This window comes from Pyrgilauda ruficollis, unplaced genomic scaffold (genome assembly GCF_017590135.1).
Source record: "Pyrgilauda ruficollis isolate IOZ18807 unplaced genomic scaffold, ASM1759013v1 scaffold65, whole genome shotgun sequence".
NCBI lineage: Eukaryota > Metazoa > Chordata > Aves > Passeriformes > Passeridae > Pyrgilauda > Pyrgilauda ruficollis.
In genome coordinates this window covers 4996863-5119326 of record NW_024528266.1, presented here as the reverse complement: position 1 = coordinate 5119326, position 122464 = coordinate 4996863, and the positions used below count along the sequence as shown (strand labels likewise).

Below are 122464 nucleotides of genomic sequence, written 5' to 3'. Positions count from 1 at the left end.
CAGTGAGGAGTGGGCTATACTGACAGGCTTTCTGCAGGATTTGGCTGAAGATGCAAGCTTTGCTAGTCAGACTGATCTGCCCAAGGGTTGTCTGATGGCATAAGTATTTTAAGAGTGAAAAGAGCATCAGTGGTGATGAAAGTTCAAGGTGTAAATTAGCATCTTGTCCTTGAGAGTTCTTAAGGAGACTAGACTCAATTTTTAAGCAGGCCTTTAAGTCCCCTCATGGGCCTATTCATGGGGTTTTTTTGGAGTGCAGAAATGCCAAATTCAAAGTATAACTCCTGACCACCTGGGAGTTTTGAGCATTTTAACTTTAAATCATAGGAGACCTGGGAACAAAGCTGGTTTAAGAGTCAAAAGTAAAAATATCCTGCTACTTAAAAATTTACGGTGTAGTAAAAAATCACATCTAACTGAGTGGAAACTTACTTCCCTTGGAGAGCTGGGATGAGAGGGAAGGTACAGTCAGGTGAGGACAAAATTCCTGTGATAGCTGTTCACTGAAATTCACTTTTTGCTTCATACTGCCTTGCTTTAACTAGATTCCTTGTATGTTATGATTTGGGAATCAAGAGCTTTCTGACTGACAAAGCACACAAACCTCTCCCTCACTTTTTGTGTCTATAAATAGGGATAATATCTGTTTATGTTACAGTAATGTTGTGGACATTAGTGGCTTAAAAACCTTAAAGATCAAAGAAGTCTGATTACTAACAGATTTCTCTCTGGCCTTGTAGGTCGGCAGCACAAAGCTTTTCAGTGTTCAGGAGTTTTGGGATCCTGTCAAAGAAAGTTTCTAATGCTGTGTGTACGTAGAAGGGAAGTCCTACAAGAGAAAATAGTCAGGATAAGCACTATTGTGAAATGCATATGAAAAGAAATTTGTAGCTAGTCATGCAACTGGGAGAACAAGAGGAGAGACCAAGGGGACTCAAATGTGGGAAAGGAAATGGCATCTCCTGTCCCAGTACAAGAAGAGATTGGAGATGTGTTTTTGTGGACTTAAGTGTCACTGCAACCTCTTTGTCCCTTATTTGCAAGGCCTGTAAAGGTGTTCTTCCCTGATTACTAATCTGCGTTGTGAAGTCTTCTCTTGGATTCACTTAGCACTTTATCTTGAGCTGGAATGGTTCAAGATACCTCCAACTGAAATGCAAATTAGTCTTAGATGTTTCTCTTCAATTCACACTTCTTGGAAGAAGTGACAAAGTTCTTGAAAATATCATAATGATATTTCTGTGACGTACAGGCTCTTTGTTGCATACATAGTGTAGCTAATCTGAATCATACCAATATCCTTATGGTCTGCCCGAAAGTGTTATGTATGCAAGTTGCACAGCACGTGATACTCTGCATTGAGTATGTGATCTGGTGAACTTGTGTAAAAGACATCTCTTCAAAGCTGGGGGAGAAATAGGGATGAGGGGTGGGATGGGAGATATGTCCTTTTCCAAGAAGGGACCAAGCAAGCTGTAGCAGTTAATGAACATATGCACGGCAGCTCCTAAAACTTTAGGATTTTTTCCTTTTAACTTAAAAGCCTAATCAGTTTCTAAATATAAGTTTATTAAAATAAGTTTAGCAGAAATGGTTTCTTTATGATGATTAGTTGCATAGTGAATAGATGTCGTTGACTCATTCCCAGTTCTCTTTGGGTTTTGCTTTCTGAATTTTTAAGTTACACATTTTCCTATTTAAAAATGTCTATTTTTAAATTACTCATTTCAAAACCATGTTGCACTGAAGTACTCTGACCCATCAAATGATACAGAGTATTCTTAAAAATAAAATTTTTGTTCTGTATAAGATCTAGAAGACTGTTTTTTTCTAATTTTAAAGATGCTACTTTCCAGAGTATGAATAATGGAAAAACCTAATTTTGCAGCAATAGCCATTTTCTGCATCTATTAGAACTAGTAATCATGATCAGAGAGCACTGTATTAGATGCATCGAAATATACATACCACCTTAAAGAGCTAACACTCATAAGCATAAGAAAAAGGTAAGATATGGTAGAAGAATTAAATGTTTTTCCTGTTGTGCCATGGAGAGAACTTGAGGAGCAGGTGAACACCAGTTGGTTACTCAGGGGCAGTGGCTGGTATGTGAAAGAGATGAGCTCTATACAGACCCTGACCCCTCACCTTCCATACTGCAATGTCATGGTGCTATTGTTTGACAGTTATGTGGAGGAGACTGGCTGCTTGTAACATAAACCAGCCATGTAAGCAGGATAAATTTAGCATACCCTAAATCGTAAAAATCTAGGCTATTGGGACTTTGACTGCATGGTGTTGTATATTAATGTCTTGCTGACCTATGTACCACATGTTGCAGAGGTCCAGAAAAGGAAGCCTTGTGTTCACAAAGGAGGTAAAAGTGTGGCTTACCTTGAGGAAGTTCTTTTCCCTGGAACTAAACCCTATCTGTTGTGTCCTTTTGTCAGCTGAATCCTGGAGCTCTCAGGAATGACACCAGCCTTTATAGATTTCTCTAACATGCAACTTGACTGAAGAGTTTGTGAGTGAAGAGTCACTGCCTTCCAGGGGTTAAGCTAGCAACATCTAAATTGCTTTTGCAAACCCTTTGACCTGGCTTGGAGATTACTGACATACCTAGCCTGTGTTACTGTAAAATACTTCTATGGCACTGACAGAGATGGTGGCAGGGGTGGGAAGTTAAAATCTTTTAATACATGAAGAAACTTCTGCACATAATGCAGACCTACTGTAGTCCTTTCTTCTTACTTCCAATCCTGTATGTTAATGAAAGTATAAACTAGAAGCAATTCCTTTGACAGTGTGGCTGAAAATATTTGTATGATAAGACTGCAGTCATCCAAGCTGAACTATTCGTAGAGTCCCAATAAGTATATTTGTTAGCAGTTTTCCATTAATAAGATGTTCTGGTGTAGGAGTCTGTGTATTTGGCTTTTTATTCCAGCTGATGTTGTTTGTTTCAGTAGAAGTGTGGTGTTTCAACCATATGCTCAAATGTTAATATGTTTAATGCCAGCAGCAGATTATTTACATTAAAGGACATGGAGCCAAGTTAAACTCAGTTGCAACTTTATTAACTGAATTACCGTATTACTAGCAAAAACCAGCTGTGAAAATCAATTGAGTATATCTTGCTTTTTCTTCCTCTCTGATTTTTCAAATGGGCTGAGGCAGATCTGTCCTTGTTAGAAGTGTGCTCTAATCACTACTTTAATCCCTTGTGCAGCAGAGTAGAGGGGAATGCCAAGAGGTATTCTGCTTGAACCTGAAGCTCCTGAGAGAGAGGGATAGGAAGGTGATTATATCCAGAATTTTATTCCATCCTCCCTCTCTCTTGTTAGGGGACTAGAAAATGTTACATGTCTTTCTTTTGATGATGCACAATTTAGCTATCTTAAATTAAGCAGTAGTTCTGGAAGAGAGATTTTATGGGTAAGTTTGATGCAGTTGAATAGACTGTCCCCAAAAGGCTGTGGATGCACAATATCTTAACTGTAGCAAATGCTTCATGAGCTTTCCACCTCTCAGATCAGGCTTTCAAAGTTTTATAGCTTTGATTGTTTAACTGAAGCAAGGGCGTTTTGATAGAAATGTCTGTCAGAGGGATAACCAGACTAAAGAAGTCAGCAGATTTGAGGAAGTGGTAACTGAGCAAAGCATGGCGTGAACAGTTAGTGATGGACATCTCTGTTACAGCCAGAGGAAATGGTCTGTTCATAGATCACGTCAGAAGTGGAACTGCAGTGCAGGAATAAAATCTCTGTACCTTGTTTTAAACAGTAAGGAATAGGGTATTATTTACTGGGGTAGGATGACATGACCATGAAGTGCAGAATTTGAATAGGCATTCAGCCTTTAAAAAATCACCAAAACCCAACTCCTAACAACAGCCTCAAACCCTGGATGGTCATTAAGCCAGTTTGGAAAGAGGATCAGAAAAGTCTGTCTTTATACAGTTCCCCTTTCCATCTAAAAAGAGAACCATCTGAGGAAGGCAGAAAGGAGAAGTTCAACGGATCTTTTATGGTTTGTTTGTTGGCAAACACTAGACCATTTTTTTTTTCTTTCTTTTTTTTCCTCCCTCCCTTTTCCCCTTCCAAAGTTGTTAATTCTAGTTCAGCCCATTTCAGATGTTCATGGAGAGGGCTGACAAGGACTTATCATCATAGTATGAGCCAGCCATTAGTGATTTCTGCAGAAGTTGGACTTTTGGCATCCCATGTGAAATATGTCTGCCTTCAGAGGCATTCTGACTGTTTTTGAGACAAGAAGGCAGCAGAAGAGCTGTACAGTGGAGAATGAAAAGCTGAGGAATTTACACAGAGGAAAAATTGATCTGCATGTGGATTAGGCAGCAGTAGAGCTCTAGAGAGTTTTCTCCTTGCTGAGCTGATGCTTCTGACACTGGGGATAGTGAGCATGCAGGCAAGCTGAGGGCTTGTATCCTCCTTTTTGGAGAACATAGATTTGTAGAAGTGTTGGAACTGGAGTTGTCTGCGTGCTGAAGATGAAAGAAGGTGATATATATGAAAACAAGAGATTGTGAAGTTGAAAGAAGCAGAGTTTTATGAGGTATCTTTTTTCCCACCTTGTGCATTACAGTTCTGATTTTATACTTGTGAGCAGGAGTGAATGAAAGAGGGATCTTTTGCCTGGGTTTGTGTCTCAGAGCCCATCATCTTTTCTGTATCATTTGCAAAACCCCGTGACACACGCTGACCACAGCAGCTTGTTTCTCATTCTGAGAACATGGTCAGACTGTGGTGAGGGGTTAGAGAGGTGGTAGCCTCAACTTCCCCAGTTATTTTAGGCCCCGACCACTTCTGAAAGGAGCATGATCTTAGGGGGGAACAGTTGATTCATTCACTTCTTAAAAGTCATCAAGCTGTCAATCTATTTTGTGTTATTTTCCTTGTTACTGGTGTCTTAAGAAAAGATCCTATAGTAGGATGCAAGTACTGACCCAGGAAGAAAAATGGCAGTTGGAAATGTCAGGTGGAACAGAAGCAGTACTTCCATGTTTGCAGAAACCTTTGATCCATGCATTCCCCGTGTTTTTTCAAATTTTTGTTGATGGCTTTTTTTACTGCCCTGTATCCAACACCCTGGTCCAATTCCTTGTATTGAGTTAGAGCAGACAATGGTTTATTTCATTAAGGTGATCACTTATGGAAGTTGGTTCGAAAGCACAGTTCAGTGGTGCAGGCAAATGAAAAGAAATATGCTTGGGGGAGGGAGCTACCTAAATATTAAGTCAAATTTAAAATTATCAAAAACAAATAGTGGGCTCAAGTTCGGTCTAATTTTCCCTCCTGAAGTACTTGGAAAATTATCTCTTGCATTCCAGATCCCAAATTTGAAGCGTGGTCACGCTTTGTGAAACTGAAGACTTACTACAGATGTTGATTTCTATACATGATTTAGTGGTTTCAGCAAGTGGCAGATTTACCGCATCAGGACTTTCAAGTTTTCTTGCAGACGGAGTCATTTAGTGACCTTTGGGTGACTCTCGGTTAAACACCTACGCATAGGGAGCGCTGCCTTGAGCAGTGGGGATCGGCGGCCGCTTCCCCCGTGCTCCGGGCCCGGGGCCCGCACTTCTGCCCGCCAGCAGCAGGGGTAGCTCTGACTGCTCCCGGGCAGCCGCTCCGCTCCCTGCCTGCTCCTGCTGCCCTGCCAGAAGGGGCCAAGGCAGCAACCACGGAGCTTCTCCCCCTCGCTGCCTGCGCTGGGACGGCGGCAGGAAAGGGGAAGTGGTGCAGGGTGTCGGCTCAGAGGAGTGCTTTTCTGGCAGCGTGCTGCTGCCTGTGGAGGTGTGCGTGGAGATGGAAGTTACTGCCGTTGCTTTTTCTTTCTGCCACCCCCCTGCAGGACTTGGTTATGAAGTTTGCTTTCTTGATGTTGAAATGAGTTTGTGGCAAATGCTGCAATACCCTGAGCAGAAAAAAGCCATTTGAACCTATAGGAGGCTTTCATGAGGTACGGAAAGAAAGGTGAGCTGAGGGAAAGCAAATGAGTTTCATCCAGATTAGCGTCCAAGTTAATGCCACACGGCAGTCAGATGACTGAGCACAGCTGCATGGTTGCATGGGCACATTATTCACATCCTCACTAAGTAATTTGTTGGTTACTTCAGAAGGAGAAGTCAGGGAAGGGGAAAGCAGAGGGACTGCGGGGATCCACTGTCATGTGGCACGGGAGAATCTCTGGTGCTACACTTCCTGCTGGGTAGTGAAGACAGTGAAATAAATACCCTTGTGCACAAAGCCTGCTTCTGTGAAAACCCAGGCCTAGAGGACAGCAAAAGAAGTCTTGTCCAAATGAGTCAATTGTTGACTTCCACCTTCAGCATTAACTTTTTTCACGCGAAGAGGCATGGTGGCAGGTCTGGAACTGCTGGCAGGCACAAGAGGAAGAAGTATTGAGCTGCATGGGCAGTATTTACTGCTCCTATTTCCTCCACAGAAACAGCTGTGGGCGGGTCTGGTTTTAGTGCATATCTCTCGAACTGGCTTTGCACATCATGCCTGGTGTGGAAACCATGGGTTGGGAAACCTGACCTAGATGAAGTGAAGCCGGTGAATTACTGCTCTCAGCCTGTTTGAAACGCCAGTGCCACAAGGGAATGCTGCTTCTAAAGGGAGTTGTTACCATTTAGGCACGGCACGCCAGTAGTGGTGTTCCTTGTGTGATCATTAGCAGAACTGCTGAATCAGACAGAGTTTCTCTAAACTTAGTCCAGCACTAAATGCAGAAATTGGGTAGAGGAGGTAGAAGTAGACAGGGTAGTGGCTAATTTAGTTCTGTTCCTGTAATTCTTTGGCTTCACGGAACACATCAGAAAAGGATGTGAGAGGCACCTATGGGTTGTGATGGAGCAACTCCTGGAGAAAGTGTGTGAATTTGAAAGCCACGGAGTAGTTGAGACATCAGCTTCACTTCCTGTAATTACAAGGGGAGAGAAAACTGGAATTAGGGGTTAGACTCTGGCTAAAGGCAAGTCCTGTGAGGCAAAGGATATCCTCAGGGGATGTTGCTCTACCAGTGGCTGTGGCCACTTCTGTGGAAGGGCAAGAGTGAGACTCTTCACTACTGGCTGCATAGTATTTCACTGCCATTCTGCAAATGCTCCAAATTTTCAGTACCTTTTGCTGAATGTATCTATAAAACAGCCTTGTTTATTTCATGAGGCTGTTATGTCTACTCTGCTGGTTTTTTGTGAAAACTGCTATGCTTTGGTAAAAGAGGAGTGGGATTTTATGAATTTGAAAGATCTCAAACGAGTTGATTGTGAGCTCTGCATTTTTCTTGAAAAACACACACCAAACAAGCCTCCTCAAAACACAAAAGACGTTAAAAACAAAGGTTATTTTCTCACTGGGGAATTTTGAAATGTTCAAACCAAGCAGCTGTTTTTTCAGCTGTTGCAGGTATTAAACAACAGCAAGAAAATCCTCTGCTATGACCTGTCACAGGAAATAATCCTTTCTTTATCATGCTGAACAGCCGTGTTCGTTGCTTCTCCTGCAGTCGTAATACTCAACTTCTCAACTTGTTACCTGCACAATGACTCGTCAAAATTTTAAGCTAATGGTATAAAATATGAAATAATGAAATTGCAGATGTTTAAGTGCATCCTTGGGATTCATAAATTATGGGAGCTATAGTGAATTGTTAGGAATGAATTAGGTGTTTGGAAGTGAGCAACTTTGAAGATATTTTTGCTTTTTAAAAAATGCTAAATGCTTTTGACCTTTCTCCCCATTGCAATGCAAGTGAACACCTAATAACACCACTTCAATTTTGTTGCTTTTTTGTGATAATAAATAACATTTACTTTCCATGGTGATACTTCAATTATGCAAATCAAATTCTCACTAATGGCTTTTTTTCAGACACCATAAATCTGGAGTGTAATTTGTTTTTTACTAAATAAGTCAGGGGAAATGTAGCACTGACAAAGGTGGGCAGATGCATTTTGGATCCTCTGTTTAACTGCATCTATGCTGCGTAATCACTTAGGAAAAAAAAACCCAGAAGCCAGAAAGCCCAAAAAACTAGTGGTCTCTATAAATTATAAGAAATTGAAATCATTATTAGAATTACTGTAGTTTCTGATGTTATTGTCAATAAGGGAACTGTTGCCAATTTATTTTACTTTAAAAATATCAGTGGAACTAATCCTGAAAAATATTACTTTGGGAATATCCTGTAGGCTTCCTTTACTTGGAGACCAACATTTATTTCTGGCTTCGATCTGCTTATTGTTTAGGTTAAAATCTACTTTGCATGGTCAACATAGTTAAAAGCAAGCAGATTGGCTTCTGACTCCTACATTATCAACATAAGAATAATTGCAATCACAAATAAAAAGGCAGGAAATAACTTGCATTACTTGAAAAAGAACACAAAGCTTTCGTGTACACAGATTTTTAAGGTTAACAATTACTTTCCCTTCTTTCTCCTGTTTTCAAATCAAAACAGAATCCTATCCCTAAAAAGCACCAAAAACTCAAGAACAAGCAAACCACCCCAAAAGCTGAGAAGCAGGCAGTGATCAGTAATTGCTGGTACAAATAAAAATGGACTTCTGCTGTGTCATTTCTAGAATCATATTTAAGAACGGTACAGTGACTGAATGGTTGCTGCAGTACAGAAATAAAAGCACAGGAATGTACTGAGGCAGAGCTGCCTGAGCCAGACAGACCAGAAACACAGTGCACTGCAGAGATGTTTAAATTCAGTATGGAGCAATATAAAGTAATTTCTGCACACCAGCCAAGGTCACTTCAGCTGGATGAGAGTCTAGAAGATAATATTAGAACTGCAGGGTTGTGAGGAGGGGACTGGGAGGAGTGCAGTGCTTAGGACCATCCTGTGTATGTTGAGGGTCCTGTGGTAGCCACAAAAGGTGCATTTGAACAGAGAAGATCAGATGTTCTCCATAATATGCTTGTACTTTCCCTTTACCATCTCTTTGGCATTCAAAGATTTTATAAAGAAAATTAGGGTGTAAGAGCATGAGACACCTTAAAGAATCAGCAGGTGAATAGCAGTCCTTTGAAGATAAGCACACTCTGGCTCAGAGGCCCTGTTGATTATCCAACAGCAATTTGATCTTATGCTCTGTTGATTCAGTGATTTGACACATGGTGTTGGCATTGTTATTTAGGGTGTTTTATGTAAACAGGTAGGAGCTGGTTTATCCTGTTTGGAGTGTAAGCTAGTTCTCCCATTCTCCCAGCTGAACCTAACAATTCCATTACAGTGAGTGCTTTCCTTATTTGTCTCTGAACTGGGAACTGTAATCACGAAAAAAGCAGCTATGACCTCTGTCTTTGACATGAGGTAGTCAGACTTTTCTTAACACAAGATGAGATCCTGCCTTGCCTGGCTTTGGATAGTTGTTCCCCATTATCTTCAGAAATTAAATCTTTTTAGAAAAGGATGGTAGTATTTGAAGAACCATCATTGTTCAGGTGTTTCTCAGGCTGCAATCCTGGATTTCTGGTCAGCCAGAAAACATGGAAAATTATGGGCAAATTATTAGCAGGTACACAGTTTTAGCATTGTTTCTTTTTGGGAAATTTTAATAAGTAACAGGGAAGCAAGCATGGCCTTGGATATTGTTTATTTTATTTTCTGAATGAACAGGTAGTCCTATGATTTGTTTATGTCTGGGTGCTTGGGCTCTGTTTTGGTGGGCCTGATTATCATGGACATGAGATGCTGTCCGTCCTGCCGCTGATCTGGAGCATGGAAGTCGTAAGCCCTGGTCTGCAGGAAGAGCTAGTACAGCTCCTATTGCACCCTGCTAGTGGCCATCTAAATTTGGAAACTATAAGATCCTTGGTTTACATACATAAATCCTTGGACTTGGACAGTCCTGCTGTTGCCATTGTCTGAAACACTTCTGTTTTTTTCTTTGTGGTTAAGTGCCGTGGCACATCTGTGTTACCTGAGCCGTACACAGACTGCCTTCCCTGCAGTGCTCCATCCAAGCAGCTTCCAGACAGGTCATTTTACACAATGGTTCATAGTGTTCAGTTCTCCAATTTCTGAGGAAATTCAGCCCTTGCAAAACTGAACAGATGGATCTGAGTTCCAGCGTGTAGACGCGGAACTATGTTTTATTCCCACATCCTGAATGAGTGCTGTGACTGCTGAGGAAGGGCAAGGAAACTGCTGCTTCCTCTGCTCATGCTGTGTAGCAGAGATGTTGCCCTTCCTCATGAGAGCAAAGGGGTAGGCAGGGCAGAGCTCAGCATGCTGAACTGCAGATGAAAAGCAGGGCCTCCTGTTGCCCTGCATGAACAGCCTGAGCCCCTGAAGAGGGGGATTTAAGGAGCTCCCCTCCTTGGTGCTCCCTGGTGCTGGTTGAACCAGCTCGGGCTGCAGGGAGCAGTTTACATGGACTGCACTCTTTCCTGCACATTGCATGCGGAACTTACTTGCTGAAATCACAACTCTTGCTTCTGCTGCAAAATCTGGAGACTGCAATAGTTTTATGTCCTTTTTTGCAGCCCTGCTGTGCCAAAAACCTAGGTTCACAAAAAGATTAACAGCTCATTTCTTAGGGGACATTAACACCACAATACTCTGGAAGTATGTGCTTGTACAGAGGAAAGGTAGTGTTTGGCACTGCTTTCTTTCCCAGCAGGCTGCATATAAAATATACATTAACTCCCCCAATAACTACACAATTATGACAGTTGAAATAGAATTAGAGGAGCTACCGTAAAGCCCAGACCCCGTGTCCCACCTTCACTGCAGGCTGCCGGCAGAGCACCTGTCAGTTGTGATTTGCATCTTTGCAATTGTTTCTTCCCTGAAAGAAAAAACAACAAAAAAGCAGGCTTGCTTCCAGCCAGCTACCCTGAAAAGATTATCAGTCACAGCAACAGCTATGAGACATAGCCAGGATAGTGTGCATCACCATGCTCTTACAAGCACAGCATTGACAATCAGTTCCTTGCATCCCATTGCCCTTCAGCTGCTGGTGGGGACATCTAACAGCTGTTGCAAAAAAAAAAAAAAAAAAAATTAAAAAAAAAAAAAATCCAGCTGTAGCATATCCAGAGTGTGCACTGATATTTTTGTCAATCAATTTCTTAGTCTTCTATTAAGAAAGACTGTATATAGAGTACACAATGTATACATACATACATATACAGTACACAACGTACTGTATACAGTGTACACAATAAAATAGTTGTACAAGTAAAAAACAGTCCACTTTCTCTAGAAAGCTCTAAGCTGCCTGGGATGATCAACATCCAGAGTCCTGTGATATATGCATTAGCATCATTCAAGAATAGAGGGCATCTTTCTCTTGAATAAGCAACATGCTTAGCAGGAGAAATAAGAAAAAACTGTCTTCCAAATACCTGGTATAAGGCATTGGTATTTCCAGAGGTTCATTTGGACTTTCAGCATTTGTTCTGGTAGCCCTAGCTCTGAAATGTCAGTATATTGTATTCATTGCTTTAGGTGGATCCCTTCTTTCTAGGCTAAGACCAAGGACCAAGGCAGTTGCGGTTTAAAGATAATAATGCCTTTAGTTATATAAGCCCAAGACTGCAATTTTTAAAAAATGTAGCTCTAACCCATTTGTTGCAAATTATGACTTTCTGTGTTTGCACTGCTGTGACTGTGCCGGTTCCTGATGTGGGCTCATTAATAGATTATTTCCTTGTTAGCTGTAGGTAAAGCTTTGACCTAGAGCTGATTAGGGAAAAGAACTTCTGTATCTATTATCTTTTCTCTCTCTTAATTAGTATAATTATGCTTCTGTGCCCCAGACAGCAGTCTCAGACAGTCTGCTGTGGAGCCACAGAAACTGTCTGGACTCCCAGAATGGGAGTTTGCTGTTAAGCAAGGCATAGCTGGGTTCTGTAGTGTCAGGGAAAAGCTGAATTACACCATTGCACAGAATGTAACCAAACCAGGGCACAGAGATTTCCCTTCCTCCCCACCCAGTTAAATCCAATTAACTGTGAGGAATGCAAAAAGCAGGTTTTGTCATTTCCACTTTTTCAAAGGTAAACTAGCACACCTATGAGACAGAATCAGTCAAAGGCACAGTATTTCAGTTTATAGGTGATAATGACAGGCATTGTTGAGGAGCAGAGCACCCAGCTGAAACTGCTCTGGTTTTGACACAATACTTCAGCTTTTTAGTAATGTGTTCACCTGCTCTCCATTAACTGATTGAGAGGGTTTGCAGCTGGGCAGAGTGGGTGTGACTGGGACTAGTCCAGCACTGGGCTGGGGGCTGCTCTCCAGCAGTGAGGGGAGAGTTTTCTCTTCCCGGGGTACATCTGCTGCCTCTTAAGTGAGGTTACAAAATGAGAGGAAAGGAGGGGAGGTCACTTTCCAAGGTAGATCGTGGCAGCTTTTAGGGGAAAACAAGAAGATGAGTTCAGTTTAATACCTACTACTGGTGTGTGTGGAAGGCATTGAGCAGTAACTGGCAAGAAATCTTGAAGCTTAAAATTTGAAGGATTTTAAGAGTGTGTTGGAGAGCAGCACCAACTGTCTTTCCTGTTGCCTCTTACCCTTCCCACCATGCTTGCACCTCAGAGTATGTGTTACTCTTCCTTGCAGTGTGGCTGCTCTGACAGGATTTAGCAGGACTTGTTCTTTACGGCCGTCTCGGGTATCATTGCTCTGGTGCTATGGAAGTGTAATTCCCATCATGAAATGGTAGCTGTGGCTGAAATGCAAAGCTCAATAAAAGGGGAAAGAAGTAGTAGGTAATTGTGAGGAGGCAGCAATTTAACTCCTTCCTTGGGCTCAGGGCTTGGAGTCCTCGCCTTCTGCCTTACAGTGGAGTTTTCCAGTCAGGTGGAAACAATTGGTTGTTCAGTGGGAGCAGCCTTCATGCAACTTTTTGAATTAATCTTGCAGCCTGAGAGATTTGTAGTCTGAGTGGCTGTATCTGAAGTGAAGAGGGAGGCTCTAGTGTTTCATGCTTTTCTCTATATAACAAATGCATGAGCAGCCACTGGAAGAGTGGAGAAAGCTGAGGCTCTGGGATACTGTTAGCTTAAGTGTTAGGATGCTTTCTTGGGAGCTAAGAATTATAAAATTGGATCTCCTCCCAAATGGAGAGGGTTTAAGGCCTAATCTACCACATCTCAGCTAAATGCCAAATTAGTTGTGGTCTAAAAGCAATTACTCCTGCCTTGAAAGTAAGACTACAGGTGTTTTCTTTTAATCAGAGCATGTGCATCATAGACCTGTGATGCTGCTTCTTCATTAAGACCTGAAGGTCCTAGGGAGGCTGGGTTCTGTCACTTGCCTGCATCTCCTGAGGAACCTGATTGGACTTTGGGGGAGCTCAGTGATTCTGTTGACACAGTTCCAAGTTCCACCCAAGGCCTTGTGTTTGGTTAGACCCTGCAGTGCCACCTGTGGAGCTGCTCAAGTCCCACTGTGGCTGAATTCCTCGCTGTTAGCCCTCAGCAGTGTGAGAAAAGAAATCACTGAAACATGTGAAAATACTTTATGTAAATAAAGCACCTGGTAACTGACCAGGGCTAGTTGGATTTTGTGTTTTTGGTTGATTGTTTTTACTATATGACTTCTAAAAAAGAAATTAAAAAAAAAAACCAAACCATTAAATAAAAACATAACCCAGCTGGAAAATTATAAAACCACTCTGGGTTGTGCTGTGCTGTAACTATCCATGTTCCTTCTGTGCTCTACGTGTGATAAAATAGCCTGGAAGAGGGTCTGTAATACCATCCCAGGCTCCTTGCCTGGAGGGGTGAGCAAACCCAAGGTTGGGCTGTGATGAGGGGTGTGGCATCTGTTCTGGTTTGATGGGTGAGAGAATGAGTGTGAGGCTGTGATTAAGGCTCTTCTGATGGGCCGTGAGAAAGTGAAAAGCTTGTCAGTGTTGTCACCGGAAATTGAAAAGCACTTCTGTGATTTATGGACAAGTTTGCTCCTGCATTTAACCTTTTTCAGGCTGTGATTAAATGCTCTTGAAACTAATGATTGTCTGGTTGGTTGGTTTGTTTGTTTTTAATACAGCATTGGTAAGACTGTTTTGTTAGTGTAATAACACATTTTGGAAGTAAATATGTGCTTGAGCACAAGAGCTTATGTGTTTAAATTAGGTTAGTGTCTTGGGGCCCAAGCAAACAGGTAAAACCTCCTGTCAAGGGGAACGGTGCCATTGAATCCTGGGTTACCAAAGAGAAATCTGAGATGCTGCCTGCATGGGGAAACATTTCAGATTTCAGCTAGATCTTGACTAACTTTGGGACTGAGTTCCAGTTAAGAAGCATGAATTAGTTTATTAACTGGCTGCTACTGACCTTTCTCTCTGTTTACTCACACTGTTAATCCTTTCTGTGCCTTACAGAAGAAACCACAGCTTAGGCTCTCTTCCTGTGGAGCTTGCAAGCATTTACTTTGCAGGCTGAAACCTCTCCCTTCAGCTGATAAGGAGCACCCTGTGTTAGAAGTGTAACTATTGGAGCTGAGATAGCTCCCAGTTGGACAGGGTGGAGGCTTAGAGTGCTCGTTAGCAACGGAATGTCCCCGTTCCAATGGGAACAAGCCCAGTGTGAGCAAGGCTGGCACGGAGCAGGTGAAGGAACCTGGTGATCTTACACTGTTTACACAACCTACTGCCAGTTGACCAAATAAATAAACTTGCCTGCTGACTGTATCCAGAATGAGTCAGGCCATTTTACAAGAGGTCTGTTTTGGCTACAGAAGTGTAGGTGTTTTCTTCCTGTGAAAGACATTGAAAAAGAGTGAAAAAGACTGACTTGCTTCTAATGTGTGAGGAAGTTCTGGCATTTGCTCCTTGGGTTTCCTTACCTCCTGTTTGCTAGTTACATTAGAGTGTATTACTTGTTTCCTAGACTATCTGAATAAAATTTATTTTTATTAGCAATCCAGTCATCATGCCACCTTCCAGCCCAAGGGAATTAGTCATCCCCAGGTCCCTTTTAAATTTCTCATTTTCAAGATGTCTTAAAATCAAAAATTTTAAATTTGGGTGTGGCTCACATGTGAGAGTACTTGAGGAGAGTGTTGTTCACTGACTTTTCCTTTCAAAGTATCTGAAATGAGGGGCTTTATTGTTCATAGTTTTTGTTTCTCTTAAAGTGAAAAATGTGAAAGGGTCACAGTGTGCATCAATGAATTTTGAGGTTTAGATCTTGGTTTAGATCCCATTCCTTGCCACCTTGCGAGATAACATTTTTTATGAATTTTCTTTTACGTCACAAGTATTCTTTTTACAATGCTGCTTTTTGTAGGCATGGTAAACAGGTTATTGAGCTATGAAGAGGGGTAGAGTGGATTAAACAAAAAGAGAGGAGGTAACTGAAGAGAGCTCATAGGTATGATTCTTCTGGAAATTCTGGCTAACAGGCATTTTGGTGGCTGCAAAAGCTGGTATGATGTTCCCTTGTAGAGTCCGATGTGAGCGCCTGTTGATGGTTGAAGGCGTTTGTTCATTTCCAGGGATTAATATCAATGGCCACAGTATTAAAGATCCACAGCAGAAATGTCATGAAGGCATAAGCAGGTTTGGGCATTCTTTTGACTGATGGAAGGTGCACAAGCGCACAATTTATTAAAATATTCCACTGTGAGCAGAAATTGCTCAGTGACAAATAGAAGTCACCTAATAGTTCTCAGAATGGCTTTTTATTTTTGCTCTTAAAATTTCTTTGCCAGCTGAGTCAGAGTGGGGATCCTGGTAGGAGGGAGGACAGCTCTGAAAGGCTCCTGCAAAGCTGCAGTCACAGGGCAGTGAGGTTTAAAGGTCTGAGACTATTGAGGGATGAGGAAAGCAGGATTTCTTAGAAGATATAAGAGGTCTTGTAACTGATGCATAAAAGTCTGGGTGTCCCAGGCAGAAGTAACAGCCTGGTAAATGATGTTTACTTAAGACCCTCTTTCTCTGTTAGGAGAAATCTCTTTCCAACCTGTTATGTGAATAGATCTCTTCAGCACCTGAAAATGGATGCAAAGAAGGAAATCTTCAAAATCCTTGGAGCAATTTACAAGCTGCAGAGACTCCCAGAGCCCTGCATAGAACTGAGAGTTTCTTGTGGTTTTTATTGGTGTCCTGGTAGTCCTGTGCTGCAGCTCTGAAACCTGAATTCTGGCTGCTGGAATCAATTGCTCTGCCATTCCCATGGATGCACCAAGCTCGGTTCCCAGGGGCTGCTCTGTAGGTAGTGCTGTCTGGTCATGGTTTGTGTTCAGGTCCCTGCTTATGAGGCCCATGGAGAAACTGGACACTCAGGAAGTTGTCTTTGCAGTGTGAATAATCCTGCTTGTCACAGGCAATGCTGAAATCACATCCACAGCAAAAAACAGTCGTAGTTTCTGTCCTCAGACTGTCCTCCCACTTCTTCCTCTTTCTGTGTTGTGCCTGAATTGTGCTGTTTTTCACTATTTTTGTTAATTTTTTTTCTTTTTCCATACAGATAATATGGAATGGGATGAAGCATTTTCCTTTTTCTTTCTTTCAAGCCAGCCTTTCCACTGTCACATATGATTCACTCAGAAATCCCCAGTCCACATCTTACTGTGATTGGTAGGAGTTACCAGATGGTGCTTGTGATTCAGTGTAGCTTGTGTGCGTCTTGGAGTAAAAGCTGTGGTGAGCCTAGCTGGAGTTGTGCAAACTCTGCTGACTGATGGGCCAGGGTGAGTGCAGTTCACTCGCTTCTGTGTCAGTTCTTACACCTCCCTGGTTATTCTGTAGCACTCTGCAGAAGGGCTGCATTGTCTTGCCTTGAGCTTTCTTTCCCACAAGTCCCATAACCACTGTCATCTTAGTGCTTTCAAACTTTATGAATTGCCTTTTGGGAAGGACCTTTGGAGAACTGGGCTGTTGTGAGAGTTTCTTGGATCTTAAAGAGGCAAGAGGGTCAGAGCAGCACTGTCTGAAACAGCTCTCACTTGGTGAGCTCAGCCCTGTAAAGCAAGGCTCTGAGAAAGCTCTGCATTTCATAATCAATTCCCAGAATCTCTACTACTTATATCCCAGAACTTAGGTTTTGCAGTGTATCTGGACTGTTTTGTGAGCAATCAAAAATTGTTTAAAAAAAGGTTTACTTTGTAAATTTACAGATTACAAATGGTAAATTTACAATTACAGTTGGGGGAAGAAAAAAGGAAAAAGATGTTTCAATAAGTATGGAAATGGATGTTACTGTAGTCTGATCCACAGTCTGCACTCAAATACTTCTCAAAGTGGCCAGCTGAGTGTTGCCTAGTTAATGTGAGATGTTAAAAAGAAGTTGAAGTGCCTGTTTGTATTCCAATAATCAGGTGGCTTTCCAAGCCACCTGATTATTGGAATACAAACAGGCAGCGTGCACAGCTTGAAAGCTTTTAAGGTTCCAAGAGTTTGTGGTGTATTTGGCCACGTATTTTCTATAGACTTCAAGATTTGTTTCATTCTTTTGCAAAATGTTCTGAGTTGGAAGGGATGCACAGTGATCAAGTCCAGGTCTAAAGCTAATGGCCCTTCAGCCACAGTGATGGGGGTTTTTGCTTTCTGCATGCATGGATTTACACTCAAGGAAGAGAATTTCAGTGTCTTCACCTCTAATTATCTTACCCCAATGGGCCAAAGGATGCATTTGAGTAGCAGACACCTTTTGCCCCAGGGCCATTTGCAGTCCCCATCAGTTCTTCAAGGTCACTGCTCATGAGTTGGGACAGGGCCTTTCTGCCTCTAGAGCTGTCAGCCAGTGGCAAGATGCACTTTTCAGCTTGCCATTTGGGGCAGTTCACTGCAAGCTGGTTAAGTTTGCATGGGGGCTGCTTTGTTTAGAGTTTCATGCTGTTATTTCCAGACAAGGGAATACAGTGTGCCTGAAGTGCTGAGAGCCAGTCCTGTTACACTACTCTGGCTGTTGAGGCTACTACAAGCATGGTTGTTGAATTGTGTGGCACTTGTCCAGCTGAAAGTTGATTCTGGCCAATGGGGTTTAGTTTTTTCCCCTCACCACTACTTGATGTGATTAGAATTGGAAAGGAAACCATTTTGTATGGACTTTTACTGGAGAAAAAGCAGTAAGTAGATCTGCATCTCTGTTTCTGGTTTTTGGTGGTTTTTTTGGGTTTTTTTTTTTTTGGTTTTTTTTTTTAGTGTTTTGGGTTGGTTTTTGTTTTCTGTTCAGCATCTTTCCCATCTTTTGATGATGCACATAAGATTTTATGGGTCATAGTGAAATATTTGATTGATCATATTATGAAAAATCTACAAAAAAGCTGACAGTTTTGTGCTGCCTACTATGTATGCAGTGATGGGTTTGACTGCTCAGCATTGTGAACAAGAAGAAAATACCTTGGGGTGCCCAATTATAGCAGCAGTGAGAGGAAATTCAGAAGAGTAATTGTGGCTTCCTTCATTGCCTTTATGTTGGCCTCTGAGCGAGTGGCCGTTCCACTCCTTTCAGATTTCACAGCAGCAAGAGCACTAATGGCAGCTCTGTGCAATCCTGACTTCTCGTGTCTGTGAGACTGAATCAATGCTTTGCCTTCCACGTTTAGTAAAACAATTTTACACAAACACTGAGCAGCTATTCTTGTCTCTACCTGCTTTGAGGTGGACTGGATGAGCTGGAAGATTTTACAGAGAGCTGTCTCTTCCATTCATTCTCCCTCACCCACTTTTGTTCTTTTTTTTTTTTTTTAATAAACTGCTTGACAATAGAACAGTTCTCTAATGGAGGTACTTTTAAAGCAAAGATGAGGAAAAGCCAAGTGTTTTAATTTGGCTTACCTAAGAGTGGAAGTTTAAAGCAGGGAAAAAGAAAGTTAACATTAAGAGAAAAAAAGCAGTTGAGCTTGCCCAGTTCAAGCGTATAAAAATCAAGTGCTGTTACACAGTATCTGAACACATAAATTGAGAATATGTTTATTGCTGTAACATTCCCATGTGGTTTGGAGCAGAATCTTTTGGAAGTCAGCTGTGACCTAGAAACTGAGTTTAGGAGCTTGAATATCTAAACTAGGTTCTAAGCAGAGTTTAGATGCTGAAATCCAGACTGCAGTCTGTCTATTTCCTCTTCAGTCCCTACTTACCCTTGGAGGTGAGGAACCTCCCTGACATGTATGACCAGCTGGATTTTCTGTTTGTACCCACTCAGGACTGCTTAGAATGGGAGGCCCACAGCACAGCTCATAGGGAAATGTGACCTGACCCCAAAATGAAGAGTTTCTTTGCCTAAGTTGTGATCAAAGTAGACTCATTGCTCAGGGGAACCAAGCACCTGACAAGCATCACACCTCTGTTTTGGCTGCTTTTAAATTGTAGCTGGGAAAGGAGAGAGCCTACAGGGGAAGGTGCTTACCTGTGAAGAGGAAGGCAGGGGTCAAGTGCTGTTTCTGAGCACTGTCTTTTAATGTGCTGTTTAATATTAACATCACATCCATAAGCAGAAATGAGAACAGTCAGCAAAGCTCTTCATTCCCATACTACAGAGTCATGCTTCCCCTTAGGCATAGTTCTGTCCCTCTGGCCCAGCACATGCATTATTATAATTTGGATTGAGTGGCAGGAGGAATCCCCTTCCTCGAGGAGAGGCTTGTCTTGGACGAATGCTCTTTCCCCCACACCGAAGGCTTGAATCTCTTCTGGCAGTCATTTAAAAACAGCAACCACGCCTCCCAACAGGAACCCAGCTGCGTTTTGGAAGATGTTTATGTGTGTGGTAGGCAAGAGGTTGTATAATGTATAATCTTTCTTCTTAACTGTACTTGATTGACCAGTGTTAATTGAGTAGGCAAGCATTTTGTTTGCTCCTTTGCAGGAGTTGTTTGGGAATACTTGCTAGCAGCAGGACCTTCCACGGATCAAACAATGTCTGTTCACTGCTTGGTGTGTGCTTTAGAGGCAAGCAGGCAGGCCCCACATATGCAGCAAACCTTTGGTTTGTTTATCAACACAAGTGTAACACATAACCCTCCTGAAAGAGGGCATTGGCTTTCCTAGAGTGACAGTCCATGGCTTTCTCTATAGAAAGATGTTCACGGTGTAACTTAACAGCCACGTGTAACTTGTGCCTATCAACTGGCAGCAAACTGCTTTCTTATGAAGAGGAAGAAAGTGGCTTCTGATATTCCCAGCTAGTTAAATGTCAGCTGTACCTGACCATATGCATAGGGAAGAATAATCCCAGGCACCAGCACAGGCTGGGGGCTGACCTGCTGGAAGCAGCTCTGTGGAGAAGGACCTGAGTGTGCTGGTGGAGAACAAGACTTCCATGAGCCTGCAGTGTCCTTGTGGCCAAGAAGGCCAATAGCATCCTGGGGAGCACTGGGGAGAGCACTGGCAGCTGGTCAAGGGATGTGATCCTGCCCCTCTGCTCAGCCCTGGTGAGGCACATCTGGAGTGCTGTGTCCAGTTCTGGGCTCCTCAGCACAAGAGGGACATGGAGCTCCTGGGGTGGGTCCAGCAGAGGCCACAAGGGCAATGAGGGGACTGGAGCATCTCTCAGAAGGAAAGGCTGAGGGAGCTGGGTCTGTTCAGCCTTGAGAAGAGATAACAAAGAAGGGACCTCAGTGTTTATAAGCATCTGAAGGGAGGGTGTCGAGGGGATGGAGCCAGGCTCTCCTCAGTGATGCCAGCAATAGGACAAGAGGCAATGGGCAGAAACTGATGTGCAGAAAGTTCCACCTGAGCATGAAGAACTTTTTTTACTGTGCAGGTGACTGAGCACTGGAACAGATTGCCCACAGAGGTTGTGGAGTCTCCCTCACTGGAGATATTCAAGAATTGTCTGGATGCAATCCTGTGATGTTTGCTCTAGGCTGACCCTGCTTGAGCAGGGGTGTTGAACCAGATGAGCCGCTGTGGTCCCTTCCAGCCTGACCCATCCTCTGTGACTCTGTGATATGTATACTTAGCTGTATATCTGGGTAGTTTCTTAGTGCCTAACTGTAAATGCATTAAGAGAGCACACAGAAATACTTGCTGGATTCACAGAAACTTGTTCTCTTCAGAGTTTGTGAAATTTTCTTCTTTCCCTTGCACTTAAAATGTGTTTTTCGGGGTGAGTCTGAGAATGTGTAACTAAGCTGTTTGCCTGCCTTTCTCAAGGAAGCAGCTGCTGCTGTGCAGCAACATAGAATGTGGTGGAGGAGAAGGCAGCAATGCTTTCTTCATGTAACAGACACAGCTGCAGGAGATCTGAAACCTCATGGCTACACTTGACCTGGTTTCCTTGTCAAACTGAACATCTGGTGTTCAGTTTGATTTAACTTGGAATCTATGTTCTGCCTGTGCTGGGGCTAGGAGTCCTGAGATGCAAATCCTTCTGTAAAATGCCAGTGTGTTACTGCTGGGAAAATTACCAAAAGAGCAGATCTAAAAGTTGTCTTGGTAGTCCTGTGAGAGAGGTTCACATTTGTCTTGTCACCTGATGTGGCTGGGATTTCTGCCTGGCAATTTGAGTGCTCCAGGGACTGCCAGAGTTCCCCCTCCTCCCTGTACTGCTTTGGTTTGACTGGTATCAGCTGGCATCCCCAGCAGCATTGTCTTGGTACAGGTGACTTTGTGCTGGTATTTCTTGCCTGGCACTGTGGACAAGAGGAGCTCAGAGTGTCCTCTGTGACACACGTGCACTGTGCCATGGACTTGGTCCCTGTGTTCCCTGGAGCAGCTCAGCTGAGGAGTTTCTGCAGCTCGCCTAAGGCTCCTGCAGGAGCTGGGTCAAGGTGGAAACAGGCTGCTCTTGGTTGCATCCTGTGCCAGAGGTACTGGAATTCTTCTGTGCAAATGAGCAATAATTTTCATCTTAAGAGAATAAATGCCTGCAAACTGCAGACCTCTGACAAAACGTTTGCTTGCTTCTGGTATGGAGAGTGTTCACAGAAGAGACAAAGAGAGGGAAGATTTGCCAGGGTTACTGATTATAAGACTGTTTAAATTCCTGAAGAGCAGGCAAGCCTGAGGTTTTAAAATTCTGTCTTATACAGTCCATTCCAGTATCCTGGCTTAGGAGGGCTGTGTGAATGCTGCAAATATTCAAATACAGACCCAATATTTGGAGTCTGTATGTTTTAAACCAGGGCCTGAACTGAAGGGCTGTCATGCAAAACAAATGCACTGGGGTAGCAATGGAGGACGTAACAGCTAATAGATGTTTTCCCTTTGCTTGACATCTGTCACCTTCCCCCATGCCAACCCTTCCTCTGTTTATAGCAAACCATTTGCTCCCATTAATTATAACTGGATTGCTGCCATCTGACCAGCTTTGTGCCTGTACAAATGTCAACAGAGCCAGGACTAGACAGGTGGGGAGAAGGGCCAGTCAGAGGAGATCTGTTGCATCTGTTTGAGGACAGATAGATGGGGGGAAAGGGGGGAAATGCCACCCCCCCCTTTCCAAATCAGGCACATTGGCCTACAATAATAATTGAAATGCAGACTGGGAGCCCCAGGATGCCACTTTACCCGGCCGTTTTCAGAGCAGACTGCACTTAAAGCCATCCCCTCCAGTTAAATCTCTTTACCAAAGTGGTCTGTATGAAGCCTTACATACAAGAAGATAATGGTGCTGTCATTTTTACAAATAATCACAATGGGAGCAGAAAAAATAAGAGGAAGATGATTACGCCTGAAAATGCAATGAGGCTCCAATTGCTAATGCAGTGGAAACTAAAAGGAAGCTGAAACACAATCCCAAGCTGTTCCTGCCAGGCTGGCTTTTCTGCTGTGATTTAGGAGTGTACAGCTGTGTTGCCATGACGTTAGGAGGAAATGTACCTACTCTGGGATGGTTTTCCTTGTGCCAAATACTATGAAGACAAAGTATTTAGTGTGGTAGTTGAAGCAAATCTTGAGTGGGTTAACAGATTGGCTTGGCTGGGTTGTAAAAGAAAAATCCCTGCAAACCTTCCTGTGGCTGCCTCCAGCAGTGATGCTCTGCTTCTGCTGGGACCATGAAACAAGAGGGTGGCACTGGTTTTAACATTGAGGATTAAACCCCATTTTAAAAGGAAGTAGAAAAGCTTCCCTCGTTCCTTTATATAATATTGGGAAGTGTTTCTTTGTGATGTGGGAAGGAGGGGGGTTGATGGGATGTGCTTGTGCGTACCCCAGAGTACTTTAAGCCTTTTAGAATGATGATGATGATGATGATCTGAATCTGTTCAGACATGGAGGACCTGAGTGCCAAGGCTGTGAGTACTTCAAGCACCTGAACTAATGATGAAATGGTTTTGGGGGAGAAAGAATGGTGCCTTGTTCTCACAAACTTGCAAGGAAGGAGACTTTTGAAGTCAACAGTAAAGAGATTTCTAAACAGCAAAGCCTTGGAGATGTTGTAGGAAGTATGTAATTCCTTTCTCCATGGCCTAGCATCTGGGGATCCCTCCTTCAGGGGCCCCTGGCCCCCACTCTGCTGCAGTGGCAGTGGTGTTTGTTTGGTGCTTAAGTGCCCAGTGCTGCAACATCCAAGTCAAGTGAGCAGCTTCCAGCTTCAATGTTCTCCTGTCAGAAAGGACAGCAGTAGATCTTTAACACATCTGTTTCTTCTTTCTCACATTCCTGCCCCCAGTGCAAGACGTTTCTTCCCTCTAAAAATGAGCATTTTTTGTTTCTTTAAGCAGCACTTTTGGTGCTGATGGCAGATACTCCCTTTGCTGGTTAGAGGTGAGATAAATAAAACACAGAGCTGACTTATATCCCAAATTCTGCAAGAATCTCTCCTAGCACAATATTTTCCCTAGTTAAACTAACTTAGGGAATAATTTACAGGTCAAAGTGAATGGACTTGCTTAATGCATAAACATAGTTGGAAAGCAGAGTGTCTCACAGAGTGATGCATGGAGAGCAGTCATTGTGGCTCATGGGTTGGTGGGGGTGGAACTGTCAGTTCTCTGAGACATAATGTGCCTCAAAATTATTAGTTGTGTCTGCATTAGGTAAACAGAGTTGAGTGTAACAGGAACTTGATGGATGCATCTTTTTCAGGAAAAACAAATATTACTGTGTCAGTTAAATAGCAGAGTATTAATTTGCTGCTGAGATGATATGTGCCAGTTTTAGTATCAGTGATGCTGGATTACCAACAAGCCTTTGCAGGTTTGGGGTGGCACTTGTCACACAAGTGTAGAAATAACAGAGCACTCTGCTGGCAGGGCCTTGCTCTTGGGAACAGCCTAAATGCAAGAGAATGTGCATTTCTATAGGCTCTGTTTTGCAGACAGGGTAAACCACAGGGTTCATGTTTAAATCCGAGGTCTTGTTCCTCTGCTTGGAGCTTTACTTGAGTGAAAAGATTTGAGCTTTTCTAAAACATTTCCTCTTTGAAACTGTGTTTAAAATGTGCATATAGCAAAACCACCATTGCCCACAACTTAATCCTTGCCTTCTTTAAGTTGTTTTGCTTCTCCAAGAGAAATCTGTTCTGCTTTTCATCTCATCCTTTTTGTGTTGGATAATTTTCCATATCTCTGAGCATCATTACCTGCTGCTCTTAATTTTTGCTTGGGGTTTGTTCACCCTGGTTTGGCTTGTCACCACAGGCTTTCCAGTCATTCCCATAAAAAAGCTGTATTGTCCTCTCTGTGAGAGTCAAAAGATGGGAAATGGCAGAACAGATAGGGAAGTGAAGAGAAAAGGTGAGGCAGAAGCTATTTGGATCTCAGCTGGGCATTCCCAATTGTAACCACTGTATGGGGGCTACAGCCAGTGGTTTGGGTGGTAACAGTGAGTGTTCACAGCCCCCTGAGGCACAGCAGCAAAGTCCCCAAGTCTTAGGAAGAGCCTGTGTTCCTGGGAGAAGTGTCATGGGAAGGTCTGGCTGGACTTCTCTGGGTCTTGGCTATGAGCACATTGTGCTATGTTAGCACCTCTGGAATGAGATCTCTGGAAATGCACTGAAGAAATTATGCTGAAAGGCAGAAGTGGGGATGTTCATTAATGGCAGGATTCTTTGCCAAGGAAGGCTAAAGGGCTGAGAGAGCTCTGTTAAAGCCAGTGCATCCGTCTGTTCAGCTGGCTCATGCAGGAAAGTGCACCTGTGCACAGAAAAGAGCAGCACTTGGCTGCTGCAGGGTGCTAGCCTGCCTCAAGACATTCCCATCTGGGAATCCACTGGGAGCTGAGGGGAGCATTACAGACTGCTGAGTGTGAAATCCCCACCTTCCCAAGACACTGAGTGATGTGAATGTGCGTAGCAGGGGGCTTCCCAAGGTGTGTGGCGTTGATGGATGGGGGGACCAGTGCTGATAACAAACTCAGACTCTCAAAAAAGGAAGCTTGAGAATTCTTGTTATTGTCACAGAAACATTTTGCAACTGGAGAGAGCAATTTCTGTCTCCTCCCACAGAATAGACTATTTCAGAATTCAGTCCTGGTGTCCCCTGAAGTTAAACAAAGGGACCAGGAGAACAAGGTTTTGTCTGATGCCTCCAAGAATGTATGTCATGGTGTTGATTCAGACATACTTTCTTACAGCTTCTGCTTTTCTCTAGATTGTGAGTGATTTAGATTATACCTGAGGTTTTTGGCTTTAATGGTTTTGGGGTTTTTCTTGGTCACAGAATAATTTAGGTTGGAAAAGTCGCTTAAGGTCTTTAAGTCCAAATGTAAACCCACACTGCCAAGTCCACCACTAAACCATGTCCCCAGGTGCCACATGTACAGGTCTTTTGAGTAGCTGCAGGGATGGTGACTCAACCACTTCCCTGGACAGCCTTTTCCAATCTTACAACTCTGCTGGTGACAAAATTTTTTCCTAACATCCAATCTAGCCCTCCCCTGGCACAATACTATTTGTTGGAGCCTCCCACCATTTGGGAGTGATTTGAAATAAGGTAGAAAAATGCTTAACCAGGTACAGCTGAGTACCCAAACAAACAAATGAATGCTTAGAGTCTCCCCCTTGTCCTGCCTCTGCTAGGTGTGCGTTTGTGGCTGTTACTTGAGCAGTGAGGGCACTGGCTCAGTAAATATGCCATATTCATTTGTGCACACAAACACCAATGGAAAAACAGCAGTGAAGCTCTACTGTCTCTTCCTGGCCATAAAAATGCCTCCCTCCTTCCCTGTAAACACAGATTTTGTGGAGCAGTAGCCTGGCCTCAGCAGCCTGTCTCCCAACCTGTTGAGAGTCAAAGCAGAACTAGGAATAAACGTCATGTCTAGGCTTTCTGTTTTGAAGTCCCTAGTGATGCACTTTGAGCGTGGTGCTTGTTTTGTTGCTAGCTGGTAAAAATGACAAGGAAAGACAAGTTTCTGCAAGACAGACTTAGAGTGCATTAAATAAATATAAATTTTATTAAAAACACCCACATCTCAGCGTTATCAGGAATGATATAATAATAAACAGCTTTCAAATAACCTGCATTACATTACAATACTTACAGTATTTATAACCATCCTTGGATTCTTTTTATAGACATACCAAACATCTCATGAAAATGAATGAAACTAAAGTAAAAAAAAAAAGTAGAACATAAGCATAGAAAATGCACACAGAAGTTCATTACCTTAGTGTCAAACTGCTAAAGTTTCCTACACAAGTTAGCCACTAGCTTTAGAAGTGAACTTTATACTGCTGTGCGTCAATCAAGATGAAAAATTCATTCAAGTAAAGTTGACAACTCTCAGAAGCATCTTCAAGTATGGCTATAATCGACCTGATAATCCTATACAAGCAACTCTGTCTGCTTTGTCATTCGTTCCAACTGAGGCAGGGTTCTGTACACCAAAAATTACAGCTCAGGTATTTACAATAAAAACTGATTCACCAACTAAGCTTCCTGCTCCTGCTGCCAGCAGTTTGGCAAATGACGGTGCACGGCATATTAACCAAACGTCTACTATGGATTACATGAATTAGATAGGATTTAAAAAAAAATCACCAAAAGATGAAGATATATAATGACTTACTTAATCTGACATAAAACCATCTTTTTTTTTTCTTTTCCAAAAAGGCGAAACTTTTGTTTCAATGAGTGGATAAAGTCACAGACTGAGAAAAAAAAAATTTGCTGTAATAAATATTTGACCATTAAACCCAAAGGCCTCCTTTGATTTACTTGAGTTAGGTTGTGATTCTGTAGGATAGAATTTCTTTCGACTAAACTTAATCTTACAGTATATTGCACAAGATATAGCTGGGACATGGAGGTTTGCATGTTTAGGGAAGCCCTTGTATTGACTGTACCTTTTTATATTTTATTTTATTCATTACAGTATCCAAGAAGCCTTGTTTAGAGAGTGACTTGAACAACTCTAGCAAACAGTCACTTGCCAAACCCCTGCCTTACATATTTCCCTTTAATCAGCTCAGTGCATTCTACTTTCTTTTTGTTTAATCATTTGAAACAGTCAGAACATTCTAAATCTCTTAAACACTTCTGTTACAATAAAAAGAGCTAACAAATTTACAAAATTAGTTTTAGTTACACAATACATGTACAAGAAAAATAAGAGAAGGGATTCAAAAGAAAAACATTAAATCCCTGAAAAAAGAAACAAAACAAAAACAAAAAAACCCCAAGAATAATATATTTAACCTACAACAGCTTTACATACACACAGGTGACACGTTGGCATAGGAGAACATGAGCTGAAATATCCCTGAATTTTTAGAACCAAAAAAAAAAAAAAAAGTTGAAGTTCAAGTTATACTTGCTAAAATGTCAAGTATTGAGAGTTTTTTGTTTAGGTTTTTTTTTGTTTGTTTGTTTTTCAGAGGCTGTTGGGGGAGAACGATGGTATACAATATATAAACTTTCACACTCAGTTCAATATCCTATTGCCAAACTAGTGTTGAGGTATATGACAAGTAGGAACATCACTCAACCTTTTAATGTATTTTTAGCTCACATTATGATATATTTGTAGCAGGCTGAGTAGCACCATGATGTGAATTCAGCTCAAAACCCAAATATATATAGATTTAATATTTTTACAGTACTAAAATACTAAAGCATTGCGTTAAAAAAAGTTTTGTTTACAATTTAATTTACTATACAACTCTCCTGCTTTTTAATTTTTTTTAATAGAAATTAATGATTTAAAACCACCACAGCAAGCCAGCTGCCTATTTTTTTTTCTATTAATCAACGGAATCGCACAGAACTAACCCTGTTTCATTCATCTTGTGTAGGCATCGGTCTGCTCAGTCTTTCTGGAAAAGAGGCCACTTGCACCGAGAAATGACTTGCACCACAATGTACATAATTATCAACACAAAAGCAGTTCTGCCATTCCATAGTGGGAGTGCACAGATCTCTAGAAACAGCAGAAGCCCAAGCTAACTAGGTGTAGTCTGTTGCATGCTGCTAATTATTACCTGTGGTTAATATAAAATTCTTTCATTAAAACTGTACATACTTGAGCAATGAACTTGTCATAATAATTGTAGAAAACATTTTACAGTATAGCTGTGTGAGATGAGCACCAGAAAAAATGTGTTTTGTGTACTAAAGTATTCCCTTATATCCAGTAAGCCCCATTTTTACCATAACTGACTGTATTAAAAATGGATATGTAGCCCACTAGCTGATGCATGGCTAAACCAAAAGTATTTAAAAGCTTTTTCTAGTTTAAAAAAATTATCTTTGCATTTTAAAATCAAAGTAAACTCTTCTTTTTTTTTTTTTTTTTTTTAATGTCTTAGTACCTTAGCATTGTTCAAGTTGCCAAGCTTAGGTAGACAAAGTGCTTTTGAAACACTATTTTAAAAAAAATATTTCTCTCTCTATTTTATTGTCCTTTTCTAGGACTTGACTGGATGAGCAAAATCCAGAGGTCTTTGTAATTCCCATATGTTAAAAAGTAAGCTTATTTTAACACCAGGTAACTTCAATACATACATGAATGAAAAGGTCCTCCCTGTTGCTGAGGAACATTTGACTACATCATTGACATTTTGTTATAAAGGCATTAACTGTTTCACTGATAAAATAAAGACACCATTCTCTTGGATAGCACCATGGTTTTAGAATATTCAAACAAATTCAGTGTTTTGCTGTCTATTTGTCTTATCTACTTTGTTAAATAAAATCAAAATACTATTAAGATTACAGTAAAAACTGCATGTTAAAAAGCCATAATTCCAGTATTTCAGTACATCATAGATTCAGCACCAGATGTTATTTTAAGATTCCTGCAGTTGCAATACTACAGTATTATTTTTAGGGTTGTTTTTGCTCCTGTTCCATGACTATGCAAACTTGATGACATTAAAAGTGGCCACAGATGTGAAAACTGTAAGAAAAAAAAAAATCCATTTGCAGATTATCTCTTTCAGTAATAGAGCCAGTGTTTTCCAATGTAAATTGTGAAACCCTTTTTTGTTGCGTTCTCTCCTTTTTCCTTTCCTTTTATTTTCTTCTTCTGTTTTTTAAATTTTTTTGCATAGGATGCTTTGGTCTGTTTCCTACGTGCCATCTGTGACCACTTAAAAATCAGTGGAAAACAAGTGCTCTAGTGAGATTTACCTCTTTTTGCTGGTGTGCCGAGGCTTTTTCCACTGATGAGCTCCACTGTTTTCCTCTCCACCCTTGCCCTCCACGAACCCTAAAGCACTACTACCCTAGTGATGACAAGGTGTTTTTTCAAATGAGGTAACCAAGCAAGGTGTGAAGTCAGATATATCGGTTGTAAGGCCCTGTAACCCGTGTAAAGGCATATGGAGATGTGGTGACGGTGGAGTCCGTGGTGACCGACAGTGTCCTTTGTGCCAGGGACTTGATGAAGCGCAGGTACGTTGGCTCAGAGGGCTCGTGGGGCTCCACCGGCTCCCGCTTGGCTTTTTTGCCATAGGATTTCTGAGGCACGTAGTCTGGGCCGTACTTCTCGCATTCCTCTTCTTTCTCTCTTGCCTTCTCAGCCATCTTTGCCTCCCACAGAGCCAGACCATGTTTTGGCTCATTCATGCTCTTGTGCTGGTAGAATACAAGGGATATTCTCGTGGGATGGTTCCTGTTGGGATTTTTTAAGGGAGTCGTTGCGTGGAGCTCGCGTTTTGCACACTCTATGAGAATTGACCCATGAGATGGAGCAACTGCCACTCCTCCAATTTCTGGATCCAGAAAGTTCTGCTCACTATCTGACCAGACTTCATCGGGATCCTCTGCTTTTTCTGGATTCAGCACGTCAGTTTTATCTAAACCACCCTGGGGAGTAGTCCTGTCATGGTTTTGACCTGGAAGCATGTTAGACAAACCATTAACTGCATGTGAAATAATTTCATTATCCTTATTTTGGAGATGCAGTGAATTAGGAGGACCACTAAACATACTTGGAGCAGAATGGTAGTCATGTGATAAATGTGGAGGGGGTTGCATGTGATGATGTTCACCTGTTTTACTCATGGAGGCATAATCCATGCTTGGATTACTCAGATTGGATTTTAACCTTGAGGCAACCTCCGTAAAATGACCATTGGCCTCATGGGTTGAGTAAGAGGAAAATGACCCTACGTGGTGTAAATTTGGTCTAACGGTGCAATTACTGAAGGAATCTACCTGCATATTTTGGTTTCCATAATTCAAGTACTTGGGACCAAAACTCTGGTTATTCCCAAACCTATGCTGGTATAATGTTTGAATGGGTGGTAGACTTAGTTTTGACATATGGTCTTGGCTCTGGCAACTATACAAGTCCACGTGCTGATGCTGGGAAGAGTAGGAGCCCAAGTAAGAGGGGCAGTTGTCCATAGCTGTGTTTCCATTGCATTGGTAAGGGGGATATTGGTTATTTTGACTTAAAGATCCTGAATAAGGGTTCATGGGACTGGAAGAATTCAAATAAGACCCCGCAGACTGTGATGAGGTTGGATAGATGTTCACGGGATTGGACCCTCCATATGGATCTGAAGTGTACGAAGAGTTTGGATAAGCATTGGCTGGATTAGGCAACCTTCCATAGAGATTTGCAGAACCTGAACCCGAGTAAGAGTTAATGGGATTTGATTGAGGGTTGTTAGGGAGAGAACGCTGTGGATGTTGCTGCTGCTGCTGTTGTTGTGTGGCTGGTCCTGAAAGACGTAAAAGATCTGTAGATGTAAAAAGGAAAAAACAAACAACCACACAACAAACAGGCTTTTTAAAAAAAGGACCCAAACCAACCAACCACCCAACAAATTACATACTTTATATGAAATTTCTAAGAAAAGTAGATTCATTAACAGATGCTCCCTTTCTCAATCTCAAACGCCATCCTTTAAGAAGCTGAATAAATACTAAGGCTACTCTTCCTTTTTGGCATATGTCCAACAAGATCAGATGCTAGTGGCAGTGGGGAAAAGAGGACAGTACAGTCTGTTCAGAGTCACATGCCCAAAATCCAAAGAGTTGAATAATCTTTTAAGTAGCCCATGAAATGGAGCATCAAAGTGTTCCTAAACAGCCGTGCACAAAGTGACTTTCTTTTCCCCAAGAATAAATAATTCTTCTCATCTACATGAATAGAACTGACTCCAAGAAATGTCCCTAGCAGTATGTTAAAGCCAACATTCACTGGTAGACAGAACAGTGCAGTAATAAGTGAGGTTATCTGAAGACATAAGAGCAAAAATAACATTCATTAAAGTGCAATGGCATCATTTAATGGTCACAACCCTTGTCTGGGTCATGGGACAGCTGACTTCTATTCATAGGTATTTCAGTGACCTTCTGGGTGGCCCTGGATGTATTGCTTTTTTCCTCTCTGGGAAAACTGCTGCAACAATAAAATAGTTCTGATATCTCCTTTGCTCAGGACTCTCAAATTTGCTGCTGAGAACTGCCATAAACTCTTACTCCACTGTGGAAAACCTGCTTTGCTTGTGGTATTGAGGCAGAGAGTATAAATAGTGGTAAAGAGGTTATGCTTGTATCTCCTGAAATTAGGAGGTGCTCTGTAACAGTGGCAGACATTGAGTGATGTGTAGGTCATTCTTTGGCAGCACCACAACTTCTCTTCATGGCTTCTAACACTACTAGTCCTTTAAAGATACTTTACAATACGCTGGATGGCAAGCAGGGTTTGTTTCTAGATTCTACCAGTGTTAACTATCCAACAGTAAAGGATTTCTCATTGCAACTTTTCTTTATTTTTTCTTCTCTGGAGTTATACCAAATTTGGCATTCTAGTATTTGTATAATATTGATATTCGCTTTCAAGAAATCTCTTGCCTTTTTACTTCAATACATTCTTGGGCTGAAAAGAATGGTTTTCTTGAGGCTGATTATAACTGGCCCTGATTTGTAGGATGCTTACCACTGCTGACCCCGCTCAGATTCCTGTGTTTACCTGCCAGCTGCTTTGCGTGGCCTGCTGCTTCAGAGGTGCCTTGCTTGTTGCGTGCTGCAGCAGACTTCTCTCTCTCAGCTTTGCTAGACCCATTCTCCAAGGAGGAAAGCTTTTCTGCAGCTGCTTTCTTTGCTTCCAGCTTCCTTTGCCGACAGGTCTTAACGGGCTCTGCTAACATCCGTACTTTCCGTCGAAAGGAGGTAAGGACCTGGATGCTGCCATTCCTCTTCTTCTCCTCCTGGCCCTCAGTGCTTCCAAACTCATCCACATCAGAGACTTTGTATAACGGGAGCACGTGGAGCTGCTCATCTTCTGGTGTTTGGCCAATTTCACGATTGTCTTCTCTAGTCAGAGTGCAAACCTGTTGGAAAAGTGTATTAGAGATCTGAAAGTCTACATCTGCATTGTGCCCTGACACTGTCAGCACTGGCATCTGGCAATCTCTTTGTAAACTGTAAGTTTCTGTGCAATTTTTGCATATCACAACAAGCCTGCAAATGTAATTTCTTCCATTGCTTTGTTGGACAGTGTTAAAAGAAACAGAAGGGGTAGAGATATCTATTTCTTTTACTTGTGCTGAAATTAACAGTATAGTTAGGGATTACCCTCATGTGAAATAAACTCTGTGATGCATTGTACAGAGAGCTAAAGCAGTGAAATCTGGGACTTTGTACTTACCTGAAGATTCTTTCACTATAATACATGAGGTAGCTGCCTTTTAGAGAGAGTGTGCAACATAACACACTGGTGTTGTATTTCACACCCCCTTTACAGTGCAACTGTAATATTAATAACAAGATTTAGGGGAGTTACTGCAGCAAGCCTGTTGTATTCTAGCTAGAACAGGTATTGGAAGGGTCTTCGTGGAAGAAGTTGCTGATAGGGACATATTCTGCAGCAAAATCATTGTCCCAGCTTTAGGAAGAAAGCTCAGCTGGAAATGTACATTGTATTGATGGTGATTAACTTGTGAATTAAGTCAGACCCTGAAAACAGGAAAAATTCAGTTTGACTTAAAAAGCAGATACTCTCTTTGGTCATAATAAGGGCTGCACTGTGAATCTAGGGAGCTGCTTCTAACTACAGCCTTAAGAGTATTCTTTCCTATGTTTGGTCCAACTGTTTTGTCACAGAAATAATCCAATACACATTCAAAACCAGCTAGCTTTTCTAGTGTCTTCTACAGGACTTCTGCTGCACCTACCAGAAATCAGAACTGAGGAGAGTCAAGGGTACGTGGACTTGCAGACTTTCTGCTCATCCAAAGCAGGAATAAAATCCAAATTTTGCAAAACTCACTCAGAAAGAAGTTATTTGTTTCTACTTTTATTTTATTAGAAGATGATATAATCCAAAGTTGTTAGAAAAAGAAGGGTTTCAGGAGGATGAATATGAACTGTTTTGTGCCAGGAACACTGAAACAGGCATTTCAGTGTTGCTGGAACCTTCTTTCTGTTGTCTCCACAGTTCCTCTTTTACCAGGTCTGTGTTAAACCTTTCTATAATACACCATAAGTCTCATTCATTTGAAAGAAAAATGTGTAGGGGGTAATAAGTTAGCTCAGTTACTACCTATGGGTTTTTTTAACCTAATCTGCATTGTGCAGTATAAATTTAAACAGAGAGGAGATAATGAATGAAATCCAGGAGCTGAGTGCTGGAGTGAGGAGGCTGTTAGACATGCCAGACTTACCAGAGTACTCCCGTTTTGCATGTTGTGCAAGTCTCTGTGAGCATGAGCACAGAAGTCGAGGCAGGCAGTGACGCCTGAGAACGGGCGACCTTCCTTCAAACCCAGGCGGCACTCGGGGGCTCTGTGCTCGTACTCGATCTGGAGAGACAGGACAGGTTTCACTGCGTGCTCCAGCACGGTGAGTGCACAAGGAGAGCTCTGCTGTGACAAAAGGCAGGTCTCCCTCATGTCTTGGAGGTGACAACAAACACATCTTGAAAGCAAATAAACTACATCTTTGTTCCCTGGTACCTTCAGTCTCTGGCGTGATTGTGAAATTAGTCACTAATACTTTTCTTTGTGTATTACTCCTGATTTTCTGCCAGGGGTTGGTGTTTTTACATGACAAATGCAGTGCCTGGTTTCCGTGACTGGCACTCTGAGAGTCATATATTTGTGTAGACTGGAAGTTTACCAAGCTATTAAGGGAAAATGGCGTTACAAAACTGACTTCAGAATAACTTAATGAAAAATAATAATTTGCTTTTTGATTTGTAGTATTTTGGCATGTTAAACATGAATTTCATTAGCTTAAGTACAAATCTGAACCCGGACTAAAAAGAGAGAGAATTCAGTCAAGACAGTACTTTGTACCCATGCAGTCATTATTAAAGAGCTTTACAAAGAACTCAATATGCAACAACACACCTTACACAAAAAGAAAGGATTTTGTAATGGAATATAAAGCCTTAAAAAATGATGGTTTCATATTTTATTTTGAAAATTAAAATTGAAGCCACATTTGTAAAATGCTTTGCTGAAATTCCTGAACCTTTCAAGTGAATGCACAGAACATCTACACTTCATGGAACTTAATGGATCCCTTTTTAAGTTAAGGTCAAATTAAATGCTTTGCCAAGTCTTCATTCAAAATCACTAAAAATATGTCTAGTTTGCTCACAGACATTCATTTTTCAAATCTGGATTATTTACTTCCCTGGAATCTGAAAACAAGAGCAGAAAAGAACTTGAAAACTGTGTAAACTTCTTTGTAATTAAATGTGAGCAGTCTGAAATGTTAGCCAGACTATAATTGTCTGATCAAACTATATGGGTTTAGCTGCTCTCTGAAATGTTCTGTTTGGTCCAGTTGGGAAACAGTCCCTTTCCAGTTCTTGGTTGTAATCCAGAAGTGGTCCAGATTTGGATTAGAATAAATCTGGGAATTTGAAATGTGGTTTTAGTGCTTTTTTTGTTTTAGAACCTTTTACAATATCATACAAATTAGAACTTGGTCATCTCCCGTTAAAGCCACTGGCAGTAGCTCAAGTACAGTTTCCCCACAAATACAAGGTCTACATGAAACTCCTGAAATAAGCCAAGCTATACACTTGCCTTATTACATAAGGTAAAAATTGAAACTTGTAAAAGCATGTATTTTCAACAAATGTTGGGCAGCACCACAGCTTACTTGGAGAAAAGTTCTTAAGTGAATTTTTGTGGGAAAAGAAAAGCAGCCCAAGCAAATAAACAATTTATTATTCACCACTTCATTTTTCATTTCTTTCTCTTCCTATTTTCTCTTGCAGAATGTCTCTCAGATATTTGGACAGATAGCCACAGCTAGTGGGCACATAGCCACAGTTTTCTCCTTAATGAGTCTCCAAACATTATCCGATCAGGTAAGTGAAACTGGCTCAGTCTGCACTGAGTCTGCTTACCCTGTCTAGCTGCTACTAAATACACAGTAAAGGAGTAAATTTTGCAGCAGATAATAATGGACAATTTTGTGTTAGTTTACTGTTTCTGTTAAAGCTGAGAATCTGTCCTGCGCTGGTTGTACAGTGCTGTCAATAGGAAAGCAGGGTGATGTCACAGTTTGCAGTAGGTGCTGAAAATTTGGGGACTGTAAGTTCTGTGAATGTTCCTAACAGCAGTAAACCTGAGCAATGAAAATAAGGTCAATAGTTACATGTTTGCAGGTGGTGTGCTGTCAGATTTTGGTGTAACTATCTGAAAGACATTTTTTAGATGAGACACAGCCACAGTGGGAAGCTCATCAGAGCTCTGAACGTGTCCGAGAACAGATCCCCTCGTGCAGGAAGGCTGGTGCAGGCACTTGTGTGCATACACAGGGCTGAGTGTATTCAAATACAGAACTTCACTCTAAAAGCATGTTTATAAAGGCTGTTTTGGTGAAAACTAAATTCATCTGCTGCTTGAGAGAGCAGAACTGAAACTGTGGCTTCAGAATTTGAGTGCAAACTGTTGCCAATTTCATGCCATATACATGGCAGCTTTGTTGGTTTGGATGGTAATTCATGCTAAATCATGAAATTTGTATTTTGGAGCTGAAGAGTGAAATAATTTTATCATGCGGATGTAGCTGAAAAGATTAATTCTATGTAGTGGACCAACCAAATCCTGCTAGTTTTACTTGTGAGAGCATTTTAAGTGAAATTGTTCATTTCTATTTGTCTTCATGCTGATACCAAAGAAATGTTAGCATGAAATGTATATGATGGTTTGGTGCAAGGCTGAAGCATTGGGAAGTATGTTAAAAATCAGGTTATTTCCATGACTGCTCATATTCCTTTTTCCCCCATTGTACCTGGTTGTTATATGCATCGGGTGCAAGCTTCTTGTAGGTAGGTGCCATCAGGGTTGACAGGTTCTGCAAATGGGATTCTAGTTTTTCTTCCTGTAAGAGATGAAACAGGGTTCAATGACACTTCCATACTGTACATCTGGGATCCAACAAGTTAGGGTCTGTACACAATCATGTTTACACTGAGAGTTGTGTAAAGGCATAAACCAGTATCACTGATGTTTAGACAGTGACTGGTGTGAATCTCCTTTTAATTTCATTGTTCCAAGGTCTTTAAAGGAATGGAGCAGTTATAGCAGTGTAGTGGAAAACCTTCAATAGAACATCATATACTATACTCTTAATTTGTTTCATATTAAGAAAAATCACATTCTTCAATGTGGATATGTTTTAGATCTAAGTGATAATCCTCATTATTTTCCTGTTTGGAGTTGTGGGAAAATAATGCTCCTTAGAAAACTTGAGAGAAATAACATCAGAATGGTCCAAGTAAATATGGCTAATTTAAGGGTTTTGCACATTGCAATGACAATGCTTTGACATACTGAAATATTTTTACATGCAGAAATCTAAAAATATTTAAATATTGCAGCTTTCAAAAGGTTCCCAATCCTTAAGCAATGAATGGATGTGTCTAGTAATTGGTGATAGGGTGGTGGGAATGACTTCCCCCCCACACTTCCTTTTTTTTCTAAATTGTACACTGTCAAAATAAAGCATTTAAAAAAAATAATCTAATAACATACTCCAGAGTTGTTCCCTATCATCTAAGGATGAGAATCCCAAATTCAAAACCTCCCTTGTATGAGGCCCTTATGTTTAAGTGCATACAAAATGGTGGCATACTGGAGTGGTGTATTTGTTTTTAGGAATTTTTCTATTTAAGGAAGATGTGAAGAGCTGGGAGAAAACAGGTTTCAGAGAGGAATGCATTTGGCATGTTGAAAGTTTGCATTCCCTACTATGGGACAATATCCTAGTTGGGTTTGACATGAAATTGTCAAAAAATATCTTGCTATGACCTTGTGCCTGCTGCCAGAATGTGGAGCTTTTGTATGGCCTGTAGGTTAGCATTTGTTAATGTATTTTCTAGTTTTTATTGGTGAGGATCCTGTTTGTGCTGCCTATAAACTGTGTCTGTGCTATGGAACCCAGCCCCTGGTCTGGATGCATGCTTTGGCTACCCTCAGCTTTGGGACCAGGACTGGAGGGTAAAGCCCTCTTTCCTGCATAAATCTGGCTTCCATAAGAAGTAAATCCAAGAATGTAAGTTGGAAGAGTGCCCTGGTGAGCTCTGGCCAGGTATCCATCTTAGAAATGTAGGTAGTTTAGGATTGCAGGCTGTGATAAAGAAGGCTTTGTGCCACAGCAAGTATGGAGGAGAGCTATTCTGTAGTTCTTGGTGCTGTAGAAGAGCAGTGGGCAGGAAAACCTGATGTTAGTTATGATGATATTCTGAACAGTGCACTCTTTTCAGCACAGGCTGTAGGATGTGGAATTACCTGTCTCTCTGATTATGAGAGAATCATGCTTGGATCTGTGTAAGACATCAGAGTACAGTGAAACTAATGTGCCAGTACACAGGCAAGGGACTAAATCTGCACATCCTTGCCAGAAAGCAGACTGGGCCACTGGAGCTTCACATGACTTGCTGGAGGTGTTCAGGAGTCACTGCAGTCATAACTTCAGGGTATCTTGTGTCCAAGCTAAGGTCAATGTTTATTACTCTGGCTCATTTTAAACATTCTCCAGTTCGTTGTAACATAGACCTCAGTCTGGAAACATTCAGTGGGGCAGGACTGTATGTAGAATGAGTCTTCCTATCCTCTTCTTCCTATTGTGATCTCTGAGTTCCATCACGTTTGTCTCCATTGAACCAGTCTGCTCTGGTTCCCAGTTGCACTGTTATGTGCCATTAGCTAGTAAACCTTCCATTGTGCCACTGCGGAATGCTCAATTGCAGGCCTAATACAGCCAGAATTATTCAGGCCATGCCTTCTTCTCTAATTGTGAAAGCCTGAAAACGTGGTTTCAAGTCTCAGGGCTTTTACCAGCTGTCAGAATTTGGACAGTCAATTCAGCTGACGCAGTGACTGGAATCAATTGGTTTTGACTGGCAGTTATTTAATTACCCTACATGTGCAGCACTCAGGGAGGCCTCGGGCCCTGCTCTCTTGTACTGTATCTCTATTTACAGAGCGACAGAAAACATTTCTTTGCAAATGAAGCTCATCTCAGAAATGGACACCAACCTCTTTTGGGTCATCTCCCATCAGCTTAAACTTTCTTGGAATCTTGCTTCTGGCAAACTTACAACCATTGTAGTACATGCTCCAGGAGCAACCAAAGGAAAATGAAGCACCACAAGTTTCAGGGTCCAGCCCTTGGCATGCACAAGTCCGTCTAAAAGATAAGAGAACACAGCTGTTAGCAGGCAGGTCCCCTTGTGGTGCTCTGGCAGTGGCCATCAGCGTTCTGCCAGTGCTCCAGGGAGTCAGGGGTGTGGATAATCTTCCACCAGTAAATAATGAAGAAATGCAAGAGGTAGACATACGCATCATAAGAGAAGAATTTATCAGAGTGAATAATTTAATGGTTACAAAGCAGGGTCTTTGGGGGTTCTACACTTGGGTGAGAAACGTGGCTTTGCTCGGGTGAGGGTATGTTTGTGTGGTGCCTTGTTAGGTACTGATATTCATAGTGCTTCAGGGGCTTGTGCTGACAGCCCTGCAGGAGTGTGGGAGCCCTCTGGCAGGACTAAGCAATAATTCCTGAAATATGACGCTACACATGAAGCCAAAGTAACATACAGCGATAGCTGTGGTAATTTTGGTCTAAATGTTCTTGTCTCTCAGAAAGGCATGGGAAAGAGATACAGTGCAATTTCTGTAGATTGAGGCTAGTCTGTGTCAGCTTACATGAGTATGATTTAGTGCATCCAGCTTTTATTTCAGTGTTGAGGTATCAGGTATCCTGGCACCTGCTGAGATCTCTTCTTTGAAATACATTGAGATGCTTCACAGCTCTGAGAAAATGTTTTTCCCTATTTATAAGAGTGTTTACTTTTGGTTTCCTACAAAGTTTGTGAGTTTTCAAACCACATGAAGTAGCTGGGAAGGTTGTAGATGTTTCAGGGTAACAGCATGAGGTGCTGGGTCTGAAGATGGAGCTGCAGGTTTGGTGGGCACAGCCTTTGCTCCACTTACTCTTCGTTCAGGGCGCAGCGCCGGTTGGTGAGCGTGCCGTACTTCCTCAGGGTGTCGGTGAGTTCCGAGTAGAGCTTGTCGGCCAGGCTGGTTGGGATTCCCTCCCAGACCAGGATGAGAATCACGATGACGGCCGTCTCACACGTGTGTCCCGCTCGCTCGCGCACCAAGCAGAGCAGCTTCTCCTCCTGACTGCTTCTGCGGACTACCTGCATGTACAGCAACACACACCCCAGAGCCCCAACACAAACGATGCCATTCTTAATGTGAAGAGCAAGAGAGTAGGAAACCTCAGCATTACTGTGCGTGTGGGGAGGTTACTTCTACTTGTATCCTCCTCTTTGCGTCTGGCAGGTCAGTCTGTTTTTCTCACTGTGATATGGCAGGGCTACCCTTTGTGTTTAATGAAGCTGACTCTAAGAGGTTGACTGATGGTATGGAAAGCTGTGGTGGTGGAAACCAGCTCTGTAAAAGTATCTTCCATGCTCTGATCCAGCAGGATTCCTCTCCTGAATCTGTGTTACAAGTGTGGGCCAGATTGGTTGGTGAGCAAGAGGAAGTGAACAGTGAGGTGTCTCGCTGCACAGACTGGGTAGTGGACACCTGTCTAAGGGCAGGAAGCATGCAGGGAAAGGCAGGCAGTAAGGAAGGGACTAAATAACTGGACATGGGAGCTTTCTCCCCTTCCCTTCCAAACTTAAGCAGCTTTACTCATAACCAGCCACATATTTTTGTGACCTCCTCTTGTTACATACAAACACTACAGTGTTGGGAGGAAAGCAGTAGATGTTTTCAAATAAAACAGTGTCCTTCCAGTAGCATAAGCACTGAGAAGCATTTCCTAAAAAGGGTGCAGTCTGGCATGCCTAAAAACTATAATGTATTAGTTTTTCCTCATCCTGTCTCCCCCCAGCAATCCAAACCATTCAATAATTTGTTCCAAAGTATGACAGTGTTTGCTAAGAGGGTGTCCTAACACCTCTCTCACACTGGGAGGGTATTTTAAAAGACATCACAGTGGTGCACTTACTAGACTTATTTGTAGGCTAAAATTAAACAGCAATGAAAATGTCAGGTGGTGCAAAACTTTAAGCAAACATGCCCTTCTTCTTAGGCTTTCATACCTTTAAATTAAATTTTATTCTTGCCATTCTCCATGCAACAATCAATGGAGTGAGAGAAGGGTGGAGCAGGCTACAGGCACCCCATATTGCTGCTGCTGCTGAGCTATGTGAAGTTTTCTAGTGTCAGTTAACAGGACATGTCACTGCTGGCAGCTACAAGAACCATCATACCGAACTAGATTAATTTGTTTACATCACTTACCCATTTAGCAATTGGACATCCTTGAGAACTTTTGCCTTCTTTCCCAGTGTAGACAACCCTCTCAATCCTTATAGCTTTACCCTTCTGTCCAAATCTTGAACAAAACAAAAATATATACAGTAAGCAGATTCATGTGGTTCTGTGTGAACACTGAAAAGATGGAGTAAATTTGCCAGTCTTATCTTAGAAAAATAAACACTATGAATTACAGGGAAAGATGTGCAATGTGGTTTGTCTTCATGATTTTATTACAGTGGTGGAATGATATATTAAGAGAGGCGAATGTCTTTAATACAACCCAGATGGGTAAAAATTATCAGTATCACATTAATATTACCAAATATTTTAGCTATTTCTCTAGAGCATTTGTTATAGATGACATTTTGAAAAGTGATTTAAAAAAAAAAAAAAAAGAAGTCTCTTTATTTTGGTGAAGAATATTATATATATTTTTAAATTTCTGGGTTGAAGTTGTTTCTGTGAAATGTACGTAATTAAGTTGTCATGGAACAGCTGGCATGTAACAGTCACCTTATTAATTTTCTGTGCTTGTTTCTGGCTTAGTGTGAATCAGTTAAGTCAGGATTAATTTGCTTCATATCTATTTTTTTAACTTTATAATCCTCTCATAAATTGTTACTTATTTACTTCTACTCAACTTCTATACTCCGGATAGGATCACATGGTGCCCTCGGATGACACCATTTGTGTGCCTTTTTGCAGCCAAGGTGGGCAAGCTCTGCTCTTGCTGAAGGATTTAAACAAGGGGATTACGCTCTCAAGGCAGGCTCTGGCTCCATGTGCAGGCAGTGCTGTTGCCAGAGCAAAGAGGAGCCACTTTCCAGGTGGAGATATGTGACAAATGCCACGTGAAGGATATCTTGACTCAATAAAAAGTGCAGGATGTGTTGAGCCAGTTCCAGGCATTTCTCTGGGGTTGCCCACCTGCTGAGCCCAGGAGCACAGCAGGGCTCAGGGAGGCCGGGGCAGAACCCACAGTGGCTGCAGTGTTACAGACTGAGCCACCCTGGCCACTTGGCTGCTGCTTGGGCACTGGGCAAGCTGCACTTCCATCACCATTTCTGGAATTCTGCCACTCTCACTGCTGTTAACTTTTAATAGCCAAGTGTGGGGACTAACTAAATCAGTCTCCTTATTCGTTGCCTTTACTGACAGAGTAATCAAAGTATATTCCTGTCATGCAGCCATTTAGTGATGCCTTAAGGACTTTTGGCCCTTTTTCCTCTTATTTTTGCACTAAAATCTTGGTGACATATTTAAGGGCCAGTATCTGTATTTAAACTTTTGTCCCGTAAAGGAAATGAAAAATGCTTATTTTTAGATGTGATCTCATTGTGAAGTTTCAGTGTCACAGGAAATTATACAAACAAAATGAAGTTGTACTACACATGTTCTGCAGGCAACTGTTAGGTCACTTTTTCCTGCTTAGGCTTGGATATTAGTATTTATTTGTTTCTTTAGTTAACCACATTCAAAAAAAACATTTTTAAATCTTAACATTTTCTATCAGTTTTCTAATCTGGATTGCAAGACAATTGTGTGGGTGCCTCTACAGAAGTATGTTGTACATTACATACCGGAAATGAAATGGACTTCATCCCAATTTTTTTCAAATGTCAGAAAGGAATTAGTGTCTGATGTTTGTCATGCTTGCTTTCAGGTCAAAGCTGATTTGCTTTAAAACTAGAGCAAATCTCGCTGAGCATGAAGTAGGAATTGGGAGAAGGAAGAGGTAAAATGTCTGTATCCACTGTGGATTCTGCAAGAAATTAGTTCTGGTATAGCTAAAATATTAATTGTAAGTCTAAATCCAAATCCTGGCTTCTTTAGCAGTGCTGATTCCTTAACAATCAATCCATATACATGGGAAGCCAGGTTAAAATGCTTGAGTTGTGATTAATGTCACCAACTGCACATGTATGCTTGAGAGTATCTTTATAGTGAAGGGTTTGGATTTTTTTTACTTAGGGATACAAAATTAACTAATGAGTTCTGGAGTTCTTCAGTCAGAATTTCATAGCTCATACCATACAGTTGAACACTAACCATTGCTCAAGTGGCTGCTGCTATACTCTGCTGAACCTGGCTGATTAGTTGCACATTATCTATGATATCTCCTAATTTCCTTCTGCCAACACAAAATGAAATTAAATTCAAAAAAGAAAAGAAAAAAGGTAAGGTCAATATTAAGAATGAAAAATTACTTCCAATGTAAAAAAAAAAAAAAAAAACCCCAGAAAAAAATTGTATCTCTATAATTGACATCACAACATGAATGACTTTCCTCTTTTATTTATTACTTGTAAATACTAAAGAACCAGTTGATGAGAGCTCTGGAGATAACAGATGGTAAAGAATTTCTTCAGAGAATCAGTGTTCACTCTCCCTTCCTAGAAGGAAGCTGATTTATGTAGTTTACCTGCACTCAAGCTGCTCCCAAAGCTGAAATTTACTGGGGCAAGCCATGCACAAGAGTCACAGGGAAAGAGGTGCTAAGAAAGAGAAAGCACCTTAGGATTTAATCTGAAGGGTTTAATAGGCTACAAGTGCCCCATGGTTGTGCAGTGATGAACGCAAGCTAACAGACCTTGCTAAGAAATGGTGCTCCCTAGCTCAGACCCAGCACTGCAATAATGCCCACTTGCTTTGGTTCTGCAGCTTGCTGGAGCTTCACTGCTGTTCTGGAGTCCAGATTTTTAAGGTACTAACAAACCAAATTTCCATCTGTCTCTGACTTAACTGAATAGTTTTGCTTCTTTGTTCAGGGGGGAACTGAATTCCCAGATACCTGTAAAAATCTGGTCATTATTGGCTACAAGTAATGCAGAATTCACAGTGCAGAAGTCACTTTTGTGACAGCTTTTAATTTGTGTATCTTAGGTAGGCTGGTTGGGTTTGTGCTTACTCATCTTTTTAAGCAGCACATATCATATGTCTTTTCTGTGCCTTTAAAAATTCCTGGTTTGGTTAGCATTGATGTAATAAATACACCACAGGATGCAACATGATGAGAGGGGATTGTCCATAATCAAGATAAGACTGGGTTTGTGCAATACACCAAAGCAGGGGAATGTTTTCTCACAACACTACTTACTGATTCTTGGGCTGAAATCCCATCCAGCAATTTTGTGGCACTCCTCTGGACATGAATGAATGAGATTTAGACATTTAGTAATTTTGTGAGGGGAAACTAATGCTGAAATTTGGTATTCTGCTCTTCATCCTCCTTCTCCGCTGGCATTCTCCTAGCCAGAGGGAACACCAGCTCCATGTCTGCCTTTGCAGCCACTGCCAGCCGCCTTGCTTGGCAGGCTGGTGAGAACTTGTTCCGGCTTGGGTTTGCTGGCATCTGTCTGCCAGGGCACAGCCCGTGCCAGCCAGCAGACTATTAGCCCTGTCAAATATTGTGACTCTCTGGTGAATAGCAGGGTGCGTAATGTTGGCAACGCTGGAGTAGCTAAGCCTACAAGTAATTACTTGATTTGCAGTTGTTTATTTCTTTATGTGCAAAAGCTGGAAAAATTCTGACATCCACAAAAGGATAAAAGTTAATCTGCTCTGTGCCTTTGCACTAATTACCTTTCTTCCATGATTTCTCTAATAGCTGCCACATTAGGACCGGCTCCTAGATGGGTATAGAAGGGACCTTCATCTTTTTCAATAATTTGCTCTGTTTAAAACAAAATAAAGGTTATTACTTTGAAGCTTAATTCTTTCATGTAAAATGTCACATTGCAAAGCTTGTTAGAAGACTGCTGTATGGGCCTGGGGTCAGTTTTCAAACACTTATGTCTAAGGTATTTGCCCACCAGTTTGTACTAAACATGCAAAGCAATGGCTAATCCTGCAAACAGCTGTGATAGGGACTGTGTGCCTTTCCCTAGCACAAACACTTATTCCACATCTCAGGCTCTACACTGACGTTCAAACTGGCATTTTCCTGTTATCAGCAAACAATTGTTTCTCCTTCTCCCACTTCCTCCTCTCCCAGTATATAGAAAGGAGGATAAATGGGATAACAGTGGTAAATACTGATGTTAGGGAGCTGTATCGTACTTGTTTTTCACAGTGCAGGAATTTACAGCTTGACAAACTGGCCACTAAGGTTACACAGAGAATTCCTGGCACTCATGGAAAGACTGTGAAATGAAAAAAAAACCCCAAGTTTACTGAAAAAAATCATGCCCAAGGCCTGGTAAAAACCCTTGTATGCCAAGAATGTGGCCTCAGTTTTCTGTGTGTAGGTAGGACCATATCAGCAGTCACAATACACGCTGTATGTCTGGTTTGATACCAGGAAGGTGGCTGCAGCTGTGTGAAAGTGGCCAGGCCCTGCTTGGGTTCAGGAGATGGTGGAGCTGTGCTGGCTGATGTTTCATTGCTGACTTGATGCTTTCTGCCATGCTAACTCCACAGGCTGGATGGACAGTGCTGCTCTTGACAGCCAGCCTCTGGAAGCACGATGAAGGCATGGTATGAATATGAATGTGTCAGTGGGAATGGCTTAATTTAATCTTCTTAAGGACAATATTGATAAGAAAGAGCAATAAACCTATAGATTATGCTGTGCCACTGGGTTCTTCAGAGGGAGTTTCATATTCTTGTATTTCCTAGTGTCTGCTAGGACTGAAGAATTAAAATGTAAATGGAGGATAAGTTCCGAGGTTTGCTAAGTGGTTTCAGTATGAAAAAAAAAAAACAAAAACAAAAAACAAAAAACGTGAGGATAAGGAAATGAGTGCCAGAAAAACTTGTGCTAAATATATGGAAGAAACAATATTAAAAAAATTTTTAAAATGACAACTGTGTTTTCAAAAAAACATATCTTTTGAAGGTTGTTTCTTATAAAACAAGGAAGAGCAAGGAACTGGCTTCCAGAGTTCTTCCTGGGAGTTCTACAAATACACTACTTCCTGGTTTTGTTCCCACATATCATCTCTGAGACACAGCCCCAACATTCAAAAAGGCAAAAAGGTCCATTTTGCATTTTGGAGGAGCATTGATTCAACTTTCCTCTTTTATATTTGATACAAAATCCTAGTAACTGAAACTGTAACAAGGATTTTTATTTTCTTCTTCTCATTTTTGGTGCTGAACCTTTTGTTTCAACCTGAATAGTTTATCCAGTAGAGTCTGAAAGTGCCTCTTACACTTGGCTATGTGCAGTGTCAGTACTGTATGAAAGCTTGGGCTAGGGGATCATGCCTGTCACTCTGCTTCCCTCTGCTCTGTTTTTCCAGCTTTTGGAGACAGGGTTTGCCATCAGGCAACAAGAAGGGTCTCCCCAGTGCTTTTTTTGGTGCTGCTTGCATAGCTTCTCTATGAAACTGTGGATTTCTTCAGCCTTACAGGAGACAAATGCCTGAAAAGGAGGATAAACTCTTGCAGCAAGTGAGGAATAATCTGACATCTGTTTTTTCTTAGGCTTTACTAAGGGAAACCTCAACAATTTCACTGTTAGAGCAAAAAAATGGCCATAAGGCTCTGAAGTTTTGGAGCAGGATAGTTTTTTTGAAAGCTGTAGCTATCCTTGACAAATAAATTAGGTCATAAAGTTATGACCTATTTTTTATCACTATGTTGTTGTTACATGTCTGCTACTCAAGGAGAATGGATCTGAAGCCATAAGCATTCTGACTGAAAAATCAAATAGGTAATTGCTTTATGAAATAATGAGAAAGGGGCCATGTGTAGGGTTGGTAAGTGGAGTAGGCATAAGTGTGTAAAATCCCAGTTTTATAAGTCTTCACTAATTACTGTTCTTTAAAAACCCCACAAAAATCTTCCAGCAAAAACATCCAACTAACCCAGTGATCGCAACTTGAAGGCTCATTTCCTTCCTGTGAACTATTATGTTTTTAGTACATCTCAGCACTTACCAACACAGCTGCAAGATGGAAAATCATACTGGGTTTTGGCAGGTGTGTCCAATAAATTTTTTACAGGCGTATCCAATAACTTGGAAGGTGAGTCTAAAAAATTATTGAGAACAGTTCCAGCTGTTCTTTTGGTCGGGGTTTTCTCAGCAGACAAGTGTGCTTGCTGATCTAAGTTTGGGGTTTGAGTGTCAAAATCTGCAGCACTGGTATTTCGAGATAGGATGGTAATAGGGCCTGCTGTTTCAACCTTCACATGTTTGGGTGATTTGAGAGTAAAAGTCTTATGATCAAACAGTGATTTGACCTGTATCTGTTTTAGCTGCTGCTCCATTGTCTCAATGATGCTCTTTTGTTGCATGTTCTCGCAGCCAAAGTGCTGATTCTCTTGCTTAATTGTTTTTTTCCACATTTTGTTTTCCAGCTGTCCAGCTGATGGGCGCATGCAGACATTAGACTTTGTGCCAGCCTCAATTTTTATAGGCTTGCGTGCTGCACTGGGACCAATCTCAGTTTTGGGTTGCTGGTATGCTTGTTGCTCCTGTTTTTGCAAAAGATGCCACCGTAGAGCAGCATGCTTTTGAAAATCCTTAGGGGTCTGGGACTGCAAATGACAGCCTCTCTGGTCTTGGGCGTGGGGGGCACTTTGGCCATGTGGTAAGTACTGCTGAGGGAGCTGTGGAGCTTGTTTGCTCGGGAGGTCTTGTTTCAGACTAGCACCATAGCCCTGTGAGGGCTGGAGGGGTGGCAACTGCAGAACTGAGGCTTGTTGTGTCTGTTGCTCTTGTTCTTGAAAACAATGGTTCATATCTTGCTTTGCGGTCAAGTTATTTGAAAAATACTGCGCATGCTGCAAGTCCTGCGTTTTGTTGGCTCCAAAGCGTTCCATATTTGCGGCGTTGCTTTTCTTCTCGGAAATCAGGTGTCTGTTGTTTGGGCAAGGGTGCTGGAGACTGGCATTTGCCTTCTGAGTGTAAAGAGGAGCTTTGTTGTTCACGGTCTGTACCTGCTCTAGGCCTAGCTGAGGGTTAGGCAGTGGGAATGCAGCTGATTTAGCGTACTTACTCCCAGTTTGGAAACATTCGTCTGCTTTAAGTTGATTGAAGGATGTCCTGTCTAGAGGCTGCTCAGCGTTGCTTTGAGAGCGGGATACAGCTTGGGGCAGGTCTTTAGTTTTCATTTGTGGAGCCTGCTGCTGGTTTGGGGTTAGCTGTGGACTGCATGGCAGTTGCACTGGATGTGCCTGATTCTGTAGCATCTGTTGCAAGATGTGTGAATGCAGGAATTGCCCGTTTTCCCCTGGCTGGGGATTCAAGTGCTGCTGTTTGAAGGGGGCCCCTAAAGGCTGTTCAGCTTGTTGTGATCTTGGCTGGAAATGGAGCTGCTGTGGAGGGTGTTGCTGCACTTGGGACTTGAGAAGGGAATCCACCTTTGTGAGCTGTGGCTGCGGTGAGTGTTTCTGGAAAGGCAGCTGCTGGTCAGCTGGGGGATGCGGCTGCAGCTGGGAGCTCTCGTTTTTGTACAGCGGAGGAAATTGTTCCTGTTGTATTATCTTCTGGCTCTGGGCCTGTCCTGAAGGCCCCTTTAATGAATCAGGACTTCCAGCATACTGTTTTGTATAAACTGTTTGGGCTGTGCTTGCCTGGTACTGAAGAATTGACCGCAATAATGCTTCACTGGGCTTCTGGGGAGGCTCTCCCTGGCGGAACTGGGTGGAAACCAGTTCTATCCAGGCTGGTTTTGAATAACGTTGAGCCTGTTGTACAGGCTCTTTCACTTGGTCCTTTTCTTTGTCAGGAGGAGTCTCAGGTTCTCTCTGTCCTGGGAAATGCTGATAGTGTTGTTGCAACTCACCCTCACTTCTGTGTGCGTGCAGGTTTTGGAGGGGAGATTCTGATGCCAGCGTCACTCCTTCGGGGCGCTGCGGAATCGAGGCGGCCACAGCAGTTTGCGGGTTGCTTTCACTGACATCTTGTGACATTTGTGCCTGTTGCAGAAGGCTCTGCTGAGGTTGAAGTTGTTGGCTGAGGCTGGGACTTTCTGACATTGGTCCCTCCTGTTGCCCTTCATTTTTTATCTCCCCAGGAAGAGTTTCATCACATCTGGTGTCATAGGAGTGGTGTCCTTCTCTCACCGCGGCAGACAGTGCACTGTTCATTTCTGGAGCAGGAGCAGTGGAGGAATCTTTGTGAAACGTTGAGTTCTGTGTAAAGAAAGCACCATTATTTTCTGCTTGCTCAGAGTACCTTTCCAGAGCAGTGCTCTGAGCTTGCAGGTTACTGCTGGAACTTAGAGAGAGGTCTTGGTTGGGAATCTGCCCTATGCTTCCATGAATATTACTGTTTCCTACAGGTAACTGGTGAGGATCATAGCCTGGAATCTGTTGCTGTAGCTGTAGATCTGGTTTCTGAAGCAAACAGCTACCTGGCAATGCAGGTGGTTTACTGGAGTCTTTTGTGTTGTAGACCTCAGTCACCACTACAGCTGGTACTTGAGGCAGCTCAGAGTTTGAGGTCTGTGGGGAAGTGATCTGCCCTGAGGTATGGGATGAATGCGTTGTCTCATAGGACAACTCATTAGTAGCCTGACTGGTAATGGCATTGATATGAGATGTGTTCTTCTGCATTGCTATGGAAACATGTTCTGGATAATATTGAGACAGTGTTTTCTCCAGGAGTTCACCATGCATGCTTTCCATGGAAGAGGCAGAAACTGTAGCACCATTAGGCATTGGCACTGCCTTGTTCTTAAGTAGTAAGACAATGTCCCTGTTATGGCAATGAATATTTTCCTGCTCCTGCTCATCCTGAATCAGAAGGTCATGAGGGTTTTCTGAACCAACGCTATTGTATCTTGTAGACGGTATCAAATCTGAGGCTTCGTTTTCTTGTCTTTTATAACTCTCAGATTTCTTCTCACTGTAACAATTGGAGACACTTGGTTTTTCACTATTGTCCTCTGGCTCAGCTTTTTCTCCATTTACCTCTTTGTCTTGTTTCACTTTCTTGCTCTCATGAAGTCCATACAGAGAGGGCTCACTAAAAGTGCGTTTGATCCCACCATTTTGCATATATTTGGAATAGACTTTCTTGTCTTGTAAATGGTCTGGGCTAACACAATTGTTTGGACTTCCCTTCAGGTGGGGCACTCCAAAGTTGCTTTTATTGAACAGTGGCTTGTGGTCTCCATTTACTTCCACCTCAGACCTCTCTGTTGCTGGACTCCCATTCTGTAGCTTCACTGCAGAAGGCTCTGCCTGGCAAACGTGAGAAGACTGTGGTATTAGAAATGGACTCAATCTATTGCCGTCAGCATGGTTGGTTCTGTCCTGTTCCATCTGGCCTGCTCTGAGGCCATCCACAACGCTACCCTCTGAACGTATCTGAAAGAGAAAAGAAACAGGAGAGAAGCTAGGTCAGTTTTAGTTTCTATTGAAGGACATCCAGTTACTGACAGTTCCTGCAGCACTCAAGCCCCCCTTGCCCTGACCAGCTCTCACACACAGCGTGAGCCTGCAATCACACCCGAGGGGTGTTTCACTATCCTAGTGCATCTTGCACCCCCAGGTCTTCCTTTTTCTTAAAGGCTTGTTCTTCAAGATAAAAAGAGATTAAAATACAGAGTGACTTCCTTACTCCCATTTAACACACGAGAAAATATTTTACTAGAAGAAATCTCTCATAGTGGTGCAAAAAGTATTCTCTGCTTTTGAATGATTTGCATAGACTCCTCTGTCATCACATTTTGCCCTTGGTAAGGCAGAAAGTCATGTTGGAACTGTGGTTCCCAGACTTGGTGCTAATCCTGTAATTTGATCAAGTGTGCCAAACCTCTTTTGTCTGACTTGAGGGAGTATTGCCACCAAGTTTCCAATTAGAGGGGAAAATGTTGTTTTTTTTTTTTTTTTTCTGTCCTCAGCTGTCTGACAGAGTCTTTTAAAACTGGCATTCCTGAAGACCATGCAAGTGGCACAATACACAAGTCAAAGCCATACTTGACTGCTGTCCACAGGAACTCTTACAGTTCATCAGCAGATCAGTAAAGTTGACAGAAAAAGAGTGATTTTTGAAAGGTTTGATGGAAATGCTTTTTTCAGGTATCAATATCCTTTCAAATTTACATATAGACATCAAGCATGGCTTAAACTGTGCTTTGGATTTTGAATTGACCTCTGCAGCTGTGGAGCTAGGATTTTTTTCTTCTTTGTTGGGATGGGAAATCCCATTTTCTCATATACTCTTTACTTACAAAGTGAATTTTTTAGCTGGATAAAAGTACTGACAATGTGCAGTGAGCAAATTCCATGACAAGCTAATCCTGTTCTCATGCATCTTTCCAGAATTCACAGACCCAGTTAGCATAGATAAAGCCCCTGTTTGACTCTGTTCGTAATTTATTCTTTGTTGGTTTATGGTTCTCAACCAGTCACGAATGACAGAAGGCAGACTGACAGTGGATCTTACAGATTTGAAGTTGCACAGAGAAAATTTGGATATATGCATGTCTGTTCTGAAGCTTTTATTTTTGGTTTGCATTAAGGAGAATCTGAAGGGTTCTCCATTACCAGGTCAGCTCTGCTTGGACTGCAGAGTCAGGAGAAGCATAAAATGTGGCTGGTATTGCCACTGCCTAGGAAGAACTATTACACTGAAAAAATTCTCCCATCATGGTTGCTCTGCTTATGCATTTATCCTACATTAATATTTTTATGTCATTAAAATGTAATTTTAAATGTTATTTAAATGTAATTTATATAGTTTTCAGTGCAGTATTGCCTTACTCAGTTTAGTAATGTGATTCTAAAATGCTTTTATAAGTAATATTAATTCATTAAATACGTTGCATCCAGCAGAATTCTCTCTGCTTGCAGGTCTGATTTCAGTAGCAGGACAATTCAAATGTACACTTTCACCAGCAAAAACCTATATGATAACTTGTATTCATTTCCTCCGAATGCCAGACTTGTTTTTAGATTTACTTTTGACCTCCTGAAGTTTTTTTTTCTTTCTTTACTCAGTTTATGGGTTTTTTTTATGACAGAAGTAGAGAAGTTCTTGCTGCAAGTGATGATACTTTAAAAAAGAATTTTTGCAGGGAAAGCTAAGAACAGGGAGATGGAAAAATATGTTTGTCAGTCTTGCCTGGGTTTTTTTATCATGGTAGTGTAGGCTTATTCGCTTCTAGAGGTATTTCCCACCCTAGCTTTATAGTACCACAAGACATGAGCTTTTGCAGCTTTCCCAGGGAGAGATGTTCCATGCTTAGCAGAAAGCTTTGTGAAAAGGATCCCTCTGATGTGTCGTTCTAGGCCAGGCAGCAGAACAATGCTCCCAGAGTGTCTCAAAAATAAAATGCCAGACTAATTTGGAAGCCATGCTTTGCCTTCACAGCTTTCATTCCTAAAAACTGCAGGTGAACCACAGTCATGAGTGTACAGGCTGCTGCATTTCACGAGTATGAAATGAAATAAAGGGCACCATAGTGATTAACAGCGTGCTGTCAAGCTGCTTCTAAAAGATTTATTTCTTTAAAAAAAAGTTTTAGCCTGTGCGACTAAGCTGTGAGAAACTTTGTCTGGCCCTCAAAATCTGCCTTGCAGCTTTTTTTCTGGTGTACCTTGTGGGTTGCAACCAAATTCCTTATGGGAATCCCCAGGCAATCTTTCTTCTCAACTCCTTACTATCTATCAGATAAACCCACCATTTTCTTTAGAAGTGTGGGCTCCCTGATTTCTTTAAGCTTAGCTTGCCAACCCCTCAAAGGAGCACATCTGTGGTGAGAAAAGAGTCTTAGGTTCATGCTGTTCTCAAAACCCACAAGGTTATCTTGTGAGATGATTTATTGTTCATGGCATTCTCAAAAACCTCATGGTATGTTCCCCCAAATTCTGACCACTTTCAGTGTAAAAGGCACTGGTGTTAGACATTGCAAAGAACATGAGAATCATTTGGTTCTTCAAAATACAAAGTTAATTCATGCATTAAAAGTGCCAGATTTGCATTATTTGAAATGTATCTAGGATGGGGGTAACTTTGCATTATACTTCTTTCTCTCACTGTCTATACTCAAGTTATTCACTATCCTCAAGTCACACCTAAGCAAAAATCTTCCTCAAGCAACTACGAATCACAGCAAATGTAAAGTAATGTAATTTGTAATGCAGAACTGGCAAAAAAAAAAAAAAAAAAAAAAAAAAATGGCCACGATATCTTTATTACTGGTTTTACCTGGAACACCATGAAGTAGTACTGCTACTCGCTTGCATCTTAAAAAGTCTTTGTGGTCTTTACAATCATTGTGGGGTGAACTCTCTACCTCTCAAAGTAAATCTACCTTCCGCCAAGTGCAGCAGTTAGTCTTTTTCATCTTCCCATAGCTGTATTTTATCCAGACCATTTAGAAGCTCCACATATTTTTCTTCAGCTATAATTCATCAGAAATTCAAGTCACATCATCAGCATCTGTGAAACAATTACTGCATCTAGGAGTGACTCTGCAGTCTAATCCATCATAATTATGACTGGCCTCTTTGAAGATGCCACGATGCATGACTTAAATATAGCACATTACTGTGCAAATGGATCAGCATCTCATCCCACCAATATGCATTCAAGTTAGAATTCAGACTACCACTGTTTGACTTTTTCAGATGCAATCGATGTAAGTACATTTATTTCTTGCCGCACACAGGGCACAAACTGGAAACTAGGCACTGAATGAGAGCCTGAGATTTTTTTGTTCTTTGTTTTATGGACAAATTTGGCATACTCCTTCCACCTCTTATCAGTGTACTGTGGAAGGTGTTGTTACAAGCAGAACAGACATTTCTGCAGCAACAGAAGTTGTGTCATTTTCTTTCACAGAAAATCTTTCTTTAGTTTTAGCCAGTTCTGGAAGTTCATAGCTTATTTTCTATAGCACCTGTATCTGGGGAGTTTGTGAATGAAAAGCAGCTCAGATGAATGAATGAATAAATACACCCACTGCAGGGGAGTGCAATCTTCTGCAAAACTGGGCAAGATTCCCAGGAGAAAAAGTAGGTGGGGAAATAGCTGTGGCAGAGCAGTCACGGACCTAAAATGACCAAAAGGTGGGATGTCAGATGGGTTGTTTCCCCTTCTGGGGTTAGCTGAGATAGACATTTATCTTCTCAGAGGTTTTTTTCCCCAGCAGAAATACATATCTTCAGATCAAAGCCTCAGCTGACTTGTGCTCAACTGATTATCGGGAAGGCAGAAGTCAGATACCCAGAAGCTTGTTGATGGCTCACTGGGTTGTTCCTGGGGTGTTGCCACAGCCTCCATCCTGCTGGCACCCTTCTGCCACTGCCAGATGACACAGAGGTCTAAATTGCTCCCAGACAAGAAACTCCTCTAGCACTTTCTCGACAGGAGGTGAATTTGCCCATATGCCTTGCCAAACTCCAGTTTGGTAAGTTGTACTTTCTGCTTATGCTCTCCTGCTCCTGTTGTCTGTGTACGGTAGCTGGCTTCGCTTGTTGCTACGTATCCTTATGTGCTGTTGTGCAGTTGCATCTCTCCTCTGAAGCTCATGCATCTGACAGAGTTCTAAATACTGAACTTCCAGTAAGTGGAAAAGCTCCTGAAGTTAGGGGGTTTGGATTTTTTCCTATTTCACTATCAAATGAAAATTTGAGAACAGGCACGAGTGGTTATTACTTATGTAAGAGCACTCAAGCATAACATTTTCAGAAAGTTCAATTTCTGTTCTAAAACTTGAAATCTTCTGGACTTACATATGTGCAAAATTGTTTCTGATTAACCCTATGACAAAGCTTTCTCTTCTTTAACATTGGAACAAGATGTTTAAGCAGTTACAACGACACTTAACACCAGGATTTGATATTATGGGATGTGATTCCCTGGCCTAGGTAAAGACCAGTTGCTGCAGCTGTGCGCTCTGTTAACACCTGTAAGCAACTGCCAGTGTCCCTAGAGGAGAAAAGACGTGAGGTGAACTCAGATGGCTAAGGGGTGATGTAACACATCAAAGCTCCTTATTAGTGAGACATTTCCATTATTGCTGGGATAAAGAATTGAACACATGTGGTATAGTTTAAGGACTTCTTATATGTTTTGCACTTAAGGTACTGTAGTTTATACACAGAGAAACAACATGAGCTTCCACATGGAAACTCAGAGGAGAGGCAAGACCGGGACAGATTTGAGATTGCATTCATGCCCAAGGTGAACTGAGGCTCAAAACCCCACAAAATCCCCTGAGGATTTGCTCTGCTCCTTACCAGCAGCACTGCTGTGCTGCCCCACTGCATATGTGATGGCTGAGGAAAACAAAGTGAAACTTCAAGGCAGAGGTAAAGGAGGCTCCAGAAGGACAAGGACACTCTGTTGTTAGCTGGCTCTATGGCTTACAATAGGGTCCTTTTGCACTACATTCAACTGTCTCTTCATTTGGATAGTTTATTTATTTAGGGCATTAGCAATGCTTTGGAAAAAACTTGAGTAAGGATGCCATGACTTGCCTGTCCCTTAAAGTTTTTTTTAGTTAAAGCTATATTTCTTCCTAAAATATACATATTGCTTTCTTATTGTAGCTTTAAAGAGCAGTTAAGGGGTTAATCTAGAAACTGCTCAATGACACTGTGACTGTATTCTGCAGAAGGTCATATTACATGAATATAATTGTCTTCTCTGGCATTTAGATCTACGATAGTCTGTGTCAAACAAAAGAAAATGTGGGATGGATAAAATTTGTTACCCAATTTATAGCTAATTTATCCTTAATTTACAGGGAAAATGGTGACTAGTGAATATATGTATAAGCAGACATACAGGAATGAAGAGCATGGGATTTGTGACATATGAGAATTAATAATTCATTAAATCTTCTCCAAGCCAGACGCTTCAAAATTCATGCATTTTTAAAATCAACTAGTGCTAAAATTTACTGACACCAGTTCCTGCATTTCAGTGATACAATGGTATAATTGCAAAAGCACTTGAATCAGTTTGATTTTTGACCTTAATACAGAGGGCATGATAGTAAAGCTAAATAGTGATTTCCCCTTGCTACATTATATAACCATCAACAAGACTGGATACTGCATAATTTCTACCCAGATGTGAAAAACTGTACTATTTTAACAATTGCATAAAATCAAGGGAAGTAAAAATTAAATGGCTCTACAATATGGGTGAAAAAAACCAATTATGCAAAGGAAATGAATTCAGGATTATAAAATATGAGTAAACAGAAGTTATAATGTCGCATCACACAGCTCTCCAGTTCCCATTTTTTGTGATTTGTGTTCCATACAAACTTTGTACCTAATTGTACTATGTAGCACTTCTAGCAAAACACCACAGCTCCCAAAGTAGTTGCTTTAAATGCCAGCATGGTATGACCAGATAAGAAATGTTTCCCTAAAGGTCAAACTTCAGAACCAGGTTGAATTTAAGAAACAAAAGGACCCTCCCGTTGCAATAACCAGACCATTCAAGGTGAGGTTGGCATCTATGTCAGTTCTTGCCAGTTAGGAGCTCTTTTCTGTAGTTTAGGTTTGGAGTATGGTGGATCCAGGTGGTTTGTATGGAAAGGCCATTCCACAGAGCTGCAGTGCTCCCCAGGTTAGCTTGTTTGGTATGGCCTTGGGTGCTGGTATTGCACCCAAGACCAAGTATTGCTCAATTTCTTGAGCGCCACCCTGACTATTAGATGTCTTTAACAAATACAGGGAAGCTGAACTAAAGCACCCTTTCATCTTTGCTGGTTTTTTGAGAATTTAAGGCTATAACTCTATCCAACAGACAGAGTTATAGCCTTAAATCTCAAGGGTGCTCAAATAAGTGTGTGTAGAGTGAGATGTTTTTGCATAATGAGAAAATTCTCTGTGAAGTCTGGGCCAGCAAAATTATTTCAAATTGTGACCCACACAGGGCATAATTCAGTAATTCCACAGTGCCTGTGCATTAAACGCTGGCAAAGATGTTTGGGTTGGAAAACAGAACAGTCTCTTTTTCTTCATCTCAGTCCATTATGCTAGGCTAGGTGTGTTGAGCAGCGTTAATCAGGTCCACAACCGGTGCTTTGACCCGTTTTTGATGTCTGCAGAAAGGATGTTATCTGGGGGATGATTTTCCTCTCAGTACTTCAGCTACTCCATGTGTCAAATGGCAATGGTGATATAGGCTGCTGATTAAAATCAGCTCCCTGAGAGCAACAGCTGACTTCTCTTGCTGTTCTGGCCAAGCTCTGCAGTGCAGCCTCTTGTGAGCACGCCAGGATAAGCAAGCGTTGGTGGCTGAACCGTTCTTCAAGGCACACTTGATGTTATCAACCTGCTGTTTAGGGAGGGTTACCAAGAGGTCACTGTCATCATTATCTTCCAGTTTCTGTGATCTTTGTCCATTTGGCTTCAGACCTGGATATAGCACGGATTTCTTGGGTTGATGACTTCCTAGCACCAGTCAAAGGTCAGTTATCCGTGATGATTTCATCACAGATTTTGGCAGACTGAAAAACCACTGGATGGAAAAAAGAAACACTGGCAAGCTAAAAATTTCAAGGTTTCATCATGTTGGGTCAGTAACATTAGAAAATAGACGTATGAGCGGAAGAACTGATAAAAGACAATAAAATCTTGTGGGCTGCAGTGTCCTCAGAAAACCTATTTACACAGCTCTGACTTCCATTATCCTTTGAACTTCAAGTAGGAAATCCTATTGGTCTCATAGTTCTGTTGAAAACAGAATTTTTTACAAAATGCAGTTTTCTTAAATTTTTGAAAGTTGAAGGTCATACTGAGAGGAGAGTGGGGAGAATGTAAAGAGAAGGTTGATGGCTCCAAGGTGTACTCTGACTGGGGCTCCTGCATGTCCAGATGGTAAAGCAGAGCTTTCAGCCCCTTCACTGGCCTCACTACGGTAGCCTTTACACCCTTCTACGCATTCTTCCTCAGTTTTTCTCATGGCTCTGCCACACCCAGGCTGGGACGTTGTAGTGAACTCAACTTCTGGCTGCTGTGTTTTGAGAAATGAGAGGCAGCCAAAGGGGCAGCTCTCACACTACACAGTGTGTGCTGTGCCATGTGTGTGCTGATATAGCCAAGGGGCAGGTTCTGGGGATCCCTGCCAGGGCCAGTGAGCCCTGAGATGCCCTGTGCCCCTGAGAGAGATGCTGCCTGCCCCTGCATGTCCTGCTGGGGCTTCACTTCCACACAGTAGAGCTGGAGGAGTTGAGCCAAAACACGGGTACTTGTTTTGGAAACATCTTACACTATTTTAATTGTTGCATGATTTAATTTCAAAATGTGTTTTCATTCCCACTTGTGATTGAGTTTATTCCTCCCAAATTGTGCCTTTCGTGACTTATAAACCAGACCAATTGCTCATAAACACATGGGAAAAATAGGTTTGTCAATGCCCTGTTCCTTGGCTTCAGGGTAACACCAGCCAGACCTGTACCAGTCCACTCCAACCTGTTTTCAAAAGTCTCTGATGATGAGGATTGCATAATAGCATACAGTTACATGCAGTAATTAATCTAACTCATTAGAAAGCTTCTACCATGTAAAACATAACCTTGTATCAGCTCATGCCATCTGCCGCAGACATGCAGAGCAGGCTTTTTTCCCTTCTGTGCTATGGCTTCTTTCTCCCCGTGAAACTGAAGACTATCATTAATGCTCCCCCCTTAGACAGAATAAACAACCCAGTTCATGACATCCAGTCTCCTCCCTGGGTGGATCTATATCCATGCCATTTGTTCCCTGACCAAATGCATGGAGGTCACATAGCAAATCTACAGTCTGTTCGCTGGAGACATTATGCACATGCTACACTCTGATAGATTTTCTCCAAATTCAGATGCTTGATATATGAGCAGCTATAACATATATCTGTATAATCTTCCAAAAACCTGTATGAATTACCTTGACTTTCCCCTCAGTAACTAAGCAGTTTCATTCCCTCACTGTATAAATCACACTGAAATCAGCAGAATAGGCTTGTTACTCCTAGCAGAGCTTTACAGAAGAGGTCGTTTCCTTAAAACCTTTCAGTGTGCTCATGTCTTCGAGCTACTCACACAAAATCTCTTCTGACTTCCACTGTTGCTGAGGCAGTACAGAAGATAAGAATCTAATGCATTTTTAGAGGTCTCTGAGAAGATGCTCCCTGGAGCTATGGTTGCCATTCAGCTTTTCTGCATTTGTGTGTGGTCTTCAGGAGCAGTTTTCATGTGGGTTATTGCAATCTACACAGAACAATGGCATGGATTATTGGGTGAAATCCAGATCTGAGAAAACAGTTACAGTGACCTCTCCAGATGTACCAGAGATGGAAAACAAGGTGGTTTTGATGACCAGATCCAGATGACAACCTAAGAACAGCTGAGATCTAATCCTGATAAAAGCAAAACAGTGGGAGAGAAACAAAGCGTGAGCTGGTGCTGCCGTACCACAGTTCCAAGCACACCAGAGAGCTCAGCATGGGTACTGTTAACATCCCCTTCAGCTTTAGGTTTGAGATGAAGATGTGGGACTGTGTTTTCTTTTTGAGTGCTCAATATACAAGCTTGGGAAGAACTTGGTCATTGATCTTAGATGAAAAGGCTCAGGACCCAAACAAATTGTCAGTCAAAAAACTCCAACTACACATCATGGCAGCATTTATTGAGGAGTTGCAGCCTAGCTTCTTAAGCCTGGCTTGAAAAACATATTTTCTGTAGTTACCATCTTGGCGACAGTATTTTTCTTCTCTTTCTAATTTTAGTTTTATATCCCTTTCCAAGAGAGTTTGTAGGCTTTTCTTTAGAAGGCTGCTGTTAATCTTGTTCTCAGGATAAAGTGATAGGCTCCAGTTTGTGCTTCCACACAACTGAGGCCATTTCTCAGTTACTTCTTATCTTCCTCTGTCCCCACTTAGAAAGAATGTGGGTTTTATGTATAGCCATTTAAAACTTCTTAGTATTTAAGTATAAATGGACAGTATATAGGGAGTTCTATGTATTTTGTGACAAGAAACAGTTACGAAAACTACTAGAGAAAAAAGATTATTACAAGGATACAGCCTTTTTCCTTTCTGTGGAATATCACTTAGGTATTCCAGGGAAACTGGAAACGAGTCTAGATTTTGTGAATGGGATGATTGCTTAAAAACACACCTCTAACATGAAAGTTTCTCCCTTTAACTAAATTAAAAGACTCGGAATTGCTCTGCTGAGAAACAGTTGGGACCCGAGAACGAGCTGGCATTCCTGCTTTTCTTTAATTTCCAGTAATTCAAAGGAACATTGTTTCTCCTGTTTAAATTTTTCCCTTTGTGGCAGGATGCAACATGAAGAGGCAGAAAATTCACTGCTGCCAAGCTAAAAGGAGCCAGGGGAACTGGCAGATTGTGATTTAACTCTCACTAAGACTTTTAGACTCCCACAGCTGACACTTGGAAGAGCGGCATTTGAGCAGTCCTGAAGGGAAGTGCAACACTTCTCTCTCTGTCCTTCCTTTTCAAATATTTTCAAAGCTTTGAAAACAGTCGGTTGTTCTTCGTTCTGGCAACTCGCCACTTGCTGCCGGCTCACATCAGTTCATGGTCTTCTGAGGTATCTAGTGGCCTGCATGGATTTGAGAGAGCCTGAAGCTCTGATGAAAGACCTTTGATATTTTTAGGATATTTAAGAGACATACAGAAACGGGTGAGTTAAAAGAGCTGTTGTCAGCCTCTGCAAAGCCCACTTCATATTCTCGGTCACAAGATACCGTTTCACTAATTGATTATTGTCTGTCCCCAACACAGCCATGCTCTTGTGCACAAAGAAGCAGTGTGGATGAAAGGCTCACCATTGTAAAGTACACACTCAACTGGATTTAGAAAGCTGGGAACTACAGACGAATCTAAGATATGAGACTACTTTGAATGAAACTCATAAATCATAGCTGAGACTTTTTTCAACTTAAGTAAACATCTTTCCTACAAACAATGAAAGTTAATGGAAGCCTTTTAAATGCCTTTCTTTAGTCTTCCTAAGAGGACCTAAGCGGGGGGAACTCTTCTCAAAAGGGTCAGGTAACTTTTCATTTTTTAAATCCACACCTCCAGCAATGAAGACTTGATCCCACAAGCCCTGCAGAACTGCTCCTACCTGGCAAGGTTATGCAGAGTGTTTGCCAGGCTAGTCCTTCAGCCAGCAGCCTCATAGCTGTGGTGGTCTTGAGCTCAGGAATGCAGGTGTAGGAGAGAACACCCTGCATTGTGTGCTTGAGTTCCCGTAAGCGTGTGCGTGTCCTCATGCACCTAGTGGATTGCACAGCACAGTCCCTGCTTTTCTTGCCAACACAAACCTGTGGTCCCTCTGTCACCCTTGTGTCCCCAAAACACAGCAGGAAGAGAACAGTGTTGGGGGCAAATCAAGGACGATAGGCAAGGATTATGCTCTGATATATGGAACTGGTTTTACTCAGAAGAAATACAGCACAGACTGTGATTGGTAGTGTTACTTCTATGCAACTCCTGGGGGCAATGAACAGCTGCTTTTTCTTAAAAAGAAAAAAGGCAGGGGGAGTTGGGAGAAAAGAGGAGACATCTATCAGGATACTCAATGTCTAATGAAATCAGCTAAACTAATATGAATGCCACTGTCAAATGCATTAAGGGTACTTTATCTTTGGTTTGCTAACCTTTGAGGGTCAGCCAGGTTGATTATGAGAAAATGAGGTAATAATTTTACTGTGGGGAGGGTGGGGGACAAGGATGAATGACAAGGTTTATCTGCTTATTACACTCCCCAGCAAACAAACCTTCCTAACAGCCTCATCTAGCTCACCAAAGCTTTCTGCAGAAACAGTGTTAAATAAATCAGATGTATGCCTCAGCTTCCCAAACCAAAATTGTCTTAAAAGTCTTTGATAGGTATTGGTAATTAAGCAAATGTTCTGAAAAGTTAGTTGCACATAAAATTAGAACTGAAAACTAGATGGGAAAAAAAAATATCCTGGAGTACCTGCAGTTAACCTTTAAAAAAGCATGTGCAAGACTAAAGCAAATCAGGTGAATGCTAGAAACAGAATATGTTCCCATAGTGCTGTGCATCAACTGTGCAGCACAACAGAGAGAAATTATGTCATGAAGCTGTTTGGACTCTGTGTTCAGGGTGCTGATGCCTCCAAGCCCATCCTATTTCCTACCTTTTCCCTCTAGCACTTTTAAAGTCCTGTCACTGACAGAGCCCAAGAACACCATGCTCCTCTCTTCAAGCAGAGGGGCCAGCTGAGCATGCAGTGTCTACAGGGCATGTGTCAGCATGTGTATACAGGATGATGTGTCAGCATCATCCAGCAAGGCCCCCATCCCATCCTGGAAATTGATGGGGACCCCAGCAGCTCCCAACCTCCCCCTGCCTGAGCTCCCTGCCCAGCCCTTGTTCCCAGAGCTGTGGAGGCAGAGATGTCTTCAGAGTTGTTAGATGTTTTCTCATACACTGCAATATAACCAGGCACTGCAAAAGTCTTAGTCCGCACTTCAGTTTTCTGTCTTCATTGAAAAAAATCAGTGTCTTGAAAACAGCTGGTACTACTTAATGATCTTTTGGTAACTAAGGCTGATTCCTTTTGTTATGCTCTCTGAAGATTAAATTTTGCTCTGGACTCTGTTGCCTGAAGGAGGCTATTGTAAAACACGATACTCAGAAATCAGCAAAAAGATGTTCCAGCTAACACAGAACACCAAAACATTTTAACTCTAGTGGTGCTGCTGCCAATGAGTTAGAGAAAAGATCCTGAGATTATGCTAAAACCAGTCTGGTATTGTGGGCTAATGGCTGAGGAACTGCTTTGTAAAAATGTGCACAGCCTTGTAAATGAATCAAACCTCCATGATACTGAAGATGCTCCTTTGAAGTTCAGTTTTAATTCCTGACTTGGTCAAATAGGCTATCATAGAAATAACTAGATGCTGGTATACACTGCTGTTGCTTTAAATTAAAGGAGGGAAATAAAAAGCTCAAGGATTTGCAGTCCCCTTTACAAGAGACACATTGGGAACAGCCTGTGTCTACCGAATACTGAAAAGCTCAATCAGGATTCCAAAGGAAATTGCTATGAAAGATTAAATGTGTGGTCAGCAGTAATAACTCTCCCTCTGTTTGTTGTGTCAGATTGTATTTGTGTTGGAGGAAAGATTGGTGTACTTCAGATAGCAACAAGGAAGAGAGAGAGAGAGATTTTGAGAGAGATTTTCCATTACAAGGTTAACAAGAGGAAGTGGATGGGGATGAGGGAATGTGCTCCACAGAACTGCAGGAAGCTGAAGCTGGAGGAAGGCATTGCAGCAGCTAGAGATTGTGGCTAAAAGTTTTGATAACTAAAAACACTGACAGTAGCTTATAGAGAAAACTAAGGACTTTAATTAGTAGAAATTTAGAGAAATTACCAAGGACTGCCGACCAACAGTCTTCAAGTTTCCATTGTTGGGATGCTCCTGCAGCACCTGTGGGGGCTGGCCTGTGAACCCTGGAATCGGCAGGCAGTGACCTTTGTTGGGTGTTAATTACAGAGGCTTCCCCCTGGATCTGGCTTGCTAGGAACCCACTGCAGAATTTGCACTGACTTATTTGAAGGTTTAAGCTCAAGGTTTGCAACTATGGCACTCATTTCCAAGTAACTGCAATAACTTTGATTCAAACCAGTCTTTATAGGAACTGGCCCATGCGACCTTCTGACCCCTCCCAGTGCAGAGCAGCTCCATAGGCCTTCCCGGTTCTGCCAGCTTGCACTGGAGGAGTCTCCTCCATCTAGCCTGGCACCAGCACATACACCGAGATCCCACCTGTGGGATTTGTGAAGCCACTCCTTTGAGGCTGTCTCTGGAGAGCTCTCCTCCTCCCCGCAGGGAGTTACTGAATGATGCTGGGGCTTGCACATGACACCACTTCCTTTTTGCACCAGCTGGAACAGGGCAGCAGCCTCTGACAGTTATTTTGATCATATAGGTCACAACCACAGATACAGACTCACAGGGAACTGCAGTAACCCATACATAACAATGTACAAAATGCAGGAAAAACATTTTGTAAGCATGTTGAGCTTCATTGTTGCCTCTTTCTGTTAAAGCTACAGCTATGTTTTTTAATACACAAAACCAGGTTAATTAAGGCAAGTACTGCCAACAATATCTTTCAGGAGTAGATTTGCACTTCACACATTAAGACATGAACAGTAACTAGTGCATATTATGCTGAGCATAACTGAGTAGCACTCCCTGAAGGATTCAGGGTGGCCAGACACTGTAAAACAGTGGCCACAGGCCATGAACTGTGTACAGCGTGGCACGGCAAAACATTGAGCACATAGGACAGGATATAGGGTGTTTTTTTCCGACCAGAAGCTCAGGAATGAACTATTCATAGGCACTGTAAAACAAACAGCTAACCTTTTAAGTTTTAAATGAACTTGCTTGAGTTGAGACTTACTGGGTTTTCAATAAGCTGACTGAAAAGAGGAGCAGCTGTAACAATCTGTTATTGACTTTTTTTCTCATTTGTGGCCTTATCATCATTTAGATTTAGTTTTAGATACAGCAACTTACATAATTGCAAAACAATTTGTTACTTTATTAATACTTTCATTTCTGTGGACTGTACATGGAAAAGAGGACCATAAACTTTTGCATCCACTGCAATGGATGGAAAAACTGCTGTTGACTAGACCAGATATCAGATTTTTATGCAAAAACGTTACAGTTTCTAGTAACTTAAAGGTGCTACCGTCGATTACAGGAAAAGTAGTGGTGGTATTTTGTATATTGGTCATGCCCCAATAACTCCCACAGTGCTCTTCTGTTGTAACACTGAGTGTTTGATGGCTTGACAATGTTTATTTGCATTCTTTGTATTTCTTGCTTGAAGGGAAGCTCTTCTGTAAGCCTTTTTTAAAAAAAAATAACAAAAAACCCCTTTATTTTTTAACTCTAGTTTCTGTATTTCTCATCTTCTTATCTCATTCTAATCTTGTCTTTTCTTAAAGGGGAAAAAATAGATTTATAGTATCTGAATGAAGAAGACAGATGATATTAAGTAACTGACACCTCAAAAGAGCAAAGATCATCAGCTTTCCCTTTCAATGTTATAGTTAGTGCATTTGACAAAGTTAGGCTGTCAAACAGATCATCTGCTGGCAAGATTTACACAGTTCTCTCACTTGTTATCTCTACTCATGACAGAAAGCTTAGTTAAAGTCAAGTCACCCAGATGAAAAATGAGAAATTGTGCTTCTTCACTTAAAATTTTTGGTGATTTTAAATGCACAAAGTAGATGCATTAGTTTCCTGCCCTACGTGATGTTGATCCTGAATTCATATTTAGCATCTGAGCATTTGAGGCAGAGCCCCGAAAAGTCAACATGACAGCACAAGATAAGAGGGATATTCCTGAAAGATTCCCCACACCCAGGAAGGTATGTAAATTAATGCCCCATCTGACTTTGGTCCATGTTCAGTGTCCGTCTTACAAGCAGAACTGAAAAATGCTTTGCAGAGGAAAACTGAATCAGTGTTGGATGGGCAGAAATCTTTCTTTTCTCAGTTCTACAGTGCTCACAGCTGGTTGCTTTTATTGTCTTCATTTCAACTTTAGCTGTATTTGAGAGCTGCTGAGGAAGAAAGAAAATCTAGGGGAATCTTGTGCTTATTTCCTAGCTTTAAATGGCACATTAGCAATTTAGAAAAACAAGCTTTTGTTTGAATAATGGAGAACAGTATCATCACCTTGTAGCAGTGATACAAGTGGTATAGCAAGATTTTTTGTTTTGCAAGGGTAAACCCTAGTTCTGTAGTTCAGACATAAAATAGGAATCTTTGTAGATAGGAGAAGGAGTTTCAGAAATGCATAATCCTTGTCACAGTTGACCTTTTCTCTCCTTGAGCTTATGGGTGTTTTCTCAAGAAGTAGAAATTCTTGTTCTTGTTCTTTCTGTGCGTGGAGGAGATAAGGACAGAGGGAGGCAGTTGTGTTTTCTTAAAAGGTAAATTACTATTTAAAGGGGGAGGGAAAGAACAGACAGAAATTGTTTGGGGGGGATATTTTGCCCAGGGGAAGAAGAAAATATGTAGTATCACAGCTGAGACTAATTACACTGAAAAGACTAAGAAAAAGAAACCGCAACACTGAAGAGGGGAATCCAAAGCTTGTAGAAGTAAAATGTACCCACCAAGGGCAGAATGGCAGAGATTAGCATTCAGATTTGAAACTGAATTGATTTACTGAGTTTCTAGAGAAAGAAAGAGGGGGGGATGGGTTTTTTGGATTTGTTCTTGTTCAATTATTTTAAGTCATCATCTGATGAAATGCTTAGTTAATAGCCAAGAAAAGAAAAATCCAAATAAAAGAAATCTTCCTGTGCCTTGGTAAAGAAAACTCTCAGAGTCACTAACACAATGATTGAATCCTGTTTTAGGCAGGTAATGACTTGAAACTCCCTGCTGAAAACAAAGGTGGTTCACAATGATGCATGACAGATGCAGAGGCAATGTGACTGTGAGATGGCACAGTTATTCAGGTTTCAGGGGTGACAGGAGTTTATCTAAGGATAAAGGAGGGAGGGATTCCCTGTGCAAGGTCAGTGTACGGGAGAGATCCACGGGGAGACCAGCTGTCTGTGCTTACTAACCTCTAATCCAGGAGGATGGCTTTGTTGTGCTGCTCCAATACAGAACAGGTTAGACTGAGTGCTGATGAGGTACCAGCCATCTAGGAAATAATTTTCTGTTTCGCTGATTTTGGTTCTCTTTGTTTTGTTTTCCCTTCCCTTTGTATGTAAAACAAGCGTTGAAGGAGTTCCTGAACAGAGGTCGCTCTGCTCCTCTCGAAGAGCAGCCTTACGAGCAATGAGGCTCTGCTGGCCCAAGGGCACTTCACAAAGGGCCCTGATAGTACATAAATTCAGATCTTCACCAGATAGATAGTTTTATGTGGTCTGCAGAAGAATAGGCCTTTGTCAGTAGGAGATGATAGCTGACTTTGTTTGGGAGGGGGAGGGGAGGGACGAGTTTTCTCATTTTCTGTGTATTTCTATTCAGCTGCTGCAGAAACATCCCCATCTGCTTTGAATCTACATTTTAATTCCAAACCCTAGCAAGAAATACAGCAAGCTGGCTTGTTCTGCCTGGCAAAGTAAATACACAGCAAGTTGCTGAGCTGAAAGCTGTTCCAAAATCTAGGAATATAACAAACTTAAAAGCCAAGTTACCTAGCCTTACCTGGTGTTCTGTTTAACGATATGATGATGATAATCAAAAATAGACTTCATTTGTCTGTCCTTTAAATGTTATTACTTACTCAAGACTACATGCTTTCTTTCCTGTCAGCTTAGTCAGAAAAATTTGGTTTAAGGATATGAAATGGGTTTGGGTTTTCATTTCTCTGGTGGAAGCATGCAATGGAGCTTTGCCTGCTTTTCCTGCAAGATGAAAGGGTAATGAAACAGGAGGTGCAAATTAAATTGTTGATTACCCTAATTTATAACACCTATATCTGAATTCATGTAGTATGACATGACTTTTGCTAGTAGCAGTGAAATCTTGCATAGTATATATATATATGTGTGTGTGTGTGTGTATGTATATGAAAGTTCAGGGACTCATGTTAGCTTTAGGATCTCCACGGTTGGAGTTTCTGCTTGTCTGTCCTAGCGCATAAAATTTTATCCCTAACTGTCAACAGGTGTCAGAAACAGAAGCAGCTGGAGCCAGAGTTGAACATTTCTGTTCTGATCTGATACACTTGCAAATAAACCATGTGTGACTCCTGTTATGGACACCCAGCAAAAGCTAATCATGATGCAGACCCTAAGTTAATTTCTGTGCCTGTTTCACAAACTTCAACGGGATAGTGAGTGATATACAGACTAACTCACAGGCTGATAAGCAGAACTGCCTCTAAATTATTCCTAGCTGAAAGGAATCATAGAAATGCAAGTTGTGTGGCACTCTGGAGAGAGTACAGTTTAAAGGATTTTCTTTTGTGATGGAAAGAAAATAGACAAGAAAAACTGTTCAAGCAAACTTAAGCTGTTGTGAGAAAAGACAAAAAAGGAGAAGAGGTTTTACTGTGAGCTGAAAGGGAAAAAGAATTGAAAGATGCCCATTCAAATGCTTCATCTGCCTACTAATTTTAATTAAGACTCCTCCTTTGTAACTATGCCACAGAGCCTGAGTCTTTAAAAAAAAAAAAATTGTCACTAGGCAGATTTCTGAGAGTCTCCTGATTGAATCATCATTTTAATCTCTTCACTGCAATCCCCCTTCTCCTGAGCAGAAGCTACCCGCTGCACTATGTGACAATTAACATGCTGAGAAATGCTACTGCACTCCTCAGGGAGTTTCAGTGATGCAAAACACCGTTCTGCTGTGTGACAAAAACACCCAAACCTTTAAAATATCTCTCTGGTGAAATATCATGGCTTTTTTAAGCCTGGATGCACACTTTGTTTTCTGTAGGAAAAAATACTCTTAATTAACTTTTTCTTAAGAAAAAAGTATTCCTTTCCTTCAATTCCAGCCCTCCCCAAAATCCTCTCCAAGTTTGGAGAACTTGATAAATTTGCCAAGAATTACCAACCAAACCTGCTAACAAAACCTGCTCTCTGGATTTGTATGTCTTTGCTCAGTGTACTTTTACTTTCTCAAATCCTTTCTCATCCTTGTCTTACTGCTTCATATTTCACCTCTCTTCCCTAATAAAGCACTAGAAACAGCTTCTTGCTCTGTGCCTGGTGTGGTCCCAGCCTGCTCTTCTGCACTGTCTCACTCCAATCCCACAGGAGCCAAGCCAGGTTTATTGAATTGGGTCACTGCTTCCAGTTAGACACCACCCACTGTACCAGTCTCCTCTCCTAGCAATAAAAAAGAGGGGGGTAATAAAAAAGCAAATGAATCCTTTCTGCATTTTCTCTCTGTCACCTTTGTAAGTCACAGATCAATCCAAGCAAGGTCTGCCCGTAGGGACATGCTAATTGAGATGCTGTTTGGCAGCAGACTCTGTCCTTGCACAAATGTTCACAAAACGACTAATTAAAAACAAGCCTCTTACCCTGCTTCCTTCCCTTGACAGGCTAACATAGGCATGTTTTTCCTTTCATTATTTTATCGACAACAATAATGAACACACCAAAGAAAGAACACTTCAGGAAGAATTTTGTCTGAAGAAAATACCAAGGGTGGTTGTCCCTTTCTTCTCTCACACCCCGATGGCTGCCAGCATTGCTGAGAGGGTACAGTCCAGGAGGAAATCGTCAAGAGGGGGTGTATGGGGGAAGGTGAGTCACGCCAGGCAATTCCTAATTATAGTGAAAAAGGAGGAAATATGCCTAAGCTGAAGAATTCTGTTTCTGTTTTTCAAAAATATTTTGGGTATTTGCGAGGAGAATAAACAGATTTTCCATGAAGCCAGGAAGGTTAGGTCTCAGTGAGAAACCCTTCTGCTCAGCTGAATGTCTGTCCTCCTATGGCCTTGCTTGGAAACCAGAAGGCACCAAGTAGCAGTGCAGAGTGCTGCACTACTCCAGAAAGCATACATCGTGCCAAATGGCAGAGCTCTTAATTACATCATAGATAATCATAGAGTAATCATGGAAACATGCAAGGAATGGGAGTAACTTTAATTCAGGAAAAATAGCTAAGTGGGTTGTGTAATGGGGAAAACCATCAAATGCAGGAGGAGAACTCAGTGGTGAGGTGACTGCTGCAAAGCCGGCAACAGAATGATTCCCACAGTGATCAGAGATCATGAAGCAACAGGCTGGATTTTTATCTGGCTGCTGTGCGTGACTAACATCAGCTCTGTGTGTGCATGAAACACTGAGAATTGCTTTCACTGCTGCTCTACTGCATGTGTGTTCATTGTTGTCTAAACTTGGAATAATTGCTGTGAAACTTTCAAGCACATAAGAGTTTTCCTGTAGGCAGAATGGACAAACTCCTAAGGGAGAAACAAGCTGGCACCTTCTGAGGACCTTGATCTCAAGACTTGGAGAGGAACAGCTTTGCCGTGCTGGAAAAAGCTGCATGTGCATCCACGTGCTTTGGAGGCAGCCTCCTCCCTGGGTGTGAGCCAGCTGCTGAGGAAGCAGCTCTCCACGCACAGCCAGACTGCTGGGGGAGTGCCCGCAGTGCACAGGGACACGGAGGGGAAGCCTGGTTATTCCTGCTGAGGCTACCAAGAGACGGCAGCGTGGCACTCGGCAAAACTTGAGTGCGAGACTGAAGAAATGAGGGAAAGATGGGCCAAAACGTGCAGTGGTGTTTAAGCACATAGACATGCAGATGGACACGTCCTGGGGATTTACAAACATAAATAGAAACTCTGTGGAATTACAGGAATACCAGTCTGACTCTCCAAACATCTGAGTGCTGCTGGAGAGATGGTCCTTAGGGCCTGTTTGACCAGAAGTCAGGTATGCAGGTTTGGTGACTACAGAATGCACAGTCAGATCCTTGTGAATGCCGCTGTCCTGCAGGATACCTGAGCTCTGCTGTGGGCTGCTGGTGGTTTGGTAGCCCACTTTCCATAACACAAGCCTGTGCCATTCAGTTAGCAGTCCCATATGTAGTTTGTGGAACTGCTGCTGATCTCCACAAGATCCTGACAATATGTGGACAGTTGCCAGAATCAGACTTGCGAAGCTGAGGTCAAAGTATTATAAAAAAAAAAAAAAAAAAAAAAAAAGAAGTGCAGTAGCAATTTCACCTTGATACTGGACCTCCTTTGCTAAGCAGGTATATAAACTTTGTTACAAGGAAAAGCCAAATGCTACAGGAAGTAGGATTCATATTTCCACATGTAAATCCACCTTCCCTTTATGTGAGCTCCAAACTCTCAACACAGAAAGATGAAGTAGCCTGATTTGCAGGCACAAAAATCGATCTTCCTATGAAATAGTTAACTACATTTTTGTTCAGAGTAAGGAAAGGGCAGGAACTGAAAGGAGTGACCTTTACAGGTCAGGTTTTTATTTATGTAAACTATCCAGAACACCTTGACAATCCAGGGGATACACAGAGCTATATATAGAAATATGAATAACTGTATAAGTGAGCATGACACTGTGCAAGCCAGAATACTCCTGAGTGTTTTCAGCCATATGTTTTCTTTCTTCTCTATAGCCTTACATAGGCTATTCTAAATCACTTTAGCACTATGTAAAATAATTTTTCTTGCCTTTTATGGTAGTTATTTCAGTATTAATACTATGTAGTCCGAGACTTCCTCAAAACTTTCTAGTTTGTCTCGAAGTTTCCCCTGAATAAACACTTCTATTAGGATCCTGTAAAGCTGTACCTATATCCCATTGAAACAGATCATTCTGCAGTGAGCAGGTTATACAGGAACCTCATTGCTGAAGAAGTAGAAGTGTTATAGCATAAGGATTAGTAGATCAATAACCCAAACAGGCTGAATCCAACTCCACAGTCAGTACATACCTGTCATTATCCTGAGTTACTTACAGAGCTTTTTAGAACTGAATGCAAACCTACAAGGTAAGGTCTGTTCCAGGGATTTTGGTACCATTACTGTTACTTATAATGCATGAAGAACACATGCTGTAAACTAATATTTAGTATTTCTGAGCTGAAATGCAAATGCTAAATTATTCTGGCTGGAATGGGAACTATTCCTGATTCCACATGGCATGCTTTCCAAGCAGGTAGTTTCAGGAGCACCAAGCCTCACGAAGATTAAGATTACCCTGGGTTTGCTTTTCTTGGGTGACTGAGAGTTTCAGCAGTGAACCTCTCCTGCTTCACAGGAAGCTTTTCTCAGGAAGCTTTTCACAGGAAGACACTCCCTGTTTGGGATCACAGAGAGAGGTGAGGAGGTAAGAAGTAAAACTGACCAGGTCTTTTTGAAGCAAGAGACTTGCTGTAATCTGACTGGCTAGAGGACAGTACTTTGGATTTACCACTGTCTTGTCTTTTACGGAGAGAAGCTTGATAAGTAATGTTTTGGGGAAGGTAAGTCAGAAATAAAACCCAGAGCAATGCTTGAGAAGGGGGTAGGGCAGACAGGTGGTACAGTTTATAAAAATTCTGTGCTGTTTTAATGCATGCTAAGACATGCAACAGCAGGGTAGGAAATTTGTGCCAGTCAACAAGTTTTCCCAAAGAGCATTTCGCACACAGCAAAGTGACACACATGTGAAAGGCTGGAGAGCTTCAGAACTAAAAGGGACAGAAAGCTGGGAATGTGATAGAAGAAGTCCCTTCCTAATTTTTAATTTGGGAAGGGAACTGTTTAGGAAACAGTTGAAGATAGTTGCAAAGTTTAGTCACAGGAACTGAAGAGAGAAGTTTGAAGGATGTGAAGGGAAGCAGGGTAGTCACACAAGCAGAAAATGTGTAGGTGCCTTGGGAGCATACAGCTGCCAAGAATTGAGTAAGGAGAGTACTGTATATATCCAGATACAGATGCAGACCTTGCTTAGATTATTCAGATGTCTGGCCTTCTTTGGGAAAAACAGCAGTGAGATCAAAGGAAGTATCCTAAAGGAGGGCAGGAAGGGATGAGGAGAATGTGAAATGGAGAAGGCTAGGTATAAAAAAAAGAGGTTCTGGATAGTGGAAGAAAAAGCTTACAAAAGCATGTTTTGAAATAAAGCAGTAATATTTTTCCACTTGCAGAAAATGAACAGAGCAAGCGAGAGGTGAAAAAAAGTTTATAGAGGTAAGAAATGAGATAAGAAATAGGATTTTCTGTTTTCTTTTAAAACTAATCTAACAAAATTGTGAACTTCAGCTTTCTCTGAATGACAGTTGTTGTTCTTTCCTTCTAAGAGCTAGTGTGGTGTGACCAAATGGTAACAGTGATGGACATGATGAGAAAAAGGTCTCTGATGTGGCAAAAATACTGGAGGATGAATTTACCCATCTAGTTAGTTCACAAGATGTGCTGTGAACGCCCCATTCAAAATGATCAAATGGTTTATACGATATCTTTTCTGCGGCACATGGAACCAAATCTGTGTCCTGGAGTAAGGTCACTACACTGTCAGCTGGGTGACAAACCCAGTGTGAGCATTGACTCATGATTGCAGGCCACGGGCCTCAGGCCAAGGGATGTCGAGCGTGCCACAGAGGTGACGCGCGCGCTCCCGGCGGAAGGCTTGCAGTCCATCGGCACGCCGCCATGCCATCCCCGCGCCAATTCATGGAAGGCAGCCGGGCTGCCTCCAAAGGGAGTGTGACTTGTCTGCCTGTCCAGATGGATGTGGCGTTGTGCTGGCAGCAGTGAAAACCTGGCAGAGAGGAGGGAGGGAGTCTGTTGGGTAGCCACTCACTGTTTGTGACAAGCTTTTTACGGAGACTAAACGCTTGCCCAGGATGCCCTGTTAGCTTTGCCCAAAAATATCTGGTATTTTGCAAGAAATAGTGGAGACGAGGACAGGTGTTGCACTGCTGTGAGTCAGAGCAGCTCCCCTGATTTCAGCAGAGTCATGCTGGTTGAGTTTTGCTCAAGGTCTGAGCAATAGCATTACACGTGAGGCTGTTACTGCACTCCTGTAAAATGGTACCATTCCAGATCTTCCTGGTATAACACAGATGTCAGCCTGCCCCTAAGTGTTCCTGTTAAGATATGTTGTTACTGAGAATTTATTTGGGATTTCTGCATCGGTTTGAAAGGTAGCAACCTCCTTGCTGCAGCTGAAAGCTTCAGACAATGCCATGACAACTGTACCACACGGTGCCTGCCAGGTTCAGGCAAGGACATGGTGGAGCACACGTCAGCAGTGAAGCTGCAAATGAGGTAATGTGTTATCAGCAGACAGGTCAAGGCTCTGTGTATCAACTCCTGCAGCACAGAGTGACTAAAAATAGCTTTCTATTGCAAGTACCCATTTCCCAAAGAAGGAAATGCCCTTGATTAACACCTTCCACCCCAAACAAACCAAGAATGACTTAATGTAGTTACTGTACCCCTTTACATCCTGATGGTCTAGTTGGATGCCTGGCTCAAGTGCTCTGCTTTTACCTCCAGAAGGTGACCATAAGTCAAGAGTCATATAAAGACCTGAGCAATCCCAGCCACAGCCCCATCACCTGACTGTCACCAAGGATAGTATTACAGTTATGCACCAGCCTCTCTCTGTCAGGAATGTGAGTGTCTGGAGCAAGTGTGGAGATCAACTACTCCTCGTGGCTTTTGAGGTACACATCATCAGGTCAGGATCTAGACTACTAAATTACCTCACATGTCAACTTCCTACTAGGGTCTGAACTGTGAACAGAGAAGCCTTTGGCTTCTGTTATGAAACCAGACTTCATACCCATACACAGACACCAGAAAGATCCCAAGGAAATATTTATATTATTAAAAAAATAAATTAGTATTCATCTGTAGCTTCTAGAGTGCCCTAAGTTTATTTTATCCACTAAACTGCAGTGGATATTTTGATCTTTGCAATGTATGAAGAAGTCTATAGCACAACACTTCAGTGAGAAGGGTGTGAGTCTGTTCTCCTTTAACAGTGTGGAGCAGCATGGACTTGAGGCAAGGGTAGAAGTGAGCGAGGTCCAGTTTATTATTAATATTGGAGGACAAAAAAAGAATCAAGCTTAGGTACTGTAATTGTGGTTTTGCATCTTCATAAAAAAAGTTTATTTGATTTCAGTAGGTTGTTTCTCATTAGGTTTGTTACTCACTACCTTGTCCATCATCTCTGATGCTTTCACTCTGGCCAAGCAATTTCTATTCCTTCAGCCCTCCTAATTACACTTTTCCATATATTTATATTAGTAAGTCATGGAGTACGCTGATCCTGTCTAATGAGAGTGGCAGGTTTACAACTGTGCCACTACAGGCCAATGCAGTTTTCTCCTGAAGACACTACTGCTTTGAGAACATGCAATAGAAGGCAAAAATGAAAAAGCAAGAGCATTTTGAAAGGCACCTACTAATAGATACACCAGAAACAAGCATGGTCAATAATTTGTGGCACATCTTCTAGTGACCACAGGTGTTTTAGTAACACACATAAGCAAGCTGGCCAAACTCCTCTGCATTTCCATTATCTGACTTGGGATTGGGCTTTCTTTTTTTTCCTTCCTGACTACACACAATGCAGTGAGTATAAAAAGGACAATTAAGCACCACTGCTGAGCATGTCTCTTCTTCCCATGCTGCACACCCTGGCAACAAATCAATTTTGTTCTTTGCTGCAAGACTTTCTCTCTCCGATGCCTCAAAAATTACTCTCCCAGAATCCTCCAGAGCAACTTTTTTTTCCCCCCTTCACAGTTCATTCTGCCAGCTGCCACTTCAGTAAAAAGCATACAGCAAGCAATAACTTTGTGTTTTCCATTCCCTCTAAAGGTTAACTATAGGTGAATGTTTTATTCTTTATAACAAGTAATTGACATGCATGAGCCAACTTTCTGTTCAGAACATAATTTGTATTCTTGAGAGATCTGTGCATGTTCTTGTTCATATTGCTTCTTCCCTGCAGGGATCTGGGAGGGGGAGGAGAAGGAGAAGCTTTTAAAGTTTGGCTTACAAAAGTTACAGAGAAAGATCTAGGCTTTCAGCTCCATCAGATAAATGCTAATGTAACTGCACCGTGTACAGTACAGTGGCACATACTGATAGGAAAAGAACAGAGTAAATAAGGGGGAGGGAGAAGGGGAGAAGTCAGCAGGCAAAAACCCCAGAATACTCAAGTGTTCAGGCAAGCTTGCTGCTAAAATATAAATCATCAGGAACTTTAAGCCCCAAGGTTGGTGAGCTCATTAGAAATACAATTCATTTTGGTGGGAATTTCATGAAAGCTTTCTGATGAAAAGTTGATGTAGTTTTTCATAGCCTTACACCTGGGCACTTGGTCAGCATTTGTTTAATTAAACTTAAAGATATGATCCCATGATTACTGAAATTAGATTTGTTTCACCCATTTCAGTGAGTTTAGAATGAAGTTCAAAAAAGCACCATTTTAATGGGGGTGTGGTGGGGACTTTCACAGAGCACAATTTTTTCTTTTTTTTTAATAAATTAAGAGTCTTCTCATGTGGTTACATCTTCTTGTGAGAAAGTCTTTTTAGAATTTTGCTTTAAAAAGAGTGTGAGCACATATACAACCGCTGTAATTCAGAACATAGTTTGCAGGTTGTGGTCTCCTTGGTCAGGCTGATAGGTGTGGTGGGTACAGCTGTGTAATCCTTATGATGCTGGCATCTGTCAGCTGCAGCTTTAATTTTACCACACAATAGTGATTTTTTATTTTGTAGTAAGGATCTTCAGCCCCTTTACATATGTTTTTTTTTCAACATTAAACAGACCTAACATCCCCTTTAGCAAACATAGGATATTGTGAAAAGCTAATGTAAAATCACATATAGAGACTTGATATTCACATTTTAACCTATGAGGGTAGCTCCTGCTGACCAGCAGTAACCCCCTCCCTTAGCTTGTAACATTCAAATTTGTGGTTTTGAAAGAATGAACAATGTAGTTTCACTGAAGAAAATATAATTTACAGGCAGAACTGGGACAGGATTATGTATTAGTTGCACATGATTGTGGCCATTTATGAGACTTAGCTAGTGGAGTCTTCACGCTACTTAGGTTACAGTATCCTCTAGTAGCCTGCCCCTTGCAGCTTCCTGCTGCACCCACCAACAAGCATTCTCCACACAGAGATCCCAGTTGTCTACTGAAAAATACTCTAATACTAAGGAACTAAGGCAACTCAGGCAGACAAAGCCACCTATCTGGCAATAAAAGCTTGAAAAAGCAGCGTGAGGTTATTCTTTCCACTCACTTTATTTCAAACAGGTGTGCAAAGGGAACATATCAGAGAGATTTAAATAGTTTAAGCAGACTGTGAATTTCCATCTACGCTTGGTCTAATTAAAGCTATGAACATACGTGAGACTGAGAATTTTGTTTAGAGTAATCCCCTTTTCAAAACTGTCATATGCCAGGAAATGTTAGAAGCAGAGTTGCTTATTCCCCATGTTCTTGAACTACTGTGTTTGCCATTTAAATATCAACATTTCTCAAGAGCTTTCAGTTTAGCCCACAGAGGTTTTCCCACAGTAACTTCTGGCTGACTTGTGAGCCCCTTACTCATACCGGTGATTAGTTAATTCCACAAATGCAATTGGATCACATTTAATTATGACTGCATCAATGTAAAAGGTTTCCAGCCCTTTAGGACTAACCCAGATAGTGCTATGAGATAATCTCCCAGAGGCTGTGATCACCAGACTTTTTTCTACTTCTGCTTGTGTGAAAGATAAGCCAGTGCCACCACAGACAAGTGACAGAATGTTTCTATTGCAAGCCATACTAAGCATGGGTTGTTTTTTTGTTTTTTTCTATTGTTATCTTCCTACAAAGAGCTTTCTGCCTCTTCTCACTCATATTCTACCATAAAAGCAGACCTTTAAGGTCTAGGGTGCAAGGATTTTCCCAACTTTACACCATCTCACTCAATATACTTCCCAAGTTTTGCATCTCTATCCAGTATTTTATAAATTTTTTTGGTATAATTCGTTAATTATTTTTGTGCTATTTATGTACAACAGGCATGTGTTCAGGAATCTGCTGAGCTAGGGGGCCTCCTGGTAGACACTGGAAGGATATAAAATGTCCTTTTGACTCCCCTCACTGTTATATGTTTCTTCCCAAAGGGCTATAGAGTGAGTTCTTCTATAGAGTGATGCATGTAAGTTTTCACATGTCATCTCACTGTAGTCAGTGACATTATTTGTGAGGTTAAATAATCACCACTGTGGAAAAGCACTCATGTTCATGTTCTTTTTAACGAAAGGGGGGAAAAGCTTTTCAGTACAGGAACTACAATCCTACATGGAGCAGCAGTCAAAGGCCAGAACTGGAAACAGGTACTCATGGATCACACAAGTCCTCCTAGATTTAGTCCAAGGCTAAATCTACATACAGACCACAGGGCTACTCATTCCCCTAGGGCTCCGTTTGTTGGTGTCTGAGGGACAGATTTCCCTCAGCTTTTGCCTGCAAGTTACAAAGCTTTCTTTTTTAAGAACTTCTATGTAATAACCTAAAATAGCCTGCCCCATCTATCCTGAGTGTGGCTGGGCAGAGTTCCTTCATAGTATCTGTCATGCCTAAAAATATTCCTGTTATGAAAATAGAGACAGAGATCTCTGTTTTTGTGTGCTGTGCCTGTGTGCTTAATGTACCTGTAAGTGCACGTGGAGATAGTCTGAGGGTGAGCGTTGTCATCCTCAGAGACGTGAGCATCACAATAAGGGCTTGATACCTGTTTCTGAGTATCTGTCTATAGCTTTACTGCTGCACTGTAAATACATCAAAACCAAAGCAGACAGTATGTAAAGTAGAGCAGGGAGTATCTCTGACTTCTAGACTTGCTAAACTTGCAAAGCTGTGGGCAGTGCTGCTCACAGTAATACTTCACAGGCATGAGAGAAATACAGAGCAATAAAGAGCAAAATACAGAGAAATAAAGAGCAAAATACAGAGAAATAAAGAGCAATGAGGCAGGCTAAGCCTCATAAGTGAGATGGGGTATACAATGGGGATGTTTGGAAGGAAAGAAACTAAACTACAGAGCAAAGTAGGTAAGATGTACCTTGACTGGTGTGTAGAAGATGACAGCGGCGAGGGTCACAGTGACAAGGCAGGAAAGTGAGAGGCGTTTTAGATCACATGGTTTTCCTTCTCTGAAAGTTTTAAGTCACAGAAAATGCCCATAAAGGAATCAGATATGACCATACAGAAATGGGATCTGATAAAAGAATTTAAGTCTCAGGGTAGAGAGTTGAGTAGAATTAGTTAGAATTAGTTGAGTAGCTGAGAATTTTAAGTCTCAGGGTAGTTGAGTGTTTCTCACAGGGTTTTTTTCCCCTTCTTGCTTTTAAAATGATGTTCAGCTCCCTAACAGAGGCAAACCCTGAAACTGAACCTGGCCAGTTTAGGTGTTTTAAGGTACGGAGGGAAGCAGAAAACATGCAAGCACAAATACCTGCTGAGTTTAGGAGAATAGAAAGAAACAAAAGAAAGGATAAAACAAAGAAAAGGCCTTGGTTGTTTCCAGTTCCCTCTGAACCTTGTCCAGGTCAGCACTGTTGCTGACTATAGTGCAAACCAGGAGTTTCTGCAGGATGCCCAGATTGTATGAAAGGATGTTTATTTCTCACAGGTGCTATCTTTACATCCAGTGTTGCTTTGAAACCTTCTTTGCTTCGTAGTCTCTACAGTTCTCCAGCCAATACCTCTGTATACTCACCCTCTGAGACTGCTGAAAACTACTTCTAAATTCCCTGGAGGGAAGGACACAATCAGATGAGGTAGCACTTTCCTGCTTAGTTCTGAGCACAGAACCCATAACCCTTCCAAAAGAACTGCCATTTACCCCCTTGAATGTCCTGATTTAGTTCAAATCATATTCATATATATAATTAACATTTTAAAAGGATTTCTAACATCTGTGTCTTAGCCTGTAAAATGCTTTGGCACATGCAGAGGAATTTAGGTACTTTCAGGTTAAAACAGTTTTGGCAAAAGAAAGAAAACCAGAGGCAGTAATAAAAAGCCCAAATCCTTGAGAGCACATGATGTGTCCTTCCCCATGCATTAGGGTGCAACAAGTGTGTTGATAGGCAACATTAGATATGCAAGGATGAAGTAAACAAAAAACAAGGATTATGAAGTAAATATTTGGGTGTATTAGCTGACTGTTTGGGGGTGTTTTGCGTTTTTAAATTTGTTTGTGTTAATGTTTGAGTCCAACATGCCTTCTAAAAAAAGATAACTGAAACGATCTGTCTCCTGCCCACAGTCATCTCTTCCATCAATATTTTTGCTTATCTCTCTTTGCATGTTTCATGTTGTTTCAAGCAGCTCTTTAGCAAGCCACAAAAATGTTAGCTATCCAGCTAAGTTTAAGTGGACCCCAGCTGAAGTAAATACTCCAGGCATATTATCTCTCTTTTCCATTTCTTGGTTAGTATTCTTTGGGCTTGCTACATGTAGATCAGGAGTCTTTCAAATGTTTTGTGAGGGAGCTACGCATTACAGAAACTCTTGCTTTCACAGTGCTGTGTTTCTATAGTAACCACCTTATTAAAGCACTGCAGCCATCTGCTTTAGATACTAACTTCACAAGACCATCAGGACTAGCTTAAAACGATATCACATGTTCATTAAATATTAAAACTAGAAACAAAAGGAAAGAACTAAAGGAGAGATCTTTTTTCCTGTTCCTTCAATCTAATCTTTGAAAAAACCCCAACACTTGTTTGCTCTTTTTAGATAATTTAACAGTTCGTGCCACTGCTTTACAAAGAACAGTGGAAGTGGCCACACGTTGCTGGTGACATAAACTACAACTTTCTGGGATGTTGCAAAAACGAAAAAATGAAGAAAATAGCTTCTTGGGGTAGGCAGACAGTCTGTACATGTTCGTGATAAGAGATTTTCTGGACCCTGTTTCTGCAGCAGTACTCTCAGGCATACTGTGGTGAAGTCTTTACAGGAAGGAGCACACAGGGAAACAGCCAGCAGCAGCTGAGAAGTGCCACACTGAAGCAAACAACTGTCTGCTTTTATCATGGTCTGCTAAAGGGCAAGTGCCTCAGAGAAATGTATAATCACTCAGTAATACATTCAGCCAACCTCCAGCTGATAGCCAAAACCATGAGACTTAAACCGCCTATAGACTGTATCCTTAAGGAGCAGAAGCCTAGACATGGCCCTAATTCACAGAAATGTCTGCTGCTTACAAAGGAACCTGCTTAAGTGACAGGCTGTGATGGCAAGGTCTTTAGATTAAGCACACCCGCTGTCTTTGTTTCCTTTCAGCAATTTGAAATAAGCTGGCTGCTACCTTCTTTAAATACTGTCTTTCTTCAAATTGTGCCAGAAAGCCAAAGGTAGCTCCTCAGAGCCCTTCTCTGTCTTCAGTGTATGTTGTCTAGCTCACACTCCAGAGTTATTTTCACTGTGCTTTACTTCCTGCTCCCTCATTCTGTGCTGCCTGTTTTGAGGCCCTGATCCAGCACAAGCTATTGTATTTGGAATCAGAATACATGGGAACACTCATCATTTGCAAATTTCATCTGAAAATCCCACTGGAAGAAGAAAGAGGAGGAGAATTCAGATCTTCCCATGGTCAAACCATACACCTCTGGCACTACAGCTCAAGAGAAATTTTCTAGTGTTTTGCATTCTCTAAAATATGTTTCTGTTTTCATTCACTACAGCTTAACAAAGCCATACATACTGCTAAGATTAAGAACTGTGTTAATCTGTTTTTCCTACTTCTCTTTACTGCCACATTGAGCAAGTGCCTACACCTAAGCTGTTCATTGTATTGTCCAGATCTTCTGTGGCAGAGAACTCTTTGCATCACGTACAGAAAAGCAGCAGTGTGCCCAGATAACACAGGCATGGTCCTTGGCCAAAAAATGCTCATTCTGATGGATCACCAGACCCTCACAAAAATGTGTAATTACTTAAGATCCCCCCACTATGCAGTTCCTCCTTGAAGACACCACCTTCTCTGTTTCACACGCTAGCATTTTTTCTGAAGTTCTTAGGGTGTTTCTTGTATTGGTAACCTGAGGGCAATGTCTCAAGGCAGGAAAAATCACAAGCAAAAACACTGAATGAGGAACAGTGGTTCCTGGAGTTAGAGTGAACATCAAGCTGAGCAGTTATGTCAACATTTTTGAGGAAAAAAGACAATTTTTGCACAGGCTCTTTTTTGTGGCTTTGTCACACATTAAGTTACTTTTCTTCTTAAGCCTTGGCAGGGCTTCAACTGAAATGCTTTATCTGTCCAAAAGGCAAAAATGTTCATCAAAATGAGAAAACCTGGAAGAGTACACAATCTCTGTCAGCAGAGGTCTTCTAGAGCAGATTATCCACCTATTTATCAAAAGTGCCAGTTTTATGATTTGGCTGACTTGGGAGAAGAAGTTGGACAAATGGTATCTTCCGTGACTACTTCATACAACTTTTAGGAACAGCTTTCTTACTGCTGTGCACTGGTACAGGGAAAGGCTATTTAGTATATCCCAAGAATTTTCCTGGATAAGGGTGCAAGCAAGTTTGAATAGGCCACAAAGGAGTTCACAAAGGAAAGTTACTGGCCACTCTTCCCCTCAAAATTAAACTAACCCAAATTGTCCACATTAAAACTTTATACTGAAGCATGACATTCTTTTGCATGGAGTTTCATGGAAATTGCCATTCTTGAGACAACAACACTCCACATTTGTGGACCTGCAGCAAGGATAAAAAATAAGGGGGAAAAAAAAAGGCTACCAGGATAGTGAAACATGAGTAGAAGAGAAGGTCTGATTTTGCTGCTTCTGATGTATCTCTGTTGAATTAATGAATCAGGGTTTCTGCAGCTTGGCTGTTAAATACATGCAGCTGCTTTCTTTCATTGATATATAACTTGACTACTAGAAATAGGGCTTTTGTCATATTTTGAAGCTTTGGAGGTTGGCCATGGCCAAAGCCAGGCTGGTGGGCAAAGCACAGTGTTTCTTGTAGGACTGAAAGACATGGAAAGAAACCTCAGCACCTCACTGGTTTAATCCTGTGTATATGAAGAAGTGCCATTGCTGGTATGGCTCAGCCATCTTTTGTTTTTTAAACTCACTCTGTAAGGGGGGGATTTTCTTACTTTCCTAAGAACATCTCTGGGCACTTTTCCCTGTACTGTAAAAATCTGAAATGCTCCTTGTTCTTTTCATTGATTTTTTTTCTCTTATTCACATATTATAGTTCTTGTGACTCTTGAATTTACAGGACTTATTATGGTTTTAAGTAGGGTGATGGGAAACATTTTCTGCCAGGGGTTTATGCTGAGCATGTATTTAGGGGGCCCGTTGCATGTTCCCACCTTGCCTTTGAGTGCATCATGCAGTTGTTAGTGTAACTGAATGTACTGTCCAGCAGGTATTCTGTGCCTTTTATTCTCTGTGCACAAAAACAATAAGCAGTTGGTCTGTGTAGGAACCATCTTCTGCTAAGAAAACAATGAGTAAGAGAGACAGAGGAACAATTTGACCCATCTGTCTACCTCCTAGGTTAGGAAGTCCTCTCACTGCCTCATTCAGTGCTTCAACTTCTGGAGCACAATTGATGTGCAATTCAGATCCTATCCAGGATTCCCAGCTCCAAGAGACATTAATACAGAACCCTTGGGTAAATACCAGAAGTGTTGTTTCATCTTTTCTCCATCCTCCCCTGCTTTTTTTTTGTAGATTGGCTTTTCAGAGTGGTGAGGAAAGAGGAGTATTGACTGAAAAATACGAACTGGCAAATAATCTCTTGCTCTCTCCCACACATTTGGGTGGCAGAGAGAGCTGCGGCTAGGAATAGTTGTTCATTATGCCAAGGGATTTTCTTCTCCAAACTGTGCACTGTCATGACAGTAGATCAATCCATCTAAATGTAAGAAAAATCAAAAGTCCTAAGTTTGTTCTTTGGGAGTTGAGTAAAATTCTTTAGTAAGACTTGTACCTGTGCATCTGAAGACATAATTAAACTTTAGGCGTGCCTTTTGCTGAACTTGTTAAACAAGATTTCCACTGCTTTTTTACCTAGAGGACAAACCCATGACAGAGTCTGTATTTATTTTGAGATACTCATCTAAACTGACACAATGGCAGTATTCACCCTGTAGCATACAATGGTAATCTTACACTGTTCCCTTACCTCCTGCCCCCAGCTAAAAGCATTGAATAAAATAAATTTCATCATAAGCAACACTTCTTCCCTCGTATTCTCTTCATTGGGTGACTAAAAGAAGCTCTTCATATAGTGTAAGAAAATATTAAAAACAATAAGAATATTCTCTGAGTAAGAGATTCACCAGACAGAATTTGTGTATCTGTATAGTCATTACACTGGTTAAGTTAAATGTACTGGTAAAGCCCATAGACATCATAAATACTAATAATCCAGTCCATGTAAACCTCAGTACTCTCTGATTCAGAACAATTTAAAAAGTGCTTTAGGGTTCCTGAAGAAAGACTCCAGAGGATGTACAATGATGTACCCAAGAGGAAAGCTATATACATTAAGGGATGACTTTACACTAAGGCTCTAATTCTCCATTGTCCTACTGGATTTGCTTTCCTCAGGCAGGAGAAATGCTACAAAGAGCTCTTAAAATAGGAACACAGAAGTGATCTATTTTCAGTACTTCCATTCTTATTTTCAGGCCTGTTATATACAGTGTAATGAACATTGTAATGAACGTTCAGCAGTGAAAAGACAGCAATAACTTACCAAGTACATTTGCTCAACATTCTAAATACAAGACTAAAAATAGTTAGGAGACTGGACAAAACTGGCAATGGGTCAGGGGCTGACCTGCAGAGCAATTCCCCAGCTCAGGTTAGAGCTATCAGAGACCACATGAAATGAGCTATTGACCAAGCCAGAGTGAACACGTCACCCTCTCTTGTTTCATTTTGCTTACATAGCAAAGAAACTTTGCAGGAATTTCGACAGCTCTAATGTAGAGCTGCCATGGGTATGATTGGAAAAGATGACATCTATACCTAGAAAAATTTTATTCAGTAGTGAGATTGAACTGTATTGCAGAAGAGGCATGGAGAAGCTCATAGTGTGTCTTTCCTACAGGCTTTATCATTATGATATTTACAAATACTGTAATGTAGTACAATAGAACTACCATCTTTTTACCAACTCATCTGCTTCTGAAAAGTCAAACTTTCTATTTGGGAGGAGCAAAATAATTTTTCATCATTTAGGAGGCTTTTGCAAAGCTGAGATTAAATTCTTCAATTCCAAAAGTGAAAACTGGAAGTGATTTTTAACAAGGATGGGTTATTTTTGTTCATTTTGCAGCTTTTTCAAGGAAACTCTGATTATCTTAAGCAATCACTCACAGTTATGGTACCTGTCTTCCTCCACATGTATTTCTGAGAAAACTTCAAGAATGCTAGAATCTGTCAAAAACGAATTATTGGATCACGTACTCCACTCTACTATAAACTGCTAACTTCTAGAGAGCAAGCTGCTTTGGAGTACTTTGGCATACAATACAAACTTCTTTTAAGACCTTCAACGATGAGGAAGGAATGCTTTCTTTTTTTTCAGTAGATGTGTACTGTAAAAAATATACATGTGAAGACAGAACATGGACATTTGACTGTTGAACAGTCTGTGCTTAGTTTGCTGAAGCAGCATTTCTGCTATGCTTTTTTTTTTAAGGCCCATGTCAAAAAACCAAATCAGCCATATAGTGGTATTCATGTTTTGTAGATGGAAGTATTTAATTTGAAATTACTAAGGCATCTTTTTTGCTAAATGGATGGTCACAGCCTGACTACAAAGCATTCATTAGTGCCTGAGTGCAAGTGTTAATAAAGGAATAAAAAAGGAACTGTCAATCAGGAACTACATGATCGTGCAGTGTTCTTTTCTTTTAGCCAAAGTAATCCAGCTTTGCATTTCCTTCCCGTTGGGAGAATTTTATGCGCTGAGTTATTTCAATGCAGGAACAGACTTAGAGTGCCGAAGAATGCAGTCACTTCTATCCCTGAGTTGCTGAATCACTTACCCGCCGCTCCTGCTAGTTAATAGTAGCTATTTTTAGTTTATGGTGGAAAACGCTCTCATGGTGGCAATGATACTTCAAAACAGTTTGGGAGCAAAATCATCTGCTTTGAACGTCTCTCAGAGCCTGTGTGGGTACGAGCGCCTCGCTATTCGTTCCCAGCACTGGCGATCCAGGTCAGCCTGGCGCGCGGGATGTGGCATTCGCTGCCTCTTTCATAACTGCCTGTAAGAGTTCTGGGGTCATGTTTGTAAACACTGCTGCCATGTGCGCGTAAGCACGTGGCGAGACACCAGCATGACCTGGAGTGCCAAAGCCAAGAGGTAAAGCTTGGCGCCAGTGTGATGTCGCTAAGCCAACCAGCGCCAGGGCCCCGGCTGGCGCACACCCCGCTCAGCCCTGGGAGACGCCACGGCGGGGTGTTTGAAGGGCAAGTGGGAACCTTTTTCCTGTACGTGACACACGTGGACATGTGCTAATGTTGATGGTGGCCCCGCAGGTTCGTCTGTCAGTGTAAGCAAATGGCAGTGCTGAATTGTTCTTAAGAAGAATGGGACTCCTTTCTGCCCTAAGTCACTAAAATTGGAGCCCACATGGTCCCAGAACACAATGCAAAACTGTGACTCTTAGGGAAAAGAACTGTATAAGGGCACATTGCCAAAGTTTCCAAAATGACTTCAAAGACACATAACAGAGACTTCGTGTCTGTAATAGCTTTTTACTGGCTTTGCACTGATGAAATTAAGACCATGTTTCAGGCATTTGAGGAAGTGGCTCCTAAATGATTTCTGTTTATCAGTAGAAGTTGCATGATCTGGCCAGTACAAACAAAAGTCACAAGTCTCTAATTTCCTCTTAATGAGAAATAAGCAGATTCAGCCACCCAAACCTATGCAAAGTTTCATCTCATGCTGGCCACACACTTTATATGCTTCAAGGAAAGAGAAACTAAAACATGTGACGGGGGAGCAGTCTGTGGTCAATGTCCCTCCCCATTATAGGGGCTCTGTTTCAAGCGCAGCTGTAAGTCTCATTTGCTTTGACCTTTCCTGGGAGAGCTGAGAATAGGACAAAGAGTTAAAGTGTTACCAGTCTCTGCTGAGTCTGCACTTCTCCGCCAGGCAAGCCAGAGAGGCGGCTGGAAGAGGGTGTGCACGCAGCAGAGGGTGAGCGGGAGGGGGTGCGGGGAGGGAGAGTAAAACAAAAGGAGAAAAATAAACTGTGCACACCCCGAAACAAAACAGGGGAACAAGTAAAGAAAAAGGCTCGTCTTTGAAGAACGGGAACTTTTCTGTTTGTTTCCCTCCATGTAGTTTTATCTTGTTATCTGAACTCAAGGTTCGGTGGATATATGAGTCCTTGAACTCTGAACTGGTGAGGAGAGTAGCAAAAGTAAGTGAATACAATTTTAGCTGAGCAGCTGGAAAGAAACAGGCTTTGTCTTTTTGTGCCTCAGCTATAGGAGGCCATTTAACACTGCAACACAGCTGTTCAAACCTCTTTCAAACCTTTCTGTATGCCAGTGGCCTGCAAAAACAAAGCAGAACTAAAGCAGTCTTCTTTGAGTGACAATGCAAGTCTGGTTTTAAATACTAGCTGCTCCGAATTATTTGTGTTTTGTTGAGCCCCATCTCTTAAACCTGGACAAGAATTGGTCCCTGGTTTGTTAGTGGGAAATGAAAAAAATAAAAGGCTACATTCATTTCCACAGGCTTTTTGAAATCCTGCCCTACTATAAACGTTACCCAATTCCATAGCAGTGTTTCTGGAAAGCAGAAAAGTACCTTCCTCAATGTTGTGTGTACATCTAGCTAGCGCTCTCCAGTGCTACTACGCTATCGAGCAATGAAGTTTCTATTTTTGACTCACTGTGGACAACCTTGCTCTAAACCCCTGGCCTGAATATTGCTTAAATGTAAAATGAGTAAACCTGAACAAGCTAGCAGGCTCCACAGCCCGTCATAGCCCTGCCTTTAGCCACAACTGCTACAAGCAGCCAAGACCGTGGGTGAAAAACAGGAGCTCTCACAAGCTGCAGTGTGGCACCCAGCAGTGCCCGGGGACACCTTAGGAGGGTGTTTGTAAACAGCACGGCCACGTGCACATGAGCCACGTGGGGCTGGGCTGGCTGAACCTCCAAACTGCTGTGGGGAGAGTCGGAATGCTCTGCTCCATCTTTTTTGAGGTATTTGCAATGGTATTGTATCTCTAAACATGGCAGGGAAAAATCCATCTGTCCTTCACGGTCAGCTGCGTCTGCCAGCATCCAGAGATGCTGCATGAGCTAAATTACCTATTGGATTTTATTTCCAAATGCAGTTCATCATGGATTGTATCACAAGTCTACGAATGTGCTGAAGTTAAATAGGGTGATTGGTTAAATGCACTGTGTAACCAGGCAGGCTGAGCTATGACTATGACCCACAGCAAAGGAATTCTCAAAGGCCAGAGACATTAAAGATTACCATCTCCAATTCCAGGTCCAGGAGATGAAGGCAGACTCTTGAACAGAAAGCTATGAATGCTGCTATGGTTAATGTCAGGTCAATGCAGGTTTGTGCATCCCATCTCCAGCAGAGAGATTTCCGACAACAAATTAAAATTGGTTTTATTTTGGTATTTTTCCCTCCTTTGAGCTCTGCTACCAAGTGTGATGGCAACATGAAGGTCTGTGGACCTTGACAAACATCTAATTGATAAAACAGATCAAATGGGAGTTGTGTGGTAGATTGGAGCTGATGTACATGAATGGCTTGCAGACTGTGGGAAATCTTGCCTGAATGAATAGGAGGCTCAGGGGTATTAAAGGGAGTTAACTGGAGTACCTACTTATAGAAATGTCATAACTGTTTCACACACTGTGATTAACCGACACAACCTACTACTTTTAATTATTATTTTAATCATTTGTTTGGAGGTACATGAAGACACCTACAGTGCCAGTAAAATGGAGACAACATTCTTCCCTGCATCCTTTCTCAGTTGGAGTGAAGGGTTTAAACAGTGCCACAAAGCAAAAAGTCATCCTTTTCCCTGAGGAGATTTATTTAATTTGCTGAGTTGTTTTGGATAAGCACTGCTGATTAGAGGTCCAAAAGTTTGTTCAGCAAAACCAGAACATGTTGTCAATCAACAGAAAATGCTACTGGAAACCAAATTCTAAAAAAAAGTGAAAAGCGTCTAGTTTCTCTTTCTTAAAATTGATACTTCTGTTATCTTAGTAAGCAGAGAAAACGATCACTAAACTTCTGAATGAGCAGGAAGGAGGGTATCATGGGTAAAGGACTGGCGTTTAGGAGATATGGGTTCAGTTCCCAGCTATACCACAGCTTTCCTGTAGGTCTTCTAGGGTTAAGAAAAAAAAGGCACAGAAATGAATGACTCCAGCAGGGTTTGTACCACATTGCATGATCTCTGTGTGCTTTGGCTCTCAGTTGTCGCTTATTAATTTTATACCCTTTCTCTCCTTCTTTGCGTGTTTTGCCTGCTTATTAACATCAGCACCCCGGGGAAAAGGCTGCAGCAGTTCTGCTTAGGAACTCCTCTGACACACACGCACACACACACACACACAAGAGCAGGCACTAATAGCAGCTTTGCTTTATTTACTGCAAATATTTAGTTTTTTGAAAGAGAGCTGCCTGCCTCTGCTATAAACAAGAGTTACTAACACTCTGGCCCCTTGTGTGCTGCCAGACCCCTTTTCTCTGCCTCTTATACTGAATTAAATAGTAAGACAGAACAAAAATGTCTTATGTCTGTACAGCCCCAAGCACAGTGGGATTCTGTTTCGTGGCTGGGATATGAGGTGCCTCCTAATGTGCAATAATTAATTTCACTCTATCCATTCTCCTTATATTTAGAAGCATCAGAGTTGCCATCCTGAATTAGGCTCATGCTCCAGCTTGTCCAACAAAGTATCTCTAACCAGCTCATTGTTTCAAGAAAAAGCAGCTATTCTGTTAGTAGCTAGACCCACTCTTCCAGAAGCATAACTTCTTATTCATCAGCTAGAATCTACATTTTATAGCAAAATACATGTTAACTTGTAACTGGTTTGAAAAGATGGGGTTTTTAAGTAAAAATTAGGTTTCTAGCTTCTATACCTGTAGTCTTTCCATCCATTCCTTCTCCCTGTCCCCATTAAAAAAAATCCCTAAAACTACTTTTCTTTTTTTTTTTTACAGTACTACAAAGTAAATGACTGACTAGGTCCCTCACTGCTCCAAGAGTCTCTGGTGCAGCTTGATGAGCCCAAGAAAAATGAATAGGGCTTTGTGAAAATGGCAGTTTGCAGGATCACAAATCAGCTGACATGGGGAAAAAAAAAGCAGCCACCTAAATAGGTATAAATCTGTATTTTACTGCCTGGCTTCTCACTTCTCAGGCAGTACACAGAGTTATAGAAAGAAAACAGATCAGCACAGTTCTTGGTTTTCTTACTGCTTTCTCACACCTACAGAAGCTTCTCTGCATTAAGGTTTACAGGGAAGCAGAAAAGTACAGGTCTGGAGTTATTTAGGAAAAATAAATGTTCCATGTAAAGTATGGAAAGCACCATAGAAACAACAGAAAACTGAAAGGCTGTACTTTTCTGCTTTGTGCAGTTTTCATCTTTATGAATATCAAGAGTGTTTTTCCCTATTTGATCTGTATTTTCACTTGCTCCTAGGTATGTGATGTGTACATTTGCAACTACCTGTGAATGGAATGGGAAACACACTAGCATACGTTTTCCTTCCCACAAAATGTCTACTAGATACACAAAATGAAAGAAGTGTTAAATCTGACCCTTTCCAGTTGTTCAGCTTTCATGTTTTTGATATTTAGTATTGTCATTTAAGTAATACTTCAGAGCTGTTTTGGGCAGACAAAGTTGAAATTAAATAGAAAAGCAAGCAAAGGAGTGCAGAGGGAACAGAAATTTGGTAACCAGAAAGTATGTTAAAATCTGTAATATGTGTGCACACATACCACCACTGCTCTGTATCCCAGGAAGAGGTGACCCATGTATTTGCCAGCTTTCATAACTTCTCTTGTGGGGATAAATTGCATTTGTTTTGTTAAGCTATATGTGCACTCAGAGCTTCATGTAAATACTTCACTTCTGTGGTCTTTAACATTGGGAAAGCAGTAGAAACTCCTGTTCTACTGCAACAATTCCTTTTCCTCATTTTACCATGAGCAGGAGAGTCCAATGCTACTTGCACACAAGAGAAAATATGCAATCACTCTTTTCTCCTTTTTGCTTACATAAGAGCTGAAAGAGTTTTGTGTCCTTTGGCAAGTATAAAAATTTTATAACTTCAAAGAATGTGACTTCAAACACAAGTGAAGTAGCACTGAAAGAACAAACAGATTAAACAAAGATGAAAAAAGCATCAGGGGCATGAAATGGGGGTGAGTGTTGCATGAACAGTTGTCTTTCATTTGAAGGGACAAATCTGGAAAGATGCTAAAGGACACAGAAGATGAGGGCAGGACTCTCCCTTCAGAATCAGGCCCAGGGTTAATGTTTACCCTTTGATCTCTCTAACAATGCTAGAAGTGGCAAGAGAATGAACAAATAGTCAGCACAACCTCAGGAATGCCTTTGTCACATATTCTCTCACATGCTCTACTCTTGCTTGCTACCTTCTGCTGCCCAGACAGTGCAAGAGTAATGGGAACTGTAGGTCAAAAAAAAGGCCAGAAAAGAAAATGAGAAGTGGTAAAGAGCTTACTGAAACAGAAGCAGATTCTGGACAGGACACAAATAATTGTATCCTGCAAATGAGAAGACACTACTGCAGTGTAATTACAAAACTACAGTGTTGTAATAGACATCAACAGAAAATGGGAGCAACCAATGTGAACATACAACTGCTAGCAGAAGCCATGTGTATAACAAGATCTGTGATCAGCCTTCCTACTCTGTTGCATTACAGTGAATACCATGACTCATCCAGACAAATTCAGAACATGGAAGAGGCATTTGTACCAACTGCTTCCTCGCTATGAGGAGAAAACAGTTCTTAGGATTCATTTTGTAAAGCAAGTAATGTGCTTTGCACAATGTTCTGAGTGATTCCTGCAAAACTGCCTAAGAAAGTCTGAAAAATGTGCATGGGACTGGATAAGGAGTGTTGGAACCTCTGATAATAAGATCCTACAGCACAGGCAGGGCATAGGCTTCAAGTGTCTCTGAAGATCAGAACTGGCCTGACAGGTTTGGTTTAGGTCCACAGGCAAGAGCATGAAACATTTTCACGGAATCACAATTTTTTTTGTCACTGCAAGGGATCCCCAAACAATTAACACCACTTCTCCCACCTCTTTTTTCTTTTTTTCTTTTCTTTTTTTTTAGCCACAGATTGGTGGCATTATTCATTTGGTTGGGTAAATGCAGAAATTTCCACCAAGCTTCTTACATCTAATGGAGAACCAAAATTTGCCTTGCAGTGGTATAAGCTTTCGTAATGGCAATGCCTCTTTGTGTCAACATGTCTCATTAAGTAATAAAGACTTTCAGCTATTTGATTTTACTCATAAGTTAGTAGGATTCACGATTTCTTTCTTGTTCTTTAAAAAGGGGATTGTTCTAGTATCCTAACAGGCAGTGAATCATGCTTAATTAAGAAAAAAATATATAACCATTTACAGTAGGATTCTTATATTGTAAAGAGCTGTTTTGCCATAAAAGTTTTTGGGACTTGAATTAATGATACATTTTTAAAAGGGGAGGAGTGGCACAAAAATACTTTGAAACCTTTGCAACAATTCCCTTAACCCCCATCTCATACTTCGGGTCAGTCTGTTCCAGACAAGCCCGTCAACACAGCCCACACTGCGCTCAAGCGCAGAGGAAAAAAACAGCAGCATTCGACAAAGGATCCAGCGGTCAAGAATGCAGCACAGATGCAGAAAGCTCAGCCAAAACCCAAACTATGATATGAAATCTTAAAACTCTGCATTTTTTTTGTTTCTGCCCCCCTCCTCCGCCGTCCGTGAGGACTAGGGACATTCCTAGAACTCTGTCCTCACTGCTGCGTCAAGGCAGCTGCCGAGGATGCTGGGACACTGTTTGTAAACACTCAAACCACGTGCACGCAACCACATGGAGAGTCATCGTCCTGACCTAAACCTACCCACTTGGTAAGCCGGGCTTTCGCTGCAATGGAGCCAAATCCTTTCCCAACACGTTGTGACTTAGAGTAGCTCACGCCAGGACACTGGAACAAAAACTTGGACTGCTGATGCATTATTGGAAAGGAGATCAGGCAGCAGAGTTGTTTAAACTTTAGTCATTGAAATGTGAGTTTAAGGACAGGATAGCTTATGTGGAGTGCTGAAGATGTTCTTTATACAGCTGCAAAAATTCCACCTAAACCAGAAAACTTCCCCTCCCCCATGCATACACCTGGTAAAACCAATATTCCTATGCTGGGAAAACATGTGGAATATATTTGAGGTTAGAGGTAATGCTGTAGAACACGTGAAGATTATTTCATGTTGTCTAAATTGCATCACGGTATTTAATCAGAGTGCGGATGGTACTGCCCTGTACGTGGGGAAGACACTTCCAAGGGGTATTTGGTTATTGAGCTATTCCTGGTTATCTTAGCTATCTAAACACTCACCTGCTCACTTCTTTGAAACTGTCTGTTGTGGTTTAACAAAACTTTCTACTTGATTAGGCTTAAAATGCTGAATGCTCTTGCAGAACTTGAGCATAGAACAAGCCTATTCCTTTCCACACTGCAACAGAAATGCCTCCTGTATTTAACATTTTATTTTTGTTTTAGTAAGAGGAAAAACACACACACAAGGAATTAGGTCAAATACTGCAAGCCTTTATTTGTCTGTAAGAATAATCCTTCTGGGATTTCTTGCCATATGTATACTACAAGGCAACAACACTGCAACTTGGAATCCCCACCTCCACAGAAAACTTCACTTTTTAAAGACAGTCTCAATTTTGTTCAGGTTACTAAGATGATTCAGCGTTCTGGAAGGTGTTTTACAGAGATGAACAAGCCTGCTTGAAAAGACAGACAGGAATCTAAATCTTTATGCCTTTTATTTGTTAAATGTGTTTTTCAAAGCATGGCAATTGTCTTTTAAAGTGACCTCAGATTTAAAACTCTTTACTGTGAAAAACTAGTAGAAAACCCTTTCTGATCCACCTATAAGTTAGGACATATTTTTTTTCTTCATTTCAAGAACAGTGTAAGATACGTGAGTAAAATTAGTTGGCTGTTCTTTCTATTTCTCAGACCTTGTTTTTCTCTACCTTCTTCCTCTCTCCTATGTAAGGCAAGGCACATTCTTAGTATTTTAATCCAAACAACCTTTTTGGGTCAGTCATCATCTCTATTTGGGATTAGTCCAGCTGATGCTGAAGGGTCTGAATTTTATTCCTTAACCCCACCATCTCTGCATCCACCCACTGAGGAGTTCCTTGGCAAAATGGATAATTTTCCATATATATATATACACACACACACATATATATATACACACACACATATATATACACACACATATAGATTTTTTAAAGCAAACTTATCTACCCTAAGGTAAGGCAGAAGTGATTTCTTTTCAATGGGTGACTGAGAGGATGATTACTCATGGTACTTTCCATTTGTAAGGTTTTATTATCCAGGATTATTGGGACGAGGTATGCAAATTGAACATGTAAGCAGTGATGATAAAGCAGCAACCGGAACTATGGCAACTTGTTAGTAGTTACTTGTTCAGTGTTCAAAAGCATATTTCTGCTGCAGAATGTCACTAAATGAGTAAGATGGTACTCACTGCCTTATGAAGTAAGGGATGGGAATAATGCTGCAAGTGTGATTGATTCATACAATTCTCTTTTTGGCTTTCAGCCATGATGCAGTCATATGCTTTATCTCTGTCAGACTACGGCTTTTTTTTTTTTTTTTAATAATGAATCATAGTACATCCCACTCCATTTCAGAACCAGCACATTGCCTTTCAAAATGATGTCACAACACTTAATGCTGCTGGCTGACTGCCTTAACAGCAATCAGAGAGCTGGACTAAATAAATACTGTATATTATTTGCCAAAATAATTTGTGGTTGTGTTCTCCAATGCAGTTTCCAAGATAACCACCAACTCTACTTGAAACTTGGCAACTTTGTTCTACCACTTTCAAGCTCCAGTTGTGAAGCTAGCTTACAGATGCTGCTACCATGCCTAGTGCTACTGTGCAGCAGCCCAGAGAGAGAGGTAGAGGGGTCACTCCCTGTGACCAGCCAAATTTGACAGCTCTTCTGGAATTCCACCTTGACAAATTGTCAGCTTCTTAGAAAGGACCTTATTTGGCTCCTGTCGAAACACGAAATACATTTTCCACTTGGAACTAAATGGAACAAGGGATTTAAAGTCACTGCTTAGGCACACTCTGATAAAACCACTACTGTCCATGCAAGTAACTCAGGAGTGAGGCACTCCCTGTAAACCTGACCAGGCTCAGTAACATTAATCCAACCTGACCTTCACGTTTTTTCCAGCAGCAGATTTGCTCCAAAATATGATTAGGGTTTTTTCCCCCCTTTTCTTTAGGGCTGTCTGGCTGTTGTTAATATTTAAGGAAACACTGTGAAAGACACAGGCCAGCAGCATCTGAAGTGCTTGGGCAAGAAGGAACAGTCCCATCCAACTTTGGCAGCTGAAATATCCATTTCAGCAGCAACTACAGGTTCTCCCAATTCCGCATGCAAAAGCCAAAACATTTAAAACCCTGTATTTCTGCTACCCAGTGCAGCACTGGTACCAACAAGAGACCTTGGAGATCTGTGCACCATAATAACTCAATAAGCCCACAACAAGAGCATGATTCTTGTTCTTTAAACAATGCTGACATGCCAAGTCTAAGACCATGTGCGCTATATAAAAACAATACCAGTTTTTCTGGCGAAAAGCCACCACAATGAATCACCACAATGCCAAAATTCTCATTAAAAACCTTACTACCAACAGTGATAGTTCTGTAGATTCAGGTGCCTCAGTGTCTCCTGTTCAGCCTTGTCTTCTTTTGAAGATTTGCGTGGAATGGGCAATACAAAACCACTTTCTGAGGTTCCCTGGATGCATTCAAAAGGGGTTTTTTATGCCACTTCCCAAAATGTAACAACTCTTTCCACTGAAAGATGACTTTTGAGTTCTTCATCTCACATTAACAGTAGTTTAGTACCACCAGCAAAAAAGCCACTGTTGTTTTCCACAGCTTTGCATTCCCTTTTTCCCCTCCTCCCCTCACCCTGGCTTCTAGATTTAAATGTTTTCTGACTTCACTGGCAGGGGTCATTCTAAGCTTTCCAAGAGAGAGACAAAATACTGCCTAACAGAGATTTTTTTTTTTTCATCGGTTCCAAATGGTGGTTTTCTGCGGGATAGAATCCAAGATGGGTACATTGTTTCAGGGACTTAACAGCAGCAGTCAGATCCCGCTGCAACTCGAGTTTAGACATGACAATTGATCATTGACATTTCCCCGTTGAGTATCTTGGACAACCACGTCCTGTTTTGCACTTTACAACCTCCAAAGTGCTGGAGTGGAATACACATGCAGATACACAAGTGCACGTGTGACTGCACTCACCCCCTGCTGCAGTAAGTCAACCTGCCATTAACACGCGAATGGAACGGCCTCATTAGCCGGCAAACAACACCCACTGACCTGCTTTCACTAGGGACAGTGTTATCTGCTCATCTCTGAAACTCTCAAACTTCACTTTGAAAGGAAGAAGAAGAAAAGAAAATGATGCTGAACATATATTCAGAGCTGCCGATCACTGCTCAAAGCCTGCACATTGGCACGCCGCTCATCATGGAAAGCAAATCTTGTGATGAGATCTTAGGCTGCAGCGTTTCGATGAAAGCACGCTAGACCACATCACTTTTCCCTTCACCTCACTCCGAAAAGGAAAATTACTTAGCAGAAAAGAGTCTGCTGAATTTCCAACACTCAGACCGCGAGCCGAAAAGCCCCCTTTTAACTCTGGGCAAGAGAATCAGTGCTGCTGTCTGAGGGGGCGATTTAACGCCGATAAACGCCCCGATGCGAGCGAGCGAGCGAGCGCACACTGCCGCGCGTCCGACTCAGGCGCGGTGAGGTTGTTGCTCTTGTCTGTCATCTGGCGGGGAACGAGCCTGACCTCGCCGAAAGCGTTGTTTTAGGGGAATACGCTCGGGAAAGTGATTCTCCTTTTCATCCCGTGGCCGCATTGTGCCCCGACGGCGGGGTTTAGCAACGCGGGAAAAACACGCGTGTGGATCATTGCACGGAAAACGGGAGGCCTCGCTCCGAGCCCCCTCCGAGCCCGCACGCACTTCTCCCTCCCGAGCCCCCCGGCACCGCGGTCCGCTCGCCAGCCCCCCGCCCTCCCCAGGCCCCGCAAGCCCCCCGCCTCTCTCCCCTCTCCCCGGGCTGCGCCCGCCTTTGTGTCTGCCCGGGGCCGGGGAGCGGCACAAAGCCGGGGCGCCTCCGGCCGCCGTCCCCCGTCCGCAGACAAAGGCGCGGGGAGGGGCGGCGCGGCGAAGCCCGGGTCCGGCCCCGCGGGGAGGGGGCGGCGGCGCCCCCGCCGCCCCTGTCAATTAGCCATGTTGGGGGACCCCCGGCGGCGCCCCCTCCTCGCCGACCCGCACCGCCCCGCGCGCGCGGCAGCGCTCCCCCCCGGTCCCCCCCAGCGCGCGGCGCGGGGGCGCCCCCAGCACCGTCACCGGCGCCGTCCCCGTTCCCGACCGCGCGGGGCTTTTTTCCCGGCTGCTGACGCTCTTTCGGCCTTTTGGGGATTCCCACCCCCGCCCTCTTGCACCCCTCCGCCTTTTCTGCTTTCGCCGGTGGGTTCGCGGGACGCGGCGGGGCGGAGGGTACCGCCCTCCGTGCGCCAGCCCCCGCCACCCCCCGTGGGACACCCCCCGTGCCGCATCCCTCCCGTCCCCGGGGGCCGGCGGCACTTTCCCACGGCCCCGGGAGCCCGTCTGCTGTGCGGCGGGGTGCAGCTTGGTAGTGCGCGGTGGCCGGCTGACAGAGTAAAAGAAACGCCAAGAAAGAAAAGTGGGCGGGGGGCCGGGGGGAAATCGACAAAATCTTCTCAGACTTCCCCAAAATGAAGCCCTGTGCCCGCAGACACCGGGCTGCCAGCGGGGATTGCTCAGCGCGGGGTGAGCTGGACACATTCCCGGGAGCGCCCGCATCCCCGCGGCTCGGTGCGTGAGGAGCGGGACTAGCGGCACCATTCCCAAACTACGGGCAGGAGAAACGGCGTCGTGCCCGCCACAGCTGGAGCCGCAGAAGGGGGTCTGGCTGCCGGTCCCAGCCCCGCAGCCCCGCAGCCCCCGAGCCTGCCAGCCCCGCCGGCGGGGGACAGCTCCCCGCTGCCATCCCCTCCGTGCGCCGCTCGCCGCCTTGCACCGGCGGAGCTGGAGCCCTTCCAGCTGGGCAGCTGCGGGCAGCAGAAGTAAAAGTATGCAAAATCTCCTATCTGGGAACCGGCTCTGGGCTTTCACACCGGCGAAACACCGCCCGGAGTCCCGAGCGCCGGACGGAGCCCGGGGCCGCCCCTCCAGCGGGTCCCTGCACTTACCCACTGCGCCAAGTAGAGCAGCCTACAGGTTGCTTTCCTTCGGCTTCTCCGGGACGCGTGCGGGGCTCGGGGAGATTTTAGGAGAGCATTAGCTTTCCGGGCAGGCCCTCTCCCCCTCTCCGGTGTGTCCTTCACCCCGGGGGTGCCAGGAGAAGGTCTGCAAGCGCTGTGTTCATCAGTGGTGCCCAAGGGCTGCTGAATCTCCATCTGTCTCCTGCCTGGCAAAGTCAGGCTGGTGAAAATGGGCTTCAGCAAGATGACAAATCTGGTGCATTCGATGCAGATCAGAGTGATTTCTAGGAAGTTCAGGTCATCACTGAGTAATTTGTTTTTCATATTACAGGTTGTACACTGAGTTTTGGTTTTACTTTAATTTCTGTGAAACATTTCAGAAGTACACTAGAGATAAAAGTTTGCCCTTACAACTTGCTAAAATAGCTGGTGGCAGAGTGTCACTTCGGTACCTTTGCGAGGCAGCTCGTTCTCCCCAGCCTTTGGAAAGGTGGTGGGCTGGCTAGCCCTATCCTGTAGGAAAATGCATGGGGTTTCTGACAAAGACCTTTGTGTTTACTTCTGCAGAGCTGACTTCAGCAGCATTTCGTGCAGCCTAAGTCTATGCAAATAGGTCTCTTTCTTCTTGGAAAAGTAAATGATGCAAAAAATGGTTAAGGTCTGTCTCAATTTTGCCATTTTTTTGTTCTCTCACAGCACTTGCTTGATTTCCAGCAGGCTTTAATCAGCATTTAAAACTCTTCTAGGTTTGCCTGTTTTATTAAAGCCTGGGGTTGCTTTATCCCCTGGCGTGGCACATGCAGCTGACACGACAAGGAACGAACATGCTCAGCCTCTCGGTGTGTCCCAAGCGCTGTCTCGTCCCTGAGCTGCTCTAACAGCGCTGCAGACACCTCCATCCTCTGCACCGTCTTGCTCTGCCCAGCCCGGGCTCTGCGTTGACAGGCTTTGGCGGGGCCTCTCTCTGGGCTTTTCTCCAGCAATTTGCATTGCGCTGGGAGAGGTGACCCTCCTTTGCATGGCTCCTATCCCTCCCGTGCCTGTGAGCCCTTTGTGGCTGGAAAAGGCAGGTGGCTGGTTTTGGCAGGATGCTGCTGCATCTTCCCTTTGCATGAGCAGGCAGCTGCAAACCTGGGTAACTGACCTCCCGGCGGTGCCGAGCGGAGAAGGCGGCCGGCGCGGGGATCCCGCTCTGACCTCTGCCGCGTCCCTCAGCCTCGCCGACATCCAGCACGCACAGCCCGGGCGCCGCGCTCCCCGCTCCTACAGCGCCGCCATCTTGCTTCCTTCTGCTCCTTGGCGAGCGCGGCCGGGCCCCCGCATCAATATGCGCGCGGCGCCCTGACGTCGGCGCCCGCCCCGCGCACCGCCCCGCGCGCGCGGCACCGCTCCCCCCCGGTCCCAAAAAAAAAGAAAGAAAAACCCTCCAACAACCACCAAACCCAAAAGCCACAAGCAGGAGTTTGAAACTGAACTGGGATTCTTTTGTTATCTGGCTGTGCTCCTATGCTGAAGATAAGGGACCGCTCATGCATGTTTTACCTGCACATATGAATGTGAGAAACGCGTGCATTTTTTAAATGCTTCCTGACATAGGTGTGGTTCCCTTCCCTATTCTTTGCTCTCTCTCACTCTCTCTCTCTTTCAACTTTACTGCCCTAATGACAGCCTGTTGTAATCACGAGGCTCAATAAACTCAGGAGCAGTCCTGCTGAACCAGCAGTACTGTCTTGTCTCCCAGAGCACAAGGCACATTTACCAAGCCTCCCCTGCACAGCCAGCTTGTGCTCAGCTGGCTCGACCTACAGACCTCCTAAGTGACCCGGTGCCATCCTGCTACATCTTGACAAACCAGGATCTTTTGGCTTCCAAGACAATGGCTTTCTGTTGTGCATACCCCTGTCAAATGTAGCGTGCTCTACAATGCATGTTACTTGGTATTATGGTGTTGTTGGTTACTGTGTTAGCAGCCTGATGGGAGACTCGTGAAGCTAAATTCTCCCTTGGAGTAGTTCTGTTTGCTTCAATGTATTTATTGAATGAGACATTTTGACCCATTTTGCTTTGCCGTATCTATCAAACAGGGAGAAAAATGAACCATGACCACAGTGAGAAGTCACGTAAATCCCCCCACACTTTTTCACCCTTAAAGAGTTGGGGGCAAAAAGTCTTTTACCTCTCAAACATGCTGTTCCCTGACTTAAGCTGTATGCATTCCTCAAAGAACGTATCTGCTGTAAAAAACAGATATGCAGCTTCTTTGGAAATGTGCTGAAATGCACTTAGCTTAAACAATGTTCTGGAGCTGTTTCTAGAACAATCCCAGCCACACCATTTCTCATGGGCAGAACGTCAGGTGAAAAGCATCCTGCAGTGAGAGCATTTGTGTGTACAGCGTGTAATTGCACACAATTAATCCAGCAGTTTCAAAGTGTGTGGGCCTTGCCCCTCTGCTAGAGGAAAACTTGCTCACTGTCAAAGATGTTGGGGTGGCCAGGATGAGAGATTGGAGTGGCCAGATTCCTGCTGCAGTGAGCAAACGTGACAGACTCACTGAGGGAATGTAATGTGCGTGGCCTCCTCAAACCCCAAATGAAACATCCAGAGAGATGTACAGTGCGGATAATATTTCATCCCGTACCCCGCATTGCAGAATAAGTGGGTTTGTATTAGCTACCCACTTCACATAGCTTGCAGGGACAAATTGAACTCTGACTTTGAATTTCTGTGCAATAACCAGTTCAGAGCCATAATTCAATTATTTCTACTGAGACTTCAACTTTTCATGTTGTTTTTATTCATGTTGTCTTGCCCCCATAATAAAGTGTGAACAGCTGTGTGAGGTGAGAGGAAAGAAATTTGCTAGATATCCCATTTCACCTCCTCTAGCAAACCTCTGGAGCCCAGAGAACTGTCTGCTGTAACATGATGGACCTGTAGAAAATCTCTTGTGTCCTTTCTCCACACAGATATTTGTCTCTGCCACGAGGGACACTGATTTCTCATGGGCCCATGTCTGGATCACAGCAGCATCCACCAGAAGCCCTAGAGGGACAAGGTGAGGGAAAGGCAACAGGACCAGTTCAGTGAGCTGTTGTTTTCCTTTGGTTTATACTTTCAGCAGGGCTTTTTCAGGTCTTGAGACATCTGCTCATCCATGAGCTTGAGAGCCCAGCCTCAGAGCTGAGGGATCACACTGATGCTGGGGCTGCAGCAATGCCAGCAGGCAGCAGGAGGTGGCCCTGCCATACTCATGTTGATGACAGGATGCCACCTCACTTTTTTCCCCCGAATTCATCAAAGATCATTATTTGTCATGTCTTTGCATTCCTACCCTGGACAGGAAGGGACTTTTCCAGGACTGCACAGATGAGTTGTTGCAGAGGAAACACATAGGAGCTTTGTTTGTCTGTTGGGGAGCGAGGTGCCCAGTGGCTGGCATGCCTGCAGGGATGCTGTGATGAGTTGTCTGCCCAGTGGTGTCATTCTGTTGGTGGGAGATGTGTGTTTCCTAAGAGCTGGAGATGGCTCAATTTTTAAACCCTTGGCTTTTGCCAGTGTGTGTAGATGTCTTTGTGCTGCTGTTCAGTGTTTATGGCTCTAAGATTAGTGTAGCCTTGTGATTGCTAAGGCATTTATGGCTGGAAATCCTGAATTTTGGCACACTAGAAATCTGCTAGGGGCAATTCCTGCCCCCAGGATCATGGTTGGGATGAATTCCCTGGGGGAAGGAAGCCCCTGGCAGAGAAGAAAGGGTAAGGGGGGCTTAAACAGAGGTGAAGCAGGAGGACCCTTTCTAAAGGTACAGCTTGTATTTTTGGGTTCCCAAGCTTGCTTTCTTGTTGTTGTAGGAGTAAAATCTTGAATCTTCTGTGCAAGAGAGGCAGAAGCTCAACTCAGGGGTTGTAGGGGAAAGTCTGGGCTCAGGGATGGACAGCCAGGTCTGTGGTTACTCCTGAGGAGTGGCACTTTATTTTGTTGACTTCTAGTAACAGCCTTCCAAGAAAGGGCCAGAAGCTGACCTGCAAAGAAAGAGCACTCAGCAGTGTGATACAGATCCTGGATGCAGCTGTCTTGGTGACATTCAGGATCAAAATCAATTCTTCCTGCTCTGCTCATCCCCCTCCCCAGCCTGCCAGCATTGCTCATTTGTGTTCACTCCTGGACTGCAGCACCTTTGGGAAAGGCAGCAAAGCTGGGAAAACAAGTGCCTCAGCCCAGTACCACAGACCAACATACGCAGGGGGACAGGAGCAGAGTGCCTGGTTGCCCTTCCCCAAAACACCCCCCTGGGAGCAGAGACGGCAGCTGGTCTCACTCCATCAGCCAGGCTTGCTGTGGAATGTTCTCCCACAGGCAAATGCCTGTCACAGCAAAGTGTGGTGAGCTGTGCTGTTGCTGTCAAGTGCACTACACAGCCATCAGGTGGCTTGAAGCTACACCGTCAGTCAGTCCAGCTCTAGGGAGGAAAACTGTGCTTTTAACCCTCCTCAGAATCGTTGAGCAATGACGTGCGACCAGGACTGCTGCACTGGTGTCAGGTTCTGTATGTGACAATGTGCATCTCTCACTGAATTTCTGGGCTAGAGCAACATTTGATAGCTGTATCCATCCATTCTCTGATTGTTGGAGGAATTAAAATCCTTTGATAACCCCTGAACTGTGAGCATTTTGCAGCTGCATGAATAGCTTAGGGCTCGAGTGGACTGGGCAGGAAAGGCGTGCTACAGCTGCCAAATCCTTTACTGATTTTTTCCTCCTGCCTTCTCCACTGATGTTTGGTTTTCTCCTTATCTTCAAAGCCTTCCACAGCCTTGTGGGTGGTATCCTGGTGTGGATCCTTACGTGCTGCCCATGGGGTCTGCTGCACTGCTCAGCATCACCTCGCTTGCTGGCAGCTCTTGCTCTGTGGCTCTGCAGCAGCGTTAAGGGAGCAGGCAGGTGGAGGAGGCCATGGAGTCTCCTGTGTGCTCCTCCTGGTCTCTGCTGGTGACACTGATGGAGGGGGATCCCTTGCATATGATGAGCCCTCAGTAGCAGTGTGAGCCTGCATGGAGCAGGGTGCAGGAGGCTTTTGCAGGACTTTGGTGCTTCTGTTGCCAGAAATCAATGGTATTCACTCTGCCTTCTCAGCTTTACTAAGTGTCCCAGTTTGAGCAGTGGCTTGTTTTCAAGGGCTTCTCTCTCCTCTGTCCCGTACATGACTTTTGCTCAACTGCAAATTGAACAGGATGCATGGAAGGATAAATTCCTACAGCTTCTGGGCCCTGAGAGGGGCTCAGTGTCTTTTCTCCGTGGAAACTGACTTCACATTCCTCAGAACATCATGGTAGAAAATGAAGGAGTGACTGAGTACTGATCTCCTGAAACCACATTTTCAAATTAGGTGTCTGAAAACAAGCTCCCCATGTCTGTAGCACTGAGGAAAGGTATCTCTGTTCCAGGTGAGCTTAATGTCCGCTAGTGACACTGGTGACAGTGTCAGTAATCAGTAATGGTCCCTTTCACTTAGATATTTTCCAGTGTATATATTTTAACATACAGCTTTAGGTATCAGGAATTTGGTCATTTTATACAGTTCATCTCTCAATTAGGAAGGAAGAGGTTTTGCTGTTAACTGAGAGAAGTCAAGGATATGTGCCACTTCTTGCAGTGCAGCCTGTGATTTCCTGGCATATAATGAAAGCTGGCTCCTTAGAGAGTCTTGCAAAGGGAAAAGTGCCAAGGGAAAACTAGAAGGGACTGATGAAACAGTTAAACAGGCTGATATACAGACACCTGGGATGTGATACAGCAAATGCTAGTCTTTGGAAGGAGCCTTAGTTGTGTGCCTGGGCAGGAGCTGGGAAAGGCAGAGGCTGCAAGGTTGTATGACTCAAAGAGCTTTACTTTTTCATTTTTAATCATTAGTCATTTTAACAAGCTCAGTAGGACTTTACTTGTTGGTTGCTGTTCTCCCAGTGCATCCAGATGAAAAATCCAAACCTTATAATGGGGTTACCATTGCCTTGTGACTCAAAAATTCTCAGCCCTTGAGCAGAAGTGTCATGTTTGTTCATGTCCTTAGTGCAGGCACAATTATACTGAGTTAAATTCTGCTTAAATCAATTTTACCCTGTAAATGAAAGCTATATGGAAAGCTTACTGCTTTGCAGCATGCATTTAAGCAGCTAAATAGTGTTCAAAAGCAATGTAAATGCGTGCGTGCCGGTGATCTCTGTAGTGTGGATTTTCTAATCTAGAAGCAATGAATAAAGAAGATAAATGTTGTAGCTGTCTTTGTCTCTTTTGATTTCCTTCTCTGGCAGAGCAGTTTGTCTGCGGTCCTAGCTGAGCTGTCAGCTTGTTTTGAGTTTTTCTTACATGCCTCCTACTGATTTAGGCAGGGAGTCAGCACCACATCTCCTCAGGGGCAAGACACCCAAGGAGCAGCCGTTTGGACACGAACTGGCAGTAGCCTAGGGTTTTGCAGCTCGAGGAAGAGCTGGGCATTCAATCTTTTTTCTTCGGGTGAAAGTGGGGATGTTACATACAGTTGCCCTGCTGCCCTTCTTCAAATAGCTGTTGAGAAGCTCTGCTGAAAGATGCAGACATACATCAGAGTTACAGTCACTGCATTATATTAAAAGCTACGTTTTTATGTCAGGATTTGAAGAGCGAGAAGAGTGGATTGTCAGGGCTCAGCAGCTGTGAGGCACCAGCAGAAGCCCTTGCCACCCTGAGCAGCTTAAAAACCCCAAAAATTCTCTCTTCTTTCAGGAGAAGGCAGCTGTCTTCCTGGCTCATTGGGGCAGCATTCACTATCACAAGGTCTCCTCTGTGATCCAAAAGTAACAATGTGTGCCCCTTTCTGGCTGGCAGCGGGGTGATGCAGGTGGGATTTCCTTTTGGTCACTGGCATCAGCAGGTACTTTGGGCAGGGCTGAGGGCTGGAGTCCAGAGCATGTTCAGTGGTCAGCCTTAAACTGGCAACATGCACCTTTGCATGAAGCCACTGCCTCCAATGTAGTATGCCACTGTCAAAATGAAAAATAGTTCTGCTTCTTGGGGGTGGCAACCTGCCCTGTCTTCTGCTTCTCTTAATAAGGTGTTGAGAGACAAGCAAAGGAATGATTTTATGAACCTGATGAAAAGTTAAAAAAATAAATTATAGCTGTTGGGATGATGTCTGCCTTGCTAATTCCATCTCGGAAAAATTAGGAGGCATATTAAAAGGTAATTGCTCTGATAGAAGAAGGTTATCTGTGACCAAGGACTCTGACTGGCACATTTGCAGGCTATGTGCTTATCGTATTTCCTTCCACAAAAAGACTGTGGATGAGCTCTCTACCTCTGTGGCAGAATCCTCAATTTTATTCAGTACCAAGGGCATGGGGATGCCACTGATTTGAGGTCCCTAAACTGAAGCACCTTTAGGGGCATGAATTTTAGAGGCTATTTTATCTGTCATTTTTAGAAAATTCAACTGCTGGATGTTTTTAGGACATCTTAAATAAGGGACTCACTTTATGAGATTTTTACTTACAGTCCTACTTTGCCTTACTCTTCCATTTGTAAATAAGAACACTAATACTCTTATCAGCAGAGGGATTTAGCAAAGATAAACAGATTTGGTTTAATTCCTTCAGAAATCATGCCAGAAGTACAGAAAATAAACAGGAAGTGTTTGGATATTTAGCACAGAAGCAAACCAGGATTTAACAGGCACCACAGAGACTCTGAGGGACAGATTACAGCTTGGAAAGACAGATATGGAAGGGCACAGCTGATTTAGAAAAACTACAAAGAGAAAACGGGAGTTAAATTTTGCAACAAATACCAGGAAAGGCTGTTCTTCATCTGACATTAGTGAGGAAGCAAGAGGAAGATTTATTGAATGGCTTTGGAGACAGATAAAGAGGAAAGAGAGGAGGGTGTCAAGAGGAGGGTTGTTACAGCCCTCTTGGTGGCAAGGGAGATGTTTAGGAAGGTGCTGCACAAGCAGCTGCTGAGCAGTCCCCCCCTGGCAGGGATGGGCACCCGTGCACAGGTCCCCAGGAGGGGCACAGGCTCAGCATCAGCAGAACAGGCTGCCCCGGAGCCAGCAGCCCAGTGGTGCTGTGCAAGGGCAAAGTGTGCCCCTCAGGGAGGTATCCTCTGGTGTTCACAGCTTGGTGAAGCTTTGGATGGAAAAATGCAGCCAGCTGGAGAGCTTCCAGTAATATATTAGATGAGGGAGTTCAGAGGTCATCTGCAGGAATGACAGCTTATACAGCAAAGCTCTCCCCCAAGCAGAAGGGTTTGGAGTTGCTGAATTGGGATTTTGTCAGCTGTGAGGACATGGTAAGTCATCTGCTCCATGTTAAATTCTGTTAAAATGCTGAGCATCAACTGCCCTTCACATTCTCTGGAAATAAAGCAAGGAAAGCCTGGGCTAATTGGCAGCAATGTGCTTCTATTGCCAGGATAATAATTTCTGACTGTAAAGATTGTTCTGCACTTAAAGAAGTTGCCTGAAGAAGATATTACACCAGAGGCTCAGCAGGGTAAGGCCTGTCAGGAAACATCCACACAGGCCAAGGATGGACCAGAAACCACCTGCAGTCCTTCAGAGATCATGTCAAGAAAATGATGGACTTTTTTTAAGAGTCTCAGGAAGAACAATAATGTCATGGTTGGAGACCATGCAGAAAATAAAATCTGGGTGCATGGAGTAAGATAAATAGCAGAGAGGTGCCATTTGCTGGGCTGTCCACACTTAGGGAGTTACAGAACACATTGTCACAAGTGAAGGAGGGGGAACATCTTACATTGCTCTTTGCTAGGATGCCAGGGGGTGGACTGAACCTTGAATCAGACAAAGACAAAACAAAACACAATAGATGAGGGCTAAAGCTAGAGACATGCAGCCTGAAATGTTCTCATTGTTAAGAGCAAGTGACATTTTTTTCTTAAATTGTGGAATAATTTAACAGGGGAAGTGCCAGAACCTTTCAATCAAGGGTTTGTCTAAAAGAGACGTCATGGTGCTTTAGCTGGTTACCTAAAGGCTGTGCTGTGTGAGAAGTCAGAAAAGATGTTTGTGTGGTCCAGATTAGTCAGTGGATCACACTTTCAAGCCATTTGTGCTGTTACTGTGACTAAAGCATCACACAAACCTGAAGATCTCTGCCCTATTGCTGGAGGTCTATGCAGAGAGCAGATGCCTGGCATTCCAAAGTAAACAGATAAAATCAAATGTCCCATGCAAAAGAGTTGTAATTGGATTAATTTTACAGCCCTTCCAGGGCTTTTGAAACCAGGGATTGACAGAGGAGTCAAGAGAGGTGGCTGCTAGCCCACTAGGGAGCTTGTGAAGCTCCCACATGTGTCCTGATTATCAAAGAAACTTTGTGGGCTGTTGCTGTAGGGCTCCTGTGGCTTTGACTGTTTCAGCTGGCTGTGCTTCCCTGCCAGAGCTTTTCTGAATTTTCAAGCAACAAAAAAAAAGGGTGCTCCATCTGAGGGAGGTCAAGAGAGTAGCAAGTTTATGGAAAGGTCAGGACTCAAATTAATAAATGTGGGTGGGATGGAGATGGCGAGGTGCAGTTGTCTTTCACATCTAGTCACCCATGTTAATCTGTCCTAATTGCATTAGAGAGAACGAACAGGCAGCAGAGCTGATGTTTGCTGAGCCTGATGTTTGTAACAGCTCTGGGCATCTGCTGGGAGATTTCACCAGGTCAGCTGCACTGAGGGTAAAGACACCAATCCCAAGTGAAGGTAGACACTGCCTGTACATGTGCACATGTGTCTGTACTAGGTTAGTGACAGGGATGTAAACATTTATATGCATAAATGCTCTCAGGAAAGATAGCTTAAAAGTTTGATGAATATAATGCCCCTTCACTCCAAACTTAGGTGAGACTCACACACTTTGCATGTTGAAAAAAGAGCTCTTAATTTCTCATTTGTTTCTCTTGCACTTTGAACGTGATGTTTTCTCAGCAGATAATATTTATCCCCCACAGTGTGCTGGCTCTTTCAGACTGTTTTTCTCTGGCCAAGCTTTTGAGCAAATGAATTGTGTCGTGGAGGCTTCAGTGCAGGTCAGAGTCTGAGTCTCACTAAGGGCAAACTTTCCTGAGGCAAGAAGAGCAAGATCTGGTCTGGAAGCTTAACGTCACCTAGAATTGATGTTTTTGGCATTTCAGTCCATTTAAACTCATTGATATATTTCTCACAACTCCGTGGTTTTGCTACATGGAAATCAGCAGCAATGGGGAGGTAAAAATCCCCATCTGAAGCCTGCTCATGGCATTGCTGTACCTGACATGTGTCACCTGTGTATGGAGGTGACAGCCTGATTTAATCATGCCTCTAAGCCCTTCTGGCCCATGCACACCTCCCATGGTGGTATCTGTGGGAAGAGTGGAGAAGAGCAACGTGGGAGTGCAGAGACCTTGTGTGCATATTCAGTTGATCCAGCAGCTGCAAGGAATTTGCATTTTCAAACAATGCCCTCATTACCTGCCCCCCATCTTGCTTTCCTGGTTTGTTTTCTGTCTTTCGGTGTGGCAGTGGTGAAGGCAGGGAGCTGCCCCTCAGCAGAGCACTGAGCTGGGTATGAAATGTGACATGTAATGAAACCTGCCAGGTAAAGGGCTTGTCCTGGGCTCACCTTCTCTCATCCTTCCTCCCTTTCCCAGTCACTTTTCTGGTCCATCCTGTGGTTCTACAGGAAAGCAGCAGCCTTTTCTTTCTGCGGGGAAGTGGTTGGCATCCCCATCACCACGGCTGTAGCAGCATCCACAGAATGCAGCCATGGAAAGCTTCTTTTTAAGGTATATCCTCCCTCTCCCCAGGGAGTTGAGAAACCAGGAGGCCTGCATTCATCTCCTTTTCCTCATGCTGTAAAACCAGCCTTGTTATAAGGTATCACAAATTTTGGCTGGCCTGAATGTGGGGAAAGCATGATGCAGGATGCTGTCAGCACTACTGCCCAATGAAATGAGAAACAAACCTTGGTTTGTTCTGGGTGGGATGTTGCAGGCTGCTGATGGTCTGGGACTATTCCTCCTAATAGATTAATTGGTTGTCATGTGGCTTTCAAGGTTATTCAGGTTTAAAAAAAATTCCCCCCACTTTTCCCCTCTTAACTGTTGGACATTCCTTCTGCCAGTGGGTTTAGAAAGAAACACTCATAGTATGCCAGGCCTCATCCCATGGGAAGCACTAAATGAGATTTAACGATTAACATCTACTTACAAGCCACCCAAAAAGTGTTGGCACTCTCCCTGCTGGTAGGTGCTAAGCAATAGGCACTGAGCTGTCTGCATGTGCTGATTAGTCTCACATGTGTGGCTGTGAGTCTCATATGTGCTGGCCATCCCCACGTGCCCGCTCTGTTTGGTGCCCCTTCCCCAGAGGTGAGGGCTTGGGACCTCTTTCCAAAGTACCTCTCTGCTGGTACAGGATGAACCTCAAGGGCAGAGCATCCTGAGGAGGGATGGGCACCAACTGGTGCAGCTCAGTGAGCAGCCAAACTCACCTCCAAAGCCTGGAGAAATGTTTTTCATTTAAATGCACAGGCAATAGGAGAACAATCTTAGTGACAGTATGACCCAGCCTGCCTGGGCTTTAACACACCAAATTGAAGAGAGCAGCACAGCTCCCAGTTGCAACAGGAGCAATTTAGAAATGGATTTCCCTAAAGAGAAGGGTTGCCCTAGGCAGCAGAAACCTCTTGTCTTCTTTTGGTGCTTTTTGCAGGATTTCAATGGCATTAAATCCCTCTGAGTCCTGCAGGTGTGTTTTTTCTCCTGAGGTAATGGTGTTGGTTGGAAAATTGCCTATAAAATGTCCATCCTTTGAGATTACAATCTGGGGAGTTGACTTTTGTTTGTTAATTTTGTCGACTTATTTATTTCACATTAAGGTGTGGAAAAAATATATTTACAAGAAAGCAGCCACCAATATAGTCAGACCATCAAGCCTTGATGGTCTCTCTCAGCTTTGAAGAGAAAGTGTTGTTCTCTGCACTGCCATGCCTGCCCAAATCAGCACAATCGTTAAGCATTAGCAAAGGCTGTGAATGCCAATAGTCCTAATATTAAGCCTTCTGGTGCTCTCCCTGGAATTGTCTGACTCGATTGCATCCTGTTACACTTGCAATCTGCTTTCTGCTATCGGCTGATAGACTGGCAGACATTTAAATTGTAATTTAGAAAAATCAGAGAGCGCTTGGTTTGGGACATTTTGGGTTTTTCTCTGGCTTTTTTTCTTGTTCTGACACAATGTTATGGTTATCAGAGAGCAGCCTGGGGAAGGGCTTGATCTCCCTTGGGGCTGAAGAGCAGCAGCTTGCTTTTGGGCAGGTGTAGTCCTGTAGGGAGCAGGGACAGCTGAGAGGAAGGATGAGCCTTGTTAGGGTGGGAGATGTCAGTGTGCTGCTCCCACCTCCATCCTCATCCTCTGTCCCTGTCCCTTATTGGATTTGTTTTCCGAGGACACATGGGAGAAGGAGATGCCAGCATTCTGCAGCCCACTGATGCACAAACCTTTTTAGTGGGGTTTTGTGGTGCGAGGAGACAGCGTGAGGGACACGGGGGGAGCTGGGTCTCATGGAGCTGAGGTTTGGGCTTGGCTCTAGGATAAACTTAAGTCTTCCTGGGGAGACTGAGAGAAAGAGAAGTTGTTCTAACGAGAACAGGGAGGTTCTTCCTCCTCAAACTATTGCACTCCTTCTCCTCCTGGCAGAAAACACGGGGGAACAGGGAGGGCCCCTCTTGCCATCATACCCTCCTGCAGCCGTCTGTGCAATCCTGGCCCTGGGGGCCACATCCCAGTGCTGCGGGAATCACTGCCGGGGTGAGCAGGGCTCCTCCCGAGCCTCCCACCCTCCTCCCCATCACCTCCGCCTTGCCTGGATGAAAGGCTCTTTGCAGGAGACACCTGGCAGCACTGGCGCCCGCAGTCTCCTTTCAGTCTCACGGAAGATTTCCCTGCGCAAACTCTCCCGGCTGCCCGAGGTGAGAAGCTGCTGCCGCCAGCGGCACCGCTCCGTGCCTGCCATTTCGGCATCCACAGGCGTGAGACACCACCGGGGATGCCAGCTACTGGCACAGCCTGCGGTGGCATTAAACACTAATTCATTTACTCATTTAGCTACGGGCAAGGCATTTCCAGAGGGTTTAAAATGCGCAGGGACATGAATTCCCCCTCCTGAATGCTTATGTGTAAGGCTCTCATTTGCGCAGCGGTGAAGGTGTCAGGAGGTTTCCTGTAGGATTTGGCTGGGATGCTGACCCTGAGGGCAGCTTTTGCATCCTTACGTCTGCTATGTGGGAAGGATCTTTAGATGTGGAAAACCTTCTTACAAATGCTATCTGCTCGGCTGGGTTTGGGAAACTTTGTCCTGAGGGAGTAATTTCTAATTTTCAGTCGTGGCTCCATGAGATAATGAACTGTAGCCATGTCCTGGCATATCTATCTGTATACAAATCGCTAACCTAGTGTGAGAAAAATCATTTCCCCAGCAAAGTTTAACTCCTTGGTGCTGCTTTACACAACTAAATTCTACAAGCAAACAAAACCTAACAACCTCATTTGGTCTGTCACGGACCACAGCTGTCCTGTTGCCTGCCTCCTGAGAGAGCTGCACGCATCCCCAGTCGAGGAGCGCCATCACATGTGCCTAAGCTGTGCGCAAGGAATTGAGGGATGCTTTGGTGAGCATATTTCCTCTGTGGAAGACACTTTTTTTGGAGGGGGCTGGGAAGCTACAAGATGCAGATACATCCCAGCTGATGGCACATCCTTTGACCTGCTTTCCACTGACATGTGAAAACCATCCTTCCTCATTCCTTCAGTTCTGTGCATGGGGGTAGACTTGCCTAGGGGCTGGTCCCCATGTGCATGGTGGGAAGGAGAACTGCTGGGTGGTTTGGGGCAGTTTGATTTAATCTCATCTGCCAAAAACTGTCTCAAGGGAGTCTGAGGAGAGAAATGAGTGCCATGCTTGCCTAATGGCTGGCACTGCCGGAGAGAAATGTGCTAAAAATCCTCAGGCAAATGTAGGAAGCCTAGGAGAACCAAAGGATGTTTTGGTAGACGATCTGAAGTGCTCTAGGAGCAGAGTTAGGACCACCAGTTGAACAGCAGGCTCATGACTCCAAAATACAGCCTCAACATGCTCTTTTGAGGCAGCCCACAAATCTCTTGCTTCCTCACCTGGCTGTGCAAGGACCAGACCAGAACACAGAAAAGTGGCTACTGCATGTTTCTCCCACCTCCCTTCCCATCTCCTCATGGCTTTGTTGGGAAAGAGGGGTGCTGGTGGTGCTCTCCGTGCCACAGCTGAGCCTCCAGCTGCATGGGCAGGTGCAGGGACTGCACACCTGCCACTGTCCCTGGAGGCCGAGTTTGTTCCTTGCAGCATCTGTTGGGGAGGAATTGGCTCCTGCCACAGAAAGGGGCTTCATAAGGGAGGGGCAAAGGGCCATTATGTCACTGCCATCTCCCCTCCAAGGAAGCAGAGATCTCAGAAGCACCACCAAACACTTCCAGGGAACTTAATTCCCTACTCAGAGACCACACAGGGGACGGTGACTGGACCAAGCCTTGCTGGCAAGGCTAGGATAAGAAGCTGCTTACATGCCCTGAGGAGAAACTCCTTTCCCTTTTCCAGGTGACAGGTTTATGACATGTGGCTGAAGGCAGCTCAGTTTCTCAGAAGTCACAAACATCCCTCAGTGCCAATAGCTGCCAAATTAGGTGTACTGTCTCGGGGTATACAAATGACTGCATAGGCAGTCATGCATGTATGCGTGCATTATATATGCAGATTCATATGCATGCACATATGCATGTGTACAGCACATGCACCCAAAGCTTTTATCAGGGAACAGGGTCTGACTCAGCAGCACAGAGATGTCACGTTATGGCACACATTCCCCACCATCCCTGGCTCCCTCCCTCCTTCTCTCCTGGGGGCTTAAGGGGCGTCTTCTCCAGTGTGGGGGTGCAGGGCTCAGCAGCACAGCCTTTGGCACCAGCTGCTTCCCATGGTGCTGCTCTGAGTCAGCACAGGTGGCAGATGATTCATCTCTTGCATCAGTGTGATGCTCATCTGCACAGTCTCAGGTTAGATGTATTTTTTTCTATATTTTTCTCTTTTTTTTAATGGCATGATGATTAATCTCCTTGTGCTGGTACTTCAAAAGCTTCATTCCCAGGGGCACTGTCTTATGTGGTTGGTCTTCTAAAGAAAACTGTGCTACCACTTCCCTTCTCTGTGCTAAGCTGCACTGTCTGGGTTTTTGCACTTTGCTCCTTCCTTTCATGTTAACTTATGGTTGGCTTTTTGTAGCATCCAGATAGCATTCGCTATCCAGGAGTGATAATTTTCCCTCCCACCTCATCCCTAATAATTTAGGAGGGCAGTGATTACCACAACATTCTCCAATCTCACTCCTGCAGGACTTGGTCTAAAGGTGATGAAATGGTTTGGCTGAAAATGTCTTACACTACCAGAAAAATCTCCCCAACTGTCTCTCCCTGGACTGAGTGGGCATGTCCCTCCTGAAGGAAACCGAAACGCTCACCCAGTGTGGAAAAACACATATTCAGCTTTTAGCAGCACAGAGGTGAGACCCATTAATTTGTCATCAATGTTAGATATTGGTCCTCAGTTGTAATTGCTGGCTCCTGAAGTGGAGAGAAAGAAAGGAAAGAGCTGCTGGAGGTAATGAGAGCGGGGGGCACAAGGGCTTTGAATTGGGTGCTTGCAAGCACCAGCTGGAGATGGACAAGAGGACATCAAAGAGCCATGAGGTTGGTCCAGACAGCGAGAGAACTTTCAATGTACAGATGTATCTATCTAGAGGAAGGAAATACCCTTTCTTCCAGGAAGAAAATATCCCCATGGATGTGGAAAAGAGGGACAATGAAGGAGAAGGGGGAAGGTCCAGTCCCTGGCATGGATGCAGCAGAGACCATGTGGGCTTCTGGCTTTGATTTTGATTTTAGTGTTTCTTGAAAAATAGTAATAGTTTCTCAGAATACTCTGGCAGGTGTGAAATATGTCCTCACCATGGATGTGTTTTCACTGCTTGTGGTGTTCCCTCTGAAGTGTGCTGTAAAAAGCCTGCCTTTCTAATTGAATTTGTGTGTAGATGGAGAAGGTATAATCTAAGATAATTAATGCTAATTAATTATTGCATGGTCAAATGAGCAGGAAATGCGTATAGAAGCTTGAAAAAAATTAATTATATGAAAATAGGATAATTGCTTGTGTGTTCAGATACACATTTATCTGAGCAAGCATATACTCAGCATTTTAAAAAGGGTTACTGTAGGACAAAAAGAAAGCTGTGAAGAGAATACATTTCCTAAAAGACTCCCTATTGCATATTAAGAAAACCCCAAAGCTAGCGAAAAATAGATGAAGTTAAGAAGAGGCTAGTTTCAGTATCACTTGCTTTTGGAAGGGAAAACATTGACATCACACAGTGTACTGCACTCGCCATACAAATACACCTGGCCTCTGAATGTGGCCATTGTTTAAAAAAAAAAAAAAACAGAAAAGGCTAAATTTTGGTAATTTGTCTCAGAGTGTGCAGTGCTATGTTTTGCAAGGAATTGCAGTGAAGCTGGAGAAAGCAAGGGGAGAAGGCTGAGGGGTTGTTGCGGTTAGTTTTGGGGTGGTGGCATCCCGGGGATGTCCCCGGAGGGCCCCCTAGGCTGTGAGCTGGCTGTCAGCAGCAGGCAGGCAAGGAGACTCCACACGGCTTCTGAGGGTGCTGATCAGATGAAGGTTTATTTGGGGTCCCAACCCCGGGAACCGCATGGTTACTGAGGGAAAAGGGGGGAAGGGGGAAGGAGGGGGAGCCTAGGGGAGGGAAGGGGCAAGAGGAGGGGAAGAGGCTGAGAGAGCCGAAGGGTTAAGAGCCTGACTGATTTTATAGCACGGCTTAAGAGGGGAATTGAAGTGGGTGCAGAATCACATTGGGCCAATGGGATTACAGGTACAGGATGGTTCAGGGCAGGACCACAGGCTTAGAATATACCGTACATTTCGGAGGGGTGAGACAGGGCATACCATTTAAACAAAATGGAATACAACAAGGGGTGAGTGGCTGAGACCCATAGGATGGGAGGGTGCAGAGGCAAACTGATGGTTTTTACATCTACCACAACTTGGCCCAAATACCCATTACAGCTGCTGCAGACAGAAGCTGGTTTCCTTACAAATACAAAAAGACTTGCTTAGAAAGTCTCCAGAGCTATCAGGATCCAGGTTTTCTTCCCATGTTTTTTTCCCTGTCAGCTCCCCGGTTGTGGTGCATGATGAAATGCTCCTCTCTAGCAGCCAAGGCTGGGCTCAGAGCTGGTGGAGGCAGGAGGGGATGGTGGCTGCATCCTGGGAAACTGGGGTTCCTTGAAGGGACCTGTGGGGTTTGCCTCCCTCTCTCCACAGGCTCTTGTGCTTAGGTGGTACAAGGCTGCATTGCTAAGCAGGTGCATCACCTCCAGGGTTACTGGTGGGATGTGTGGGACTGTCTGTGATGGAAAATCTGTCCAGGGAGCATGAGATGGACTCCTGGGAGAGAGAGATTTAAAACACAAATCTTTATAGCCAAAATTTCTCACTTTCTTCCTCCTCTTCATCTAAGGATTCTGATTTTAGATGTTTTATTGAAAAAGCAAGCTTGCCAAAGGTTTGCAAAAAGTTGCTTGGTGGGAAACCTAATTTTTTTCCTGTAAGTATGTTTGATTCAGAAATTCATCCTAACCCTTGTCTGAATTCTTGCAGTGCCCAGACACGTGTTTATCTGCTTACACTTTTCCTCTGAGAAGAAAGTGATAGGAAGATGACCAGGGCTTGGACCTTTCTCCACAGAAGAACACCACAGTTTGCTGTTGGTGCACCTTAGTACCAACTTTCTATCATCTTTGGAGAAAAAGAAAGAAAGATGGAGGAGCTGTGCTTGGAAATGGATAAAGGGCTCAGCATTTTCTGGGACTGCTCTTGTCTGGAGGGCTGGAGGAGGAGTTCAGTGCTGCACCTAAAGGCACAAGTCCTCAAAAATATCTAACAGCAAAATTCTCGTCTCTGAAAGGCTGCAGTAACACTGGTTCAGGATTCATTGAATATTTTATCCAGGCACAGGCACCAGGTTGGCTTCCAGGAAGTGGGTGGATCAAAGTGTGAGGGGGAGTGTGTGATTTGTATTAAATTAGAAATAATCAGTTAAGCCAATAGTGGTTCCAGGGAGCCCCAGCAGACCATTTCCAGTAATTGATTTTTTTGGGAGCCCCGTGGATAGAGCTTTTCTTTTTTTATAATGAATCTGTTCCCTGATGATTAACTAAGTAATTCCTCTAGCAATTACATCCTCTCCGAAATGACAGCTTCATGGCTTAGAAGTTACTGGGAGCTGCTCTGATCACCAAGCCTGTGCAGTTTTTACACCCCTGGGGAAGTCCCACCTCATCCCTCCAACATCCCCATCCCTCTCAGCTTCGTCTGTCCCCACAGCTTGAGCCCCATGCTGTCCTCTGTGCCGCCCACTTGCACATGAGAACCTCCTGGCAATGGTAAATGTGACATAGAGATGGCAAATAGCTCCCACCCTGGCACAAGGGCTGTGCCTGGTCCCTTGTTGGGCACTGATGCCTGTGGGGCTGGAGGGAGGTGTTGGAAGATGCAGGGGTGTAGGATTGCACAGGCATCTCATATTTCACCTGGAACTTCAGCATTTGGTGGCACTGGGGATGCAGTGGTGCTGGGCAGTAGCTCAGGCAGGAGTGACCTGTCCTCTCAGCAGCCATAGGGTGGTGAGCACTTGCAGCTGGAGGCATGACCACTCACGGAGGACGGGTCTCCATCTGCGTGTGGGGCCAAACATGACACAGATCGTCTGGATGTCAGTGTTGTCCACTGAGATGCATTTTGGGCATAGCTAGGACATAACAGACAGATTTCTGGTATTCTATTCTATTTATTTAAAATTGCCTCCTGAACTCTAGTAGTTAGTAGGGCATGATTAACCACTTTCACCCTAGAGTGGGAGCTGCATGGGCACACCTTTTCCCAGAAGAAAGCCGTAAACTTGAGGCGTGTGATGGAGACAAGTCCCTATGGCTACTGGCCAACAGTGAATGATTACAAACCAGCAGGGCACTCACTTCCTTCAGCTTCATATAAACCAGATAATTATCCTTTGGCTTCGGTATCATCCGTGCAGTGTTGGCTTGTCAAGTTGGCAGGAGCCTGTTCAGTCTAAGCAACAGGAAGTTTCCTCTGTGAATACTTAAAACTTTAATAATTATTTATTGAATAAGTAGGATGAGAGCCAGGACATAGCAGAAATGTGAGGAGTTTCCCAGGTGACTTTCCAAAGTCTTTGAGATACTAGCAGGTCCAGCTCTAAAGGTATTAAAAGGAAAGAAAATCCTCTCTAAAGAGCTTTTGGCTGTTCTTGTTCTTTTTCCTTCATTTATCTGGCCAAATCTCTTCAATCTGCCTTTATTTAGTGAAGTTGAGGAAACATTTTTTTTTACAAACTGAGTCCTTCCTGAGTGATCTTGGTGGAAGAGATAGAAGAAGAGAATACAAATCACAGCACCATATTTATTCCTGACAATGGGAGCTGTTGCTGCTAGTCCCGAGACAAACAGATAAGTCCAGTAATTATAGATAAGTGCTTTTGTTTGATCTGTATAACAGTTTCTGCATTTTCAGGTAATTTCCCTTAGGCGTTCACAGGCAGGTGGGAAGCTCTTCTTATACAGTCTATATTTTAATCTATTTTCAATTGACTTGTTTATGAGCAGACAAACAACTTTCTTCCATTTTTAGGACTAAGCCTTTTCCTGAGACTGTATATGAGCTGAAGTTATGACAGGATTTAATATTATACTTTCTGACTTCTGCCCTTTCCTCCAAGTAAGTCAGCAAATAAAATAAAATAAAATACCCAGTTACTTCACTCTTGATTTTTCCCAGCAGTGGGAACTTCAAAATGCCCTGGCATGTTGCAAGGCCACCTTACAATACAGAAGCCAAAAGCCCAGGTGAAGATTTGTCCGAAGCCTTCTAGCAGTTATGAAAACTTCTCTAGAGAAGTGAGAGTAGTGTGTGAATAACTCAAAGCATTAATTTTCCTAGCCTTCAGATTCCTCTGAAAGCCCACTGGGATGTTTTCCAGAGGTATGAACAGACACAGAGGCGCTTTGCTAAATCCCATTTGCAAGCTCACACACTGTCAGAACTTTAGGGCTGCTTCACACTCCCCTGGCCAGGAGGTTGAAAAGTAGACGTGAGTTGAAGCCAGCTCCATTAGGGAGGGATGAGGCCAAGCATTTGCTATCCCACCTTCAGCTCCCTGAAACAAAGCCAAAGTGATGGGGCAGGCTGGGCTGTTAGCAGGAGGCTCATGCAGGTGTTTAGAAAGCACCTGCCTGTCTGAAATTGCCCCACTCTGTTGGTGGCTTTAGGTGATTGTGAGAAGCTTCTGCTAAGGAAGGGTGTAATTTTTGATGTCTGAAGTGAATGCAATATTAGGTTGCTTAACAGTTTGTCTGGTAATTGTTCTTTTAGTGGTGAAAGAGCAGCAATTTGAGAAGACCTAAAGCAAACTAGGTATGCTGAGTTTTGCATCTTGCTCCTCCTCCTCTTCACCACTCTTTCTGGTCCCAAGAGCAATATCCTTGCTCCAGTACAACAGCATTCTCTGCTCCTACTTAGAGGCTCGGTTTGACCCTAACAGCAACCCCAAAAGGAGTGGCTAGTGGGTCTGGCTGAAGAAGAGAGTGGGTAGGTGGCTTCCTTTTCAGTTTTTTTGCATCCAGCTGAATGCTGATACTGGATGGACTGATGGACTTTTCTGCAGAAAAGCAGAAAAGCTATTAGAGTGTGGTCCAAGAATCAGAGAATGGTTTGGGTTGGAAGTGAATGTGAAGATCCCCCAGTTCCAACCCTACTCTCTGCCATGGGCAGAGAGACCTTCCAAGTTGCTCAACACCCTGTCCAACATGAACTTGAACACTTCCAGGAATGGGGAAGAAATTTGCTTGCTCTGAGCAGTACCTTGTGGGCTTGTGGCAGCTGCCTCCTGATGAGGGGCAGTTGTCCTTTGGCAATGCAAGACCTCTTGTGGTCAAAAGAAACATCTCCCTTGGCAGTGCTGTAACCAAAAGCCATGTCTGAATGGATTCCTGCTCAGCTTCTAGCAATGAAGCTTCAAGGATGTTCCAATGAAGTTTCTGGAGCCTGATGAACCCTAGAGTTTTTTAAGCATCTTGTCTGTGTCTGAGTTACTGCCACCACCTTAATGAAAAGGCTGATGTTGAACTGGATAAAGAAATTTCAGTGTAAGGCAAATGGAGAATGAGGCTCCCATTTTGGACTAAGGAATATCTAATGGGCTCATATTGGGTTGTGTGGTTGTGCCTGGCAGTGAGGGAGCACAGGTGTTTAATTGTGGGCTATGTTAGTGTCAGCTAGGTGTAGAGGGAATGAGTGTCTAATAAGTATTTGACAGAGTTCTCTGTCAGTCATGGTAGATTAAATAACAAGACATACATTAACTCATTTAATAATTAGCTACCATCATATCAACTTGATAAAAGAGTACTATTAAGTTAGTCTGACATTGTGTTAATACAGTCTTTAATTTTTAACATAGAATATTAAGATAAAGTGACTGTCAAGGATTGCATTGTAGCACCTTTTCCAGCTATGTTGGAGTAAATATCTCTTTGACACCGTTTGACATGTTAACCCCCACGTCTGGTATTTTTCTGAAACTTTGTATTTGTATTAACTGTTCCCTTGCCTCCCTTTCCTTTGGGAAAGAGCAAACTTGGAATGGGCACCTACCACAACAGAGCCAGTTTCAGGGGAGGAAAGGTGAGGATGAGGTGCGGAGTGGTGACCGTCCCATGCCAGCAACCACACAGAAGAAGAATGGATGAAGGACCTGGCTCAGCTCTGTTGTGGTGTTCCCCATTCTACTCAAGGTCTCATTCACCTCTCTTTGCATTACTTTACCTGTGTAAAAATAGTAACATTGATATTTTTTTCCCCACGTCACATTGGTATGTCACTGCTAGTATTGCTGTACTTCGTGTGGGGTTAACCACATTTCCTGGGGTGGTTCGGGAGGTAGTGAGAGCACGAGAGCTGCTGTCCTGTGTATGCATTTCTGTTGACCACATGGAAAGTCTGGGTTTACGCTAATGTGGGAACAAAAGTGATGTGTGGTTTGCAAGTGACTTAAGTGACTGCTGCTTGCGCGTAGCAGATACCTTCCTCATAGTGAAATCGAGTAGGAAGTCTGATGAGAAGCAATCACTTGGGTTATGATCATGTCATATAAATTTGCTGTGAGTTTATTTCGTCTTTAATTTTGCTTCCATTGGTGCTGGGGTGTTTTGTGCTAGCAGTGCATTTCTGAGCCCTTCAGGTAGCATCCTCTGGCAGGATTTTTGATCCCTTGCCTTCACTTCTGGATTTAAAAGCCATGGAGGGGAAGACTGCTGGTGGGAGTCACACAAGCAATAGGCGGGGTATAGCAGCCTCTGGCTCTTCTTTGTCCTCTGGCCAAAGCCCTGGTGGGCACCCAAGGAAAAGCAGAGCTACGGTGGGGTTTTCCAGCAAAAACTTCCCTAGTAAAGGAGCTCCATAATGGTGCTGGAGGGATTTCTTTCATAGTAGCTCATCTAAGCCTCTTTCAAACCTATGTAAGCTTTCAGCATTTTCAAAGCACGTGCCGCCAGGATTGGCCAACCACTGTGCAGATGAATTTCTTTCCCATCTCCAACATACTGCCTGTTAGTTGTTTTCCATTCCTGCTTAGCTCCTGTGTTAAAATGAGTGTGACCAATCCATGTCTGTTGATGCATAACAGTTCATTGCCTTTGCTATGTCACTGGGCAAGCCACTGCATATTAATGTGAAGGTTTTGGGGGGTTCATTTCAGTTTAAATTCAGAAACTAGATTTTTTTTCTTCCCTGGTGAAAAACTGATAGAAGATGACTATTTGGTCTGCAAATAAATATTGACTTATTTGAATATTAATTCCTGTGTTTATTGCTGACATGAAAGACTAAGTGGCCGCACCATAGAGGGGTTGGAGAGATCTCTATGAAAGGGACTTGAATACTGTTATACCCGTGCATTCCTTGTTAAACACCACAGTAATGCCAGTGGCTGATACTAAAAAATAATGGCAGGCTCATAAAAAAGCAGAAGTCAGCTTAAAATCATCAGAAGCAAAGGAATATATACTCACACACATCTGTGGAGAGGCTATTTTAGTTCTTATTTACCCTTTGGTTTTTGAGCTGCTGTTTATGTTGGTAAGCTCTTTTCCTATACTCACATGCTGTATCAATACTTTTTTATTACATTGAAAATGAGGTGCACATGATATTACTCAGCTGGAGGGCCAAGGCTTTAAGAAAAGTAAATATGACAGGATTCTTGATAAAATCATGGGAGATGACAAGCTACTGTAGCTGCTTAAAGTGTCTTTACTGGTGAAACATGTTGAATAGTTAGCTGGGAGTGGGTACAGGTAATGATTCTGAAAAATCACATTAACAGTGCTCATTCAGGAAAATGAACTCTTGATGGGAGGTGCTAATTGTTATTAATTAAACAACTTACAGATGATATGATTAGTATTGACCCACAATATTAAAACAGTAAATTACTTACAGTGTGGGCAAGACTACAATATGGGAAATTGAATAAGTTAATAAATCAAAATTAATGTGTGTCTGGAACAATTATAGCCATTAGTGGAACTACAGTCACTTTAAATATGTAAAGAGAAGTTCATAAAAGCTAATAGTGTTGCCCTGAAAAGGAGCTTCTTGGACCAAAACAGAGCTACAGACTACCCCAGATCCCATATAATAGGAGCATCAAATGAGGGGTCACCTGTGGCCAGGAGAGGGTTTTCTTCCCTGTAGCTTTCTTAAAGTGGCTCAGAGAAACAGTTTAAGCTGTATGCAGTATACACCTCCCAAGTGAAGCCAATGAAAATTAATGACTGAAACTATCTCTCAAGACCAGGCTTTGATGTGAAGTCCTCCCAGAGATTTACAAAAAATAAATTGCACTTAATTTAATAAGTCCAAATCCTGATCTACACTCATAAGGGCTTTTTAAAGTGCTCTGAAACTTGGAGAATCTCTAAGGGTTTTAGAAGAAAAACTGCTGCTTGTTGGCTGCTGCTGGGACACTGGGCTGCCAGTGATGCATGTTGATTTTGCTTTCTCACCAGGCTGTGTTGGTACAGCTGCTTTGTGCCAGTTTGGAGCTGGGGCCTCAGTCCCTAAACCTTCTCT

At 42.9% G+C, this 122464-nt stretch overlaps 1 protein-coding gene across 2 annotated transcripts; it reads right to left on the bottom strand.

The window, feature by feature from the left end:
- Nucleotides 1–26264: 26264 nt before the first annotated feature.
- TET2 (tet methylcytosine dioxygenase 2) lies at nucleotides 26265–99432 on the bottom strand. 2 transcript variants are annotated; one of them, XM_041484248.1, is made up of 10 exons: nucleotides 99340–99432; nucleotides 46970–50348; nucleotides 44670–44760; nucleotides 41070–41163; nucleotides 39744–39952; nucleotides 38790–38940; nucleotides 36541–36630; nucleotides 33951–34088; nucleotides 32258–32618; nucleotides 26265–31019 (listed from the first exon to the last, which is right to left on the bottom strand). In XM_041484248.1, exons 1-10 carry the CDS (start codon nucleotides 99367–99369, stop codon nucleotides 29608–29610), a joined length of 5955 nt encoding a protein of 1984 aa, XP_041340182.1. In that variant the 5' UTR covers nucleotides 99370–99432; the 3' UTR covers nucleotides 26265–29607. The 2 variants fall into 2 exon arrangements, with proteins under 2 accessions (XP_041340182.1, XP_041340183.1); XM_041484249.1 differs by having other exon boundaries at nucleotides 26265–31001.
- Between the last annotated feature and the right edge of the window lie 23032 nt (nucleotides 99433–122464).

Excerpts from the sequence above, each read along its gene's own strand:
- TET2 (XM_041484248.1), bottom strand. The coding sequence starts at position 99,369 with ATGTCGGCGAGGCTGAGGGACGCGGCAGAG. Across the intron at positions 50,349-99,339 it reads GGCTGAGGGACGCGGCAGAG|ATACGTTCAGAGGGTAGCGT; the intron begins GTCAGAGCGGGA and ends TTTCTCTTTCAG. Across the intron at positions 36,631-38,789 it reads TGGGAGATGACCCAAAAGAG|GAAGAAAAACTAGAATCCCA; the intron begins GTTGGTGTCCAT and ends CATCTCTTACAG.